Source organism: Loxodonta africana, chromosome 7 (genome assembly GCF_030014295.1).
Source record: "Loxodonta africana isolate mLoxAfr1 chromosome 7, mLoxAfr1.hap2, whole genome shotgun sequence".
Taxonomy (NCBI): Eukaryota; Metazoa; Chordata; class Mammalia; order Proboscidea; family Elephantidae; genus Loxodonta; species Loxodonta africana.
In genome coordinates this window covers 64078861-64222657 of record NC_087348.1, presented here as the reverse complement: position 1 = coordinate 64222657, position 143797 = coordinate 64078861, and the positions used below count along the sequence as shown (strand labels likewise).

The window sequence follows — 143797 nt, the reverse complement described above, 5'->3', positions numbered from 1 at the left end:
TCAGGAGTGACTTCATTACTGAGCTAAAAGAGTATCCAAGGGACATAGCCCTGTGCGGGAAAAATTTCCCATTTTAACCATTTTTAAGTGTACAATTCAAGCAGTAATTTCCCATTCCCTACCACTTAAAAAAAAAAATTTGTTATTGTTGTTGCTGAGGATATATACAGTAAAACATACCCCAATTCACAGTTTCTACATGTACAATTCGGTGACATTGATTCCATTCTTCAAGTTGTGCAACCATTCTAGCCTCCTTTTCTGAGTTATTCCTCCCCATTTAACATGAACTCACTGCTGCTCCCTAAGGTGTTTATCTAATCTTTCGGGTTCCAGTTGTCAGTTTGACCCCTTATAGTTCTTAAAAGAGCATAATGCTCAAGACAGACTATTTTTTTTTTTTTTTAATATTTAAGCTAAACTATTGTTTAGTTTTAAGACTTCAGGGGATATTTTTGGTTTAAGGTTTAAAGATTATCTCAGGGCAATAGTTTTATGGGTTCATCTGTCCTTCATGGCTTCAGAAAGTCTGGAGTCCATTAGTTTTGAAATTCTGTTTTGCATTTTCCCCCTTTTGATCATGATTCTTCTATAGAATCTTTGATCAAAATGTTCAGTAGTGGTAGCTGGGCTACCATTAAATGAGGTTCCATATACATGGGGAAGTTGAGCCCATCATCGTGCAAGGCTACATCTGCTAGCGTGTGACCTTTGGCAACTCACTCTAACTCTGAAATGGGAGTAATTTATCTGTTTTGCATCCAGACATTGATCTGTCTAACCCATGATCCCCTCAGTTTGCGTCACCTGGGAATGCCCATCTCTCCTCCCCAGAGACCAACCCTGACTGAGTCCCATGCCCCCTTCCCATGGAAGTTAAGTGGTGTTCAGATGTCTGAGTGCTGACATCACCTGACTGTAAGGACTGGGTAGAACCAGGGAGTCACGCTCCTTATCACTACTGTATGAAACCAAAAAACCAAAACCTATTGCCGTGGAGTCAATTCTGACTCATAGCAACCCCGTAGGAAAGAGTAGAGCATAGTGGTTAAAGCACTTCACTGCTGACTAAAAGGTCGGCAGTTCAAATCCACCAGCCACTTCTTGGAAACCCTATGAGGCAGTTCTGCTCCATCCGATAGGATTGCTATGAGTCAGAATCGACTCTACGACAGTGGGTTTTGAGTGGGTGGCCCCTGCCCCTTTTCTGCCTGGTCTTGCCAAGCTCTCCCCAGTGTCATTTTCCATAATCCTAATAATGGGACCTTCACACACTCTGAGACTCAGTTTCCTTGTCCATAAGATGGGAAGAGGGTAGAACACCTGCCCTCCCAGCCCCTCAGGGTTGTTGGAAATGACTAAGAACACAGGCTTTATTGTTGCATATAAAAAAAAATAAACTGGTTCAAATCCCAGCTGTTTCACATTCCAGATGTGTGACCTTGGGAAAGCTGCTAAACTTTGATGAGCCAATTTTTCTCACCAGCAAAATGGGATGCTACTACCTACACACAGCTCCTCTGTAGCAGAATCAAGCCTAAAACCAAGTCGCAGTTAAATCAGCCCTGCCAGAGCTATCACTAAAATATTGAGGGATAGTCTTTCTACTCCAAGAGTGGGAAGGAAAAGAAGAGATGCTTTGGTAATTTGGAAGGTTCAGACCTAGGCTACTACTTTGAACCTGATCTTCACAATTTCCTTGCACTGACAGCCCTCTGCTTTTTTAGGCAGAGGTCTCCTAGACAGCCTCCTATTAGTTCCTATTGGGAACATAACATCTTATTTAGTCACCTACTTTAGTGTTCATAAAGTGCTTCCCCATCCATAAGTCGGTTGATCCTTACACCATCCTGAGAAATCTTGGAGTCCTAGGAATCCTAGAAACTTATTCCTAGGAATCAGTCTTAACAGAAATACAACCAGAATGCTCCTTAGAAGTGAGGGTGATGAGAGTTTGTCTTGCTTACTTTGGACACGTCATCAAGAAAAACCAATTGCTAGAAAAGGGCATCATGTTTGGCAGAGTGGAGGATCAGCAAAAATGAGGGAAAACCTCAATGAGATTGATTGATACAACTCCAACCATGAGCTTAAACATACCAATAATTGTGAGGATGGTGCAGGACTGGGCAACATTTCCCTCTGTTGTGCATGTGGTCGCTATTAGTTGGAACCAATCCAAAGGCAACTAACAATAACAACCAGAGGTAGACAAGCAGGGAGTATTTCTATTTCACAGATGAGAAAACTGAAGATAGGGGTGACTTCAATTCACGCTGGCTTCTTGGAGCGCTGTACTAAGGGTTCTGAGGTCAAACACGGGGGTTCAGCAAAAAATAGTGCTGTGACCATGTAGAATGCCATGAGCACAGAAGAAGAGGGTGATGGCACCCATGCTGGTGAGTTAAGGGACACAGGTTTCCTGATTCCCAGCCCAGAGTATTTTTCTATTGCTTATTCTGCAGAGAGGACTTGTAGGAGGAGGTGCAGATATATGGATATAGATCAGGAAATGGAACAGAGTAAATGCACAGTGTGGCAGGCTGAAAAATGCCCCCCGTCTAAGTCAGCTAGTGCTGCCATAACAGAAATACCACAAGTGGATGGCTTTAACAAAGAGAAATTTATTTTCTCACAGTCTAGTAGGTTACAAGTCCAAATTCAGGGCATCAGCTTCAGGGGAAGCCTTTCTCTCTGTGTCAGCTCTGGAGGAAGGTTCTTGTCCTCAATCTTCCCATGGTCAAGGAGCTTCTCAGGTTCAGGGACCCCAGGTCCAAAGGATGCGCACTACTCCCAGTGCTGCTTCCTTGGTGGTATGAGGTCCCCAACTCTCTGCTTGCTTCCTTTTCCTTTTATCACAGAGGTGTAGGTGATGTGAAGATGGAGCTGAGAGAGATTTGGAGATATGGCCACAAGCCAAGGAATGCTGAAAGCAAGCAGAAGCTGGAAAAGTCAAGGAATGGATTCAGCCCTAGAGCCTTTGGAGAAGAGCATAGCTCTGCTGACATCTTGATTTTTGTTCGGTTATACTGATTTTGGACCTCTGGTCTCCGGAACCGCAAAAGAATAAGTTTCTGCTGTTTTATGCCACTAAATTTGTGGTAGTTTGTTACAACGGCCATGGAAAACTAATACACTCATTCTCCTTCTTGTCTTTCTGAGCTGTAAAACACACATACACACGTACACATTAGATAACAAACAAGACATATTTTCCACTACCAGTAAGAAAGACCTCTGTTATGCGTAGATATATTTTAAGCAAAATCTAAGACCTATTAAGACTATGTTTAGATGTTTACCATACAAAGATCCTGGCTGAAAGCAGAGAATACCAGAAAGATGTGTATCTATGTTTTATTGACCATGCAAAGGCATTGGACTGCATGGATCATAACAGATTATGGATAACATTGCAAAGAATGGGAATTCCAGAACACTTAATTGTGCTCATGAGGAACCTGTACATAGATCAAGAGGCAGTTGTTCAAGGAGAACAAGGGGGTACTGCGTGGTTTAAAGTCAGGAAAGGTGTGCATCAGGGTTGTATCCTTTCACCGTATCTCTTCAATCTATATGCTGAGCAAATAATCCAAGAAGCTGGACTATGTGAAGAAGAACTGGGCATCAAGATTGGAGGAGGTCTCATTAATAACCTGCATTATGCAGATGACACAACCTTGCTTACTGAAAGTGAAGAGAACTTGGAGCCTTACTGATGAAGATCGAAGACCACAAGCTTCAGTATGCATTACACCTCAACGTAAAGAAAACAAAAATCCTTACAACTGGACCGATAAGCCACATCATGGTAAACGGAGAAAAGATTGAAGTTATCAAGGATTTCCTTTTACTCGGATCCACAATCAACATTCAGGAAGCAGCAGTCAAGAAATCAAAAGACACATTGCATTGGGGAAATCTGCTGCGAAAGACCTCTTTGAAGTGCTGAAAAGCAAGGATGTCACCTTGAAGACTAAGGTGCAATTGACCCAAGGCATGGTGTTTTCCGTCACCTCACATGCATGTGAAAGCTGGACAATGAATAAGTGAGGCCGAAGAAGAAATCATGCCTTTGAATTGTGGTGTTAGGGAAGAATATTGAATATACCATGGACTGCCAAAAGATCAGACAAATCTGTCTTGGAAGAAGTGTGACCAGAACGCTCCTTGGAAGCAAGGATGATGAAACTATGTCTCAAGTAATTTGGACATTTTGTCAGGAAGGATCAATCCCTGGAAAAAGACATTATGCTTGGTGAAGTACCGGGTCAGCAAAAAAGAGGAAGACACTCAAAGAGATGGATTGACCCAGTGGCTGCAACAACAGGCTTAGGCATAACAGTGATTGTAAGGATGGGGTAGTGTTTCATACTGTTGTACGTATAGTCCCTATGGGTCAGAATCAACTCGACAGCACCCAACAACATGCTGCATTTCCTTCAGATAGTGATTTGTCTCAAGTTTTCTGCAGTCTATTTTTAATAGCCTCTGAACAGAATAATAGTATCTTGAACAAATGTCTTTCATTCTAAGGGAAAAGTGTTGCCTCCACATCCTGGGAGAATTTTTTTGAAGATGTTAGGGCTGCAATTTCCCCCCTCTGGGAACCAGCTGGCAAGGAAGCAGAAGTTCAGCATGCCATAAAATTAGCACATAGGCAAAACAGTCCAAGGCTAGCAAACTGGAAGCAATAAATCATGTAATCTCAGCTCATTGCCTGTGGAACCTGAGCTAGGAAAAAAAAAAAAAATCCATTATGGGAAATGAGATTCTTAATAATGGCATCTTATTCATATATGAATATGTATTGGAGAAGTTCTGAAACATGACTTGGAGAGGTTTGGAAGGTTAATATCTGAGAATTCAAAAGATTGCTGTCATAGATAATCATTCTACAAATATTAAATTGTGGGTAGCTGTGCCACTTATTATTTTTTTTAATATCGTGCACACATCATTTTTTTTTTTTTTACACATCATACTCAGAAAAACACTGCAACAAGAGATGTGGAACTATTAGAAAAATCATCGTCAGAACAGCTTCAGTAAAGTTTGGTCGCCCTTGGTGTGCTTGGTGATTTTGGGTGCTCTGCTTGGGCTGTGTCTTCATTATCTAGTGCTGCTATAACAGAAACACCACAGTGGATGACTTTAACAAAGAGAAATTTATTCTCCCACAGTCTGAGAGGCTAGAAGTCCGAATTCAAGGTGCCAGCCCCTGGGGAAGGCTTTCTCTGTTGGCTCTAGAGGAAGGTCCTACCCACCAATTTTCCCTGGTCAAGGAACTTCTCAGCTCAGGGACCCCGGGTACAAAGGATACATTATTCTCTTGACTCTTGTGTCTTGGTGATATGAGATCCCCATGTCTCTCTGCTTGCTTCTCTCTTTTATATTTCAAAAGAGATTGACTTAAGACACAACCTAATCTTAGATTGAGTCCTTCCTCATTAACATAACTGCCTCTAATCCCACCTCATTAACATCATTACAACACATAGAAAAATCACATCCGATGACAAAATGGTGAACAATCACTCAATACTGGGAATCATGGCCTAGCCAAGTTGACAGACATTTTGGGGGGACATAATTCAACCCATGACATTCCACCCTTTAGCCCCCCAAAATTCATGTCCTTGTCACATGTAAAATACATTCACCCCATCCTATCATAGCAAAAGTCTTAAATCAACTCCAAGTCCAGAATCCAAAGATTCCCCTTTATTTGTGAAATCTGTACTACAGGTTATCTGCATCCAAAGTACAATGGTGGAACATGCACAGGCTAGACATTTCCATTATAAATGGGAGAAATTGGAAAGAAAGAAGGGATAACAGGCACCCAGCAAGTCAGCAGAACACATTATATTAGCCCTCTAGTCTTGAAAATAATCCTCTGTTCTCTGAGACCATTTACAAAATGGCCCTGCCCTTCAGACTCTAGGTATTGGCCACACTCTCAGGATTCTGGGCTTCAGCTCTGCCTTCCAGGCCCATTGGAACAGCAACTCTGCTCCTTTGGCTTTGGGCAGCCCCATTCTCCTAGTCCATCTGAGCGACGACTCCACCTATTGAGACAGAGGCAGCTCTGCTTCATGTGTTCCTTGTCTCTTCAGTTTATGCTTCCTTGTTCCTTGGCCTCACAGTACCTTGGGCCTTGCTGCCAGCATCTGCCCTTCTGGGACAAGTGTTCAAAGCTCTGTAGCTCCACTGATAAGTGCCTGGAGGCACCCCTACTCTGCCAGTAAGCCTCCTGCCAAAGGCACTCAGCTTTCTTGCTCCATGGGTCAGTTCCAGTGCTTTTTGCCAGCTGTGTAATCTCCAGTGTAACAGCTTTCATCACTTCCATCTGAGTCCTCACCAAAATTGTCTTTGATGTTCATAATTCTACCAACAGCCTCTTTAAGGCAAGCTAGGCTTTTACTATTAGGCACTTTAAAACTATTCCATCCTGTACCCATTCACAGTTTCAAAACCACTTCTACATTTTAGGTATCTGTTAGAGCAGCACTCCAATCCTGGTACCAAATTCTGTCTTCATTATCTAGTGCTGCTATAACAGAAGCACTGCAGAGAATGGCTTTAACAAAGAGAAATTTATTCTCTCACAGCCTAGGAGGCTGTAAGTCTGAATTCAGGGTGCCAGCTCCAGGGGAAGACTTTCTCTGTTGGCTCCGGAGGATGGTCCTTGTCATTAATCTTCAGCGGGTGAGGAGTTTCTCAGCTCAGGGACCCTGGGTCCAAAAATGCACTGTTCTTCTGGTTCTTATTTCTTGGTGATATAAGGTCCCTACGTCTCTGCTTGCTTCTGTCTTTTATATCTCAAAAGAGATTGACTTAAGACACAATCTAATCTTAGACTGAATCCTCCCTCATTAACATAACTGCCTCTAATCCCACCTCGTTAACATCATAGAGGTAGGATTTACAACACATAGGAAAATCGCATCAGATAACAAAATGGTGGACAATCACACAATACTGGGAATCATGGCCTAGCCAAGTTGGCATATTCTGGGGGACACATTTAAAACCATGAGAGGCTGGAATAGATTGCAGAAATTATTTAACCCAGTGCCTGTCCCTCTCCCCTACCCCCCCATTTCATAGATGAGCAGCCTGAGGCTCAGAAACCATAAGTTTAGTAGTCTATAGTGAATAGGGATGTGGCAGAAACCTTACTGCTAGGCTTATGCCACTTCTTAATCACTATATTGCCTCTCAGGAATACCCGGACACACGCACTGCTTGTCTTGTCCATGCCAGTATGGGCCTCACCACTAGTCTTCCTTAGGTACTTGCTGAGCCAAGTTAATCTGTAATGAGAATTTGTTGGGTGGAATTAAGAACCTGGCTGCTTTATGCTTGGCTGAGTAAGAAAAAAAATAGCATTTAAGGTGTGCTTATCTGCTTTCTTATTTTTTTGTTTTGTTTTTTTTATTATATATTTTTTATTTTTTGCTTTGTTTTTTATCTGCTTTATTAGACCCTACTCCAGTAGCCCTTGGGAAACAAGGTTCAAGTTGAGTTGGGGCACCAGATCAGGCTGAGAATGAGCACGACTTAAGTAGCCCTGTAGTTGAGCCAAATCTTCTCTGGCCTACCACCACCTCAAATCACTGCTGATGTTCTATACAGAAACCCTAAAGAAACCCCACTTGAGCTGAAATATAGTCCACTTTTTTTTTTTTTAATTAACTTTTATTGAGCTTCAAGTGAACGTTTACAAATCAAGTCAGACTGTCACATATAAGTTTATATACACCTTACTCCTACTCCCACTTGCTCTCCCATTAATGAGTCAGCCCTTCCAGTCTCTCCTTTCGTGACAATTTTGCCAGCTTCCAACTCTCTCTATCCTCCCATCCCCTCTCCAGACAGGAGATGCCAACACAATCTCAAGTGTCCACCTGATACAAGTAGCTCACTCTTCATCAGCATCTCTCTCCTACCCACTGTCCAGTCCCTTTCATGTCTGATGAGTTGTCTTCGGGGATGGTTCCTGTCCTGTGCCGACAGAAGGTTTGGGGACCATGACCACTGGGATTCCTCTAGTCTCAGTCAGACCATTAAGTCTGGTCTTTTTGTGAGAATTTGGGGTCTGCATCCCACTGATCTCCTGCTCCCTCAGGGGTTCTCTGTTGTGCTCCCTGTCAGGTCAGTCATCGATTGTGGCCGGGCACCAACTAGTTCTTCTGGTCTCAGGATGATGTAGGTCTCTGGTTCATGTGGCCCTTTCTGTCTCTTGGGCTCTTAGTTGTCGTGTGACCTTGGTGTTCTTCATTCTCCTTTGATCCAGATGGGTTGAGACCAATTGATGCATCTTAGATGGCCAGTTGTTAGCATTTAAGACCCCAGACGCCACATTTCAAAGTGGTATGCAGAATGTTTTCATAATAGAATTATTTTGCCAATTGACTTAGAAGTCCCCTTAAACCATGGTCCCCAAACCCCCGCCCTTGCTCCACTGACCTTTGAAGCATTCATTTTATCCCAGAAGCTTCTTTGCTTTTGGTCCAGTCCAATTGAGCTGACCTTCCAACATAGTCCACTTTTATCATGACCCCAAATAACATCAAACTCCTCCATCCTAAGCAAATTGGAGTATCAATATTTGATCGACATGCTGATGTATACTTTGGCCTGTATACTACGGTTATAGTAGACAGTCTCTAGCCTGGCCCAGCATCGAACTCTCCAGCAAATGACCAAATAGTAAATGAAGAAGGAGTAGCGTCTGCAATATTTAGTTGCTGATTCATCTGTTAATTCAATATATCATTTCAAGAATTCTCCTTTCCCCTGACTTTTGTGTTTTCATGTGGAAGGAAATCGGAATAATGCTTCTGGCTTCTTCCTACCCTCCCTCTCCATTCCACCACCCCGAGTCCCAAAAGAGAGGAGTAACTTTTCTATTTAGAGTTGGGAAACAAGCTTTACATACTTAGCTCAGCCACTTCTTCTTCCCTTTGGGATCCGCCTGCCTGAGGGGAGTACCAATTCTGTTCTACTCCATAAACTCAGATGTTTGCAGGACCTCTAAGAGTTTGATTGCCGTGAGTCTCTAGTAAGGGGTTATGATGATTAACTTTATGTGTCAACTTGGCTAAGCTATAATACTCAATTATTTAATCAAACACTAATCTAGGTGTTGCTGTGAAGGTATTTTGTAGATATGCTTACCATCTCCACTTAGTTGGCTTTAAGTAAAGGAGATTACCCTCAATAATATGGTGGGCCTCATCTGATCAGTTGAAGGCTGGAAGAGCAAAAATTGAGGTTTTCCAGAGAAGAAGAAATTCTGCTTTAAGACTACAGTATCAACTCCTGCTGAGTTTCCAGCTAGTCCATCTGGCCCAAGGTTTCAAACCTGCTAGCCCCTATAATTTTGTGAGCCAGTTCACTAAAATTGATCAATCTCTCTCTTTCTCTTCCTCTTCATATATGCATAAGTGTATATACACACACCCACACATACAGGGACATGAGAGTATAAGTAGGGGGAACTGAGCTGAGTAGAACTATTGTCCTGGCTATGCTCTCTGGCATGCCCAGGAGGTAAAGTTCAAAGAAGGCACAGACTTTTTTTTTTTTAAATAATTTTTATTGTGCTTTAAGTGAAAGTTTACAAATCAAGTCAGTCTCTCACACAAAAACCCATATACACCTTGCTACACACTCCCAATTACTCTCCCCCTAATGAAACAGCCCGCTCTCTCCCTCCACTCTCTCTTTTCATGTCTGTTTCACCAGCTTCTAACCCCCTCCAACCTCACATCTCCTCTCCAGGCAGGAGATGCCAACATAGTCTCAAGTGTCCACCTGATCTAAGAAGCTCACTCCTCACCAGCATCCCTCTCCAACCCATTGTCCAGTCCAATCCATGAAGGCACAGACTTTTATAAGATGATTAGTTAGGTTTTTAATGATCCTTCCAGCCCTGAGATATTATGACTACAAAATTACCCCTCACCTTCTGCCCATCCCATGTCCTGAGTTAAAATCTTTGCAAAGCTGACCCAAGATTCCAAGTCAACTTCAGATACTAAATCGATTAAAAAAATAATAAGTAAAAACGACACATTGGTTGACAAATAAAATCATGTGTTGATAATATGGGTACACTATAGGGAAGTTTTGCAAACTTTTATATATCTATAAGCATTTTAATCTGCCTCAGGATTTTCTAGGGTTTTTAGTTTCATGTTAGCCATTAAAAAAAAAGCAAAACTATTTTTATCCAATTAAGACTACTCTGCTTGTTTGAAAATATTTTTACTGATTTTAATATTCTGTTACTGACTCTAAGTGAATTGTCTGAGAAAAAAAAAAAGGACCTGCATAGGTCATGAGGCGAGGGGCTGACAAGGGGGCAGAGTGCCTGAGCTCTGGGAGGGTCTTGTCAGTACTTCCTTCTGCTTTGCTCATGGGTCCATTACCCCAGGCTCTATGGTAAGGTACTGATGTAGAGCTGTTTCCCTTCCTGAGGCAGGAGTCCTTCACTATAAAGAGAATCACCTATAGGTATCCGTAGATGTTTGGGGCTGGGATCAAACTAACTTAGCCTTGGAGCTCAGGACTCCCTATTTCTCCTCTATAGTATGAGGAACTAAACTAGTTGCCATTGAGTCAACCCCAACTCATGACGACCCACGTGTGTCAGAGTAGAACTGTGCTCCATAGAGTTTTCAGTGGCTGATTTTTCAGAAGTAGATTGCCAGGCCTTTATTCTGAGGCACCTCTGGTTGGACTGGAACCTCCAAACTTTTGGTTAGTAGCTGAGTGATTAAACCATTTGCACCACACAGAGACTCCATATATATTTCCATGACACCATATTCCTAAGTGCTATTCAGGTATGCTAAGTCCAAAGTTCCATTTTGCAGGTGAAGAAACTAAGGCCCGCAGAGGTTCATTGTCTTGCCAAAGGCCATGAAGCTAGTAACTGACAGTGTAAAATCTTGAAAGCTGGACCTCTTGGCTCCTGGTCCAGTTCTTCGTTCCCTGCTCCACATACACACCTCCTTCCACCCAAGCTGCTACTGTTAAACGTTCCGTTGACAGAAGAGGAAGGCAGACCCCTTGCCTCAGGCTGTCTGTGGGTCTGTGACCCAGCTCTGATCACATCTGGGGGCCTCGCCTCCGGTGCCGTGTATTCAGGTCACTGTGGGACACTGTATCTTGATGTTCCTTTCTGATCTCCCCCATCCTGGGGATATCCCAGCCCTTGGAGTCCTTTTTGGCTGGATGGGGTGTGGCCTCCATGGCCTCAAGACATTTGAGTTCCTGATATGGCTGGTTTCAGCATCTGTGTCTTAGACTCTTCCATTGCTTCCCTCAGCTCCCCACAGCAAAGGTGACTGGTGGGCTGTTCTGCTCCTGAACAAATTCTTCTTGTTATTAGTTGCTGTCAGTCCTCCTATTCCTCTTTCTTCTTTCTTTGTCACTCTCCCTCTCCCTCCCTGCCCCACCTTTCTCTCACATACTAAAATCCCCTGAACACCTATTATTTATCCAAACAGTTGTAGGTCCTATGGGGAGTTGGATTGGGATTCCTGTGACCACACTTAGTTGGTCCTAGACAGAGTTTTAAAACAAGTGAACTTTGTCTTCTCTCATTTCCTGATGCTTTTGTTTCAGGAAGCCCTTCACTTCTGGCTGTCCAAAGTCCCTCATTTCTGCATCCTACCCTGGCCACTCCCTTCAGGAACTACTTCTAGCTTCTGTGTCCCAACTCCCAAGTCAAAACTGCTGTTTTTTTCAGGGCTGCTCAGAAGATGCACTGGGGTGAAATTAATTCTCCACCCTTACTTCCCTTTCCCACCATCCATCTGTCAGTTTGTTGTACTGTGATGGCTTGTATGTAGATATGATGCTGGAAACTATGTGTTATGGATTGAATTGTGTCCCCTCAAAATGTGTGTCAACTTAGCTAGGCCATGATTCATGTATTGTGTGATTGTCCACCATTTTGTGATAGGATGTGATTATCCTATGTGCTGTAAATCCTAACCTCTGTAATGTTAATGGGACAGGAATGAATCTACAGGATAAGGTTTTATCTTGAGTCAATCTCTTTTGAGACATAAGAGAATCGAGCAGAGAGAAGAGGGACCTCATCACCACCAAGCAACAGGAGCCAGGAGTGGAATGTGTTCTTTGGACCCAGGGCCCCTCTACTGAGAAGCTCCTAGACCAGGGGCATATTGATGACAAGGACCTTCCCCTAGAGTTGACAGAGGAGAAAGCCTTCCCCTGGAGCTGGCACCCTGAATTTGGACTTCTAGCCTCCTAAGCTGTGAGAGAATAAACTTCTGTTTATTAAAGTCATCCACTTGTGGTATTTCTGTTATATAGCAGCACTAAATAAATAAGACACTATTCTACTGGTCTTTCAAATACCAGCAAGGTCACCCATGGTGGACAGGTTTCAGCAGAGTTTCCAGACTAAGACAGACTAGGAAGAAAGGCCTGGTGATCTACTTCCCAAAATTAGTCAATGAAAATCTTGTAAATCACAGTAGAACATTGTCCAATATGGTGTTGGAAGATCAGCCTCTTAGGCTGGAAGGCACTCAAAATACACAGTGGCTGCAACAATGAACTCAAACATACTAAAGATTGTGTAGATGGCATAGGACCAGGTAACATAAGGTCACCATGAGTCGGAGCCAACTTGATGGCAACCAACAACAGCAACAGCTCGCCTAAGGACGTTTACTTGTAAGGGCAAAGGAACCTCCAATTCATTGAATTTCGGGTAGTATAGACCCGATCCCCTTCTCTGAGTTTTCCCCACTGACAGTCCTTGCCAAAGCACTTGATCATGGCAAAAACAAGTTCCTCCACCACAGCTGACTGGTCAGGGTAGATAAGTGACAGGGCCATCTAGGCCACTGAATAGGCGGCAACTAGTTGGATTCTTTCCCTCAATGATCGGATTGAGTGAAGAGGCATGGGGATGGTGACAAGTGGCAGTGGGTACTGGGCCTGGAAAACCTTGCGGAGTCACAGCTGGAGTGAATACAAGGTGCAAGCAGAAGTCATGGGAAAGCAGGAATGTAAGTAAGCAGAGGGCTCCACTCTGCAAAGAGGGGAACAGGGCACATGGCCAGAGGTACAGAAAGAAAAGCCGGTATGGCCCGAGAGAGAGAGACTGAGAGATAGAAAGAATAGTGAGAGTGACTGACTTGGTTCCTGAGGGTGTCCCAGTGGTCAACTCCAGTCCCATGAGCCCTACGCGGATTCTCTGAGGTTTCTGTATCCTTCTAATAACACACTCCACCAAGCTTTATTTGAGTTGGCTTGATTAAGCTTCTGCTGCTTGAAACCAACAGTGGTGAGCAGATGGATAATGGAGAGTTTTGAAGCAAAGTAAAGTTGTTGAGATTTTGCAAGAGGTAGTAGGGAGCCACAGGAAGTCCAAGGGTGTGGCAGAATTTTTCTCTATCATTCTGTGTAGAGCTCTGCCTCTCCAAGTGCCTGCTATCTCATCTAATGCCCTTGATTGCAATCCACATCTCCATAGATCACATTCATCAGGGACTCTGTGGCCTTTGGAAATGACCACGGTGCCTTCAGTTTGAGAAATCCAGATTTTACCATGTTTCATCATTTATCCAAAGCACTGTGTGGAATTATTTTACGTAGTAACCGAGATCCTAGTTAACCAATTCAGCCTCAGATGCTCTCTTTTTCTATATTCTTGAACTACTTGTACCGCAGACAGCCAGCTTGGCTGGTTACCATGGACACCGCTCTCACTGTAAACAGAGACAGGCAGGCAACAGTTAACAACAGATTTAACCAATGCCTTGTCCTCTAGTGAGGAATCCTGGTGGTACAGTGGTTAAGTGTTTGGCTGCTAAACAAAAGGTTGGCAGTTCGGATCCACCATCTGCTCGTTGGAAACTCCATGTCCCACAGGGTTGCAATGGGTCGGAATTGACTCAATGGCAACAGGTTTGGTTTTGGTAGGTTTGTCCTCTAGTGAAGGCAGAGCTCAGGGAAAGCAGTTTTTTTCATCAACACAAGTAATTTAATGCATAGGGAAAGGTGATGGAAACAGAAGAACGATTACTCTTAGAAAATGTCACCTGTTGAAGTGAGGAATAAATTTTAGCCATTGGAACTTTAGTCATTATATTGGCTATAAAGCCACGAATATGCCAGAGCTGGGATCATGCTCAATGTTAAGGCTGAGTTTTCTCCAAGGGCTCAGTTTTTCTCAGCTGCTTCTTAACCTAGTAACAGCCAACATTTATAGAGCACTTACCGTGTCCACATTACATACATTATCTCACTTAATCCTTACAACTACTCTATGAAGTGGGTACTAAAATTAGTTCCATTTTAGACATAATTGCACAGAGCCTTACAGTGGTAAAGACTCTTACTAAGTTCACACAGTTAGAAACCAATGTCCTACCTTGAGTCCCCGAAGTAGGTGGGAATTGGAAAATAACTTTGAAGAAGTACCTGTATGAAATTTTGAAAGGTTCTAAACCTGGAGCTAGTCCCTGGATCCTGCACTTAATTTTTGATGATGATATTGACAAGGTCACAACAAGGAGACAACATTGCCCTTGTCCTTGAATGCTCTGAGCCTCACATCTTCCACATTCTCTAGCCCAATCCCCTTGGGCAAGTTGCTTAAACTCTGTGAGCCACAGTTCATAGTCTGTGAAGTAGGATGATAATCCTCCCCACTCTGCCAATTCACAGGAACGCTATGTGTCTCAGTCTAAGATAGCGGAAGCTTAAGTTTTTTTCAAACCATGTAGAGCGATAGATGTTCTTAGCTGCCATCAAGTCAGATTCATGGTGATTCTGTGTATGACAGAATCAGACTGTTATGATCCATAGGGCTTTCATTGGCTGGTTTTCAGAAGTAGATCTCCAGGCCTTTCTTTCTAGTCCATCCTAGTCTGGAAGCTCCACCAAAGCTGTTTAGCATCATAGCAACATGCAAGCCCACACTGATGGACAAGGGGTGGCTATACTTAAGGTATATTTGTCAAGAATTCTATCACTGAATCACCACTATCCTTGTGAGAGTCATTGATAGGGTTCTTTAACTCAAATCAACATTTTTAAGTACTTAGTCTGTGCTAGAAGCTGTGCTAGATGCCAGGGATATAAATAAAGATGAATAACAGATGGCTGTTTATTTATTCAACAACTGACTATTGAATACCCACCATGGCCCATGTACTGTGCTATATGGTGGGAATAATCTGTGAATGAGACAGGTGCACAGAACTCCTATGGTGTGCAGAAAGGTAGATGTTTCAACAAGTGAATGCAACAATGCTCCATGAATGCTATGATCAGGGACTATAGAATACTATTGGAACTCTTAACAGGGGGTCCTCACCTGGCCTAGATGTCAGGAAGGCCGTCCCCCAATTAAGTGCCTTCTAAGAACACAGAGACTATGGGTAGATGGGTATCTAAATCAGTAAACACAGCGCAGAGCTACTACAGCTGTTTATACAGAAGGTAGAGGTGAGAGCCTTGCCACACCTGTATCAGTGTCAAAGTAGCTTACTACCTAAGCCTGAATGTTGCTGTCACGATTTGTCACACATGCCGAAAATCTAACGTAGGAGTGGGTATTTAAATATATGACGGTGAGCAGGTGACTAAGACTCAAAATAGCAACGAGCAAAGAAGAGTAGGAGCCTACCCTTTTGTCTTTCTCTGTTTCTTTTCTCTGTCACTCTCTCAGTCTTACACACACATACACACAAATCTGGTGACTCTGGCAAGTAAAATACACAATGCACAGCATAGACTTCTCGCCCAGCCCATAATAACTGTGCTTCTTAGAGTGTCACAATCAAATCTTGGTGATTTGTATGTAGAATGTCACTTTTTAATGGTGAAGCTTTTCTGTGGGTAGAAGAGATTGAGCAAGACTTCTAAGCAATCCCCATGCTGACCTCCACAGCCGAGCCCTGAGAATCCGTGAGGCTGGTTATGGTTAGAAAGCCGAGGCTGCCTGGGGGCTGGTAAAATAGTCAGAAAGGGGGTCAGAGAGTTATTCTAGTCTTATCTTTGCTACCAACTTGCAGGATGATCTAGGACAAGTGACTTTCCCTCCCTGGGCCTCAGTTCCTCAGTTTATAAAGAGGGAATCAGGAAAGCTCTTTGGAGATAGTTTTATGAATTTGTAAAGAAGACTCTTTGCCCTACCTTACTTCCCCCGCTTTAGGCTAAATTGGGTCCCTGTGTTATGTTCTTGTAGTGTTCTGTACATTTCTTTCTTAACATTTATTATTGACTCTTATCTATTCATCTAGCTCAGTATTTGCTTCCTGCTACAAGACTTGAACTCCAGAAAAACAGAGATTATTTTGTTCCCACTGTATACGTATGTTTTAGCCCTGCTTGGGGTCCCTGGATGGTGTTAATGGGCTGCTGACAGAAATGCTGGTGGTTAGAACCCACCCAGAGGTGCCTTGGAAGAAAGGCATGGTGATCCACTTCTGAAAAATCATCCATAAAAACCCAGTGAAGCACAGTTCTGTTCTAACACATGTGGAGTCACTGTCAACTTGGCTGCAACTGGTTTGGGTTTTGGGTTTTTGGGCGCATGTTAGGAGCTCAATAAACTTTTTTTTGCCTGAAAACCTGAAAGTCAGCAAGCACTATTCCCCACACAAGTCCCTCTGGCTTGGCACCACGGAGTACCATGATTTCCTAGCTGGTGTTTGTGAGCAGCTCTGTACTGACAGATGCATGGGGTTTTTTGTTTTGTCTTGTTTTTGACATTCCAAAGGGTCATTTTGGTGCCATCACTGACCTGATTACAATCACAAGTCTCTGTTTCAAAAACACTGGCCTGTTCAGTGTTCATGAACCTGAGCGCAGATGATGAGATCCTGGGGATGGTCTGCCAGTAAGGTGATTCTGGGATCCCGTACTTCCAGCGGTGTGGAAGAAGTGAGACCAGAATCAAAAGGTCAGTCGGAACAAAGTCAATCATCATTCATATCGTGACAGTGGGGATTAGTAAACCCTAAAGCAGACTTTTTTTTTTTAAACCAAGAATTGTTAAATATTGTGAAATCACTTCTTAGAATAATTTATAGAGTTGAACTACCTTTGATTTCCTCACGTAAACCATTATGTCAGCTGTACTCATTCATTTGTTTATTTAGGCCCTACCTTGTGCCAGAGGTCCCTAAGTGGTGCAAACGGTTTGCACTTGACTGCTAACCTAAAGTTTGGTGGTTCAAACCTACCTACTGGTACCATGGAAGAAAAAGCCTGGAGATATGCTTCCATTAAGATTGTAGCCAAGAAGACTCTACGGAGCAGTTCTTCGAGTCAGAATCGATTCCATGGCAACTAAGCACAAAATAACAACCATGTGGCAGACTTTGTGCAAAGTATAATGGGGAACGCAACAAGGAATGTGCACAAAGAGCCAAATAGAGGAGGAGCATCTGAGAGCTACAGAGGTAATTATTTGTGAGCCTGTTTGATGAAAGTCTGTCTCTTTCTGCTAGCAGTAAGCCCCTGAGGTCAGGGAAGCCAGGGAACAGGTCTCTGTGTCTTGTTCAGTATTGAATCCCTAGTGTTGGACAGCGCCTTGCACATAGTAGGAACTCAATACATACTTGCAAAACAAGAAAAATAGTGTCACCTAAAAGAGATTAAAAAAAAAAAGTACTATGAGGCATCAGAGAGGTGAAGGTTAATCTCAGCTAGAGAAACATTATCTGAGAGAGACCCTAGAGGTTAGTGCTTCCAGTCTCCACTCTCACCCTGATTTTCCAAACAGGAAACTCACAGAGGAGAGAAGTGACATGCCCAAGGTTATACAGTAAATGATGGCAAAGCTAGGACTAGACACCAGGTCTGCTGAATCTTATCCTAGGCCTTTCTATGATACCACCCAACTGGGCCATTCAGTGCTCGCCCCAAACGCCTACTCCTGATGATGGTGATGTCAATGGTGATGATTAATAGCCAACCCATGTACAGCACTTATCACGAGCCAGGCACTCAATCAGGTAATTTACATACATTAACTCATTTAATTCTCTTGACAGTCCTGTGAAGTAAGCACTACTATTATCCCCATTTTATAGAGGAGGAAACTGAAGCACAAAGAGATTGAGCAATTCACCCAAGAGCACACAGATAATAAGTGGTGGAGCTGGGATTCCAGCCCAGGTGGCTTGCTTCAGGAGATGCTCCTACCCATCATGCTATTCTCCTGTGGTATGTCTACAAACAAAAGGCATTTCATAGGTGAGAGGTAATGATAGCACTTAGAGGTGCTGCTGGGTTTGCTTTCATATTAGCATTAGTAATGGATATGCTTATCCCAATATGAAGTAGTTCATTGGAGGCAAAAAAACAAATGAGCAGAGGGGGGCCAGAAACCTCGCTAAGAAATGGAAGATTTATTGGCTCCAGAATCTTCCAACGTGTTAGGATATCAATGTAAGAGCATTGAAATAGCACATTTCAAGTCTCTGTCACTTAAAGTCTTTCTCCGTCAAGTACAACATCATCTTCTAATTCAGTTCTTAAAAGTGATAAAACCAAACCACTCCAACCAAAGCACTTTGTAGTAAGAGGCCTGGGTTCAAGTCACTACTTACTTAGGGTTTACGAAAGCAATCTGAATCTCAATTTCTTCTTCTGGGTGATGGGGAAAATAATACCTATTTCACAGATCAGACATAATGTATACAAAACACTGTCATATGTGTCAACATACAGTAAGTGATCAATGAATTGAGCTCTTATTAGTCAAGCAAAATGACCACACCCAAAAGCTCCCTCCTTTGTGAAGCTTTGTCCAATGTCTCAGCCTGTCACAATTAATTGCTCTCTCCTCTGACTCTCACAGGAAGTTGCTTGTACTTCTATTTGTCACTTAATTTGTCCTTCTTTGTATCACAGAAGTTGATGACACAATTTTCCCTCCACCCATCCACTCAATAGCAATCTTAGTGAGCATTTATGGGCAGGAATACTATAATGATAATAATAAATTTATTTACAATTTCATTGTATTAAGGTAATATTTTTGATGGGAAAAAGCAGCACTCATTTCCAGACACATTTTTTAAAAATACACTATTATTTTTATAGGGTAAGGGAAGCCCATAAGGAGCCCTGGTGGCCCAGTGGTTAAGCACAGGGCTGCTAACTGAGAGGTCAGTGACTCAAACTCATCAGCTCCTTCCGTAAAGATGCACAGCCTTGGAAACCATGTGGGGCAGTTTTACTCTGTCCTGTTTTTAGAGTCACTATGAGTCAGAATCGAGTCCACGGCAATGGGTTTTTTTTTTTTTTTTTTTAAGGGGAGCCATAATGTTTTCTGTTCGTTTTCAAAGCAGCTTAATCCAGTTGAGCTCGGCAACAGTCACATAAAGGAACAATTGGTGATGTAGTGGTTAAGAGCTCCTCTGCTAACCAAAAGGTCGGCTGTTGGAACCCACCAGCCTCTCCTTGGAAACCCTAGGGGGAAGTTCTACTCCGCCCCATAGGGTCAATATCGACTTGATGGCAATGGTTTTTTTTTTTTTTAGTGTTAAGTGCTGGGACAGAAAAACCCCAAGATTTTCTGAGAGCTGAGGTAGGAGAGTCCTGCTGCCCCAGCGATGCTCCCCAAGGGCAGAAACCAAGGCTTATCCTAGATTCATAGACTTTCTAGCTGGACAGGGCCTTAGACAGTTCCTTCAGTGTAACCCACGAAAGAGAGTGAGGGTAAAAGTGGGGGGCAGGGGACTGTTGCCAGATCCCCCTCTAGCCTGACTAGTGGGACTTTATATATATAAATTTTGTTTGAGGAAACAGAGCTCTAGATGGTGAAGATGTTTTGCCCAAGATCATGGAAGTGGAGTGTGGTAAATGTTTTAATAGCTAACGTTTATTGATCTGTTATTATATGTCATTTTTGGCTGAGGGACTTTATATGCTTTTTTTTCATTTAATCTTCCTGACAACTCTGGGAGGTAGGTACCGTTATTTTCCCCATTTCACAGAGTCAGGCTCTGAAGTAAAGGGAGAAATTTTCACAAGGTCATCTTGTAAGCAGCGAAGTCCAGATTTGCTCTCAATAGATGTTGGTTGACGTTGGAATAACAACCTGATCGTATACTTGTGCGGGGGCAGGTGGGGACATACGCGGTGTCCCAGATGGACACCTGGGAAGGGGCTGCACAATCTTGGGTGAGGCTCGGGGAGCGTCCGGAGGGCAGGCTGGAGGCGGGGCTTCAGGCTCGCTGCTCCCTATTGCCGTCCCCGGCAGCGCGAAAGTCCCGCCCTCAACCAAGGAGAGGGCGGGGATTGGCCTTCCCGAGGTTGATGGACCGCGTAGGGCACCAGCGGGAGCCGTGGTGGCGGAGGCGGGGCCGCGAGCAGGAAGTGGGAGTAGAGGCGGCCCGAGGCGGGCTGGTGAACGGGCCGCAGCCGCCACTTTGCAGAGTCGCCGCTGCTGTGGTGTGGGCACCTGGGGAGATGGAGGGGCCGGGACTGGCCTCGCAGGTGAGTGCGGAAGGGCGCGGCCTGTCCTGAAGGCCCAGAGAGAGGCGGTGGATGTGGGGAGAGGGAGGACGTGGGGGTGAGGCAGCTCCGAGAGGGGCCCCTGGGGAAGCGGGGACCTGGGCACGGGAGGCGGGAACCTGGAAACATCGAGAAAGATACTGAGAATTCTCTCTGAGGCGACTGGGAAGAAAAGACAAAGATAGACAGGGGTGAAGGCCCCAGCCAGCGCCTCCAGCCTCCTTCCCCCAGCCAGGGCGCCCCCTGGGGACGGTACCCCCTGTGCCCGGCAGGGACCGCTGTGGGCCTGGGAGGAGGGAAGGTGGTCGTCACTGGGAGAGGTGTCAGGTGACACACCTGAGTTAGTTTATCTTGACGGTTTTTTTTTTAATCTTGACCTTGGCCTGGAGGCTGAGCCATTCTCTAGATTCCTGTTTGTGGCAGAGGCGCCCTGCCCAGCCCTGTTTTAGTGCGAGTTCCCACATCCTTACTCCTTCAAAGAGTCGAGGCTGGGTGTTTAGGCTCGAGAGAAAAACAAAAATAAAACAAACCGGTTGCGGTCCGGTCGATTCCGACTCATAGCGACCCTATAGGACAGAGTATAACTGCCCCATAGGGTTTCCAAGGCTGTAAATCTTTACCGAAGCAGACTGTCACATCTTTCTCCCGCAGAGTGGCAGGTGGGTCAGAACCGCCGGCCTTTCAGTTAGCAACCGAGAGCTTAACCGCTGTGTCACCAGGGCTCCTTACACTAGAGGAAGCGGGGGGTGGGGGTGGGGTGTGAAAAGGCAGGAGCTCTTTGCAAAACCCCAAAGGACTTTTCTCTGGAGGAGGTATTCATGCATAGAAGCCTCCTATGCAGTTCCAGAGGGCAGAAGTGGGCCAGTGGGGCAGTTACAGGAGGTAGATGTAAGCCCCAAGGAAGTAAGACTTTTGTCTTTTTTGCTCAGGCCCTTTCCCAATGCCTAGAATACTGACTGGCATATGGAGGGCGTTCACTCGATATTTATTGAATAAATGAAGAATTTCCAGGTTCAGCCAAAATTTAATGAGTGCTTAGCACATAGCAGATGCTTTTATGTGCATTATTTTGTTCCATAATTGAAGTTGCCTTAAGAAGAAGATACTGTCTCCATTTACAGACGAGAAAACCGGAGCTGTCTCCATTTAGTGTGAGCTGCTTTGTTAGGTGGTAAATTTTTTGTTCCTAACAGGATTCAGGAAACCCTGGTGGCGTAGTGGTTAAGTGCTATAGCTGTTAACCAGGAGGTTGGCAGTTCGAATCCCCCAGGTGCTCCTTGGAAACTGTACAGGGCAGTTCTACGTTGTCCTATAGGGTTGCTGTGAGTCAGAATTAACTCAACTACAGTGAGTTTGGTGTTTTTTTTTTTTGTTTTTTTTTTAATGGGATTCAAGCAGTGTTTGAGATGATTGGATTTGTAGGCCTCTGAAATAGTTTTACCAATCCTCAGTGTCTGTTCCTCTTGTTCCCTCCTCTTCCTTCCTTTCCTTTCCATTAACTTTCTTTCCTTCTTGCTTACAGTCTGGTGTAGGTTTAAATGAGGAACAAGATGTATGGGAAAGTGTGAAGGTGTTTTTATTAGATGTTCTTGCATTTTGGAGGAAAAAAACGGTATGCAGGTTGACTGGATTTTTACGAATGCATGTAGAATCTTCACATGAAAACTGTGCCTCATTGTTTTTCTCAGAGAGCCTGTAGGAGAAGTTGGTAGGAGGAGTAATTACCATGTCTTAATTACGGCCACTCATTTGCAAGAGGCTTCAAGTGCTTAAAATTCACTCCCTCTTGCAGAAGGGAAGACAACCCGTCCCGATTCTATCACAGACTGAGAGTGAGTGATGTGGAGGTTGACATTAGTAGGGCAAGGGTGGGGAGGACACGTAGGGAGACAATTGTTAATAATAACTGCTATTGTTAATTTTTTCAATAATAATGTGAAGACCTTCTGCATTGTTGAGCTTCACTCTGACCCTGTGAGCTAGGAGAGGTTATTATTCTAATTTTAAAGATCAGAAAACTGAGGTGCAAAAAATTGGAGTCACTTGCTAAGTCAAATAGGGACTAAGTAACAGCCAGAACCTCATTCATTCAACGGATGTGTTTTGAGTGTTTCCTAGGTGTTAGTCACTGCTCTAGGCACTGGAAATAAGTCAATGAACAAAACAGACAAAAATTCCTGTTCTCTTTGAATTTGGTTCTTCTGATTCCAAGTCCAGTGCTGCTGTTTGGCTTTTGTCAGAAATTGCCTTTACTCGCTGGCGCCTGATTTCCTCTCTGACCTCATTTTTTATTACTTTCTTGTACCCTCAGTCAACACGAGCTGCCCTGGCCAGAGGGCGTTGGTACTTGCTATCCTATCTGCCTGGAATGCTCTTTCCTGATATACCCACAGGGCTTATTCCCCACCTTGATAAGGTCTTCACACCATGTCACCTCTGTGATGCTTGCCCTGTCATCACTATTACCAGCAACGCTCCCTAACCTCCTTCCTTCCTTGTATTTCTCCTTAGCACTTAATGTCATTTAACAATACCTATTTATTTTTATTTATTTTGTATATTGTCTCTTTCCCCTCCACTGAATGTAGGTGCTGTGAAGGCAGTGATTTTTATCTGTTATGTTCAAGGCTGTATGTCTAGCTTCTAGAACAATGCCTAGCATAGATGGGTACTCTGCAAATACTTGTTGAATGAATGAACTTGTAAACTTAACTCTGGCACGTGCGTTAATGTCATGAGAAATTTTAATTTCTATCTAAGAGATCCCTTTATTGTTGTTATTATTATTTGATAATCTGACAGGATAGTGACCCAGAGTTTGAGTCTAGTCTTCTAGACCTAGTTTTCTCTTAAATTAGTGCACACTGAACTTCAATAATGTTTATTTGCTATTTGGAAAAATGACTTGATTCATGATATCACTGTGCAAGAAATATTACGTGACCCTTTATAAGTTCAAGATGTTCCAGTTGTCTGTTGCTGTGTAACAAACCACCCCAAAACTTAGTGGTGTAAAACAGCAGTTGTTATGCTCGTGGACTCTGTGGGTCAGGAATTTGGACAGGGCATAGCAAGGGATGGTTTGTTCCTGCTCCACCATGTCTGGAGCTGGAAAGACTCTTATTTTGGGGGTGACTCGACAGCCGGAGCTGATATCATCTAGAGGGGTCTTTACTCACATGTCTGGCGTATTGATGCTGACTTTCAGTGGGGTCACCTCCATGTGGCCTGGGCTTCTGCACAGCATGGTGGCTGGGTTCCACGAGTGAAGATCTCAAGAGACAGGAAGAGGAAGCTGCCAGTTTCTAAGGCCTGGGCTTGCCAACTGACACAGCATCACTTCTGTGGTGTTCCGTTGCTAAAGCAGCCCCAGAGCACAGATTCAAGAGGAAGGAACATGGACCCTTGCCTCTTGATGGAAGAAGCATCCAAGAATTTTGGGGCTATGTTGTAAAACTACCACAGATATAATCGTTTATCTCTAATTTAATTTTCATAATATCTTGTTCTGCTCCTGCAGCCCACCTCCCCAGGAGTAGGGTAATCAGCTAGATACATGTGTCTTTCTTTGTACCTATTTTTTTGGCCTATGTATCTTAATTTAAAAAAAAAAAAAAAAGTTACCATTTTATCTTGAGGCTGTTGTAGACTGGAATCCTGGAAGAACCAGACAAGTTAAAATGGGGCAGAATCAGAATTCTTGGAGTTGGAATGCTCTTTGGTAAATTGCACAGTTCAGAGATCTTTACACTGGTACTCAGGATAACCTTCAGGGGGTCAGTGAACACCTTGACATTATATGTGGAATTTAATTGTGTGTACACATACATATTTCTCTGAGTAGAGCCCACCTTTGCTTTGATAACATTTTCAAAAGGGGCCATGACCTTAGGAAGGTTAAGAACCATTGATCTAGTCGAACTTTTCAGATGAAATTGAGACTCAGAGATATTAAGCTGTTTTTCAAAGGTCCCCAGCCAGTTAGGGGCAGAGGCCAGGTCTTGGAGCTCCTGTTGCAGTGCACTTTTCGCTGCTACTCAGGGCTTGACTGTGGCCTTGTTTCTCTGATTGTTTGCTGTCTCCTGGAGTCTACCCATTTTTCAGTCTAAGGCCTAAGGAGCAGTCTGTATTTTACTATATGCCAAGGATGGATAAGAGAGTATCTACCTAACTAGGATATAAGTTCTTTGAAAACCAGGGACCTTGTCTGTTGTGTTCACTGCCATATCTCTGTGTCAGGAACAGTGCCTGGCACGTAGTAGGGATTCAGTAAAGATTCGATGAATGAATGAATGAGTGAGTGAGTGGATTGTGGCAGGAATCATGTCTTATTCATTTTTTATCCCCAGTGCCTAGGACTGTGATTGGTGCATAGTAGTTGCTGTTTACATTTCCTGAGAATAATTAATAAGAACTCTCAGGAGGTTGCTGGCGTCATAAGAATTTGCTCAGTCTGTTCTGTTACCTTAACATTGTAGGTAGCTATGTAGCAGTTACATGTTCACATGCATAGAGGGCGTTTATTTATGGGGTGATGTCTTTACCAGTGAACAAGTTAATAATGATTATTAGTAATATCTCCTCTTAGGATCATGCAACATGGAATTGGAAGGAACTTTGTATAGCTATATTGATCTGCTCCTTTCATTTTACAGTGATAGAACTGAAGCCAAAAATAGGTTAGACGATTAACCACCATCTTTCAGCCAACAGGAACCTGAGACATTGTCCTTGTTCTCAAGTAGTTTACATTCCAATGTAGTCAGAATGAAACAACTAGAGAATACTTTAAAAATATGTGGTGTTTTTAATAACTAGGGAGTAATTTCTAAGAAGGATGGAAACTTTGCTTTAATCTTTGTGATGGGAACGTATTGATTATTGTCCTTAAAGATCTTTATGTGATTGTCTCCAGTCAAAGTTAACCTCCCCTGAAGCAAATCAGCTACTTTCTTACCTGTTGTGGTTAAATTTTGGGAGGGAGCCATACCTAGAATAAAGGAGAGAATTTAGAACTATGGTTTCCAAGCTTTTTTGATCATGCACTCCTACCAGAAAAACAGTTTTGAGCTTGCACTCCCTATATGTGTAGAGTAAAACCCCACCATAAGGTGAAAGTAGGATTCAAGGTTTTCATTTTTTTTAAATGTCATGCACGGGCAGTCCCCAGGTTACGAATGAGATCCGTTCCTAAGTCTGTCTTTAAGTCGAATTTGTAGGTAAGGCGGAACAGATACATTACAGTTCTTATTTAAAGTCAGTTAGTCATATGTTTGTCTTAGTATATAGTATAGCATAGAAAGCATATAAAACACTTAAGAAACACTTCCAAATACACTAAAGCATCTTAAACATAATAATAGAGTACATAATGATAATAAAATAATAAAGTAACTACAGATGGTAATGTACCGAAGAGAGAATATGTGACAGTCCATTTTAAGTATGAGTTGTCCGTAAGTCTGACGTTCTTAACCTGGGAACTTACTGTATTATGAAGTTAATGCAATGACAGAATGGAGCCTCTTCTGCAAGCTAGCTGATAGTTCAGGGCCCCAGCTTTATAATCCAAACAGTCTTGGTACTGACTGTGGTGTGGTGCCACTCATTGGCAGTTGCTCACTCTAAACTTGAGCATTGATGGGATGATTCTGTGTCATATGATTGGCTGGGACTTCCAGGACAGTGGTAGCAGTCCCAGGGATCTCTTGGTTAGTTGTCATCTGTTTCTTTAGTGGAATCAGGAGAGATCAGGCTGGGAGAGTACTGGAGAAGCAGGGACTCAATCTCAAGACTGCGAGGGAGAGTGGGGACGTGTAAGAGGCGACCTGTCTTATTTCTCTGCCTCTCCTTTCCCTGACCCTCCTGCTTCAGAGAAAATAACATTTTCAGCTCCCCTCTGTCTGCCCATGGAGACTGGGGGCAGGAGCCAATTGACAAATTCGTATTATCATGGGCATGTTATTTTAAGATCTGACAATGTATTTCTAAATTGTATTAATAGCTCAGTATAAACTTGATGGCAAGGCTTTAAATTAAAGATCATGCATATAAATCTATTACAAATTAGCCTTTTTGATAATTTTGAATTTTTTAGAGGGGGCCAACTTTTTGTCAGATTGGATTAGATTGTCTTTGTTTACTTCATGTCACCGTTGAAGAGGGCCTGCTAAGAAAAGTGTGCACTCTTGTCATTTTCTCGTTTGCTTGTGGTTATTTTACTTTGCCATATTCCATTGGCTGTGATCAAGTTACAGGTTCGGCTCACACTGAAGGAAAAGGGATTATACAAGAGTGTGATTCATTGGGAGGAGGGGAAGGGATTTCTTAGGGTGTGCCTGCCACAATTTCCCCAAAGCAGGGGCCTGGCAACCTTCCTACCATGCGAATAGCTGTAACACTCCACCCACTACAAATAACAAAGTCCATTTGTGATCCTTTTCTGCTGATCACCATTTGTTTTATGATAAAATATATAATTTAGAGTTTTCTAATATTAAGCATCTTTTCTAATGAACAGATTTAAGATAAAGAGAATATTCCCTCTAAGACTCCAAAAAATTTCTGATTCAGTACTATAATTATTATTGATAGAAGCAAATACTTCATCATGTAATTGAATATGGTGTTAATTCTGTTTCTGTGCTTTGTCAAATTACTCCTACTCTCCAGTGCAGGAATCACAGCCATGGACCCCCCCCTCCAGGATTTGGTCGACATAGCATCTGTGCACATGAGAACAAAGAACTTGAGAAGGCGAAAGAAACTGTTCCTCTTGTAGAGGACTCTAGTAACTGTGACATTGTAAAAGCTACCCAGTAAGTTTTCCAGATGCTTTGTTTATCCTGTGTTCTGTTGGATTGTAACATTGAATGTGTAGTTTACGACACTCCACGCGCATACCTTCCTCCCTTCTTGCTGGTAGGTAGTTCATTAACACCAGCGCTAATACCAGTTAGTCATACCAGCATCTGAGCACTTAGAACAGTGTTGTTTACGTACCACACCCTCTCTTTATGTTGTGAGCAACTTCTTTAGCAAAAGTGTGCCTTTTTCCTCTTTGTTGTCCAGTGCTTTCACAGAGTCTCTGTCTTATACAGTGAAACCTGTGAGAGCTGGAACTCAACAGGACTGCCGTGGTTTTCCAGGTCTTGCAAGTTTTCTGCCTTTGACAGGGTGCAGTCAACCACTTTTGTATCGCTTGTTTTGGTGGAAAATATTTGCGTTTTCTTTCTCTGATAGGTTTCTGCCTTACGCAGGTTCTGGCTTTCGCAGATTTTACCTTACTAGGTGCCCAGTAAACGATGAGTGAGTGAGTGATTAAAAATGACACTAAAGTTAACTTCTGAATTGAAACGCGTATCTCAGTCTTTTAAAATATACTGTAATGTAAATATTTAGATACTTTTAGTAAGTATTCAGTTATTGAGTACTTTCTGTGTGCCTGTTGTGCTGGGTGCAGGAGAAGAAAGGCAGTAAAGTAGAAATGTGGTCTCTGACCACTTGAAACATATAGTGGGTTGTTTTCCTTGTGCTGAAGATGGAATGACAGGTTGAGAGCTTTCTCTAAACAAGATCTCCTTATGTGGATATCTGCACTATTTCCAGCATTTTCACCATCATGGATTTCACTGGCTATTAACATCCACCCTACCTCTAATAAGAGATTAGAAATATTTTGGAGCATTTTGTCTATCAGACTACATTAACTAGTAATTTATTTTCTATTATTAGTAATCAAATCTATGTCTGCCAATCAGTGCTTCTAATTGGCATGAAAGAAAGTACTATTACCTCAGTCACTTGAAATAATTTCCATCAAAAGGAGGATGTTTGGTGGTTAATTAGCCTGTTTGGCCTTAACATAGCCTAACGTCTGACTTATGTTAATTATAAAAAATACTGATAATTTCAGGATTCTAATCACTAATTTATATGAACTCTGGAAGCACAAGGAGCCACTGCTTTAGGTGAATATGATTTTATATTGTGTGTATTTTTAATTGATAGGAGGATTAGTGTATTCTTAAGGTAGATATTTGCTTTAATTAGCATAGAAACATTTAAATGTTTCTCTGTTATCAGTAAAGCTCTGTCATGATAAATGTGAGAAATTGGGCTATATTTAAGGGGAGCCTGAGTAACCTCACATTTTATAGCTCTCCTAAAATTTCCTTCATGTCTTGAACCTTCTCAAGTGGTTATTAGGAGGTCTTTAGTTTTATTGGGGAAGGACAAAAGAGAACTAGGACTTTGTGTGTGTGTGTGTGTGAACTCCTATTATATTTTCAACTAAAGGGAGTGTTTCTTTTCCAGTCAAATGTTAAAGTTGCTGTTTAAAAATGAAGAGCATATTTACGTCGTGATTAACAATTTATTCTCATTCATATTTGTACTTAGCGTTGTCAAACAGCTGTCTCTGCCGTAAAGACATAGACATGCCAAAAAGACCCACACACGTGCATGCGCAGATTTTTTTGTCCAGGCAGACATTATTCTAATTAACACAGACAGTCCTACCGTTTGGTCTGGTTTTGACCCTTGAGGCTTATTGAAACTTTCAGATACCTCTAAATAGAATAAGTTTCAAAGAAAGTGCTCAGTGGTCTGTTGGAGCTTAATGGCTTCTGTTGAAAAGAAATACTTCTAATTTAAATTGCTAAATTAAAAAAATTACCGTAGCATTACAAAGAGGCTTTTCTCTCCTCCTCTCTCACATAGTTACCCAGTAACGACAGCGCTGCCTCTTAACTATCTCTCAAGTCTATCCTTTCTTTTCCATTCCTGTTGCCTCTAACTTAGGTTCTCGTTGCCTCTTGCCTGTATTTATTACAGTGACCTCTAATCTGGCCTCTCAGTCTCTAGCCTCACCCTGCTCTAATCATCGTCCATACTGCCACTAATCTTATATTCTTAAAACCCAAAATCCGAGTACTTCCCTTTTAAAACCCTTGAGTGGTTTCCCACGGAATTATAAAGTCTCAGCTTCGTAGCTGACGTGGAAGGCCTTTGCAGCTCCAGCCTCATCCCTGGCCATTCTGCCTTCTCTGCTTTGTGCTTCAGCAGTGCTAGATTGCTTCTGTTCCTCTCAACAGCTGTGCACTTTCACACCTCTGGGTTTTGTTCATCCTGTTCTTCTGCCTGAAGTTTGTTTCATTCCTTTCATCAGTCTAAGCAACCCAGCTTGTATATCATGTTTCTTCTCCTCCAGGAGGGCCTAATCATTTCTTGCTCTGCTGTACCTATACCACACCCGTACTTCATTGTTGAATCCATCCAAGTTTGCTTTTATTCTCTGTCCCTTACTGTGAGGTCATTGGATGGGTGTGGTTTGATTCAGGAATAATATCGTAGTCAGGAGTCGGCACCATGCATTTTTGGTGCATAGTAGGGGATCGAATGAAACTTGTTGAAGGAGAACAAATGTGAGTGTTGAAGTTTATTTAAGAAAATCAAATTTCACTCCAAATGGATTAATCTGATCGATAAGCGAACCAGGTTTACTTGTGCTGTTTGGCTTTGTTTGTCCTCTTTGTGCACGTCTTTGTTAATATATTTCTGTGTTAGCTGAGAGACAGATTGGATAAAGTAAAGACATGATAAGAGGAAGAAATTTGGATATTTGAAATTATTTTAAATGGTATCGGTAATGCCTTTTTTTCTTCCTTATTTGAGATACGGGATTTTCGAACGATGTAAAGAATTGGTGGAAGCCGGATATGATGTCAGGCAACCAGACAAAGAAAATGTGTCGCTTCTTCATTGGGCTGCTATTAACAACAGACTGGATCTTGTAAAGTAAGATGCTGTATATGTGTGTAAAAGATATAAAGCGTGTATGTCTAATTCTAGACCTCTCCTTCACTTGTCTTTTTCTTCAGGTGCACGTATGAGTCTTGAGTCATCTCTAGTTCCCTTTTGGGAGTGAACAGCAGAAACCTTCTGCTGCACACATCTGTTCATCATGTAAAAGAGCCTTAGTCTGGAAGTGAAACTGAACACTTTTAAAAAAGGAAAAGCAAAACATTGTAAGCTTTCTCAGAACAGAAACTTTCATCTAGTATAGAAGAAACTTTGAAGGATTTTACATTGTAAGGTCAGGAGGAATAGATGGGCAGGAGAATTTCACAACTTTTTTTTTAAACTAAATGCAGAATACAGTTGCAAATGGACATGAATTCTATCAAATACTTCCTCTTCGTAAAGCACTACTGCCTATCCATTGATAGCTTTTGTTTCTTCTTTTTATACCATAGCATGTAACACGTACATGTGTCTGTAAATGTGAATATATTTTACATTATGTATATTCAAAATCCTTGAGGTTTGAAAAAATGAAAATTTTACTTAAGTTTAAAATATGCTAACACATGTTGCACTCACAGGCAGAGTCCTTGTGGGAATAAGTGATGTATTGTTTAGATAATAGGCTATATAAAATACAACTTTGAGATAGACTAGTTCCTATTAACCACAGAAGAAAATCAGTCACATTCTCTTGTAGGTTCACCATATACAGTGTATCACAACTATGCCATAAAAATAGAGACCAAAATACTCAAAATGCTTATCGTTTCTGGAAGGATTTTAAATTTAATTTTTACTACTTACTTTCAGACTTCTCTCACACATAGTAATTCTAATTTTATACCTGTCAAGTGACATAATTTCACCCATCTCCTGCCAAGCTAAGCAGTAGAATATCTGTAATCCTAAACCTTTTGAATATAAGCTCTTTAAAGAGTGTTATGGTATTTAGAATATGTAGAGTAGTTATCATGTGTTTGGTATGTAAGTTATAATTGATTGCTAATTATAGCAGGAGTAATTACTTACATGCTAAGAATGTTTCACCAGACATTTATTTGATATTCTGTGAATCTTCCTGACTTCTATAGTTCTAGGTGTTTTGAACATGTTAATACTATAATTTCTGTTTTCCAACACATTTATTACTAAGAAAAAATAATGTTTTCTTTCTCAATGTGAATTTATTAGTTTGAAATCTTATTTTCATTTGTGTCTGCTTTTAACAGGTTTTATATTTCAAAAGGTGCTGTTGTAGATCAGTTGGGAGGAGATTTAAACTCAACTCCTCTTCACTGGGCCATCAGGTAAGGTTTCTTTCAACATTGAAATTGCTGTTTGAAATCGTAAAGAATAGGTTCATTTTCTGAATGTCACAAATCAGTGTTTTCTAAAAGAATTTTCTGTGACGATGGAAATATCCTATTCTTCACTGGCCATACAGTAGCCTCTAGCCACCTGTGAAATGTGGCTGCTGTACCTGAGGAATTTAGTTTTTAATTTTATTTCATTTTAATTTATTTAAATTTAAACAGCCAATGCAGATACTGGCCACCATTTCAGACAGCACATTTATAGACAATTTGAAAGACTTTCTTTTTTTTTCCTCCCCTTCATTTAAAAAAATTACAATTTTAAAGAGCCTCCAGAGATGATGTCTTTTGTATTTAATCAAGGGCTCTATTATGATTATCAAACTCAGGTATCTGTATTGTGCTTTCTTTTTTATAATCAGGATAAGTATTTTTTATATTTGGTCTCATGAATAAAAGCAGTAGTTCAGTGAACTATAGATTCAGTCAGTTCAGTCTTAGAACAGATGAAAACTTGAAAACTTTATAGCTGTCATTTTATTTCAAAGAAGTGGATTCCCTTTCAAAGTAAATGTAAAGTTTATCTCTTTTAGGGTTAAATGTGTTTTCAAAGCTGTTACAGGATAAATAATTTTTTAGTAGGTCAGTTTACTAGAACATTTATATTGTTCAGTCTCTACCCTCTATTCTCTGGTGTGTATTGGCCATCTGAAGCTAAAGTCAATAAGTGACTATTTTTACCTTAAAAATTTTTATTTTATTTTAATTCCACTCTGTGTGGTTGGTGGGGTTGACGTGAACCTGAGACTGGAGTGAATAAGCGTTCATTTAAGACAAGGAGTTGAATCTTTTTTCCATAGCTAAGAATTTTTAAGAATCTAGAGTTAACTCATCACCTTTAAGCTATTGAGGTACGAAGCTTTAACATGGTAAAAATGATAGGGAAGTTGAACTGTATCCAAGTATAAACATATATATAGTTTCTAAGAATAATATTATCAGTGGGAACAGTGGTAGTTCAGTGATTGAATTCTCACCTCCCATGCGGGAGACCCAGGTTTGATTCTTGGCTCGTGTACCTCATGCGCAGTACCACGCGTCTGTCACTGGAGACTTGGATGTTGCCATGGTGCTGTACGGGTTTCAGTGGAGCTTCCAGACTAAGACAGACTAGGAAGAAAGCCCTGGCAATCCGCTTCTGAAAATCAGCCAATGAAAACCCTATGGATTTGATATACGTCTGAAAATCAGGCAGTGAAAGCCCTGTGGATCACAACAGTCTGATCTGTAGCCAATCACAGAGATGGCGCAGGACCAGGGCAGCGTTTCTTTCCATTGCACATGGGGTTGCCATGTGTTGGGGCCTGCTTGATGGTAGCTAACAACATACCTGCAGTCTATGAAAGTTATTCTTCTGCGTATCTGGCTCATCATAATTTTGTGTTTTAAACATAGCCACAGTGAAGCCTCAGTGGTTTTAAAGTTTTCATAGTTAGCATTAGTTGCATACAATTATTATTTTACACATGATTATCAGGTTTATCACCTGTACTCAAGAAGGACTGTCCAGATAGTTCTAAGTTTGAAGCATCTAAGTAAAAAACATTTGTAAGTTCTCTTAGGAAATGCTCTACCCAAAATCCCTCATATCTTAGTGATGCCAGCTTCTCCCTGAAATTTTTTTTTTTCTTTTTCTGCATGCTACAAAATACAGTGTAATTTTTTGTCTTTTGTATACAGACAAGGGCATTTACCTATGGTCATATTATTGCTACAACATGGTGCAGACCCCACTCTCATCGATGGAGAGGGATTCAGCAGCATCCATCTGGCAGTATTATTTCAACACATGCCTATTATAGCGTATCTCATCTCAAAGGGACAGGTATGTTTTAAAATGTGTCTTATACACCAGCTTTTGTATATATGAGGAATTTGGGTAGATTATCATTCATAGTCTGCTTCCATTTTTAAGGTGGAAGTTACAGATACCCAGGTACCCATATATTACCTTCAGTAAGTCTAGTTATTGAATACTGCTTTTTCAGCTTTATCAGGGCCATAAAAGACAGGTCATTCAGCTCAGTAACATGTAACTAGATGTTTCTGAGACTTGTAAGCCTGTAATAGTTTTCCATATGAGCCCAGCAATTTGTAGAGCTTTTCAAAAAGCATGCCTTCAAAGCCTGTATTTTTCTTGTGGTTGAATGTAGAAATGGTAGTCAGATCACTAAATTAACTCATCATTCGTTTTCATTATTTGAACCCAAATGGGAGGCCAGTTTGAATATACGGTTTTTACTATTCTCTAAAGTAATTCCATGAAAAATGGCTCTGGTTAAGAGGCATCCATTTATGGCATAGGTTAAATTACAGGTTATCAGCTGTGGGAGTTTCACTGTCGGCTATACTTGCCTGAGATACACTTTCTGGTAACAGTAGTTTACATATCAGCAGACTCTTGTAACAGGCAGGGAAGCATGTTTGTACAAATGCTGTTGGACTGATTGTGCTCCCTTTAAATAAGCACTGTCTCTCAGACTTTGCCAGTTGAAGTAGAATAATTATAACCTCTTGAGTCTTGTTTTGAAAAGATGTGTGAGGAGGAGCCCTTTCTGCTTCTCTTGGACTCCTTTCCAAGTCATATTCCTTCAAGGCCCAAAGAATCTTCCCTTTGGCTTTGTTGGAACCATTATAACATACCTCAAACCTGGACCTACTTCATTAAAAGAAGCACATCCTGATGGAGATAGGATTTCTCTTATTTCTCTACTCCAAAAAGTAGAAAAGAATTTTTCATGTTTAATTATTTGAAACCAGGGCTTTGAACCAGTTATTTTCAGTTTGACCCCCTGCTGAGAATTTGTATTTCCACCCCCAGATATACTGAATCAGAATCTACATTTTAACAAGATCTCTGACATTTCTGCCCCAGATACACTGAACTTGAACCTATGTGTTAACAAAATCCCTGGAAATGCAAATCCTTGGCCGGGGGTCAAACCAAAAACAATGAGTTCGAATCCTTGTTTGAAACGTAATGTAAGTCCAAAAGTACAGTGAATGGCCTCAGAAGATCAAGAGTTCATTATTACTGGAAGTGTATAAGTAGAGGCTGGATAATTTGGTGTAAGAAGTGATAGAATGAATTAATGTGTCAGAGAAGGTATCAACCAAATGACTTCTAAGGCCTTTATAGTCTGTATATTTGGTCAATGTTATCAACATTTTTCTCTTTCCTGTAGCTCTCTTCCATTCACATCGTACCATATTTTAAATTTTATGTTCAGATTTTCCCTTGAGAAATATTTTGTAGAAATCTATGGATTTTTGCCCTATGGATGCGAAGCAGAGCACGCTTTTATTCAAATGGTATTTGTACTCTTCTTGTAGACTCATTGGTAGTGCTGAGTGTATTAAAAAGGTACTTTGATTAAGGGGAGAAAAAAATTTTTTTTTGACTACATTTACAGAGCATAGTTGAAAAGTTGTGCTGATTGACTCTTCTTTTTGTTTAGAGTGTAAATATGGCAGATTTAAATGGGCAAACACCTCTCATGTTATCAGCTCACAAAGTACTTGGGTAAGTGAATATAATTGAATTGCCTCATTCTGATTCGTGACTCTGACAGCTTCCTTTCTTTGCATGTAATTTAAGTATCTCAGTCTATGTGAGATGACAGTACATTTTTAAGAAGAAAATAAGGTTTCCACCCTCTGGACCGTGATACAGACTTTTAATGTCATTGGTGAAAAGTTTGAAAGGTACTGATGGAAAAAAAATTCCTTACAGAACAGGCATCTCTGTAAATATAATGTTGCACGTTTTGTCATTGATCAGATAAATAACAGTATTTAATATTGGCCAAAGTTAAATTTAGGATTAAAAAAAATTGTTAACCAATAGAACAATGACATGGAAAAAAAAAGGAAAACCGTAAGCACTTATTCCACTGTATTTATGTTAAAATTTTATTATCTGTATAGCAAGCAGGCTGTTATTTAATAGATATGGCTTTTTTTTTTTAATCTCCCATAGCACATAGAACAATACTTTTCACAAAGAAGTCCCTCAGTTACTCAAAGTACTTGCTGATTAGTTAGTTGATGCATTAGCTTAAAAGATTCATTATTTGCATTTACTCCTCAAATCATCATCTCTGTTAATGCCTCTTGGTATTTTATTTATTTGAGACAGGCCAGAACCAACTGGATTTCTGTTAAAGTTCAATCCTTCTCTCAGTGTGGCTGATAAAATACACCAAAACACTCCACTTCACTGGGCAGTTGCTGCAGGAAATGTTAATGCAGTCGACAAACTCTTAGAAGCTGGCTCTAGCCTGGATGTCCAGAATGTTAAGGTATGACCAGGTGTTTGTCTCCCTCAGCTTATTATTTCTCCTGTTAGCGGATTTATAAAGTAACGAAGGTAAGCTGCATGTTTGTTTTCAGTTACCACAGATAGATATGAATAGTAATGGCTGGCTACTCTTTGAATAAATGTGTTGAATCTATGGTTCTGGTGAGTTTTAAAAAAAGTTTCACATACATGATGTAGTGAAAATGTCAATTAAGTTTTTTTCTCTCTCTCTCTTTTTTTTTTAAAGGGAGAAACACCTCTCGATATGGCTCTGCAAAGCAAAAACCAGCTCATCATTCACATGCTAAAAACAGAAGCCAAAATGAGAACCAACAGAAAGTTCAGACTTTGGAGGTGGCTACAGAAATGCGAGGTATTTTCACATGGGGCCTGTTAAATGGGATATAAGAACCTTTTTGTGTGTTTTTGTTTTTTAGGGCATCAGGGAAAACCAGGAAGTTGGTTTAGTGCTTCATTATATCTACTGATTATATGTCTTTCCCATGCATCCTGCAACTCAAAAGTTGAAAATTTGGTATTTTCATTGGCTATTGTTGGTCCTCAGCTAAATAGCTCTCAGATTACATGTCGCCTTGTGAAAACTGGGGAGTCCTTCCACATTTCCTCAGTGAATGAATTGAAATGAAAATGATTTAGGTTCTTAGAAAAGCAAAAGGAAAAATATTTTTGCAGGGAATTTTATCGAAGCTTTTCTTAGCCGGTTGCTCATTGAATTTTTTTTTTTTTTTCCAAAAGGAAAATATTAACACTCAAAATGTTTTGTTAGAATAACAAGGAGTTAGACTTTAAAAATGACAATGTTGCATTATTCAAGTATATAATATAGGTAATGTCACTTCATAAAATCAGACATCTGAGATTTTACTTGAAAGATGACTCAAATTTTATTCATTTTTTTAACTTAGCAATTTAAGGTGAAGTGAACAATAGGAAAAGTTAGCAAGTTCAGCTTCTTCTCATGAGTGGCTAGCAAAATCTAAGTCATAGTAGACAATACAATTCAAATTGTTAAAATGAGATATTGGATTAATTCCAGTATTTTAGATGTTTTCAAATATGATAGGATTATCCTGTTTTCTAATAATTAGTAATTATACTTTCAGAGTAATTCTAAATTAACAGACACCAGATTTCTATGCAGAGGGTCAGGAATACTATACCTATTTTGCATTTAGGTATACTGAGGGAGAGAAAGAAGTAAGTTACTCCTCAGTTTCCTTTGCTAATTTCTCCACTTCTCCCGACCGCTTATTGCTAGAGTGTCCCAGGGTTTTGTCCTTGGACCTCTTTTCTGTCTACTCCCTCCCTTGGTGATCTCATTTAGATCCATGGCTTTAAATGCCGTCTATATGTTGACAACTTCAAATTTTTTCTTTCTATTCCAGATCTTTCCAGGCTCACATATCCAGACTCACTTGATTATCCACTTCAGTGTCCAATAAACATCTCCAATATAACATATTCAAAACTGAGCTCCTGAGCACCTCCCTACCCCACCCCAAGCCTGCCCCACCTCAGTAAGTGGCAACTGTAGCTTTCTAGTCATCTTTGCCTTGTCTCTATCACAGAAAGACATGTTGGCTGGCCCTGCCTTCAGTATGTATGAGAACCTGACCACTTCTCGTCAGTCTACCAATGCCATTTTGGTCCAGTCACCATTCTCTCTCATCTGATTACTACATTTGCTTCCTGACAGGTATCCCTGGCCCCTCTCGTGCCCAGTCTCTTCTCAACCCAGCAGCCAGATGAATCTTTTTGAAGTACAAGCAAATCCTGTCAACTATGTCCTTAAAATCTTCTATCTCCCCATTTTACCCAGAGTAAAAGCCAAAGTCAGTACAATGGCCTACCAGGCACTATGTGATCCAGCTTTTTATATACCATCAAATTCAGTTATTATGTTTATTTGTCTGTCTTCCTTGCTAGAATTTAAGTTCCATCAGAGAAAGACCTTCAATTCATTGATGTGTCTGTTGCAAGTGCCTAGAACAGTGCCTGGCATATAGTATGCCCTCAGATATGTGTCGAATGAATAAAGTGGCTCATCTACAGGAGTGTTACGTCTGGACTTGGAATTTTGAAATCCATATTCTTACTTCATTTGTGAGTTTGCGTTGCATGCAAATTCTAAATTTACATTTTTTTTAATCTGAACTTCCACATTTTGTGTCATCATGCACATTGGAATCGGGAGCATTTTAAAGGTTTGATATCATTTGAAGTCATTAGTCCCCAGAATATGGCTTAAAGTAGTAAAAATTGAAGAAGATAGGGCGAAGTGTATTTTTCCTCTTTGCTATTCCAAAGAACTGCTTTGCTTTTAGGGTCATGTATATTATAGTCAAGGGAATGCCCAAATATGATGCCTACTTTTTGTGCAGACAGTCAGACTGTTGGTTCATAGAAGTTTCATTCTTTGAACTGGGCTAGAGTAAACCTGGGTCATTAGTATCCTGAGGACATGTTTCAGTCTTTGGCCTACGTTTGGCATTTGGCACTGAGGACGACTCTCTTCTTGAAACTCTCTTCCATTGGCTTCTCTTTCTTCTCGTTCTCATTCTGCCTTTCTGTTCCCTCTCTTTACGCTTTCTTGGTTTCCTTTAGGTCCTTCCAAAACCAAACCCATTGCTGTCGAGTCAATCCTGACTCATAGCAACCCTATAGGGACAGGGTAGAGCTGCCCCCTAGGGTTTCCAAGGAGCATCTGGTGAATTTGAACTGCTGACCTTTTGGTTAGCACCCGTAGCTCTTAATCACTATACCACCAGGGTTTCCTTTAGGTCCTTAGCCTTTTTTTTTCCCCCTAAATGACTGTGCTGCGCAAGATTCTACCTTTCTAGGTCTGCAGGCTGTCCTTGGTGTGTTGTTCATTCCTGGCATTACTACCTATATGCTGATAAACCCTGTGTCTTCTGAGGGACCAAACCAAACCCATTACAGTCAAGTTGATTACAACTCATAGCAACCCTATAGAACAGAGTAGAACTGCTTCACTGAGTTTCCAAGGAGTGCCTGCTGGATTCGAAGTGTACACCTCTTGGTTAGCAGCTGTAGCACTTAACCAGTATGCCACTAGGGTTTCCAGATACCTCTTAGATGTCCATAAACCAGTTGTGATTGAGTTGATTCCAACTTGTAGCCATCCTATAGGATGGAGTATAACTGCCCCATAGGGTTTCCAAGGAGCAGCTGGTGGATTCAAACTGCCAACCTTTTGGTTAGCAGCCGCTGCTCTTAACGTGCCCAAGCTAAACTCATTTTTTTCTACAAACTTGTTCCCTTCTAACCTTCTTTGTTTCCTATCATAGGGCATGGCACCATGCAGTGCCCTAGCTGGAACTCTTGTACTCCCTTCATTGAATCTTGGGTATGCTGATTTTTGCGCATACCCTTCAGCTTGCTTTATGCTTTGTGATATATAATGCTGTTTGAAAGAAATTGTTTTTAAAAATATCTGCTTTCACCGGCACTTTTCTAAAAGGACCACAATTTCTTTGAGGGGAGAAAAGCAAAACAAAATATGTTTAAGCATCATTTTATAAAATGTAAGACTTTTACAAGATTATTTCTGAGATCTGTAATTTCTCCAACTTCAGATTTATGGATGAGCAATTTTGAGGAAAAACTCTTATGTTGGTTCTGCTGTTTTACTAATTATTATTATATACTTAGGAAGTAGCTCTTCTACTGAACTAATTATTATTATGTATTTAGGAAGTAAAATCCATAAAGTTCTAAAGTTCTGAATCTCTTAATAGCTCTTCCTGCTGCTGATGCTCTCTGTGATTACCATGTGGGCTGTTGGATATATATTGGACTTCAATTCAGATTCTTGGCTTTTAAAAGGAAGTCTACTAGTAATATTGTTTTTTCTGACGTCTTTGTTTCCAAGGTGTGTATATTAGTCTTTGCAAGACTCGTTATTGCATTTCCAATTTAGTTGCTTATTTCTATTGTTGATTAGCTGAAATCACATATTTTTTTATTGAGCTTGGAGGGTTATCACATAGCAATCCTCAGGATTGATGGGAGGGAAGGATTTTGGTACCATATGATTTGACTGAAAGCAAGTTGGTCAACCCAATAATTTGATTGAAATGATAATCAGGAGAAAATAAATGTCCTCAGTCACTTTTCGATTTGGTAATTTTGGTGAATATAGGGAGATTCTTGTAACCATTTTGCATCTCAGCATTTTGGCCCATTTTCCAGAGATTTTGGCTTTTTTTTTTTTTTCCTTTCTAAATCTAAATTCAGTTTAAGCTAATAATTTTTATTCTTAGTGTTTTTTTAGTTAAAACAACCTAAGTAAATTGTGGGAGGTTATAAAATAGTGATCACGGTATGATCCTATGTTTAGGAAAATATTTACGCATGATTAGGTATAATTACTGGTTAAGAGGCAACTTAGACTGCCTGTGTTGAATTCAAGTTTCACCACATAGCAGTATGTGCTTGAACAAGTCGTATTACTTCTCTGTGTCTGAATTTCTTCATCTGTGAAATGGGAATAATAATTGTGATAATGCATACCTCATGATTGCAAATGAGTCAATACGTGTACAATGCTTAGAACAATGGCTGACACTGTTAGTACTCAGTAGTCATCTCTCACACCCTAGTTTTCCACCTCCTCTCTTGTCCTTCTTGGTAGAATGGCATCCAGTTCCTCACGTAAAAAAAACAAGTATCATCCTTGATTCTTCCTTTTCCTCACTTCCCACTTCCAGCCCATCCCCAAGTCCTTCCTCTTCTGCCTCTACAATTTATTCTGACTTGATTGGCTTCTCTCCAGGTCCACAACTATAACCCTAGACCAAACTTCCTGACCGGTTTCCTGACTTGACCCTTACTCCTCTATAGTTTATCCCCACATAGCAACCTGGGCAGTCTTCTTAAAAGCAAACCAGCTTCTGTCTTTTCTTCTGCTTAAAGCTCTCCAATTGCTTTTCTTTTCTTTTTCACATATTTCGAGTTTATTTTTTTCAAGCCAAGCTTCCTGGTTTGGTTAGCCTCAGATTTGATGCCAGCTTCAGTTAAGTCTGGAAATGGGTGGCCACAAGGCTACCCTCAGGGAAGGGCTTTGGGTGAGACAGATACTGTGTTAGACACGCACTTAATAAATTGGGATTGCAATTTAAAACTAAATTCTTGTAAATTTAGTCACATCCCTGCGACTAATTAATTCCAAAACACCAAAAAAAAATTGTATTTCTGATCTTGTAAAGCAGAGGGACAGAACCATACAGGCCAGTTGCTTTTCGTTGCACTTAGGATAAAACCTAAACCCCTTGCCATGGACTGTGGGCATTACATGATTCACTCCTTTCCTCTCTGGCTTCATTTCTCCCTCTCTTCCCTTCACTACACTCAGCCTTCTTTCTGTTTCTGGAACATATCACGCTGTTCCCACCTGGGGCCTTGGCTCTTGCTTGTGCCTTTGTCTGAAGTGTTCTGACGCCATATCTTTGTGTAGCTGGTGACGTCTTGTCATTCAGGCCTCAATTCAAACATCACCTCCTTAGCAATGCCATCCTGATAATTATTTTTAAAACTTCATACCCATCATCCACCATTCTTGGTATAAATTTTAAAATATATTCATATATATGTTGACTGTATTGAGTAGTATGAAGACATTTTTCAAAAGAAGCGACAGTAGTAAACATTTTGAGTAAGTTACATACGGACTTTCAAGTTGCTTATTATACAAGTGAAAATTTTTAGTGTTCTGACGACCAGTGTTGCGTTTAGGACTTTACCTATCTTTTCATGATAGTGTCTACTTCTCAAGCTGGTTGCAGGATGAAAGTGCTTAAGATCATGTGCACCCATATGTATCATAAATACACTACCAGCCTCTGGAAGAAAGCTTGTTAAATGTGAAGGCGAATTTCCAAGTTTTTAAATTTTTGCATTTTGGAGTATTTGTAAATGTCAAATGTCAAAAAAAATTTAAAAAATGCAAATATATACCTGAATAGAAGTGCAAAGAGTTCATTAACATATATATTACATTATTGGGAATGAGAGAACGCATAAGCTAGACTTAAGAACTAGAACATAACACTTCTTTAGTCGTTGTTCTTCACTTTTCTCCTGTGTAAAATGGGGTCGATGGCGCAGAACTCCATTACCAAGAGAGAAGTGGCACATAGTAAGCACTTCATAAGTAAAAGCGATTGTTATTGTTACTGTTAGTGCTTGGGGGAAATTAGAACTAAAATTAATATGAATCATACTTGTTTTCACTAATACTTTATGTTTATCCCTTTTCTTCTAGGTTGCTGGTCGGATACAAGAGCCTTGTATACTTACCAACAGTCTTTCTGCTAGGTTCCATTTTTTGGATATTTACGACTTGGTTCATCTTATTCTTTCCTCATATCCTTTCAGTTTAAATATAGTTGCATATCTCACTTTGCCTTTAAAAATTAATAATGCCTTTGCTAAGAATTTAGATATGGAGGAGAGCAAGGGAATGTAACTCAAGTCTGTATTAATGATTCTGGTTGAAGATGGTTGATGCTGAAAATCTCCTTTCTGGAAATAATCTCAGAGCACACTATGGAAACAGAAGGTGTTCTGTATTTCTGACTCATAGGAGGGGAATAGTAGAATGAGTTATTGTTGGACTTGGATCCATAAAAATTTGTGTGATTGCCATGAGATTCTCTTCAAGGTCAGATGGCTCATTTAAGTTGGTCAGTAGTTACAGCTGATTAATAAATCTTCTGGATACAAAGATGGCCTGTAGGGGAGGACATTGGGGGAAATGGGGCTTCTTCCTCATCAACATCTCAGAGACAGTGGTTTTATCTAAGGCAGTGATCCTCAAACCTTTTTGAAGCTATCCACAGTAGAAATAAATTTACATTGCCACCCTAAACATGTGAAACAAAAGTTTCAGAAAACAATACCCGTAATGTGTACTCTGTATGTTATTTTTTTATTTTATTTCATTTATTTTATCTTTCCTTTTTTGAAAATGCCAATCACAACACACTTAACTGCTTTTATGACCTACTCATGAATGACAGCCCATAGTTTAAAGATCTTATCTAAGGAATAGTTTTATCACTTGAGGATCAGGGCCCAGGCCCAAGCCCAGCTTAGAAATGTGTTGTGCTCCTAGGATTGGCCAAGCCCAGTCACCTAGAAGAGGGAGGGGGATTACTTCTTAACTTATAGCCATTTGTAGCTCATGTTAGGTGGGAGGCCATTTTTGATCTTCTCACCTCTTTCTAGGTTCCACTTTCCTCTCCCAAGGATTCTGGGAGACCATTATTGCCTTGCTTTGTGTATAGTTTGGAGCCCTGGTGGTGTAGTGGTTAAGAGCTCAGCTGCTAACCAAAAGGTCAACAGTTTGAATCTACCAACTGCGTCTTGGAAACCCTGTGAGGCAGTTCTACTCTGTCCTATAGGGTTGCTATGAGTCGGAATCGACTCGAGAGCAACAAGTTTGGCTTTTTTGTTTGTTTTGCCTATACTGTAGGGCAAGAATGAATGAGGTGGAAAGAAATGTACTTTTAAGCACATTCCTTTAACTTTATGTTATTTCTCTTTCTGGTAATGTCATTTTTGAAAAGAAGGAAGAAGTATTTGTGAGAGTGATGCATAAACTCATTTAATTCAATAATTTTTTTATACGAATTAATATAAAGTAGGGGGGCATATGAGTTCTCAAAACCAAAAAAAACCAAACCCAGTGCCGTCAAGTCGATTCCAACTCATAGTGACCCTATAGGACAGAGTAGAACTGCCCTGTAGAGTTTCCAAGGAACACCTGGCAGATTACGAACTGCCGACCCTTGGGTTAGCAGCCGTAGCACTTAACCACTACGCCGCCAGGGTTTCCATGGGTTCTCAGAGTGCATAAATATACAATCCATTATAGCATGTTTTTGCTTTAATACTGCTTTTTATTTTGAGGATTATCTAATATTTTTGCAGATTTCTAATAGCACAGTGTGCCTCAGAGGGCATTTGGCTTTTTCAAAAGATTTTATCACATCTAACTTTTGTCTCACAATTATTGATTTTGGTGTAGTTTTTTAAGCTCTAGCCTTAGTACCACCACTTAGTGATGGCTTGGATGATATCATTAGATGATATAAAAATACATTATTAAGTCATGAGTATAGTACACACCAAAATTGCTTGCAGAAATCCCAAGACTTGTAAATTCTAGGATAATTGACACAATACTGAGATGGAGTGGCTGGCATTTTGGTATACCAACCTGTGTAGCAGTAAACAGATTTTTTAAATTCTGTTTCTTGGTGAATTTTTAAAAATTTGAGCAAATTCATATTATTTCCCATTTTGCACATAAAGTGAGGTCACTTTTATATTTGAGCTATTTCAAATTTGCAGAATCAAAATTGACAAAAATTTATTTCCATTGTGGTTTGAAAACCTCAGTTACAGAATTAAGTATCCAGTTGAGTTTAACTGGATAAAAGATAACCTAGAAACTGAAATATTTGTGAAGATGCTATTGCATCAGAAGAACTGACTTCCATTGCCCGGTAGAATCTTAAGATGCTGAAGTTGACAGGTGGAATGTTTTACTTGCGCGTACAACATAAAGCCGTTTGATCCAGGCACACAGTGGAACCTGCTGCTCGTGAGGGCATGTGAGTCAGTAGGTGGCATACTTCACCCTCAGATAAATGTTTTCAAGCTGAGCTGGAAATGCTGTTAGAACTGTCCTCTGTTTCCTTCCTAGGCCCTTAGTCTAGGCTTCTATCGGGCTGCTAAGACCTGCTCCCACAGCTGCCTGGTCTGTTATGGGAAGAAGCCTGGGGCACCGTGGAATGAGTATAGGCTTTGTAACCAGACAGAATGGGTTTGAGTTTTAGGTCTTTTTCTTGCTAGTTGTATACTGTTGGGCAAATTATTTAAATTCACTGAGTCTCAGTTTTTCTATAAATTGGGGGTAACAGTACCGTGCTCATGGGGCGGCTACAAGGGTTATTATGCTACACTGTGTACAAAGTGCTGACCACAGTCCCTGTTTCATGATTGGTATTCTATAAATAATACCTATTTTATTGTCGTCGTCGTTGCATGCTGTCGAGTCAATTCTGACTCAGAGTGACCCTTGTAGGACAGACTAGTACTGCCTCATAGGGTTTCCTAGGCTGTAATCTTTCCAGGAGCAGATCATTGGGTATTTTCTAATTTTATTATTAGTACGTAATTATTATTAATTACCCTTAAGAAAAAATCTGTACAGGAGCCTGCATGTTGAAACTAATTTTAAGGGCAACTCTAGGTTGGCTCCTTCTCCTACAGTCAGTTTCTTTTGATGCCTGTTATATATTCAGCAAGCAATGTATTTGGCTTTTATGAGGGGGGAAATTGAATGAAAGGGAATAAGACTTTACTGATGATGGTGGTAAGATGAAAACAAATGGTAACCGCTGAATGTTACATGTTTGGTACGGGCTATAACTAGCTGAGTTTAAGAGAGATAAATACATGTAAAGTCCTTAGCTTGATTTCAGAGAATCAGCTGTACAAGTGCATGTAATGATGAGATACGACATATCTTCAGGTCAGGTGAAAAAGAACCAGGAACTTTGGATAAAGCCAGTGTGGGCAGTGATGCAGCTTTCAGGGAAGCCAGTGTGTTCTCAAATAGTGTGAGGATTTGCATGTCCAGGCAAAGGGAAACAGTAGAACAGCCGTCTCACTGTCCCACCGGTCAGTACGGACCTGGATGCATCTGCTTTGCTTTCAATTCTATTCTTTTAGAAAAGAAGACAAGCAAAAGCATATACAGGGGAACATGGCCAGGAAACGTGTCATGTGAGGAACAGTATTGCTGTTGCTTATTCTGGAGGCATGATCACTGCCTTCCAATTTCAAGTATTTGGAATGCTATCACTTGGGAGCCTAAGCTCTGTATGTAATGAGCACTCAATAAACATTCATTGAACAAATGGAAGAATAAGTTGATGTAGTGTAGCTCTGTAGGCCACGTATAGTGTAGCTCCAAAGAATCTAAAGAATGAAAACCAGTTAGTCAAAGTTACAGAATGGCAAATTTTAGCTTCATATTGAGAGACTTAACTGGAAAAGGGTCACAAACTAACTGGGGAGGCTGACTTGGCTACAAATAATTCTAAGTGCCATAGAAAAAACACTCTGAGCTCACAGAAGGGAGAGGATCCTTCTCTGTAGGGGATCAGAAAAGACTTACAAGGGTAGGGGAGAGTGTAGGTTAGGCCTTGAACATCCTAAAAGAGTCAGCACTAGATGGGGGAAAACGGGGAGCATTTTAGGTCAAAGACCGAACCCCACAAGTAAGAACGCAAAAGCAAGGAATGGGGCAATCTAGTTTATTTGGAGAGAGAGGATCCAATGACTCTTCTTGGATTTTATTTTTATTATTTATTTTACTTATTTTATTTTCATTTTGTATATTATTCAGAATAGGAGCCCAGATATCAGTCAGGTCACAGCTTAATATGCAGTGTGTTTTTGACAACTTGTTACATGTGTTGATAAGGGTTTTTTGGGGAAAAAATGGAGAGCCTGATTCTGTAGGTGGAGGGTAGGGCATAAAGTCAGCCTTTCTAACAAGCTCCCAGGAGATGTTGATGCTATGGGTCCATGGACCACACTTTGAATAGCAAGGGTTTAGAGTATTTTATGACCACCGTATCTACTTCAGAGTTTGGCACAAGAGAGCTTCGAAGTAGCTCACTGGTGGCTTTATTCAGAAGCTCAATTAGTAGCTTCTTCTCATTGTGTCAAGAAGGATTTAAATTGGGCAAGAACAACTGGTTTAACATTGTTGTACATTCACTTGTCTTTACCTGCAGCAAAATTTTACTTTTTGAAAAAGAACTTGTACCACTTTAAAAACATTTCAAAGCAGCTAATGTTTATCCTTGAAACACTTTTTATCTTAATTTATCCATAATATCTGCCTTTTCCAAATACTTCTTGATTTGTAATTACTTGCAAGGAGAGCGGTTCCTTTTGTTTATTTCTAAACTAACTCAGCCTGATAAAATTATAAGGATTAGTTACTAAACTTTCCAGTAGGAAGTTTTTGCAATCATTTATCTAAGGTATTGGGAAATTGTTTTAGTTGTAATTTCTGAACCAAGAGGTTTGTTTCTGTAGATGATTTAGTCAAAATTATCAGAAAATATTTTTCCAGATATTCACAGGATAACCACAGGTACACCACAAGGGATTAATTTATTTGGCTCTTGAATATTTTTCAGTTTTCAGAATGCTTCTCGCAAATTGCGACTATTCAATACTTAATATCGGTTTCCAATAATGAGGAGGACTTTCTTATTAGCCAACAAGGAACACATTCCTGTGGAATTAGAACATAGAATGGGACCAGGCTTGGAGCCGTGGTGTGTGTATGCCCGGGGATATGGGAATAGAATGCAGAGAAGGAAGATTCTTAGACACCAATGATGAATTTTGCTTACATCATGATCGTGCTATGCTTAATGGAAGGCTTAATGGAAGTTTAGTATGTTTCTTAACTTGGCCTTAACATTTAGCAGGCACCCCTTTCTACTTCACTTTCATTCTCAGCATAGTAGCCTTCCTCTACTTTTTCTACAAGACTTGGGCAACTGATCCAGGCTTCACAAAGTCTTCTGAAGAAGAAAGGAACAAGGTGAGCTTTCTTTATAATTCTATTGATGTTTTTTAAATAGGAGGGTTTGTAAGCTTCACAGGGTCAGGAGCCATGTTTGATTTTGTCGTGGCCCCATCTTCAAGGCCCGATTACCTTAATAGATGCTCCACAAGTGTGGGATAATGTCAACAAAAATGAGGTTTCTCCACTGTTACACTCTTCATTTATTTTTATAAAGTTTTATCTTCTATTAAGGTAATATCCCACCAAGAGTAATTTCTGTTAGTGGATATGGTCTCCTACTGCTTCATGATAACATTTAAATAATGACAATTTAACTTAAATTCCCCCATTTAATATATGGAGAGTAAGTAGGTCAGGGGGAGGTCCTCCTTACTGACTGAGAAGATGACCCTCAAATGTGAAGTTGTCAGATGACGTGGTTTGTTTTCCATTGCTTTCGAGTGTTTGGAAGTTGGGGAGAGTATCATCTTCTTTGTTACCTAAAGCCAGGGTTCCTGGGGAAGGAAGAGGCTCAACCGTTAGTGCTTATAACCATCGGTTTTGATATATGCTGGTGGTTTTTGTTCCTTTTTTAATGAGTGTGTGTGTGTTTCTTTTTCTCTCGCAGATTGGGAAGTGAACTGGGAGGTGATTGCCACTCCTAAAGGGAAAGGGTGGTTTTATAATTTTTGTGCATTGTAATTTATTGGCTGTGGTTGAAGATGCGGCCTTGAAAGGTCACATTATTTTAAGCACAGAATGATTTGGTGGCAAGTATTCTAAGTTGCTTTTCCAGCTACCTCAGTGTGGAGACAGAGAGCTGTACTAATGGTATATAACCATGCATAATACTTTACCCAATAAAGTGCAGTCATATGGTCAAACTTCATGTCTTTCAGAATATCGCCACCCTCGCAGAAACTGGCTGTCTGGACTTCAGAACATTTTGTACATCATGTCTTGTGAGTGAGTCTTTTCTGTATTATTACTGATTTTTTTCCACAGTAGAAGCAAATTCTTGGTAACATTGTACATGTAAGCATTTGTCAAATCTTTGTGGTTTATTTATGCATTTTTGTTTTTATCAGGTTCTAATTTTGAAGTTGGAAACCCTGGTGGCATAGCGGTTAAGTACTATGGCTGCTAACCAAGAGGTCGGCAGTTCGAATTCACCAGGCGCTCCTTGGAAACTCTATGGGGCAGCTCTGCTCTGTCCTGTAGGGTCGCTATGAATCGTAATTGACTCGACAACAGTGGGGAATTTTGAAATACCATAAGAATGATTTTCCGCCTTGAACATGGGGAAGAATGATGTTTATAAACTTTTTAAGTTCCCTATGGTTAAATCTCTTTATGAATTATCCATAGTGTGTTTGGTTTGGTTTTTACTGTCATGAAGCATGTTTTGGAAGTAACCTCAAGTCAGAGGCTCGTGATGACCCTAGAAATCATTTAGAGAAAATTGCTTATTTTGTAATTGATGAATCAAGGCCTAGATGGAGGAGGTTACTTCCTGAAATTATTGGCAGAGCCAGACCTGGGACTCAGGTTCACTTTTTCCCAGTGCAGTGCTCCTGTTGTATGGTACTGCCTCATTTCCCCTTAGTGTGGATATGCCTTAGAATTCAGGTCTCACTTATTGATGTCCTAATCAAAATAAAACAAAACATCAAACCCGTTACCATTGAGTCAATTCCAATTCATAGTGACCCTATAGAATAGAGGGAAACTACCCCATAGTGTTTCTAAGGAGTGACTGGTAGATTCGAACTGCAGAACCTTTTGGTTAGCAACCAACCTCTTACCCATTGTACCACCAGGGCTCCTAATAGACATATAGAAATAAATATTCATAAGGCGTTCCAGAACCTGTATATGAGTTGATCATCTAATTGGGATAATTTGTGCTACTGTCTTCATCACTTAGGGTTAAAATTTTGCTAGTGATTTGTTACCACTTTGAGACATGGAATTTTGCTTAGGCCTCTCTCAATTGCCCACTTAGATACGGAAGCCATTAAGGTCACTCCATTGCCACGTATGCGACTCCTGTGTGGCTCGATATGATCAGCATTGCCTGTGGACTGGACGGTGCATAGGTGAGAGACTTAATGTTTCACTTTCCACCATGAAGTTAAGCATATGTTTACTTAGGTGTGTGACTCATGGAAAAAGGGGAAAGGCATCCAAGGGGTCTATTTTGTAGCTCTTCCTTGTCAGAGAATCGTCTCTGTAGTGTAAGACTTATGGAAAATGCTTGTCAAGGTTGATGATAATAATTATCATCATTTGTATGGTACTTTAGAGTTTATAGGGCACTTTCATGTGTAGTATCCCATTTGATCATCACAGCACACCTGTAAAATTGGTATTACTATTTCCATTTTAGAGCTGAAAAGGTGAAATTATTTGTTTCAGGTCACTTATAAGTATCAGTCTTCTACTCCAAATGCCATGCTTTTCCCATATTTTTAGGGCTTGTCCACCTTAACCTTCTCTGCTTGCCTCCTTTAAGGTTCAGCTAGGAGCTAAAACCAGAGATGGCCGAGTTGTGGAGATTGCCTTCCATCTAGGGAATAATCCTTGTCTTGATCCGTATCCCCTGGGCTTCCTCTGAACTATGGTGGTAGAAGCCAGTGATTTTTTATGAGAAACTTCACAGGGGCTGTGATCGTGGATCCTCAGGAGAGGATATACTTTTCTAATCTGACGAACAGGGGCTGTCTTAGCTCAGTCAGGTTTCCTTGGTGCATTTTGACATTTTCTGCTTCTCCTAGGGAACAGGTGGGTAGATGGTTCCTGGGGTGCCAAGCTGTGTGGACCCCATCCCGCCATAAAGATTAGATGGTTGGCATTATGGCAGGCAGCCCCAAATGGCAATAGAAAACTAATGATCTTATACATTGGTACCACTCCATTTAACACAGTGTTTTCTCACACATCATCCTTTTGGTTCCCACAGACCTCTCAAATAGACAGAAGTGGCATTATCCCTATATTAAAGTAAGAACACTGAGTCAGAGAAGTTGGGACTTACCAAAAATTGCACAGCTAGTAACCCTTAAATCTGTGTCTCCTGATGCAATAAGTATTGCTCCTTCTGCTGGGCTTTCCTGCCTCGGGAGAAGGTAGGAACATGAGGTGGCATCTGAGGAGCTTTTGTGTCATTAGCATGAGAGCCTCCCATGGCCAGCATCAAGAAGGCAGTACATATCAGAGTAGGCGTGCACCTTCACCCATTCCTCACTTCTGTAGCTCCTTCTCAGATTTCAGTTGCCCTTCTTTTGCTACAGTCCCTGCAACATATCTAGCTCCTTAGGTTCATTTTCTCTGATGCCCTAATGAAGTCAATATTTGGTGTTCAGTAATTGTATAAACATGTTACATGGAAGGAGAAAGAGACAGGTTGATTTGCCCAAAATCCTGCCTTCTCCTCTCCATCCAACCCAATATAGTTCGGTGTAGAGCTATTTTGCTTAATAAAGTTTGTTCTTTTTTAAAAAGTATCTTCTTTTAGGTAAATAATAAATTAATATGAGTTCAGTTAACATGGACATTTGACTATGACATACCAGAACTGTATTTGTTTTGTTTTGATTAGTGTTATTTAAATGCAGAACAGCCTGATTTCTGTTTTACGTGGTGAAAGCTTTTGACAGAAAATGGTTAATGTGGTATTAATCTGGAAAATCATTATAGGAAACATTGTGTTTTTTTTTTTTTTCTTTTTGATTTAGGCTTTGGCAACCATCACTATTACATATTCTTCTTATTTTTCCTTTCCGTGGTATGTGACTGGACTATATATGAATCTTTTGTCTGTAAGTATAATTTTTCTTACAACAAGCACCGTGGACCCACACCCACTACTGCCTTTCCTTGTAAACCCTCATATGTCACATTCTGGCCAGGTGACTGTAAACCATGCCCTTAATAAAAACGAAGTGGATGCCTCTAAGACTCTCAGCATTGGGAAGCTGCAAGAAATGCTAGAAGAGGTTAGTTCTCAGTCCTTTGGAAGAGATTGTGCTCTAAAAGTGATAACATTTGAGAAGAGGTCACAAATAGAAATTCATTTAAAACAAGTGCAGGTTATTCCCTAGTGAAAGGAAGGAAAATCAGCTGCTCAAGTACAAAGCAAGAAAGTGATAAGCAATTAAAACAGAAAACAAAAACAGAAGGTCATGGATGGGGTTGGTAGTCAGAGTAATTGAGGAGCAAAGCACTGCAGGCACACCCGTGTGATAAAAATCAAGTGGCAGTGTAGAAAGAATTGATGGGAAAACCATAACAACCATTGAAAGGTTGGAAATAATAACTTGGAAGAAAACATTAGACTGCTTATTTTGTGGCCCTGAGAAGAGAAATAAATTCTCAGTGGCAGTTTAAAGGAGAGTCTAGGGGTCTCATATAGGAAATGACAGCCATCTGTTCTGAGGCAGCTGTGATTGACTGAGAACAGGGTTTAAATTGAAACAGGAAGGATTTTGGTTAGTGCTTAAGAATTACCTGACTCTGTCTTTACACGCGTTTCAGAACTTGGAATGGGCTTTCTAACTAGAAAAACCTATAGCACTTTTAGGTTTTTTTTTTTTTAAGACTTTGTTGTTGTTGTTAGTTGCCTTTGAGTTGATGCTGACTCATGGCAGCTCCTTGTGTGCAGAGTAGAACCATGCTGCGTAGGGTTTTCAAGGCTGAGACTTTTCAGAAGCAGATCAATAGGCCTGTCTTCCAAGGCCCTTCTGGGTGGGTTTGAAATGCCAGCCTTTGGGCTAGTACTCAAGCACTTAACCGTTTGCACCACCTAAACCAAAAAACCCACTGCCGTCGAGTCCATTCCAACTCATAGTGACCCTATAGGACAGAGTAGAACTGCCCCGTAGAGTTTCCAAGGAGCACCTGGCGGATTCGAACTGCCGACCTTTTGGTTAGCAGCTGTAGCACTTAGCCACTATGCCACCAGGGTTTCTTTGTACCACGTAGGGCCTCCTAATTTGTGTAGCTGTCCATTATTTGCTTATTTTGAAGGCTTTGGGAGAATTTGGCTCTAGAGACAGAGGCTTCACTTCTAATCTGTTTCCATCCGCCCTTCTGTTACATTCATGCTCGGGTCTCAGATTTTTGCCAGTAAATACTAATTTGTTGCTTGAGCTAAAATATACAGTAATTCAAGAAGATGTTAGGAAAGTTTTATTTTCCTACATTTTTTCTATTTCCTTTAGCATCCCAAGCCCAGCATCCTCCTTTTTTCGTCCTCCACTTTCTTCTCTCTCTCACTCTGGTTCTCTCTAGTTTAAATTCTGTTTAGTTTTTGCAAGAGATTTCCTCCTACACTTGTCTCCCAGCTTCCCAGATCCCCTCCTAAGAAACATCCAATATTACAAGTTGTGTTTTGTTGTTGGCTTCATTTTCAGGATTGTCACTTAACATCTATGTGAAATGGGTTCTATCTTGCCCTGCCATAGGCACAAAGAGGGCTTCAGCGCTTGTCAGCCTCTTTCCCACCTGAGATCTTGGGTGTCTCTGATCACTCGGGAATGCTTTTGTAGCTACACATAACTGTCACCATCTCAAATGGGTCTAACTGCCACAAGGTTGTGACCCCAGAGCTCAGTTCTTGGCAAAGGCTACCAGTGATCCTGAGCATTAGAATTTTAAAAGCTCTTAGGTTATGCCCTGTGGTGTAAGAAATAAAAGATTTTTTTGACCGTTCTTCTTTCTGTTGAGAGAGCTGCCCTTTTAAGGACTGACAGTAAGGCATATTCCTGGAAAACTGTTTTAAGTTGGTCCGTGGACCAGCTTGTGTCTTGGACTTGATCCCAGAGGAGCGGAGCCAGACTTTACACCACTCTTGTCTCTCCCCTCGTCTCTCTCTTCCCTAAAAATAGTCACCTTTGTTGGGTGTCTATGTCCAGCATAAGATTGTATTGATAAAGACAGAAGCAATTTTTCATCACATTCAGCCTTTCCAAGTTACTGTTTTGTTACATGCATTGCCTCTTTCTTGTTATTTCTTCTCTGGCCCTGAACCAATTTTTATGTTGTGTTTTCTGTCTCAGGAACAACCTTATCTTATATTCACTTATAAATGTGTAGGCTAGCTGAGCATATTTTGTTACTTTAATTCCATTTATATTTTAAAAATATTTCTTTATACTGAATGAGGGCATAGTGTTATTTATCACTGTTGCACAGACAAGAAAAATGAACTTGTGCTCCATTTCTTTAATGACGTCTCCCTGTCTTCTCACCTCCTTTGTTTACCATCAATGCTCCTGCTGCTACAGCCTGCTGGGTACCGCCTTCCTCATGTGCTCCAGGAGCAACTACTGGCACTGCACAGCCTCCATCCATTTCAATTTTTGTGAGGTCTGTTTTCAGGGTGGACGGTAAAGTACACTCAGAAAGGATCAGCATCCTACAAGGTACAGGGTGAATGATTTTAGATCAGTATCTGGAAGAACTTTGTAACTGTCAGAGCTATTGAAAGATGAAAAAGATCGACTTGGAACAGTACCAAGCTGCTTGTCATTAGCCAATGGCCACCTGATAGGAATGCATTAGAACCAGTTAAAATGGTGTATTGTATAGATAACGTGCATGGCCACTTGCAGCTGTATCTTTGATATTAAATCAGCTGTCAGTCCTATGAAAACTTCAGTGTGAGGTCATGCCATGTTATCAGAAAAATTCCCAGAAAGGAAGCAGTAGATATCCATAGGCTGAAAGAAGGTAGATATGCTTTCCTGCTCAGCGACTGTTTCCTCCACCTGCTGTTGGAAATTATATTCTTTGTTGTGTTACCAGGTGCATGGGATGTGCCTTTCTTTGCTGTCCTAATGAGAAGCTCTAGAGAGAGTCTCATGTGCCTTGTTACCTTGATTGTTATTCTATGATGATTGCTCTGAGAATGCTTCTAGCATATATTCATGAAAGATGGTTGGGAATCAAATGAGACTCAAAAACAAAAAGAAACTAGACTTTTAAGACTAAAATAGCGAGTTGATGGTAAAGTCGTGGACTCATTTTCTTCCTGTTCCAGGAGCTCTTAAGGGCTACTTTGGGAAAATGTCTAAAACTACTTACCAAATTGTCGGAGGCATTTATGAAACCTCAAGGTGCAAATCTACAGAATTCTCATTTCAAAAAGAATCCACCTTTTATGCATGGTCATAGTGCCCGTAAAAGTCATTTGATTTACATAATCTTGAAGGTCTAGTTCCTTGTTTCTGCTGCTTCCTACCTGCACTTCTCCTGACTGCTGCTCTCAGTGGCATGGGTTAAGGCTCAGTGTCATGAAGTCCATAAGTGAGGCCCCCTCTTAGCTGACATGTAGGTGTTCTTGGGGAGAAACTGAGCTGTGAACACATGCTCCCAGTCTGCATTCTTTTCCTGGGGGTGTCTATCTCATAAAGTCCCTAGTCTGGCCTTCCTCCTTATGCAGGACCAGTTCCGGTGCCCATGCGGAAGTACACCCATGCTGGCTCTCTGCATGCTTTTGAGTTGTGCTAGGAGCTGTGATACCAACAATATCTAGGTGCTTAATGGATTTCTTGTGCTCACAGCAATGGCCTGTTGATCTGAACCCTCACTAGAGTTTATTATATTCAGTCCTGTAATAGGCCCATAACTTGCCACAATACAGATGAGGTGAAGATTTATCTAGGAAAGGGATTTTATTTCAGATATTTAAGCTGATCTTATAGTTCATATTTCTATTGCATAAATAAGGAAAAATTTAAAACATAGGAAAAGTCTGTTATTAAATATAATCGTTTTCAATTGTCAAGTCCTTCAACTATTAACTTCTTGCCAACGCATTTTTATGCTGAGTCTGCTGATTCTAGTGAAGGTGTTATGGAACGTTTTCACTTTTATTCCTTCACTATGAGCTACAGATACAGCGTTTATCATAGCCTTAATTAACATTGTGGCACCATTTTCTCATCTTTGGTAGTTGAGCTGTCACTTTGAAGACAGAATCTTAGAATTGAGTCTGATATGTGCCATCATGTCTTACTCTCTGTTCTCCTTGAATAGAACTGCAATGATTTTATCTTCTTGGGGAATGATCATTAGTTTGGTGTCTTTTTTAAAAATGGGTTCTTTTTTCGTGAATCCACAGATTGGTCTAATCACTGCACCACAACATTTAGACAAGATGGACTGTGGACCTACCTCAATCAGATTGTGGCCTGTTCACCTTGGATTTTGTATATTTTCGTATTGGCAGTTTTCCACTTCTCGTGGTCAACATTTTTGTTACTAAATCAACTTTTTCAGGTAATTAATACTCTCACTGTTCCTCTGAGTAAAACTTCTAGTAAACTATAGAGTGAAGTAGAAAGACTTGAGTTTAAGTCAGAAGATTTAGATTGTAGTTCCACTTCTGCCACTTACTGTGTGGGCATACCCATGCCTTTTGACCACTCTTGAATTTGTTTCCTTATCTGTAAAATGGAGATAATAATACCTGTCTCCTCTCACAGGATGGTTTAAAAGTTAGAATAATAAATTTTTAGAATCAGAAAAGACCTAAGAGTTTATTAATCTGATCTCTTTATTTTACAGATAGAGGTACAGAAAGGTGATGTGAATTGTTCAAGGCTACTCAATGAGTGACAAAATCCAAACTGGTCCCTTAGATCTTCTGACAGTCCCATTCAAGTGCTTTTTCCATCATACAATTAAGTTCTATGGTGTGTGAAAGCATGGTATAAACTGTAAAGCATCGTGTAAATATTTTCCCTCAACTTTGCCAACCCTGTGTGCTATCCTTATCGCTATGCAATGCTTAAATAGATGGGAGTGGGAAAGAAATGAAGGATACAACACTGACCAGTGAACGTGGTAATTACACTTTCAGAGAAGGTCATGGCAATTAGAAAGTTCAAGCTCCGAGTAAGTAGCCACCTTCAACTTTCTGCCAGATTTCTGTCTCCACCTGCTGCATTCCTTCTGCTGTGAGCCGAACCTAATTCTCGTTGTTGCTGTGGCCTGTCCACGCGGAATGGACAACGGTGATCAGCATGAGCCGATTACTATAAGACCTCAAATAATTCACGCTTTATTCAACAAAAGAAAAATGTGTTCTACTTTTACTCAAAAGTAACCAATTCCAAAATTCCAAAAAGAAAAGGAAAAAAAATGCTAAGGAATTGAATTAATAATATTGACTGAACTGGGGTTTCTAAACATTCATCCTCTGGCTCTAACATGGACAGACACAGACAGGCAGTGAGAATGGATATTAGCATCAGTGATTATTAATACCTAATATTTATGTATGCATTACATTTTCCAAGACACTTGTGCATCTATTTCCTCACAAGCATTTGAGGCCTAAAAAAACACAAAAACCAAACCCATTGCTGTCGAGTTGATGCCAACTCATAGCGAGCCTATACGACAGAGTAGAACTGCCGCATAGGGTTTCCAAGGAGTGGCTGGTGGATTTGAACTGCGACCTTTTGGTTACCAGCCAAGCTCCTACCCCTGTACCACCAGGGCTCTGAGCATTTGAGGCCTAGACAGTGCCAAAGTACTGCTTCTGTGGTATGAATGAGAAACCTAAGCCCAGGTGATATTAAATACCATAGGGCTAGTTAAGAAATGGAGTTAAAAGTAGAACCTAAGACCAAGACACCAATTCTAATTCCTTATTCTATTTGGACTCTTAGAACAAGTACATGAGACTATAAGATGCTTGATTTTTAAAGAAAGGTTAATATGTTTCCTGTACTTTAAAAATCTTTACAACTGGACCAATAAGCAGCATCATGATAAACAGAAAATATTGAAATTGTCAAGAATTTCATTTTACTTGGATCCACAATCAGCACCCATGGAAGAGCAGTCAAGAAATCAAATGACACATTGCATTGGGCAAATCTGCTGCAAAAGACCTCTTTAAAGTGTTAAAAAGCAAAGATGTCACCTTGAGGGCTAAGGTGCACCTACCCAAGCCATCACCTCATATACGTGTGAAAGCTGGACAATGAATAAAGAAGACCGAAGAAGAATTGATGCATTTGAATTGTGGTGTTGGTGAAAAATATTGAATATACCTTGGACTGCCAGCAGAATGAACAAACTTGTCTTGGAAGAAGTATAACCATAATGCTCCTTAGAAGCAAGAATAGCAAGACTTCATCTCCCTTACTTTGGACATGTTATCAGGAGGGATCAGTTCCTGGAGAAGGACATCATGCTTGGTAAAGTAGAGGGTCTCCCAAAAAGAGGAAGACCCTTCATAAGATGGACCGACACAGTGATTACAACAATCGGCTCAAACATAGCAACGATCGTGAGGATGGCACAGGACCAGGCAGTGTTTTGTTCTGTTGTGCAAAAAAAAACAACTCAAAGTTTTGGATAATTTTCAAAAGCAAGGATTCAGAGCCAAGTTGTTTTCTGAATTGCCCTTAGTTAACAAAACAATCCAGTTATTTGAAATCTTTCATTTCCTCTAAGTGTCATGATTTTGACTGTAGCAAGTCAAACGGAGAGTATAGGCAGCTGGTTAGGAGCATGGACTTTATTCTCACTGACTGAGGTTTCAGCCACAGCTCTGCCACTTTCTAACTCTGTGGCCTCAGATCAGTTACTCACTTCTCTAAGTTTCCATGCTAAGTATTTTAAATACACTATCTCCAGTTTTTAGAACTGTCTGATCAGGAAAGTGTGATGATCTCTGTTTTACAGATAAGGTATTTAGTGCTTGAGTTGTTTTGAGGATCAGCTGAGATAAGCCATTGCATGGTAGTGGTTTTTAATGACTTGGGGCTTTTAAGTTACTTTCTTCCCCTTCTCCAAATTTATGGATTTTAATGTTCTTCACTTCAGATTATTTGCTTTTTTATTCTGCCCTTTTTCAAAGAGATACTAAGTAACAAGTTGAAATAATTGCACAGATACTGACCTTAAATTGTTTTATTCAGCCAAAAGTTGCATGCTAAATGTGTTGAGAATTCAACCATGGCCATAAGCCACAGCTTGAATTAATAAAGCAATTATTTAATGGCTCTAAGTCCATGCACAGTGTTTCTTGAAGGTTAATAAAAATCAGACCAAAAAAAAAAAAAAAACTCAGCTATTAGATTTATATGGAAGAGTGCAATTTATAGCTGCTGAATCTTTGCCCTGGCTATGGTCCTTGGTTAGAAGGCTCAGTGCTATTGTCTCTGGGGAAGCACTAAATATTTGCCAGTGTCCTATTTGCTAGTGCCTGGCAAGAGTGTTGGAGCCACAGTGTCGTGATGTTTTTCATGTACTTTCCAATCTTCTTTTTCAGATTGCTTTTCTTGGCCTGACCTCCCACGAGAAAACCAGCCTATTGAAGCAAAGCAGGCATATGAAACAGACTTTGTCCCTCAGGAAGACACCATACAAGTAAGTGAGATACACTCGCCAGTAAGTCTTTTGAAAGATCTTAGCCTAGCCACTGGTTTTCCAACCATGGCCCATCATGGCCATGCTTCTCTTCTCTACATTGCCATCTGGTAGGGTTACCCAAACCCCTCCCACTTGTAATCTTCAGTGACTGGGGGGTGGGTGGTAGGGTCATTACCAGATAATACCCTGTAGTCATGAGCCCCAAGGTGGTGAGAATTTGAAACCTAGCCTACTGGACTCAGCACAGATAGTGACTTTGAAGTTCTGCCAAGATGGGGAATCTCTCCAGTCAAGCCACATGGTCACAAGGTTGCATGTTGCTGGCATGAAGTCAAGGTGAAATAATTAAGCATGTGGCTGGTTCTGAGCTTTGCCAAGGTTTTCAACCTTGCTTTCTATAACCATTAACTGTTGCAGCCCTGTATTTAGTCTGCCCACCTGTGTCAGAAAGAAGCTAGTTTTTCAGGTTTGGGATATTCACCACACCCAGGGCATTGGTTGTATAAAACCTGTCCTCGGTTGAAAATGAGAGCCTTTGCGGGAAAGCCATCATCTTCTGATAGGAAGGATCAGGCTTTGAAGCTTATCTCTGCCACATGTAGGGGGTCGTGGAGTCTACAAGTGCTACTGAGGTGACCCAGAGCCCTCTAGGGCTTTGAACACTCACGACATATCTCATGAGCAGTCTATTTTAAAGCATACTCATGGAACAAGATGAAACTGTTAGGCTGTTAGACGAGGAAATCAGAGCCTGGGAAATGACTACAGTGTGTATTTAGAGAAGAGAGAAATTGACTTAATTGGAAAGAGATGGCTAAAGCGATGGGAGTGGGGAGTAGTGTGAAGCTTGTGATGGTTGTTTTAGATCGGCAGTGATACTAAAGTCTTTCTTAGTGGTTTCATCAAAGGAATAAATATTTACTCCAGGAAAGTAGGGAAACCTTTGTGATAAGAGGTGGAATTTTAAGCTGGGCCTTGAGAGACGTGGGGCGGGGGCATGGTGGAGATGGGAGGAAGGCATTCCAAGCCCTGGAGAAGAGTCTGGATAAAGGGACAGAGGTAGGAGAGCTGGGAAACGTTGAGGAAATGATGAGGAATGGCAACATGAGCTAGAGGAACTAGTGGTAAAGCCTTAGAGCTGCTTGGAATCTAGTTTCTAAAACCCTGCCCAAACCATAGATTTTAGTTGTCTTCTCCGAAGTTACTTTTGGGAAACTCTGGTGGCGTAGTGTTAAGAGCTACAGTTGCTTACCAAAAGGTCGGTAGTTTGAATCCACCAGGCGCTCCTTGGAAACCCTATAGGGCAGTTCTACTCTGTCCTATAGGGTCACTATGAGTTGGAATTGACTTGTGAGCAATGGGTTTAGGTTTTTGTTTTTTTTTTTTTAAGTTACTTTTATTCATGAACTAGCTCTTGAGCAAGGCCCATAAGTTCCCAACATGTCTCCCCTCTGCCACCCCTTCAATTCCGTGTAGTCGGCCCTTTCCTAGGTCGCTACTTTCTGATAATGCTTATACTTTCCTAACCATCTCACTAAACAACAGCAGCAGCGGCATAATCATCCTCATGGACAGGTGTGCTTTGATATGTGTAGGGGGTTGCGTCAGGCGCTTAAAAAATAGGGTATATGTATAAAAAGAAACATTCTTCATGACTGGAATAGATAGTAGTACTAGTTCTTCAGGAATTTAATGGAGAAAAAAAATGCTGAAGACTGTTGAAGTCAGGAAGGCTCCAAAGAGGAAGTGGACTTTGATCTGGGCCATGAGAACTAGGAGGACTTAAAAGGATAAGAGGTTATCCTGAGGTAAGGGTGGGGGGAGTGTGGGTCCCAGGGGAGAAGAATGTCCCAAGCAGGTATGATCATGGGAAAAATAGAACCAGAGTGACTGGAGCAGGAGGTTTATAAAGATGAGTTTGGGGAGCTAAAGCTTGAGGGGTTGGCAAAGATGAGGAATTTGGATTTCATCCTGTGGGCAGACGAGTATCTTTAAAGGATTAGGATTAGGTGGTGAGGGGCTATGAATGTAGCAGGGTTTTGGGAAGAGTAGACAGTCTCCAGTATGTAAGATGAATTGGAAGGAATTGAGATGGGGCAACATTTAGAGAGCTGCTTAGAAGGTTGAGAAAAAAAAAATCCATCTTGTTGATTGTAGTTATCTAGGCCTGAGGCAATCAAAGTCTGAATTAGGACAACAGGAATGGAAAGAAAGAAACATAGTGACCATTCCCATGAATGGGGGACCCAAGGTGAAGTGATGAAAAGAAGCCTAATTAAATTGCTGGGCGGAAGCCAAGGAATCTCAAGATAGGGATTCAGTTCCAGAAATGGAAGTAGGCTTTGGTTTTAGGGTCCCTTAATAAGCCCGGGAACTATGTCTGATTCCTATAGGATCTTCAAAGGACATGTTTATGGCTTGAATAAATGTCAAGAGCTAAACAGGAAATGTAGTGAAACATGTTCTCTTCCTTCCTTGGCAGCCTTGGATTCACACAGAACCTTGCAGATTTCTTCCAGTGCGGCTGCTTTGGCTTGGTGAAGCCCTGTCTAGTTGACTGGACGTCACAGTACACCATGGTCTTCCATCCAGTTAAAGAGAAAGTTCTTCGCTCAGTTTGAAGAAAAGCACCCAGATGCTCACTCTGATTCATTTTTGTTTATAACGATGCCTTGCGGTTTGAAAGTGAAGATTCAGAATTCGCCTAAGCCCAAAGGAAAACACAGGTGGTTTTAAAAGCCATTTGGAGAAAACAGAAGCTCTTGAGAAAGGCGTTGCACTGTTTTAGATTTGGCAAGATGCATGATCTTGACACACATCTAAAAGACTTGTATATTTTTCACCAGAAAATGCGAGTTACTTTTTTTGGAGATAATATTCCCTAATTATGGATAAAATGGAATATTTTCAGATACTGTATTGGTTGTTTCAAAATAGCTGTATTCTTTAAACTTGTAATTTTTGATAAATTATTTGTCTTTGTTATATCTATAAATGTGTAAAAATATATTTAAATGTGTCTCTTTTGCTTTCATACAATAAATTTTTTTTTTTGTAGTTGAGATTTACTTTCTGACATGTAACATCTGCAAAATGTTTAAAGCATGTATGCAGGACATAAATAAATCATTCACAATTCCAGGAATGAGTTTAGATCACTGTCCACAGCAGTAAGCAAGGTTTAACATAGTTTTGTCTTACTTAGACACTAAATGTAGGAAGTCTTAAAAATTAATTACTGTTTTACTTGTTGTTGTATGCCACTGTGTCAATTCTGACTCATAGCGACTCTATGGGACAGAGTAGAACTGTCGCATAGGGTTTCCAAGGAGCAGCTGGTGGATTCAAACTAACGACCTTTTGGTTAGCAGCCTGAGCTCTTCACCACTTTGCTACCAGGGCTCCCATTTTTTCTTAGTACCCTCAAAATATTAGACTGGAGTGACTATAATTGCAAATTTCCCTTGTTCTAGAAGAAATACTAATCCAATTTTAGTTTTGGAATAACATATATATGCCTCAGAGCCTGCCGCCTTCCTACTGAAAACCCTTTGGTGGGTTCCCATTGCTCTTAGGGTAAAATCTAAAATTCTCATTAAGACCCTGAATGATGTAACCCTGTTTTGTTTACCAATCTCTCTCAGAACCACACTTTGTCTTCTAACCATATTCACCTTTCACTTCCTCAGGGTTCTATTCTCCTTTCTTCTGCAGAGCCTTTGCAGAGAAGGAAACTGAAGTTTGTATCTTCTCCAAGGTCACAGAGTACTAAGTCGGGTGGCCACTCTAGAGTCGCATTTTGTAACCACTGTATTCCAGCACTTCTAACAGATCTGTAACATAGAAAACACACATCACTAATTTTTAAGTTACTCCACAAATATTTGTTGAGCGTCATGCTAGGTTTTGTAGACCATAAGACTTTTAATTGGATATACTAGTCATAGAGCTTACAGTCTAGAGGGGAAGCTAAGATAAATGAAACTATTGTATAAGGTGTTTGTTAGGTGCCATCGAGTCGTTTCTAACAAATGCAACCATGTGTACAACAGAACAAAACACTGCCCGGTCCTGCACCATCCTCAAAATCGTTGTTATGCTTGAGTCTATTGTTGAAGCCACTGTGTCAATCTACCTGCTTGAGGGTCTTCCTCTTTTTCACTGACCCTCTACCAAGCATGATGTCCTTCTCCAGGGACTGATCCCTCCTGATAATGTGCCAAAGTACGTGACACAAACTCTCTCCATCCTTGCTTCTAATGAGCATTCTGGCTGTACTTATTCCAAGACAGATTTGTTCATTCTTCTGGCAGTCCCTGGTATCTTTACTATTCTTCCTCCCCAACACCGTAATTCAAAGGCATCAATTCTTTGGTCTTTATTATTAAGCTTCCACATGCTTACAAGACTGCTGAAAACACCATGGGTTGAGTCAGGCTCACCTTAGTCCTTAAAGTGACATTTTGTTTTTTTAACACTTTAAAAGAGATCTTTTGCAGCAGATTTGCCCAATGCAATGCATTGTTTGATTTCTGTTTTTTTTTTTCCAGCAAGGTAATTTTTAAAAAATTTTGATTAAGGTGAAGGTTTATATTTCAAACTAGTTTCCCATTTAACAGGTGATACACACATTTTTTTTGTGACATTGGTTGCCAACCCCCCGATGTGTCTACATTGTCCCCTTCTCCATCCCAGGTTACATGTTTCCATTCATCTAGCTTTCCCGTCCCTTCCTGCCATCTCATCTTTGCTTTTGGGCTGGTGTGCCCGTTAGTCTCATACACATGACTGAACTAAGAAGCATGTCCCTCATGTTTGTTATTGTTGGCCTTATAGACCTGTCTAGTCTTTGGCTGAAGGGTGAACCTCAGGAGAGACTTCAGTGCTGAATTAAAAGGGTGTTGGGGAGCCATACTCTAGGTGTTTCTCTCATCTCTTTCAGACCAGCAAGCCTGGTCTTTTTTGTGTGTGTGTGTGAATTTGAATTTTTTTCTACATTTTTCTCCTTCTCTGTCCGGGACCCTCTATTTTGATCCCTGCCAGAGCAGTTGGTGGTGGTAGCTGGGCACCATCTAGATGCTCTGGCCTCAGTCTGGTGGAGGTTTTGGTAGTTTTGGTCCATTAGCCCTTTGGACTAATCTTTCCCTTGTGTCTTTGGTCTTCATTTTCCTTTGCTCCAGCTGGGATGGGACCAGTAGATGTATCTTAGATGGCCGCTTGAAGACTTTTCAGATCCCATCTGCTACTCAACCACGGTTGATGTAGAACACTTTTTTTTTTATAGACTATGTTATGCCAGTTGAGCTAGATGTCCCTTGAGGTCATGGTCCCCAGCCCTCTGCCCAGTAGCTCTGTCTTTCAGGGAATTTGGACATGTCTGTGAAGCTTCTATGACTTTGCCCTTATCAAGTTGTGATGACTTCTCGAGTATTGTGTACTGTCTTACCCTTTACCCAAGTTACTGTTTACCTACTATCTAGTTAGTGTTTTTCCCTCCCTACTCCTACCTTCCCTTATAGCCATCAAAGATGATTTTTCTGTGTGGAAGTATTTTCATGTGTGTGTGTGTGTTTTTTTTAATTGTGCTTTAAGTTTAAGTTTACATTCACGTTTTTTTTTTTTTTTTTATAACTTTTATTAAGCTTCAAGTGAACGTTTACAAATCCAATCAGTCTGTCACATATAAGTTTACATACATCTCACTCCCTACTCCCACTTGCTCTCCCCCTCTTGAGTCAGCCCTTTCAGTCTCTCCTTGACAATTTTGCCGGCTTCCCTCTCTCTCTACCCTCCCATCCCCCCTCCAGACAAGAGTTGCCAACACAATCTCAAGTGTCCACCTGATATAATTAGCTCACTCTTCATCAGCGTCTCTCTCCCACCCGCTGACCAGTCCCTTTCATTTCTGATGAGTTGTCTTCGGGAATGGTTCCTGTCCTGTGTCAACTGAAGGTCTGGGGAGCATGGCCGCCGGGATTCCTCCAGTCTCAGTCAGACCATTAAGTTTGGTCTTTTTATGAGAATTTGGGGTCTGCATCCCACTGATCTCCTGCTCCCTCAGGGGTCCTCTGCTGTGATCCCTGTCAGGGCAGTCATCGACTGTGGCCGGGCAACAACTAGTTCTTCTGGTCTCAGGATGATGTAGGTCTCTGGTTCATGTGGCCCTTTCTGTCTCTTGGGCTCTTAGTTGTCGTGTGACCTTGGTGTTCTTCATTCTGCTTTGATCCAGGTGGGTTGAGACCAATTGCTGCATCTTAGATGGCCACTTGTTAGCATTTAAGACCCCAGACGCCACATTTCAAAGTGGGATGCAGAATGATTTCATAATAGAATTATTTTGCCAATTGACTTAGAAGTCCCCTCAAACCATGTTCCCCAGACCCCCGCACTTGCTCCCCTGACCTTTGAAGCATTCATTTTATCCCGGAAACTTCTTTGCTTTTGGTCCAGTCCAATTGAGCTGACCTTCCATGTATTGAGTGTTGTCTTTCCCTTCACCTAAAGCAGTTCTTATCTACTGATTAATCAATAAAAAACCCTCTCCCACCCTCCCTCCCTCGCCCCCTCGTAACCACAAAAGTATGTGTTCTTCTCAGGTTTACTATTTCTCAAGATCTTATAATAGTGGTCTTATACAATATTTGTCCTTTTGCCTCTGACTAATTTCACTCAGCATAATGCCTTCCAGGTTCCTCCATGTTATGAAATGTTTCAGAGATTCGTCACTGTTCTTTATCGACGCGTAGTATTCCATTGTGTGAATATACCACAATTTATTTACCCATTCATCCGTTGATGGACACCTTGGTTGCTTCCAGCTTTTTGCTATTGTAAACAGAGCTGAAGTAAACATGGGTGTGCATATATCTGTTTGTATGAAGGCTCTTGTATCTCTAGGGTATATTCCTAGGAGTGGGATTTCTGGGTTGTATGGTAGTTCTATTTCTAACTGTTTGAGATAACGCCAGATAGATTTCCAAAGTGGTTGTACCATTTTACATTCCCACCAGCAGTGTATGAGAGTTCCAATCTCTCCGCAGCCTCTCCAACATTTATTATTTTGTGTTTTTTGGATTAATGCCAGCCTTGCTGGTGTGAGATGGAATCTCATCGTAGTTTTAATTTGCATTTCTCTAATGGCTAATGATCGAGAGCATTTTCTCATGTATCTGTTGGCTGCCTGAATATCTTCTTTAGTGAAATGTGTGTTCATATCCTTTGCCCACTTCTTGATTGGGTTGTTTGTCTTTTTGTGGTTGAGTTTTGACAGAATCATGTAGATTTTAGAGATCAGGCGCTGGTCGGAGATGTCATAGCTGAAAATTCTTTCCCAGTCTGTAGGTGGTCTTTTTACTCGTTTGGAGAAGTCTCTAGATGAGCATAGGTGTTTGATTTTTAGGAACTCCCAGTTATCGGGTTTCTCATCATCATTTTTGGTAATGTTTTGTATTCTGTTTATACCTTGTGTTAGGGCTCCTAGGGTTGTCCCAATTTTTTCTTCCATGATCTTTATCGTTTTAGTCTTTATGTTTAGGTCTTTGATCCACTTGGAGTTAGTTTTTGTGCATGGTGTGAGGTATGGGTCCTGTTTCATTTTTTTGCAAATGGATATCCAGTTATGCCAGCACCATTTGTTAAAAAGGCTATCTTTTCCCCAGTTAATTGACACTGGTCCTTTGTCAAATATCAGCTGCTCATACGTGGATGGATCTATGTCTGGGTTCTCAATTCTGTTCCATTGGTCTATGTGTCTGTTGTTGTACCAATACCAGGCTGTTTTGACTACTGTGGCTGTATAATAGGTTCTGAAGTCAGGTAAGGTGAGGCCTCCCACTTTCTTCTTCTTTTTCAGTAGTGCTTTGCTTATCCGGGGCTTCTTTCCCTTCCATATGAAATTGGTGATTTGTTTCTCTATCCCCTTAAAATATGACATTGGAATTTGGATCGGAAGTGTGTTAAATGTATAGATGGCTTTTGGTAGAATAGACATTTTTACTATGTTAAGTCTTCCTATCCATGAGCAGGGTATGTTTTTCCACTTAAGTATGTCCTTTTGAATTTCTCGTAGTAGAGCTTTGTAGTTTTCTTTGTATAGGTCTTTTACATCCTTGGTAAGATTTATTCCTAAGTATCTTATCTTCTTGGGGGCTACTGTGAATGGTATTGATTTGGTTATTTCCTCTTTGGTGTTCTTTTTGTTGATGTAGAGGAATCCAAGTGATTTTTGTATGTTTATTTTATAACCTGAGACTCTGCCAAACTCTTCTATTAGTTTCAGTAGTTTTCTGGAGGATTCCTTAGGGTTTTCTGTGTATATAATCATGTCATCTGCAAATAGTGATAACTTTACTTCTTCCTTGCCAATCCGGCTACCTTTTATTTCTTTGTCTAGCCTAATTGCCCTGGCTAAGACTTCCAACACGATGTTGAATAAGAGCGGTGATAAAGGGCATCCTTGTCTGGTTCCCGTTCTCAAGGGAAATGCTTTCAGGTTCTCTCCATTTAGAGTGATATTGGCTGTTGGCTTTGCATAGATGCCCTTTATTATGTTGAGGAATTTTCCTTCAATTCCTATTTTGGTAAGAGTTTTTATCATGAATGGGTGTTGAACTTTGTCAAATGCCTTTTCTGCATCAATTGATAAGATCATGTGGTTTTTGTCTTTTGTTTTATTTATGTGATGCATTACATTAATGGTTTTTCTGATATTAAACCAGCCTTGCATACCTGGTATAAATCCCACTTGATCAGGGTGAATTATTTTTTTGATGTGTTGTTGGATTCTATTGGCTAGAATTTTGTTGAGGATTTTTGCATCAATGTTCATGAGGGATATAGGTCTATAATTTTCTTTTTTTGTAATGTCTTTACCTGGTTTTGGTATCAGGGAGATGGTGGCTTCATAGAATGAGTTGGGTAGTATTCCATCATTTTCCATGCTTTGAAATACCTTTAGTAGTAGTGGTGTTAACTCTTCTCTGAAAGTTTGGTAGAACTCTGCAGTGAAGCCGTCCGGGCCAGGGCTTTTTTTTGTTGGGAGTTTTTTGATTACCGTTTCAATCTCTTTTTTTGTTATGGGTCTATTTAGTTGTTCTACTTCTGAATGTGTTAGTTTAGGTAGGTAGTGTTTTTCCAGGAATTCATCCATTTCTTCTAGGTTTTCAAATTTGTTAGAGTACAATTTTTCATAATAATCTGAAATGATTCTTTTAATTTCATTTGGTTCTGTTGTGATGTGGTCCTTCTCATTTCTTATTCGGGTTATTTGTTTCCTTTCCTGTATTTCTTTAGTCAGTCTAGCCAATGGTTTATCAATTTTGTTAATTTTTTTGAAGAACCAGCTTTTGGCTTTGTTAATTCTTTCAATTGTTTTTCTGTTCTCTAATTCATTTAGTTCAGCTCTAATTTTTATTATTTGTTTTCTTCTGGTGCCTGATGGATTCTTTTGTTGCTCAGTTTCTATTTGTTCAAGTTGTCGGGACAGTTCTCTGATTTTGGCTCTTTCTTCTTTTTGTATGTGTGCATTTATTGATATAAATTGGCCTCTGAGCACTGCTTTTGCTGTGTCCCAGAGGTTTTGATAGGAAGTATTTTCATTCTTGTTGCTTTCTATGAATTTCCTTATTCCCTCCTTGATGTCTTCTATAACCCAGTCTTTTTTCAGGAGGGTATTGTTCATTTTCCAAGTATTTGATTTCTTTTCCCTAGTTTTTCTGTTATTGATCTCTAGTTTTATTGCCTTGTGGTCTGAGAAGATGCTTTGTAATATTTCGATGTTTTGGACTCTGCAAAGGTTTGTTTTATGACCTAATATGTGGTCTATTCTAGAGAATGTTCCATGTGCGCTAGAAAAAAAAGTATATTTTGCAGCAGTTGGGTGGAGAGTTCTGTATAAGTCAATGAGGTCAAGTTGGTTGATTGTTGTAATTAGATCTTCCGTGTCTCTGTTGAGCTTCTTACTGGATGTCCTGTCCTTCTCCGAAAGTGGTGTGTTGAAGTCTCCTACTATAATTGTGGAGGTGTCTATCTCACTTTTCAGTTCTGTTAAAATTTGATTTATGTATCTTGCAGCCCTGTCATTGGGTGCATAAATATTTAATATGGTTATGTCTTCCTGATCAATTGTCCCTTTTATCATTATATAGTGTCCTTCTTTATCCTTTGTGGTGGATTTTAGTCTAAAGTCTATTTTGTCAGAAATTAATATTGCTACTCCTCTTCTTTTTTGCTTATTGTTTGCTTGATATACTTTTTTCCATCCTTTGAGTTTTAGTTTGTTTGTGTCTCTAAGTCTAAGGTGTGTCTCTTGTAGGCAGCATATAGATGGATCGTGTTTCTTTATCCAGTCTGTGACTCTCTGTCTCTTTATTGGTGCATTTAGTCCATTTACATTCAGGGTAATTATAGATAAATAAGTTTTTGGTGCTGTCATTTTGATGCCTTTTTATGTGTGTTGTTGACAATTTCATTTTTCCACATACTTTTTTGTGCTGAGGCGTTTTTCTTAGTAAATTGTGAGATCCTCATTTTCATAGTGCTTGACTTTATGTTAGTTGAGTCGTTACGTTTTTCTTGGTTTTTATCTTGAGTTATAGAGTTGTTATACCTTTTTGTGGTTACCTTATTATTTACCCCTATTTTTCTAAGTAAAAACCTAACTTGTATTGTTCTATATCGCCTTGTATCACTCTCCATATGGCAGTTCAATGCCTCCTGTATTTAGTCCCTCTTTTTGATTATTGTGATCTTTTACCTATTGACTTCACTGATTCCCTGTTATGTGTATTTTTTTTTTTTAATTAATCTTAATTTGTTTGTTTTTGTGATTTCCCTATTTGAGTTGATATCAGGACGTTCTGTTTTGTGACCTTGTGTTGTGCTGATATCTGATATTATTGGTTCTCTGACCAAACAATATCCTTTAGTATTTCTTGTAGCTTTGGTTTGATTTTTGCAAATTCTCTAAACTTGTGTTTGTCTGTAAATATCTTAATTTCGCCTTCATATTTGAGAGAGAGTTTTGCTGGATATATGATCCTTGGCTGGCAGTTTTTCTCCTTCAGTGTTCTGTATATGTCGTCCCATTCCCTTCTTGCCTGCATGGTTTCTGCTGAGTAGTCAGAACATATTCTTATTGATTCTCCCTTGAAGGAAACCTTTCTTTTCTCCCTGGCTGCTTTTAAAATTTTCTGTTTATCTTTGGTTTTGGTGAGTTTGATGATAATATGTCTTGGTGTTTTTCTTTTTGGATCAATCTTAAATGGGGTTCGATGAGCATCTTGGATAGATATCCTTTCGTCTTTCATGATGTCAGGGAAGTTTTCTGTCAGGAGTTCTTCAACTATTTTCTCTGTGTTTTCTGTCCCCCCTCCCTGTTCTGGGACTCCAATCACCCGCAGGTTATCCTTCTTGATAGAGTCCCACATAATTCTTAGGGTTTCTTCATTTTTTTAAATTCTTTTACCTGATTTTTTTTCAGCTATGTTGGTGTTGATTCCCTGGTCCTCCAGATGTCCCAGTCTGCATTCTAATTGCTCGAGTCTGCTCCTCTGAGTTCCTAGTGCGTTGTCTAATTCTGTTATTTTATTTTTAATCTTTTGGATTTCTACATGTTGTCTCTCTATGGATTCTTGCAACTTATTAATTTTTCCAGTATGTTCTTGAATAATCTTTTTGAGTTCTTCAACAGTTTTATCAGTGTGTTCCTTGGCTTTTTCTGCAGTTATCCTAATTTCATTTGTGATATCACTAAGCATTCTGTAAATTAGTTTTTTATATTCTGTATCTGATAATTCCAAGATTGTATCTTCATTTGGGAAAGATTTTGATTCTTTTGTTTGGGGGGTTGGAGAAGCTGTCATGGTCTGCTTCTTTAAGTGGTTTGATATGGATTGTTGTCTCTGCGCCATCACTGGGAAACTAGTTTTTCCAGAAAATCCGCTAAAAAAAAATGCAGTCAGATCCCTATCAGAGTTCTCCCTCTGGCTCAGGCTATTCAGATGTTAATGAAGCCACCTGGGGAGGGTGGGGGAGGGAACAGAGAGATAGGAGAGTAGCACCTCAGAATATAGCCAGAGTTGCTTGTCTTGCTTGGAATGACTATTATATCTGAGATTCCCGCGGGGCGCGTCGCCTATGTGTGCTGGCTGTGTGGAGATTGCCCCCGGGGGGTCTGGCCCGCTGGAGTCACGGTCAGATCCTCCACTTCCAGCCACACGCCCAGCATCAAGTCTCCCCTACTGGGACGGTGCACTCTCGACTCCAAAATCAGTCGCTGCCTCCTGGGGACTTCTCGTCCCTCCAGCCACGTGGCCGTGCTGCACCCGAGAACCAGTTAGGCCTCCTCCCGGGGTTAGTTCAGATGGGTGGAGCAGCTCCCCGTGCTTGTGCCGTGACCGAGTGTCCCGGCTGCGACGCTGTTCTCCCCGCTCCAATACCAGTCGCTGCCTTCCGGGGGCTTCTCCTACCGGCTGCGTCCCACGCCGCCCGCGTGACCCGGCTGGTCCCCTTCCCGGGGTTAGTTCAGGGGGGTGGAGCAACTCTCCGTGTTTATGGCGTACCTGCGTCCAGTCCAAATCTCTGCGGGACGGTTCCCCGGCTCGGACACTGCTCTTTCTGCTCCAAGTCCAGTCACTGCCTCCTGGGGACTTCTCCTACCGGCTGCGTCCCACGCCGCCCGTGGAACCGGCTGGTCCCCCTCCCGGGGTTAGTTCAGGGGGGTGGAGCAGGTCTCTGTGCTTGTGCCGTACCTGACTGGTACGCTGGCTCCAGGCTCTGGAAACAATCGCTGCTTCCCTGTATTAGTTCATTCTCCGTCTCTAAATCTGTGTTTGTTGTTCAGGGTTCGTAGATTGTTATGTATGTGATCGATTCACTTGTTTTTCCGTGTCTTTGTTGTAAGAGGGATCCGAGGTAGTGTCTGCCTAGTCCGCCATCTTGGCTCCGCCCCCCTCTCACGTGTTTTTATAATAGTGGTCTCATACATTATTGGTCTTTATGTGATTGACTTACTTCACTCAGCATAACGTCCTCCATATTCATCCACATTGTTAGATGTTTCAAAGATTCATCATTGTTCTTTATTGTTGTGTAGTATTCCGTTGTATGTATGTACCATAGTTTGTCCATTCTTCTGTTAATGAGCACTTAGGATTTTTCCATCTTTTTGCTATGGTGAATAATGCTGCAATGAACTTGAATGTGCATACGTTTTGTGCAATAGCTCTTATTTCTCTAGGATATATTCTAGGGTATGTTCTCTAGTGGGATTGCTGGATTGTATGGTATCTCTATTTCTAGCTTTTTAAGGAAGAGCCATATTGTTTTCCAAAATGGCTGTACCATTTTGCATTCCCACCAGCAGTACATAAGAGTTCCAGTGTCCTCGCAGCCTTTCCAACATTTGCTATTTTCTCTTTTTTTGATTCACGTCAGTAATGTATTTCCATTGTAGTTTTGATTTGCATTTCTCTAATGGCTAGTGATTGCGAGCATTTCCTCATATGTCTGTCAGCCACCTAAATGCCTTTGGTGAAGTGTGTTCATATCCTTTGCCCATTTTTTAATTGGATTGTCTTTTTATTATTAAAAAAAAAAAAAGAGGTGTTGAATTTCCCTATAAATTTTAGAGATTAGACCTTTCTCGGATACGTCATAGCCAAGACTTTTTTTCCTATTCTGTAGGTTCTCTTTTCACTCCTTTGGTGAAGTCCTTTGCTGACCATAAATGTTTGATTTTTAGGAAATCCCATTTATCTAGCTTATCTTCTTGTGTTTGTGTATTGTTAATTATGGCTTATGTCCTGTTTATGCCATATATTAGGGCCCCTAGTGTTGACTCATTTTTCTTCTCTGATCTTTATAGTTTTTGGATTTATATTTTGGCCTTTGATGCATTTTGAATTAGTTTTTGTGTATAGTGTGAGGTATGGGTCCTGTTTCACGGTTTTATAGATGGACATTCAGTTTTGCCAGCACCATTTCTTAAAAAAGACTTTGGGCAGAAAGACAGTTTCTGATAGTGGAAGTGACATGAAGGAACTAAAAAATTGACTTGATAGAGACTGGATGGCTACTTGTGAGCAGTCACGAACCCCTCTTTGATGATGAAGTTTAGTTGAGACCTGAATAATGAGGAGTGAATGGTGCTGCAAATTTTGATTGTCTCCAGTTTGGGACAAAGCTGCAAGTAAAAATTAAGTTCCATTCTCTCTAGCAACGTTGCTCAGGAATACAAACAAGCCTTATATGCTGGCATTTTCCCCAGGTTCCAACATTAGTCCCTCTCCTCTTCACACACTGAATGAGCTCCATGAGAGCAGGGACTTTGTTTTGTTCAAGGCTGTACTCCCAGGACCTAGAACAGTAGCAGGCATATAGTAAGTGTTCAGTAAATACTTGGCGAGTGAATGAATGAATGAATGGAGTGACATCCAAGGCTGAACTCATTTGTTGTTCTCCAAATCACTCCTCCCCTGGGTTCCCTATTTTAAAAAACCAGTTTCTGTGGAGTTGACTCTGATTCATGGCAATCCCATGTGTGTCGGAATAGAACTGTATTCCATAGGGCTTTCAATGGCTGATTGTTCAGAAGTAGATTGCCAGGCCTTTCTTCCTAGTCATTTGGGTTCTTGATTGCTACTTCCATGGGTGTTGATTGTGGATCCAAGTAAAATGAAATCCTTGACAACTTTAATCTTTTCTCCATTTACCGTGATGTTGCTTATTGGTCCAGTTGTGAGGATTTTTGTTTTCTTTATGTAGAGGTATAATCCATACTGAAGGCTGTGGTCTTTGATCTTCATCAGCAAGTGCTCCAAATTCTCTTCACTTTCAGGAAGCAAGGTTGTGTCATCTGCATGACACAGATTGTTAATGACTCTTCCTCCCATCCTGATGCCCTATTCTTCTTCATATAGTCCAGCTTCTTGAATTATTTGCTCAGCATACAGACTGAATAAGTATGGTAAAAGGATACAACCCTGATGCACACCTTCTTGACTTTAAACCATGCAGTATCCCCTTGTTCTGTTCAAATGACTTCATCTTGGTCTATGTACAGGTTTAAATGTTCTGGAATTCCCATTCTTTACAATGTTATCCATAATTTGTTATGATCCACACAGTCAAATGCCTTTGCATAGTCAATAAAACACAGATAAACATCTTTCTGGTATTCTCTACTTTCAGCCAGGATCCATCTGACATCAGCAATGATATCCCTGGATCCACATCCTCTTCTGAATCCAGCCTGAATTTCTGGCAGTTCCCTGTTGATGTACTGTTCCAACTGCTTTTGAATGATCTTCAGCAAAATTTTACTTGTATGTGATATTAATGATATTGTTAGATAATTTCCTCCTTCTGTTGGATCACCTTCCTTTGGGATGAGTACAAATATGGATCTCTTCCAGTTGGTTGGCCAGGTAGCTGTCTTCCAAATTTCTTGGTGTAGATGAGTGAGTGCTTCCAGTGCTGCGTCCATTTGTTGAAACATCTCAGTTGGTATTCTGTCAGTTCCTGGGGCCTTGTTGTTTATGCATTCCATTTCATTTTTTATGATTTCCAATTTTCCTAGATTCATGCGTTGTACGTTCCATATGCAGATTATTAATGGATGTTTGTAACTGTTTCTTTTCATTTTGAGTCATGCCACATCAGCAAATGAAGGTCCTGAAAGCTTGACTCCATCCAGATAATTAAGGTCGACTTTACTTTGAGGAGGCAGCTTTTTCCCAGTCATATTTTGCGTGCCTTCCAACCTGAGGGCCTCACCTTCCAGCACTATATCAGACAATGTTCTGCTGCTATTCATAAGGTTTTCACCAGCTAATTTTGTCAGAAATAGACTGCCAGGTCCTTCTTCATCGGGAAGGTCCACTGAAACCTATCCACCTAGGGTGACCCTACTGGTATTTGAAATACCGGTGGCAAAGCTTCCAGAATCACAGCAACATGCAAGCCACCACAGTACGACAAACTGACAGATGCATGGTGGATAGTATAAGGCAGGAAATATTAAAAGCCATAGGAGGAGTGTTGGAGTGTAGAGCTTTTGTTGGGTGTGATCAAGGAAGTTTTTTTGGAACATACAGCATTGGAAAAGGTCTTTTCAGTGATATTTAGTCTGGAAATACGAGTTGGGAGTGAAAGACATTCTCATGGAGAGAACTACATGAGTATAGACAAAGTTGGGAAAGCCTAAAGTCTATTCAGAATCAAGACTGCCTGGGCCTACAGGATGCTGAAAGTGGAGAGCTTGGTTAATAAGTTGTAAATATGGATTGAGGCCAGTTCACGAGGGGCCTTGAATGTTAAACTGAAGAGCTATTTCTTTGCTCTCCTGTCAGTAGAAGTAATCTTGCAAAAGTTGTGTGTAGCCACTATCTCCAATTCCTCCTCATCCCATTCTTCTTTAACCCCACTGCAGTCAGGCTTTCACCCCCAGCACTCCGCAAAAACTGCTCTTGTCAAGCACACCGTATACTCCATGTTGCTAAATGCAGTGGTCAGTTTTGAGTCTTCACCTTACTTAACCTGCAAGCAGCATATGACAGTTGATCATGTTCCCTTCCTTAATATACTTTCTTCAGTGTATTTCTTGGCCTCTAGCTGACCTCACTCCTGAGTTTCCCTGGTTATTCCTTCTCAACCTCCTTTGCTATTTCTCTCCCCCAACGACCCAATAGTTGAACACATGGCTGCTAACTGAAGGGTCTGCTGCCAGGTCTCCTCCTGTAAAGATTAAAAAAAACCTGTAAAGATTACAGTCTAGGAAATCCTATGGGGCAGTTCTACTCTGTCATTAGGGTTGCTTTGAGTGGGAATTTACTCTATAGCAAACAACAACAGTCTTTTAATGTTGGAATACCCCAGGGCCTAATCTTTGATCTTGCTCTTCCCTCTCTAAACTCACTTCTTCCTTGATAATCTCATTCAGTTGTATCACGGCATATACCGTCTATATGCCAAAACTCCCGGATTTTTATCTGCAGTCCAGACTTCCTTGTCAAACTCCAGATTGTTCTTGACATAGCCACTTAAGTATTGAATACACATCTCACACCTAACGTGTCTAAAATTAAAATCGATCTTCTGATTTTCATCTACCCTCACACACACCCTATACTGGGTTGGATAGTACCCCACCAAAACTCATGTCCTTCCTGAAACCTCAGAATGTGACCTTACTTGGTAATGGTGTCATTGCAGATATAATTAGTTAACAAAGTCATATTGGAATAAGGTAGGCCTTTAATCTAGTATGACTGGTGTTTTTATAAAAAAGAGAGGAGATACAGAGACAGATGGACACAGAGGGAAGACAGCCATGTGAAAATGGAGGCAGAAATTGGAGTTATGCTGCCACAAGCCAAGGACCGCCTGGGGCTACCAGAAGCTGGGAGAGACAAAGAAGCGTCCTTCCCTAGAGGCTTCAGAGAGAGCATGGCCCTGCCAACACCTTAATTTTTGGACTTCTAGCTTCCAGAACCGTGAGAGAATAAATTTCTGTTGTTTTAAACCACCCAGTTTGTGGTACTTTGTTATGGCAGCCTTAGGAAACCAAATAAATAGATAAATAAATAACCCGGGCCCAAATCTCACGGTTTAACACAATATAAGGTTTATTTTCCTCTCACATCATGATCCAACTGGCTGTTAGTAGGTGTACTTCTATGCAGGGATTCAAGCTATCCATCTAGTGATTCCACCATCTTCTAGGCCTCAGCATCCACTGGATCATCTGCATCCAGAGATGTGGAAAGAAAGAATGGAAACTCTCTTCCAAGAGGTCTTGGAGGCCAGGCCTCTGCTTGCCAAGCTCAGTTACATGTCCCGGTCAACTCTGGAGGAGCCTGGGAAATGTCGGAAAGCAGGGTGTCCAGGAACAAGAGGATGAAGGTGAGTATTGTTGGACCACAAGAAGGTTGTTTGTTTTGTTTTTTCCTTTCTAAGCTCTTTCTCTAATCTCTTCCTTTAAATTCTAGCTGCATTTGCATTTAGTCTGACCTATGTTCTCTCCAACCTCATTCACTCAACAAATGTTTATTAAGTATGCTATTTGTCAAGCACTATGAGTACAAGCACCTCACATTCTAAAAAAAAATTCTAACAAGGAGGCAAATGAGAATTCAAATTTTCGATGCAAAGAGACAAGTGCAATGTTAATTATATACCAGCTGTGGGGGAAGCAGAGGTGGATTAATTCTGCTCAGGTCGTCAGGGAAGATTTTGCAAAGTAGATGGCATCTGACCTCTGACTTGATTAATAGGAGCTCGCCAGGCCAAGGAGTAGGGTTAGGAGTAAAGATGGAGGGTGTTCTCTCTTTCAGGTATTTCAGAAAGAGAGAAGAGCATAAGCAAAGGCGTGACAGAGTGAAGGTACTTGGCATCTTTGGGGAGCTCCAAACCATTGAAAAGGTGGCACAGTGGTATATGATCAGCTGCTGACCTAAAGGTTGGCTGTTCAAACCCACCCAGTGGCACTACGGAAGATGGCCTGGCAAACTGCTGCCATAAAGATTACAGCCAAGAATCCCTATGGAGCAGTTTTACTCTGTAGCACAAGGGATCACCATGTTGAAACTGACTTGATGGCAATGGGGTTTTTTCAAGTCATTGAGTTGGAGTCAACTTAATGCGCAACTTTTTTCCCCCAAGTCGTTGAGTGTAGCTGGAGCTTATGTGGAAGACATGAGGTAAAGCTAAGTTGAAAGGATAAGGCTGAGGTGATTTGTGAAATTCCTTATGTTCCGTACCAAAGAATGGAAATGGAGCAGATGTATTGAGACATTTTGGCCTCAGAGTCAGGGAAGGTTGGGGAATAAGGCAAGGAAGGATGAGGGAAAGTGAAAAGCTAAGAATGACTAGATCAAAATGCTGCAGAGGAGAAGTTTACATTGTCCTGTGGTTTTTCATATGCATGTCTTACCCCTTCGACTAGCTGGAAGTCCCTTGCACAGGGTCAAGAGAGTATAATACTGCTTTTAAAGTCAACGCAGGGCCTTGTTCATGATAGCACATAAGCAGCCCTGAAAAAATGCTCATTTTAAAGAAAGCCTTCTTGGGACTTGGAGTGCACAAGAAGCCATCATTTAGCCGAGTGTTTCTTAACTTTTATCAATAGATTTTCATTTGCTTTCATTTATCCAAAATAATTTAGAATTGCAAGAAGTGCTGTTGTTATTAAAAGGCCCACGAAGATGGAGGCGCTTGAGCCGCTAAGAGCTTGCTGAGGAGGCAGGAAAAGACATTCTTAATTGGTTGCATTTCATTTGTGGGTCTGGCAATTTGATGTATCAGAAATTTTAAGAAAATTGCTAAGCCCCAAGGAATTGCCCGAGAGGAAAAGAAAATCATCCCCACATAGTTTATAACACAGAGGCAAACTCCACACTTTGTTGTCATGTCTGAGTTTTCAAGAAATGTGTAATATTGCAAAGCCTACGATAGAACAAAAGGATTGACTCTTCAGCCATTTTATCTTGGTTTTCCGTTTAGAATTTGCTGTCTTACTGTCTGTTTCATCCTGTACCACCTGCTTTCTTCTCCATTAGCAGCAACTAGAAAGAATCTCTGCTGACAGATTTGAGAAGACTGCCTTCCTTAGCCCGCTGTTCTTTCCTTCTCACTCCTCCACCAGTTGACATCCAAATTCATTACGTCCTCCACAGCTAGCTTTTTGAACTACCTCTACATTTTTGAACTACCTCTACATACAGCCAGTACACCCAGAATGCTCCTTAGAAGCAAAGATGGCAAGACTATGTCTCACATACTTTGGACATATTGTCAGGAGGGATCAGTCCCTGGAGGAGGACATCATGCTTGGTAAAGTAGACAGGAAAAAGAGGAAGACCCTCAAGGAGATGGAATGACACAGTGGCTGCAACAATGGGCTCAAGCATAACAATTGTGAGGATGGTGCAGGACTAGGCACTGTTTCGCTCTGTTGTGCATAGGATTGCTATGAGTCAGAACCAACTCGACAGTACCTAACAACAACTACGTTTTTTGGAAATTTTCCTCTATTTGAAAGATAAGATCCAGAGACATATAAGGTACACTAAAACATGAATTTATTGCCTCTCCTACCCCAGCTATCGCATTTTGTTACAGATTAAATTTTAAATAATTTTCTTCCAACTTTGGGTAAAGCGAAGAGGAAACACTGTCCAGCTACAAATGAGAGGATGTTGGCGAAAGGTTTCCATCGGTACAGGATTATTTAGCAAAGGCATTAGGCTGGTGAAAGACCTGATAAATGGCACCTCCTTTCACTCTTTCTTTTCCACTTGTTGTGTAAGGCCTCCAAACCCAATGCCTGTAGGGCCAAAGTTTTTGGCATAGCAAACTGTGAAGGAGAAGGGGGTGGGGGGAGAGAGAATAGGTTCATTAGTGTCAGCTGCTTTTGCCTGGGCATAGCCCTTTTTCTGTTAAGGCATCCTTTTGATAAAGTTATGCATAAATTAACTTTTCAATAAATTTATATTTTAAATCTGCTAATAAAAATTGTTTATAGTTCTTTGCACTTTACTAAGTGTGTTCAGCAGATTTTTTTTTTTTTTTTTGAGTTGGCATTATCTGGTCCCTGATTGCTGGCCCAGGTTCATCAACAGCTTCCTGCCTCCCTCCCTGCATCAGGCACACAGGCACACAGAACTGCTTGCAGCTTCTGGGATGAACCATGATGCTCAAGCTTTGATGTCTTTGTACTCACTGCTCTCTGCTCCTGAAATGCACCCCACCCTAAACTTACATTCACCCTGGAGGACCCGGAGGAAGTGTCCCTTCTAAGCTGATGTGTCTTCTTTGGATGCTCCTATGTTGGGAAATTTCCTCTATTATATAGCTTTTCCCATTTTGAAATGCAGCTGTTTGTTGCATGTTGCTTTCCTTGATGGCTACACATTTTAGGGTTTTACAGCCTATGAATGCTGAGGCCTCTTTATGTATTCTACTGCCAGGAGAAGGCAACACCTGTCTCATCCCTTTATCATCATGGGAAAAATTTTGGCAATCTATAGTCTTGGTTAATAACGTGCTCCCTCTTACCCTCCCATCCCATTCTAACAAACATATTTGGAGATCTTGAGACATGATCACCAAGTGAAAGGGTGGGAGAATCCCACTGAGCGATAGAATGGACCTAGGAGAGGCTCCAAGGTAGACAAAACGTGGCCTTGGCTGCAGTGCATGCCAGCCTCTTGGTAGTGGCAGGAAGAAGCTAAGCCTCTACCACCTCTCTGGAAGACAAGGGCATTGTGGAGGCAGATAGGAACAGAGCTGTGAGGACCGGCTTGTCAGTTAGGTCCCTGTGATCATTAAGTGATGCCCAACATCAGAAATAGAAGTACAGGGAAGGGACGGAGGGAGGTAGAAACAAAGGGAGGAAAAATAAACTTGATAAACTCAAGTGAGGCCAAACTGAGTTCATCCTGGTAAACCCTATTTTCTACCCAGGTAGATGGAAGATATTCGGGTTTTTGAAAGGGAGTGTGATACTATTTGTTCATGCTTGAGGCCTCTTCTAGGGCCGGAATCAGGACATGGTTCTTCCTCTTCCTCTCTCCCTAAAGGCATCCAGCTTGCCTGGACTACCAAGCATCTCCCAACAGCTGATCCTCCCAGGTGCTCCAAAGGAGAGGACCAGAGCTGGCTAAGGCATGAGATTTTTTTTTTTTTCCACTTTGATGATTTTGCTTTCCATCCTGAAAGCCCAAGCCCTGTCTAGGCTTTGCAGCTATACCTCCTGGCAGACATCAAGTAAGTCTCCAGACATGGAGACAACCTTCCCTTCCAAGCGCCCTCCTCAGGAAGACATATCTTTAGAATCACTGGCACCAACACTCACCTTTGCAATAAAGTTCCCCATCTTTGTCAGTGACGTTTGTGGACTCTAAGCTCTTCCCACAGATGGCACAGCGGAAACAGGTCTTGTGCCAAGGCTGAGGGGCACAGGAAAGTTACATATTTAATGGGGTTAGTAACGTATTCTATTTCCATTTTAAGCACCTTGACCAGCAGATATAAAGGAAAGCCACTGTCTTCACCTATCTCTTACCTGAATCAGTTCCCAGAATACTTTTTTCTAGGGTTCTGGAGAAAATGAGATGCTATGAATTTGGCCATCAATTCTCAGAACCCCTTAAAAATGGATTTACCCTCATTATTTCCTTATGTATTCATTTAAGACAGACTAAATAAAATGGACTTCTCCAAGCCTAAAAGATCTGAGGAACAAACCAGACAGAGGGCTTGAGTCAATAGGTAACATATGGAAAAAAATAAAGTAAGTTAATTGCCCATGTAATTCAACATTGTCTTAATTCTGTGTATTTCTGATGGAAGTGAATTTTCTGGCTTGGGTCATCTGGAAGATTGCCTTCCTTCTGTACATCTGTGTGTCTACCAGCTACAGCTTTGGGATTACCATTTGTCTTCCAGTGGTTGGTCTGGGGGTCAAGGCTGCCCTTACATTTGAAGTCAGATACTCTCTGTGGGATTTCCTCCCCCAATTTCATATTGATAAGATTTTTCTCTTTCCTTAGGCCTTAATTCTTTGGTGAATACCTTAGTTTCAGGCCTGAGAACAGAGCTATAGAGCAAGTCTGAGTTACTGTCTCGGATATTTGCTGATTCTCCAGACAGCTGTGCCATTTGTAAGGATGCTTCTCATTGCAGTGAGGTGTTTGTAATATTTTCATCAGTTTTGGTGCCAGCAACAGGTTTAGCCATGCAGAGGTGAAAAAATTCCCGGAAGGGTAGGGGGACTTGTGCACCTTTGTATTACCCAGGTAGCCCTGTGGTGCAGTGGTTAAGAGCTCAGCTAACCCAAAGGTTGGTGGTTTGAATACAACCAGCTGCTTCTTGGAAACTCTATGGGGCAGTTCTACTCTGTCCCATACGGTTGCTGTGAGTCGGAACCTACCCGATGGCAATGAGTTTGGTTTTGGTTTTTGGTATTACCTAGACCTTTTGTCCAAGTGCCTTCTACCTCCGTGGTTAATGCTTCTTGCATTGAATTGCAGTGGTTCTAGCTTTTCCAAGGGTGCCACAGAATGGCACCCACAGACTAGGAAAATGGGAAAGGGTATGTTTCCTAAAGTGGTTCTCAGGGAGCTAGGGAGAATGAGGGATCTGGGGCCCACCCGCCCACAGTTCCTACTTTCCTCTCTCAGTGGTTCACAACTGATCTGCTAGAGATGAGAAAATCCCATTTGGCTCATATGTAAGTCCTTACCTTGCCACCTCCCATGACCTTCTCAGCAGCATAGACCGACTTCCCGCATCGAGGGCACTTCTCTGACGTCCCAAACTTTGCAGTGAACTTGGAAGGGTTGCTGGTGGTGGCTGAGCGTGCTGCCTTTGGGGACCTGGTAGAAACAGATGAACGAAAGTAGAAACACCCTTTGGCAAAGAGTGTTAACTGAGTGACCTTGAGTGAGCTACTTCTCTGTGCCTCAGTTTCTTCATTTAGAATATAAGAATAATCACGATGCCTTCTATGTAGAGTTGAGAGACTTAAATGAGCTGCCAATGTAAAACTTAGAACAATGCCTGCTGCTACGTAGTAAGGGCTTAACAAAGGTTAACATAATTGGTTTAAACCTTTATTTTCTCTTGTAAAGCACTTAGGAAGTGCTCCATGTATGATCGGAAGATCGCTTATATTGTTGTCATGTTGTTATTAGTGCTGTGACTGCTGGTTAGGTTTTCCCATACCATCTTGAAACCCACTGGCTTACTTTCTGAACTGAGTTGTGAAAATGATTTTATAGGGCAAGAATGGCCTGATCATGGAATGTTGACAGTTAGTACTAATCAGCTCCTGATAAACCGCAGTCTGATGAGCTGAGGCAGTCCTTGTCACAGGTCAGCTTGTTGTCCTATATTCACAGGTCACCTGTCTCCATGACAGCACTGTCCAAAATAGAGGCAACAATAAAAACCCCTTGTGCTTCCATGCCTTCTGGTGTTTCCTTGTACATTATGTCACTTGAGCCTCACCATAATCCTATAAAGTAGGCAGGGCTAGTTTGAGGAAAGCGTGGGTCAGAGAGGTCATTGCCTAAGGTCAGGCAGATCATGGCTGGTGGAGCAGGTTTGAAAGCCTTGGTCTTTAGGCTCTTGTTACTCTTTCCACAGCATCACAAGAAAGTCCTGACACAGAAAAGTGAGCTTCGGGTGATGGGAAGCAGAGAACGCAGTCAGTATCATCTTTTCGTCTTTAAGCTGTCTCCAGCTGGGACTGAGTAATGAGAAAAATTAATGAAAAGAAACTACACACCTCTCCATTTTTTTTTCCAGGATGTACCATGGGTAGGGAGTCCCTGGGTGGTGCAAGCAGTTAGCACTTGGCTATTAACTTAAAGGTAGGTGGTTCAAATCCACCCAGAGGTACCCTGGAAGAAAGGCCTAGTGGTCTACTTCTACAAGATCACAGTCATTGAAAACCCTATGGACACAGCCCTACTCTGACACACATGGCATTGCCATGAGTTGGAGCTGACTTGATGGCAACTGCTTTGGTTTTTTGGTACCATGGGTAGACATGGGATCAGATGGTCCCACTGCTGTCTCGGGAGGCCCTCCATGGGACGCTTCCCCAGGTGGCCTGGGCCTTTCCAGCCAGTCTCACCAAAGAGCTTTCTTCTTTTAGTTGCTGAGCCCAAATACCAGGGGCCATAGCAGCTACAGACCAGTGGCCATAGCAGCTACAGACCAGTGGCAGTCAGACTATCATTAGCTCTGGGCTGGAGGTCGGTGAGATCATCAAGAAAGTAGGCCCTGGGTCTGGTAGATGGAGTGACACAGTGTAATATCCCAGCTTCCCTGGGATAATGCTGGGGAGGGGGTGGGAACCTCAGCACTGTATTGGCAACAGGCACCCAGCGAGACCCACAGCACAAATGGGTCATAATTGTTCACTCTTAAGGCATAGCCCTTCCCCTCAGATCTACCCATCCTGCACTGTGGACATGAGTTATCCTACGACCCCAGGGAAGAAATCTTTTAGTGACAAGCACACAGAGAATGGCCATTGCTTCCCTGGCATATTTATGTGATTTACACAGAAACTCTCAAAGGGAAAGAAAAGAGGCTCCATGCAGTTTTGCAAAGGTCACACAATGGAACATCTGTACATTCTGGGTTTTCTCTTGACATGCAAACCAAGAGCTGTGGTGTAACAGTAATTGCCCTTTAGAAAGGCAGATAATTTAAAGAGAATCTTCAGAGAGATGACATATTGTTGAAACTTGGTCAGATTGAGTATTCCTATTGTTGGCAAGTCAACAATAGAGTCCATTCTCCCACTTCCAGAACACGTTGCTATGGGAACAGAATGAAGTGTCCTGATAATTGGAGTCTCTAACTGGGAGGGCGGAAGTGGGGCAGTAACTCACTGTTGGAACTGGAGCCCGAGGTGCTCGCCCGTGTCGGTGCTGAGGCAGCCGGCGCCTTGTCCATACCCGATCCCCTTGGGTCCATACCTGCGCCCATAGCACACCTTACAGTAGATCTCTGATTCATGGGCTGCGACCGTGGTGCTGTCGAGAGCCTTCCTGCAGGCCACTGCAGAGGAAAGGAAGGGTCAGAGCCCCGGGGGTTGAGATTTCTCCCTCCTCGGCACCCCCAATGCCATTCTCAGGGCTAAGAGACCCAGCACAAGGGACCCTCCATCCAAGAACAAGACTTTGCTTACTGACTATAGCATGTCCTAGTCATAGTCTCCAAGGCTATCTTGATCTCACAGATAGGGAAATTGGGCCACAGAGAAGGGAAGTATTGTGTTGAGTGGTACCCAGCTAGAGAGGGTTGGGGTCCAGGATTAGAACCAGGTGTGAGATCTCAACCAGCTAAGAACAATATCCCTGAATTGGAACAATCTGATTCCAGAGTATCTTGCCCCATATAGTGTCAGGTCAGGGGAGTGTGTGTGTTTGTGTGTGTATGTGGGGTCTGAGGCAGGAGAGGAGCCTATTTTTTTTCTTAGTCACGTAAGAATCAGGACTGAGCCTTTTCTGTATTTTCCATGGCCTTCAAGGAACACTGTGCTATTTGAGGAGACAATTGTCACAGAGGCCCAGTTCTGGCAGCAGGGGAGAGGGAGAAAGTGGGATCTGTCTCATAGACCCTTAGGGTTTATTGGCTCAAGCCCCCCCCACAAAAAAAACCCCCAGCTGCTGTATATTCCTTAATATAAAGTATTCACAAATATAAGGCAATCCCCCGTTTTTCCAAAGAGAAGGTTTCTAAAAATATTTTTTTTTGCAAACTTAAATAAACTTTTAAGAATGTGAACAAAAGTATCAAACATCTGCTTATAATATTTAATTAATAATATAACTGAATAACATTGATTTGAAAAATTTTTTTCTACTCTCCCCAAAATTCAGAAAACAATTGTATCCAAATTTTTCCTTTGCATCTTCAGCCTCAGCATCTCCCTTATCATCCAAGCCACTTTTGGAGGCAGCTAGAGCAGCTCATTCTCCGTCTGCCTGCGTCATTTGAGAGGAACCCTGATTTGTATCTGAGTAAAAAAAAAAAAAATCTGAGTAGGAGGCTATAATCTGGAAATTGCATCCCAACAAGAAGGACCTATTAGTACAACATTAGGGCAGCTTTTAAAAAATACGTGATTCCTACAACTTAATAACTTTCTTTATTGCTTTGTAACAGTGATCCTTAAAGGCCATTTATGGTGATACTTAGGACTTATAAGAGTAAGGTCATACCCCCAGGAATGATAACTAATTTGCATTAAATTTACTTACCTCCATTTTTTTTTTTTTCACCACCAGCTCTATCAAGTGACCTCTACAAGCAATCCAAACCAGCACTGAATGAAGTTGTTTCAGGTTAATATATTTTCCTCAAATGGTATTTTGTTGTTAAAAAATATATAGCAATTGAATACAAGTGTGGAAGAAGAAGGCATTGGACATTAGTTTATTTGTGGGGCTGGGAAGATAGGCATATGGGAGTTCAATGAACTACTATGTTTTTGTGTGTATTAAAAATTCTTTCTAAAAAAAAAAGTTTCAATAAATAAAGTAATTAAGAACATGTCATATAACATGAGAGACTTTGTAAAGCTTTGGATACAAAGCAAATCCTTTTACAAGAAATAATTTTTTGAGGGAAAGTGTGCCTTATATTTGGGCATATAAGGTATATACCGGCCTCTACCCTCCTTGTTGCTATCAGTTACTGCAAACCCCAAAAAGATATGTTAATGTCCTAAGCCCTTGTACTTATAAATACGACCCTATTTGGTAAAGAGGGATTTCTTTTGTTATGTTAATGAGGTAGGGTAGGTCCTAAATCTAATCACTTTCAAGTGGTGTTTTATAAAAAGGAAAACAGAACCAAGAAACATACACAGAGGTGGGAGACACGTACCGTGTGAAAATCCCTCTACAAACCAAGGAATGCCAAGGAACGTCTAGGGCTACCAGCAAGAAAGGACCCTCCCCTTTGTCTGATGCCCTTATTTGGAGTTCTAGCTTCCAGAACTGTGAGACAATAGATTTCTGTTCTTTAAAGCTACCCACTTGTGGTATTTTTTGTTATGGCAGCAGTAGGAAACTGAGACAGTTACCAACCTCCAGAACAGCTCCTCACATATTCCTCGATGGTCTAGATTCTGAGTTACTTGAGCATAGAACTGTTTTATCTTAAAATCCCCAGAAGCTAGCACAGGGCCTGGCACAGAGTTAGCCCTCTCTGCAAATATCTGTTGAGTGAACGAATGAGTGAATAAAGGTCAATGATCTGTCCAAGGTTATACAACAGTAAGTTGCAAAGCTCTGCGTGACTTCAGGGTCTTTGACTCTTGTCCGGTGCTCACTCCCATCACTCCAGGATTGCCTATGCCTGATCAGGCCTTGGCCAATTCCGTAGCCACTTCCTGGCTTCTGACCAGCTTTTGTCACAGGCAAAGTAGAAATGTGCTGTCTAATCCAGTAGACACCAGCTATAGGATGTGCTATAAGTGTAAAATGCACAGCAGATTTCAAACGCTTAGCACAAAACAAAAAGAATGTAAAATATCTCATTAATATTGATTACATATTGAAATGATAACATTGTGGCTATATTAGGTTAAACAAACTGTTTTAAAATAAATTTCACCTGTTTCTTTGTATTTCTTTTTTAATATGGCTATTGGAAAAGTTAAGTTTACCTATGTGGCTTACATTATATTTCTTTTCGACAGTGCTGGTATGAAGGATTAAGTATTTGTCTAGAAGTCAGGAGAATACCAGGCAGGGGATAAGCTAAGGTATACTCTGCTTTGCTAAGCCCTATTTCCAGTGACTACCTGTGGACAGGTAAGTCTTGCAATGCTAATATAGGAAAGTGTGTTCCTCTCCAGGGCCCTTCTGCCCACCAGTACAGAAACTTCTACTGCTCAGATGAGATCCTCATCCCACATACAAGTTCTAAGGAAAATATCCAAGGGTTGAGAGGAAGCTTCACCTCCCACCAAATGCCCAAACCCCTTCTATTATGGCTTCGTTGAGCACAGCATCCATTCCAGAGCATCATCAACCCCCGACGGGGGGCGGAGGGGGGACAAGACATTCTTTGTCATGGAACGTTTCCTTACCATTTCCCCTTCCAACTCAGATACCAAAGTTGATCAAAGAAGTGTAAAGGCCTAGAAGACTGGGTTCCCAGTTTGCTCCTTGTAACAACCTTGTGCTATAGGTATATATCTCTATTTTATGCATGGGGTAACTGAGGCTTGCAATGGCGAAGTGACTGCCCAAGGTCACACAGTTAGTACATGCTAAAGCCCAGACTCAAATCCTACCCTTCTTTACACCAAACCCAGTGCTCTTTCCAATATCCCTCACTCCCACTCTTTTTAAAGAGCATTAGTCATTTGTTAACAAAAGCCGGAGAGTTAAGAAATGAGCTCTCTTGAGCAATGAATTCTGGGTAGTTGTAATAATAATGATGCATGAGGGATGTGTAAGATGGCTTAAAAATAATCGTTGTTGTTAGGTGCCGTCAAGTTAGTTCTGACTCATAGCAACTCTATGTACAACAAAACTAAACACAGCCCAGTCCTGTGCCAGCCTCACAACTGTTACTATGTTTGAGCCCATTGTTGCAGCTACTGTGTCAAATCCATCTCCTTGAGGGTTTTCCTCTTTTTCTCTGACCCTCCGCTTTACCTGGCATGATGTCCTTCTCCAGGGACTAGTACCTCCTGATAACATGTCCAAAGTACGTGAGAAGTCTCGCCATCCTCATTTCTAAGTAGCCTTCTATCCAAGACAGATTTGTTCATTCTTCTGTCCCATTAAAAAAACCGAACCCATTGCTATCAAGTCAATTATGACTCTTAACGACCCTATAGGACAGAGTAGAACTGCCCCATGGGGTTTCTAAGAAGCTACTGGTGGATTCTAATTGCTGACCTTTTGGTGAGCAGCCGAGCTCTTAACCACTATGCCACGAGGGCTCCTTCTGGAAGTCTATGGTATATTCAATACTCTTCGCCAACACCAATGCAACACATTGTTTGATTTCTTGACTGCTGCTTTCTTGGGCATCAATTGTGGATCCAAGTAAAATGAAATCCTTTACAACTTCATTATTTTCTTCCCGTATCGTGATGTTGCTAATTGGTCTAGTTGTGAGGATTTTTGTTTATTTTATGTTGAGTTGTAATCCATACTGAAGGTTGTAGTCCTTGATCTTCATCAGTATGTGCTTCAAACGCTCTTCACTTTCTGCAGGCAAGGTTGCATCATTTGTTCATTGCAGGCTGTTAATGAATCTTTCTCCAATCCTGATTCCACGTTATTCTTCATATGGTCCAGCTTCTGTGTTTATTTGCTCAGCATACTGATTAAGTATGGTGAAAGCATACATTCCTGACTCACACCTTTCCTGACTTTAAACCACACAGCATTCCTTTGTTCTGTTCGAACAACTGCCTCTTGGTCTATGTACAGGTTCTACATGAGCACAATTAAGTGTTCTGGAATTCCCGCTCTTCATAATGTTATCCATATTTTGTTATGATCCACACAGTCAAATGCCTTTGCACAGGTAAAACACAGATAAACATCTTTTTGGTATTCTCTGCTTTCAGCCATGATCCATCTGATATCAGAAATGATATCACTCATTCCACATCCTCTTCTGAATCCAGCTTGAATTTCTGGCAATTGCTTATCGATGTACTGCTGCAACCGTTTTTTAATTATCTCCAGCAAAATTTTACTTGCATGTGATATTAATGATATTGTTCCATAATTTCCACATTCTGTTGGATCACCTTTCTTTGGAATGGGCACAAATATGGATCTCTTCTAGTCGATTGACCAGGTAGCTGTTTTCCAAATTTCTTGGTGTAGAGAAGTGAGCACTTCCAGCGTTGCATCTGTTTGTTAAAACGTTTCAGTTTGTATTCTGTCATTTCCGGGAGGCTTGTTTTTTGCCAATGCCTTCAGTCAAGCTTGGACTTCTTCCTTCAGTACCATCAGTTGTTGATCATATGCTACCTTCTGAAATGGTTGAACGCTGATCAATTCTTTTTGATACAGTGACACTGTGTATTCTTTCCATCTTATTTGGATGCCTCCTGCATCATTTAATATTTTGCCCGGAGAATCCTTCAGTATTGCAACTTGAGGCTGAATTTTTTTCTTCAGTTCTTTCAGCTTGAGGCATGCCAAGCATGTTCTTCCTTTTTGATTTTCTATGTCTAGGTCTTTGCACATTTTACTATAATACTTTACTTTGTCTTCTCAGGCCACCCTTTGAAATCTTCTGTGCAGCTCTTTTACTTCATCATTTCTTCCATTCTCTTTAGCAACTCTACATTCAAGAGCAAGTTTCAGAGTCTCTTCTGACATCCATTTTGGTCTTTTCTTTCTTTCTTGTCTTTTTAATGACCTTTTGATTTCTTTGTGTGTGATATCCTTGATGTCATCCCATAACTTGTCTGGTCTTCAATCATTAGTGTTCAGTGCAGCAAATCTGTTTTTGGAATGGTCTCTAAACTCAGGTGGGATATACTTGAGGTCGTCTTTTGGTTCTCGTAGACTTGTTTTAATTTTCTTGAGCTTCAAATTGAACTTGCACAGGAGCAATTGATGATCTGTTCCAGAATCAGCCCCTTGCCTTGTTCTGTCTGATGATATTGAGTTTATCCATTATCTCTTTCCGCAGATGTAATCCATTTAATTCCTGTGTATTCCATCTATCAAGGTCCACATGTATAGTAGCCATTTATGTTGTTGAAAAAAGGTATTTCCAATAAGTAGGTCATTAATTTTGGAAAATCCTGCTATGCGATCTCCATTGTTGTTTCTATCACCAAGGCCATATTTTTCAACTACCGATCCTTTTTGTTTCCAACTTCTGCATTCCAATCATCAGTAATTATCAATGCATCTTGACTGCATGTTTGATTAATTTTAGACTGCAGAAGTTGGTAAAAATCTTCAATCTCTTTATCTTTGGCATTAGTGCTTAGGGCGTAAATTTGAACAATACTGGTATTAACTAGTCTTCTTGTAGACATATGTAGACAGTGTTGTACTTAGAGTAGATATTGAAATGTTCTTTTGGACAATGAATGTGATGTAGTTCCTCTTGAATTTGTAGTAGTAGACCATATGATAGCCTGATTCAAAATGGCCAGTACCAGTTCATTTCAGCTCACTAATGTCTAGGATATTGATCTTCAAGTGTTCCATTTCAAACTTTAATTTTCCTAGATTAATACATTGTACATTCCACTTTCTGATTATTAATGGATGTTTGTAGCTGTTTCTTCCCTTTTTAAGTTGTGTCACATCAGCAAATGAAGGTCCTGAAGGCTTTACTCCATCCGCATCGTTAAGGCCGACTCTACTTGAGGAAGCAGCTCTTCCACAGTCATTTTTTGCATGCCTTCCAACTTGAGAGGCTCCTCTTCCAGCACTGTATCAGACAATGTTTCCCTGTTATTCATAAGGTTTTTACTGGCCATTTGTTTGTTTTTTGTTTGTTTTTTTTTAGTAGATTGTCAAGTCCTTCTTCCTAGTCTGTCTTAGTTTGGAAGTTCCACTGAAACCTGTCCACCATGGGTGACCCTGCCAGTATTTGAAATATCAGTGGTATAGCTTCCAGCATCACAGCAACAAACAAGCAACCGCGGTATGATAAATTGACAGACAAGTGGTGGTAAAAATATTACCCATCATTGAAATCCAAAGCATTAGTAAATCGCTAACCCAATCACTCTGAGCAGTGTTTCCCCATGTTCTTCCCTGATAATCACATTTTCTGTGGGAGGTCAGGGAAAATAGAAACTCCTGCAGCAGATAAAATGTTACTATTTCTGGCAGCTAGAGTACCCACCGGCCCTAACAGATGGAGCCTAGCCCTTGAAATGCTGCTTGAAACAGCTTGGAGACATGGGAAAGCCTTGCTGCCGCTGGGCTGAGGCATGGGTGGCAGGGAGGTGGCAGGAGTCTACAAGGAGGAAGCCTACCAAATGTCCAGTAAAGCTAGCTCTTAAGCCAGACCTACTGGAGGGAAGTAACCATTTCAAAGCCATGGCCAATTCCTCCTAAAACAGAACTAAAACTAAAACAAACCAGTTGCTGTTGAGTAGATTCTTACTCATGGTGACCCCATGTGTGTCAAAGTAGAATTGTACTCCACAGGGTTTTCATTGGCTGATTTTTCATAAGTAGATCACCAGTCCTTTCTTCCAAGATGCTCTGGGTGAACTCGAAACACTGACCTTTCAGGTAACAGCTAAGCACATTAGTGGTTTGCAACACCCAGGAACCCCAAAACAGGGCTAGCTATTAGGAAACCCTGTAGAATGCAGTAATGTCAAAAGAGCACTGGACTGAGCCCTAAAGGTACCAGTTCTACTCCTGACTCTGCCACGGATGCATATCATCTGGGCTTAGAGATGAGAAGTGACTCGTCCAAAGTCACATGCATTGGGGGCAGAGCCAGATTATCAGATGGACCACAGAGACTTTAAGTCCTCTCCAGTTTTAGCATTTTATGAATCTGTGACTAGCAGGTGATGGTAAAGATTTCCTTCATCAGGTTTGGAGCCCAGGCCCTGAAATTTCCCTTTCTGACTCTTACAGAATTGGCACATGTTGTTCTCCCCCCACCCAGAACCCTCCACTTGACACGGGTTCTTTCTTAGGAAGGACCAGTCACAGCTGGCTTCAGTGACAGCTGGCCAGTGTGACAACACAGAGAGCCAAATTCTTCTTGGCTCCAGGTAAGTGCTAGCTTCCTTTCTCTGCCAAGTCATACTTTGTAAATGTTGCCACTGGGTCAAGGTTTTCAGTGCAAAGAGCAGTGGTAGGCCAGCTTGTTCTGATGCTGATCTACAGGAAAAGGCCTTTGAGCTGGGCAAGTGATTCGAGAAAGGGCACTGAGAGGAGCCAGCACCTCTTAGGTGGGGCCTGAGAGTTGTATTTGCAAACAAATTCCCAGATGATGCTGATACTGCTGGTTTGGGGACCACACTTCGACAACCACTGATATACAGTACTTGTGGTTAAATGGGTACATTGAAAGGCCCACCCCCCACTCCCTCCAGTTGACCAGAGCCCTCCACAGTGTTCACCCCACTCACTGCAGTGGAAGCAGGTCTTGTGAAAACTCCTTCCATTGCATTGGATTTCTTCCGCGTGATAGACAGTCTTTTCGCAGGCTCCACACTTGGCTCCTCCGCCCCAGTTTGGCATCTTGAAGACTGTCTGATCAAGGTGAAGTCTAGTGAGAAACAAAGCAGATACTCTACATTTAGGCAGGCCCAGCAGTAAGCCATTCTCTAGTGTGTGGAAAGGGAGACTAACTTCAGGTCCGAAGATCAGGGTCCAGCCCATTTGTCTGAAGGTTCATTCATTCATTTGGCAAACAGTTACTGGGTGCAAGTTATGGGCATAAGTCTGGACACTTACTCAGATGGCTTTGAGCAAGTCGCTTTACCACTTCGTGGCTCTGTTTCCTCTTTTGGTAAATGTCAATTGCACCTACCGCTATGTACCTCACTGGGTTCTTGAAAGGAACGAATAAGCTAATTTTGTGTATATACAATTATATGCAAACATTAAGTACTATTATTTTTTCCATCTAGAGTTTGAAAATTGTCCCATTAGAAGTTGGAATAATCTAGATAACCTTATTATCTAGCTCAGTACTTCTGAAATCACCTGGGATCTTATTAAAGTGCAGATTCTGGTTTGGTGAATGTGGGCTGAGGCAGGAAATTCTCTATTTCTAATAGGCTGCTAAGAGTGGACTGCATTTGGGCAGCCAGACCTTAGCCTATATTGCTGATAGGAATATATAATATATAAAATTCCCTATTCAGATTTTCTCCTAAAATTGGTTAATTCTTTTTTAAGAATATCATTGTCCAGGTAATAAGATATTTTGGACCTATACTACATCCAACCAAAAGCACAACCAAGCCAGTTGTCATCAAGTCAGCTCTGACTCATGGCAACCTCTTGCATGTCAAAGTAGAACTGTGCTCCACAGGGTTTCAAAGGTTGATTCTTTGAAAGTAGACTGTAGGCCTTTCTTCCAAGGTCCCTCTGCGTGTTCTCAAGCCTCTAACTTTCTGGTGTTAACTGCTTACACCACCCAGGGACTCCCGGAAACCCACCTTCTACCCTCAACACTCCCTCAACACGCTGTGTACATCAAGATGAACTGCATAGCTTCTCTTTGCATCTCTTTCCCCATCTGTAAAAGGGAGACAGTCGTTCTTTTCCTTACTGCTTCACAGTGTTGTTTGGAGGACCAAATGGCATGATGTTCAGGAAGGTGCTTGGCAGAGCTCACAGGGCTTGGCAGGAGCCAGGTAACAGGACTAACTGTCCTCCTGCAGGCTTGGAGGGATTTCTGCTGCAAACCACTGCTGATAGCCACAGCCCTGGGCTGCCATTGCGTCCTCACTGGAGGATTATGTGGAAGAGATACTAACCAAGGAAGGGAGTTAAGAAAAATAATTTTCTTTCTGTGTCTCTGTGTGTTTTTAATTCTGAATCCAAGTTTTCTATTTCCCCAGAGCAGAAGTGAAATAAGCCATTGATACTCTGAAATTTCTGAAATCCTGTCATCCCTAAGGGGGCTAAATTTTCACCGGGATCCAGGGTTCTCCTAAATCTTGGTTTCTAAGAAGCCTGGTGTGTCATTTTGTCATTGACACCAAGTACTATCAGGCTGTTCTGAGTAGCTGCTTCTGACCTTTCTCTTTCCCTTCTGGGAAGCCAGTCACCTTCTTATAATAGTTGGCGATTAATACTAAGCCCTTCTGGGTCAACTGGTCAGGATTGTATCTCACAGCCTAGTAACAAAGACAGTTTTGCTAAGAAACAGAAGGTAAATAGCAAACAGACCACTGAACCTGATACTAGGGCTGAAGGGAACATTCCTATCTAAATATCCCCCCAAAGAGCTTTTCTCACTTACAAAAACAGTGTGGGGTTAGCCAGGAACATCCTATCCTTCCTCTCACAGCAGTAGGCTAATTTTTTTTTTTTTTTAATTCAGTAAAACTTTAAAAATAACTTTATTTCAAAAAAAAGGAAACATTTAGTGTCCCTCTTTCTCTAGCTCAGGCTGGTAAGTATAGTGGAAAGAGTAATGAATTTTGAATTAAAGAGCTTGAAATCAAGTCTGCCTTTATTCATTCATTTCATCGTTCATTCATTCATTCACCATGCATTTATTACCTACCTGTCATGTATCACTAAGGTCCCTCGGTAGTACAAGTTGTTTTCGTTTGACTGCTAACCTAAAGGTTGGTGGTTTGAACCTAGCCAGCAGCACTATAGAAGAAAGCCCTGACCATTTGCTTCTGTAAAGATTATAGCCAAGAAAACTCTATGCAGCAGTTCTACTCTGTCACATGGGGTCTCCATGAGTTGGAATTGACTCAATGGCAACGGGATTTGCTTTTTTTTTTTTTTTTATCATGTGTCAAACACTACAGTAGCTACTCCATGGGGAATCAAAGGGAGAAAAAAATTAGAAAATGTAACTCATGGCCCCTGGTATTGAGAAGCCCGCATTCTAGTGAGGAAGACAGACAGGACTCAAAATACTTCACGGCAAATAAGAGTCTTCTGAGAAGGGCTATGCAAACTCAAAGAAGGGAATGGCCACTTGGATTTAGACCAAGGTTGAGAGGAGGGAGTTGTTGGGTCACAAAAGAAATCTCATTCAAACTGGGTTTTGAAGTGTGAATAGGAGTTTTCCAGATAGCAAAAAGGAGAAAGGATATTCAAGGCAGAGAAAAGAACACACAGAAAGACATGACGTTCTTAATATCCCCCTAAAAGAGCCTAAGTTGTTTATTTTAGACTGCATTTAAATTATAGACTTTCGAAGTTGGAATAGACTTTCAAGATTGACCAGCCCCCTCGTTTACCAACAAGGTGAGACATGAAAAGTAAAGATTTGGGAATGTTTTCTTCTCCAATTTCTTTTTCTAAGACACATCTTTCTGTGATTAAAGATGATACAGTCTCTGGAAAAGATTGGAATCACATAATTTTGCTCATGTTCATTTTGATCTCGAGTTTCAACATAATATAAGATAGAAAAGAAATGTTATATATTTCACCCAGGAACATGATAGTGACACTTGTGAAAATAATGATGTGGAAACTTTCAATGAAAATAACCCTAAGTCATATTTCTCATTTTAAATTTTTAGTGGAAATTTCATTGGCATGTACTGAAAGTTAATGGGAGACAGATACGCCTCTTGGGGAATATATATATATACTTACACACACACAGTATTTTTTCCAGCAATTGCCTAGACATGATACTTTTCAAAATGAGGATAAGATTACAGGTAATACCTTCTTCGCAAGGTAATGTATCCAAGCACAGGTTGTTTTTAAGTGGTCATAAATATCTGACATACATCTATCAGAACTTGAAACCCAAAATAGAACTCTTTAAACATTCTATCAAACAGGTGCTCTGTTCCATTTATAAAGATGGGATTGTAGCTGTGGAGCTAAGGACAGAAGACGTCTCTGATTTCTTCTTCCATCCTCCTAGGCCGAAAGGCAGACTATGTTGGAAAGAGTCCTGAATTGGGAGGCTTGGGCTCTAATCTTGACTTTGCCATTTGTTTCTGTGTGACCTTAAACTTGGGTGGAAAATGTCAATAATATTATTTCCTGCACTGTCCTTGTAGCTTGTGAAGGTTATGAAAATATGGTAGAATTTAAAGCAGTAATGAGAAGCTATTCAAAGTCAAGGCATTCTTACACATTTTATTTCAGGTTATTCAAATAGCACCAACCTGCTAATTAAGTTGCTATGATCTGAAGTCACATTTAGGTCCTGGATTACACACAACATAACCTTTTTGGCCTCACACATTGCTTTGGAATTCCTGTGTCTCAACACTCCCCTAGCCAGTCCCAGAATGTGAGTTTGCCCTGGCCAAGGCAACAAGGGATGGGCCATTTGTTTATCAGCATTGCCTGGCACAGGCAGGGTCACTGGAGGTGGGACACCAAATATAGGCTGGCCAGTCACTCAGCCCCATTTGCCACTTGGGTCAGAATCTCCATCACACCACCTGGCTCTACTCTCTGGGTTGGTCCCTGAGACGGTTGTACTGTCACAGCATCAGGATTGAAATAGGGACAGACTGGGGTTTATGAGGATAAAGGAGAATGCAGGGCCCCTGCTAACCTCAGCTAGAGAGTGGGTAGACTCCAGACCTTTGGATACTCTCCTCAGAGCTCAGTGAGAGACTACCTTGTATAGATTTTTTTAAACAAGTAATGCCACAGAAGGGGTTATTCTGGGGTTGAACCAATAGTGGGTGGGGTGGGAAAAGCACTGGGTCAGATGCCAGGAGGCTGGCGTTCTATTTCTGTCTTGCCTCTTAAAAACTGTGTAATCTGGGGAATCATTCAACTTCTCTGAACTTCAGTATCCCCTTTCTAAAATGGAAATAATAATCCCATCTATCTCATAGGGTTGCTAGGAGAATCATATCAGTTCAAGTAAGTAAAACCACTTTTATACTGTAGAATTTGTAGAAGCTAATAATTCTAAGTTGTCAAAAATCCATCTAGAATTTTAGGAGAATAACTAAAATTTGTATATTGGGTACTTCCTAGTCCAACCTTCCTTCCTTCCTCCCTCCCTCCTTCTTTCCCTCCCTCCCTCTCTCCTTCCCTCCCTCCCTTCCTTCCTTCCTTCCTCTCTCCTTCACTCCCTCCCTCCTTCCCTTCCTCTTCTTTCCTTTCTTCCTTCTCTCTTTCTTTCACTACCAATTATAGAGCTGAAGGATAATACTTTGGGTCAAAAGTGGGTATGGTAGATAAAATGAACATATAGTGATTAAGTTTCTTCTTTGTAAAACAAAAACCCAAACCCGTTGCCATCAAGGCGATTCTGACTCATAGTGACCCTATAGAATAGAGTAGAATTGCCTCACTGGGTTTCTGAGGAGCAGCTAGTGGATTCAAACTGCTGACCTTTTGTTTAGCAGGCTAGCTCTTAACCACTGCACCACCAGGGCTCCTTCTTCTTTGTAGGGCCCATTAAAGAACCTGGGAGGGCACCTTGGGTTATGACTTTGAGCAAAGACCTCCATGACTTTCAGCTCAGTACTGGTTCGTTGGATCATCCTACCAGCCATCTGATTCCCCATAGTGAGTTAATTGTGTATACGGGCTGAGGCAAGGATTTAGGTCATAGGAACACACAGCTGGAAAGGAAAGGATAATCATAATCATTACTAATAAAATAACATTCTTATTGAAGCTAATGTGTCTGGAACATGGCCTGTGGGCCAGGCAAGGTGGTGTACCGCATTTAATCTTCACAACAGCCCTTCAGGATAGGCACCATTATAAAATTTACCTTAAAAAAAAAAAACCCAAACCCACTGCCATCAAGTCGATTCCGACTCATAGCGACCCTGTAGGACAGAGCAGAACTGCACCATAGAGTTTCCAAGGAGCGCCTAGCAGATTCGAACTGCCAGCCTCTTGGTTAGCAGCCGTAGTACTTAACCACTACGCCACCAGGGTATCACATGGAAATAATGTCTTAGGAAAATCACAACACTTGCTGAAGGTCACATAGCTAGTGTGTGTCACATAGTTTGGAACTTAGGTCTCTGTGACCCTAAACTCTGTTTTTATATTAATATAAAAAAAATATATCTTATATTAATACTAGCTATGGTTTATTGTGTCTGTTGCTTTACATATACTCTCTTTAACAGTTACAGCAGTCCTGCAGAACAGGTTTTGTTATCTCCATTTTGCAGATGAGAAAACTGAGACTCAAAGAGTTTAAGTGACTTGTCCAAGGTCACACAGCTAATAAGTGTCAGAGCTGGAATTCGAATCTAAGTTAAACTGGTTCTACACCCCGTGTTCCTGCCTACAACACACTGGTCAGGGGACAAGGGCCAGAACCTCCGTTAACCACATTTTCTCAGTTGATGGGAATTGGCGATCTGGCATGGGACAGAGAGAGCACCCATGGGTGAGAGTAACAGGGTTAACTTCGTAAGAATCAGTTCTGTTTGGACCCGGAAAGGGCTGCCTTTGGAGCTGGAGAGTTCTTTCTCTCCATTGATTTTCAGCTCAGGTGAGGATGGATGTCCAAGTGGCTGTGATGAAGTGAAGCACCTTTAAGGGTCCTTCAAGCCCTGAGATGGTTTTAGGGATCCTCACTTTGCAGAAATGCCGCCCATGGCATCCTCTCTCAAACACCACCTGTCCTCTATTCTTCCCTTAATCTTTGTAAAAGAGACAGCACACTGCAAGAGCGTAGGCTTTGGAAAGAGCCAAACTTGCGTTCAAAAACACGGACCGGTGGACCTCAGGCAAAGTGCTCAATACCTCTGAGCCCAGTGTCCTCGTGCACACAAAAGCAGGTTGAGAAGACTTGTCTTAGAAGGGCAATTTCGGGTTAAAAATGAGTAATAGTAATAATGGCAATGATACTGTATGTAAATAATACCTTTTTACCAGTTATCGTGAAGTCAATTTGGACTCACGGCAACCCCACCTGTGTCTGAATAGAACTGTGCTCCATAGGGTTTTTAATGGCTGATTTTTGAGAAGTAGATCATCAGGCCTTTCTTCCGAGGCACCTCTGTGTAGACTTGAACCTCCAATCTTTCTGTTGGCAGCTGAGCATATTAACCATTTGCACCACCCAGGGACTTCTCTTAATATGTAGCATATGTTTAATAATTTTGTTGTGTTTATTATTAAACCAAAACCCATTGCCATCTAGTCCATTCCGATTCATAGCAACCCTATAGGAAAGAGTAGAACTGCCCCCATAGAGTTTCCAAGGAGCACCTGGCGGATTTGAACTGCTGAGCTTTTGGTTAGCAGCCTTAACTCTTAACCACTACACCACCAGGGTTTCCCTTTTATTATTACTCTTCATTAAGTTTTTATTATTACTTTATCACTGGTTCTCAAAGCTATCTTTTGAAACAAGCAAATCTCTCCCTGCTTCTTCACTCTGGCCCCTCTGGTTCAGACTCTGAACCTACTCTGTTTTCTAGACCCCAGTGTTTGCAGCCCCAGGGATAGGCGTTGTCAGAGGGCATTGGCTCCTCCAGGGGCATCAATGCACATGGTGCCACTGATTGAGAGTCAGACAAGGTCCTGAGCTTCTGCTCTGGGGCGAACACTCCTTCTTTTGGTGGCCCTGGTGCCTCATGGGAGCTTGCCTTGGTGGGAAGTAGGCTGTGAGGGGAAGCAGGATGCCTAAGCAGGGCACAGAGGAGACCATGCCCTCTAGCTCCCAGCCTCCATGTAGGACACTCAAAGTCAGTGGCCTCCCCATAAGCCTCTGAACCCAGATATACAAAGTCCTCCATCCAGAAACCCATCACAAAACCCGCAAAGCACAGATGGCTCAGTCCCAGCATAGAAATGAACCTGAGCATTGCCTCTGACCCCTTAAAAACTCAGATGGGGAGTAACGGTAGACATACTCGTTAAACTAAGGCTGAAAACCATGAGTAATATGATGCTTTATCTGAAATCATCTCTGAAGCGCTGCCGACTCTTATTCTCAGAAACTGGCACTTTGTTCTCTTTCAACCTTTATAATTTATTTTTCAAGCCAGTTCACATCTTAGCTCTGCCACTCTTTAGCCACGTGACCCTGAGAAGTTACTTGGCTACCTGGAACTTCAGTTTCTTCCTCTGAGGATGTTGCTGTGAGGTTGGACAGGTTTCAGCAAAGCTTCCAGACTAAGACAGGCTAGAAGAAAGGCCTGGTGATCTATTTCTGAAAATCAGCTGGTAAAAACCTTATGGATCACAACAGTACTGTCTGCAACTGATAATGGGGATGGCACAGGACCAGACAGCTTTGAATTCTGTTGTGCATGGGGTCGCCATGAGTCAGGCTAACTGGACGGCAGCTAACGGCAATAACAAATGAGCTAGTACTTGTACATACACCTGATTCGTGGGTGGTAACTAGCCAACAAATCACAATGGACCCTTTTCCAAGATAAGGTCCAGATGAGGCTCAGGAAAGACTTCCACCTACCAGGGCCCTCAAAGCAATCATCGTCTCCTTTCATGCTTTTCTTCACAGGGGTAAATAACTGCAGTTTTTCACATTTGCAGTCATCACATTTCTCTTTGGCCATGAAGCCAGACCTCTGTACAGTATTCCCAGACATCTGAGCAGCAAGCTTATAAGTTGGAGATCTGCCTGCCTCAGAAGTTATATTTCCTGAGTATTATATTCCTATTCCTGTGTCCTTCCTCATGTACAACAAATTAATCATCTTCTAACACCTGGTTAGCTTGTGATCCACTCTGACCTCTGGATTTTTACCATCACATTGGTACTTCGCAGGAAATCCTTTCTCAACTCTTAGGGTTTGGCCCAGTGCCTTTTCTCAAAGACTTTGCATATTTGTAAACTTTAAACTTAGCAAACTACTTTCTTACACTTTAGCTCATCTGAGTCTCACAAATCCCTCTGGAGTAGGTGGCATTACTGTGATTTTACTGTCCAGAAACTGGAGGCTCAGGGAAGTTAAGCGATGTTCAGAGCTGGAATTGGAACTGACCCTGTGACTGAAACTCTTTGTTTTTTCTCTGTTTTTTTTTTCTCCATGTCCTCGGGGTTTCTGGATTTGTATCCTACAAAGAATCCAGTGTCTACTTCCTCCAACAAGACTGTGGTTATTTGCCCATGGCTGCACCTGCTTACTCTTCCCTCTCACTCTCCCTCTGCCCCCTGCCCTGCCTCCCTGCCCTAATGGATGGTTTGTGCTTCTGCACTGAGAGCACCTGTCTGCCTGGCTTGGAGGTCAGCTGCACTCCCTGCCCAACAGCCGGGCCTCATTTGCGCTGACTGCAAATGACTGAGTTGCCCAGAAGAGAACCAAAGCCATGCCAGACAGCACATTAATAAGAATCCATCACACTTTCTGGGTCATAAAGCAGTTTTACACCATCATGGCGAATTGGATGTACCCAACATTGAGCATCCATCCAAAAGTAAACTGAAGATGAAAGGCTGTCTCCAGTCCCACCCCCCTTGCTGTTCATGCCTACCACTCCCTGCATTAGTGCTGCCTCTACCTCCCTGAGCCCTGACACAGAAAATGGTCAATACATGCCCACTAGTTTGTACTGATCATACTGCGGAGACACAGGTTCCCGGACCAGTCGCCTGACTCCTCCTTCTCAGAGCAGTCCCTGCCCTGGCTCCAGACGGAAGCAGAAATTAGGGTGGCAGCTTTGATCTTTGGGCAGCATTTCCACTCAGACCATTGCTCAAAATTACCTCTCACCGTGCCCGTCATTTACTACGATAGAAAAAAAAAAATGCTTGACTGAAACCTAGAGGAAACACAGAGAATCACCCCTCCTCCAGCCCCTACCCTGATTGGGGATTAGTCTTGAATTAGATAGAGCTTTTAATGGGTTTTCCAAATAGCAATATCTTTTTTGGGCCCAGTTTTGAAAATTTTTCAAATTCTTAAAACTAAATCTCTTGCTGAACTTCTTTGGAATATAAAATCAATTTTAAACCAATACACCTTCGTTGAGTATTTCCTATATTCAAGACAGGGTATTGGGTGTTAAGAAATATCCACCATTCACCTATATACCTTTTATTTGCACAATTCCTTGTATTTTGAGCATAAGAAAATTGGCTTCTGCTATATTGCGTCTATTACAACCACTTTGTACCTCTGCAGAACTTTACAGTCTGGAAAAATATCACCACATCTATATTGATACTTTGAATTGAAGGAGACCAAGACCCTGTGGGCGGAAGCTTTGTTTCCAAGTCACATCCATTAATTATATGGTAATTCTAGAACTAGAATGCAGGCAGTTTGACTTCCAATCCAGGGGACTTTCCATTGTTTTTTTCCGTTTTCCTGCCATCCCAGCTCAGACAATATGAAACATTATTCCACCATGAAAATAGTTTTCGACCACAAATAATCCTTTGCCCGTTTGCTTGTCTATGAGGTTCCCTTGAGCCCACAAATATTAATCACTCTTTTAGGAATTTTTTTTTAAACAAATGCTAGGTCCATACCAGAATGCAGTATAACTTAAGCCTCCTCACATAGAACCAGAGCGGATGCGGGTACTTTGGACGTGAAACACACCATTACTCTATGCGGCCCTTCATAGTCCCAATCAGCCAACAGGCCAGCCCACTCCTGCCCAAACTGCTTGGTTCCACTTACCTGCCTCTGTGGTCTGTGTCGGCTCAACTGAGTAAGGGGAGCTCTCGACTTCTTTAAATATATGGAGGCTGTCACCAGCCTTGGCCTGTGGAGGGCAGGACGGGAGGGAGACCTAGGGGAAAGGGTGAATGAGACATGAGTAACACAACTGCTATCAGAGGCTGAAAATAGCCCGTGACCAAAGCCCTGAGTTTTGTTCCCCCCATACCAGCTGTGAGGCCCTTGGAGAACAATATAACCTGGGTTCTGTTTTAATTGCCTATGGCACCAAAGGATCAATTTGTGGAGCGTATAATTTCTGATCAAGTGGTTGGAATGAGAACAAGGCAAAGAAGGACTTTATATTTGAAATCATTTCTCTAGTCCCTCCCCTTCCCCCTCCCCCCTCCGACCTTCCTGGATTTCAGTGCAAGGGACCTACAAATGAATCATGAGCCGTATCTGGTAGATCTCTGGAACTCCGGGACACAGGTCTCCTCACTCATGAAGAGAACTCAGAGCTAAAAATAAGAGTGATGGGTGTCTGAAATGATGTTTAGATAATCTTTTTAAAGAAGCTTGAGGAAAAAGGCCAGCTAATCTCCAGGGTTCTGTGACTCCATGGCCTACTACGCTATGAAGAAAAGTTCCCTCCAAATTCAAGGTTTTGTACTCCTTTATTTAATCTTTTTCCACTTAAGACTTTGACACAGCCATGTGTAGGATTTATGGTGAGTCTTGATAATTCTCTGTAGCCCAACATTTTCTTTGGAGGTCGGATTTCTCTTTGGGTGGCATGTATGCATTTTGGCTTTGATCAAGCTTCATGGACTCATACAAAGTATAGATTTCATACCTGACAAGAAGGTCTGAGATTTAGTAGACAATTGTTCATGTCACATTTGAGGAAACCTGGATCCCTGGTGGTGTAGTGGTTAAGAGGGCAGCTCCTAACCAAAAGGTTGGTAGTTCGCATCCACCAGCTGCTTCTTGGAAACCCTATGGGGGCAGTTGGACTCTATCCTATAGGGTTGCTATGAGCCAGAATCAACTCAATGGCAACGGGTTTGGTTTTTGATTTAGGCACCTAACTCTCCCAAGACCAGATAATGAGTTATTGGCAGGATGCAGATTGAAATTCAGGTCATCTGTCTCCCAGGCAAGGGCACTTTCCGTTGGTGTTGACCTAGATGTTAGGTTTAGGTGTAGGTAGTATCCAACCAAGAGGTTTATGAAATCCAGCCCCTCGATTCATTATATTAGCCCATCGGTAGCAAGTCCACAAAGCAATTGGTGAAGTGATAGACTATTCCACTGAAAAGAGGGTTGTGGTAATTTCACAAAAATGGTCACAGCACAGCCTCATATGAGATATCCTTAGTCTGTGTTTTCAAAACCATGTTCACATAGCAATAGGGCAATGATGAGAACCCCAGAATGCCAAAGCTAGAAGGGACCTTAGAGGTCTTCTAGGACAGTGGCTTATCTTAAGTGTGGCTTATTCACATCTGGGTGTGGGCCTTTCTACCTCTGGAAGTCATTAACCCAAAACCCAATCTAGTGCTGTTGAGTGGATTCCAAATCACAGGAACCCTATAGGACAGAGTAGAACTGCCCCATAGGGTTTCTTTCCAACCATGGCTATAAATCTTTATGGAAGCAGGCTGTCACATCCTTCTCCTACAGAGCAGCTGGCGGGTTCATACAGCTGACCTTTTGGTTAGCAGCTGAGCGCTTAACCACTGTGCTACCAGGGTTCCTTTGGAAGTCACTAGTTCTGGAGAATTTCTGTGAGTTTCTGGCCCCTTAGCCTAGAGTCATACTGGTATGCCCACCGGTCACAAGTGGGGAAAGGCAAGGAAGGTACTGGCCTAACAAACCTGGATCCAGTTTTTTCACCCTCACTTTGGTAATTGCCCAGAGCCCCTGTCCGCTGCTGTGTCTACTGATTCTGAGTTTGCAGTGTTCTCATAATGGCTGTCACCTCAGCAATGCCCTGTTACTTGTGTTCTGGGCTCTGGTCCTTCAGGACTTCTTTCTCTGTAAATCCAAGTCTTTGTGCTTTCTCTCTGGAATTCTTCAAAGTTTCTGACTTGCTGATGGTAACTCCTTTATTTTGTTTTTCTGTGTCATTTGTGATTTATTACCCTTTAAACATCTTTCTGGAGCCCAGGTGGCATGGTGGTTAAGAGCTACAGCTGCTAACCGAAAGGTCAACAATTCAAATCCACCAGCCACTCCTTCGAAACCCTATTGAGCAGTTCTTTTCTGTCCTATAGGGTTGCTATGAGTTGGAATTGACTCGACAGCAACAGGTTTGGTTTTGTTTTAAACATCTTTCTGCAGCTCTGTGGTTCCTTGGCAGTCTGTAGAGTTGTGCTAATATGTTAGCCAATAGCTCCATGTGGCTATTTAAATTGAAATTATTTAAAATTAAATAAAATAAAAAATTCAGCTCCTCAGCCACACTAGCCACATTACAAGTGCTTAATAGGTACATGTAGCTAAAGTCCTGCCTCATCTTTCCCAGGATAACCACAAATGAATAAGCCGTTTAGAAACGTAGGTCACAAAGAAAGTGAGGCAGGACAATGATGGCGATGATGGCAATATAAAAACACATGCCTTAAAACATTACCTTTATACCCAAGAGCAGAAAAAAAAAGGGAGGCAAATTATAAACACTATACTATTGAGTCATCAGAACAGCTTTGTAAAAAGTATTGTTCCCATTGTATGAAGGGGAAGTGAATAAATGCAGCACATGAAACATAAGTAGCTCCTTCAAGGTCACACAGTTGAGCCAACAGTGAGTTAACCTCAATGTAAGACTAGAACCTACTGCTTCTGCCTAATTGTTCTCCCAGGGCTACGAAAAATTGGTAAGTCATTGGGAACTACAGATCATGGCGGTGGCAGAGGAATTCAAATGCAGATATAACTCCAAAACACTTCTTTCCTCTACAAGAGTGGTTCCCAAATTTCTTTGATTATGCTCCCCTCAGTAAACCTTTTTGAGCATTATATGTTAGAGAGATAGATACAAATTGATAGATACAGATACACTTCTTTATTTCTAAATTAATAATATATCACTATAATAATGTTATGTACATGATGAAATATTCATGATTATACATCTAGAAGGATAAAAATTAAAAAATGTTCTAATTTTTTTCTCATACTCTAGTATTATTTCACACCCACTGCTCTAAACAGAAGAAGGAACATTTTGTGGAAGAACACACAGGCTTGGAAATCTCAGCTTCCACCTGCCCATCTAAACAGCTCTGAAAAGAAGCTTAATTGGGCCGTAATGTATTCAGCGTCAGCTACATTCTTGGAGTAACTAAGGCTTTTTCTATGCACCAGTGGTCTGACATTTATCACTGGCTCTTATTTCAAAAAGAGAATTAACTTCAAACTACAATTCAAAGGTTGCTCCTGGCCATGTGTCCCGTTTGTGAAAGACACAGAAATGGACAAGCAATGCTGAAGTGCATTAAGAAGGTCCCTTCTTCCCAAGAGATAAAAACAAATATTGTCACCTTCTCTGAAACAGAGTGAGACTTGGTGAAACATTTGCTCACAATGTACAGATTTTTTTATTTATTGGTCTCCTTCTTGTTATGGCTGTTCCTTACTTGTTGATTGTAGTGATAACGGTTGTTCCTTACACAATGTTTTTTAGCTTAGAAGCTGTCATGTTTCATTCTCTCTCAGGTGCCATCCCTCTGCTCTCTGTCTCTCTGCCCCTTTTTTTCTCTGTTGCTGTCTTCCAAGCAGTGGGAGGATATAGGTGACATTATCTCCTGTCTACATATGGATTAGAAACTGGCTTGAGAGGTTAGGTCCACAGCTAGTAAATGGTAAAACCAAGACTTGAACCCAAGTGTTCTGCTCCAGAGTCATTGCTCTGATAGAAATTTTAACTGATATAGTTGGCATTGGAAGCCCTGGTGGTATAGTGGTTAAGAGCTCGACTGCTAACCAAAAGGTCGGCAGTTCAAATCCAACAGCTGCTCCTTGGAAACCCTATGGGGTAGTTCTACTCTGTCCTATAGGGTTGCTATGAGTTGGAACTGACTTGACAGCACCTAACAACAACAAGTTGGCATTAGGGAGTCCTTGGATAGTGCAAATGGTTAACATACTGGACTACTAATCAAAAGATTAGATGTTTGAGTCCACCCAGGGTGCCTTGGAAGAAAGGCCTGGAGAGCTACTTCCAAAATATCAGTCATTGAAAAACCTGTGGAGCACAGTTTTACTTTGATACACATGGGGGTCACCATGATTTGAAGCTGACCTGAAGGCAACTGGTTAACTGGTTAGTCAGCATTATGTAGTTGGAAGAGCAGATAGATACTCTATGTCCAATTATCACTGTAGGTCCAAGCACCTCCACAGCCAGAGTATCAACTTCACCTTGCACTGAGATATTCCTGTTGCTGTCGAGTTAGTTCCAACTCATAGCAACGCTATAGGACAGGGTAGAACTACCCCATAGGGTTTCCAAGGAGTGCCTGGTGGATTTGAACTGCCAACCTTTTGGTTAGCAACTGTAGCTCTTAACCACTACACCCCCAGGGTTAGCAGGGCTTTATGTAAATGGAAACCCTGGTGGTATAGTGGCTAAGTGCTACGAATGCTAACAGAAAGGTCTGCAGTTCAAATCCACCAGGTGCTCATTGGAAACCCTATAAGGCAGTTCTACTCTGTCCTGTAGGGTAGCTATGAGTCAGAATCAATTCAATGGCAACAGGTTTGGTTTGATTTATGTAAATAGTCTTCCAGTTCAGTAGAGGTTGTTCCTGCATTTGCTATTCAATTAGTACAAAGTCTCTAGGAAAGACCCAGAGCTGTACAAGCTCCTGAAGTGGGTGTTTCAGAGCCACCAAACTGACAATGCAAATCAACACACAGAGGTTTGGAAGTGGGTCAGTGGAATCTTCTTAGGTGATATCTCCAGGTTGAGTAGTCTTTATGACTGTTCACATGTGTCAGCAACAGATACCTAAAAAGTCTTTTGAATTCAGCCGTTCTTTTTTTTCCTTATCCTCTTATTGACCTTGTTCAATATATTTTCCAGAACCCTGCTTTCCAGTTTCTCCACCTCTGTTCCATCTCTCCCACTGCCTCTAGAGTGGTCTTTTGAAACACAGGTCTGCTGATGACACTTTTCAGCTTAAAGACACCTGTTAGCTCCCCATTATTGTGAGACCATGGTTAACACTTTTGGCATGGCGTTCAAGTTTCTTCATCTTGCCCCAAATTAACTTTCCAACATTTTCTCCCACCACCCACTTTCCTTTATCCTATCTTCCAGCCTCTTCAGTCTAATCGCTATTCTCCAAAAATAACCAGTACTTTCATGCCTCCGTGCTTTGCTCATGCTCCGTCCTCTGCCTGGAATGTCCTTTGCCTCCTTAACCTTGTCCCTCTGGTGGAATCTTACTCATCTTTCAATATGCAACTGAAATGCTGCCTCTTGAGTAAAGGTCTCCACACCTACCCCTTTCTAGGTAGGATGGGCTACTCTCTGTTCTCAGTTTCCAAAACACTTTATTCCCACTTCCCATCACAAGGAATTTTGACTAGTTGTTCACACATTTTTTTGACTCAATAGATGGTGAACTCCTTAGGAGAACAGACAGCATCCTATGCACCTGTGTGTCCTTAGTGTTTGGCATCTACTAGACATTTGAAAATTTTTTGTTGCATTTATTCATATAGCTAAGTGATTTTGGGTCTTGAAAGGACTAAGGTCCTATCAGATCTTAGATAAGCAGCAAACAATAAAGCATAAATTTAGCAAGAAAAAAATTACTTATTTAAGAATATAGTCACTGCATCTAAAATGTTGAAATCAGGATTGGATGCATTTTTAGAATAGTTGAAAGCCTTTATTGGTTTTATCAAAAAGTTGATACTGTGTCTATAGAGGAAATAGCACTGGGTTGGAATGGACAGATACAGGTTTCTAGTCTTGGCTCTCCTATCCACCAACTGCATGCTCTTTGACAAGTCGGCTCTCTCTGGCTTCTTCATTTATAAAATATTCACACTGGGCAAATTGACCCTTAAGGTCTCTTCTAATTCTACAATTTGATGATTCTTATTTTCCAGTTAGGAAAACTAAGCCTATATTTCCCTTTGAGTGTAATGGCCCTTTGGCAACAAGAGCAGACATTCTATACCCCACTGCCATCGAGTCTATTCTGACTCATAGTGACCCTATAGGACAGAGTAGAACTGCCCCGTAGAGTTGCCAAGGAGCGCCTGGCAGATTCGAACTGCTGACCTCTTGGTTAGCAGCCATAGCACTTAACCACTATGCCACCAGGGTTTCCAGACGTTCTATATCATCATAAAAACACCTTTGAACTACTGCAGGGTACATAACCCCTCTGCAGCGGTTTTTAGTTCTGGTGGTACAGTGGTTAAGAGCTTGGCTGTTAACCAAAAGGTCAGCAGTTCAAATTCACCGGCCACTCATTGGGAACCATATGGGGCAGTTCTACTCTGCCCTATAGGGTCGCTATGAGTCGGAATTGACTCAATGGCAACAGGTTTGTTTTTTTTTGTTTAGTGGATGATTTGTCCTTTTGGTCCTAATGTTTGAGAGTGGAACAACAACTGAGGCCAATAAGTAAGGGCCGACCCAACTAAGAGGGATCACCTGGGGCCTGATGCTAACTAAGCTAACTAGGCCCGTGGTGAGGCCAATAAAAGTCTAGGCTCACGGACTTCCTAGTTAGAGGGTGTCGACATTCTGCTCTCACAGGAGGGGTAAGCACGTCCCTTGGGGAAGGTCTGTGCTGAAGCACTCCCTCCTCATCCCAGGGGGAAGCTCTCAGCCCTGGGGATAGGAGATCCATCAAAAGGAACTGGCACTGAAGCAGCAGAAAAACGCTGGGTGTGTTTGAAGGCACAGCAGATCACAGCCAGGAGAAACAGCAGTAGAGACCAGGAGAAGCAGAAGCTGGTGTCTGCTGAGCAGAGATTGGCAGCAGAGCAGTCTGAGAGGAGTGGGCTGAGAACTGTAATGTATTTGGACTGCAATAGCAGCCATGAGCTGGATCAAGCAAAGGCAGAAACCCTGTTCAAAGCTCAGGGGCGTCTGTCTGCCAGCCTGAGTGCGCCCTGTACAGAGGTTGCCTTTAGAGTAGTTTTGCTTCAAGAGCTGTTGTGACGCTGGTCCAGGACTGTCCTGAGGCTGCTGATTGAGAGATGGGCCAGCAGTGAAAGGGGACGACAGCAGCTAAGACACGTGACAGCCCAGTTATGTAAGAGTAAACATTGACTTTCCATTATGAAATAGTTATTTCCATGTGCTAACGCCCTGGGAGTGTCTTGTGTGTTCAGGCTCTGATCACACGAATGTGATACTATTAGTGAACAACCTTTGTATCCACCATGATAATAAATTTGTATTATTTTTGTATTACCTGTGGGTGAGCACATCACAGATATGGCACATGTGCACGGCACCTACTGTCACCCCATTACTGTGCATAAAATTGGGGAATTAGAGTATAAAATATTTTATGAAGTGAGAGCTCCTGATGCAGTGGGGGGAAAAAAAACAAAAGCAAAACAAAGTGACAAGAAGCTCCCCTTTCTGCCAAACATCAGTGTTCTGTTCCTTTAAAGTTGGAAGGCCATACATCAGGACAAGTAAAAGACCTCGGAAAGATCCGTTGATTTGTTAGGTTCATAAGGATGAAGGAGAGAATAAGCTGGTCATGTTATGCCTGAATGGTTTAAAGAAAGAAGGAGAAGATGCTTGAATGTTGACTTTAAAACCCAGGCCTTTAGGGCAGGCAGCCTACAAAATGATACAGGTACAGAGAGAATTGGAAATCCTTAAGGTAGCGTGTGCAGCTGTGTTGTTGGCTCCCACTGGACTCTGTGACAATCGTGTTGTTGTCAGTTGCTGTTGATTTGGTCCCAACTCATGATGACTCAAGTACAACAAAAACAAAACATTGCCTGGTCCTGCGCTGTCTTCACAATCATGGGTTACTTGAATCCAATGTTCAAGCCACTGTGTATTTTGAGTGCCTTCCAACTTGGGAGACTAGTCTTCCAGGACTATATAGGACAATATTCTGCCGTGGTCTATAGGGCTTTTTTTTTTTTCTTAGCTGATTTTCAGAAGTAGATTGCCTGAACTTTTCTTCCTACTCTGTCTTAATCTGGACAATTATCCTTTGTATAAGAAGAAATATGGAAGTCCCCCAGTGTCCTGAAATGCTGTCCCATTTTTAACAGGCCTACTTGTAAATTAGCAGAAATCCCACTTGCCCTGAAATTTCTTTCTAGCCTATAGAAATAGGCTTTGTTTTATTTGTGTTTCCTTAGGTCAGGAATGAATAGAAATAGAAGTTAAAAAAAAATCACTCATGGTCGAATTTGAGTTATGACTCGGAATGTGTGTTTCAAATATCCATTGAGGGGATCTTGGAGTTAGCAGACTTCAGTTTTTTACACCCACTTTTGCTACATCTGAGGTCACAGACCAAGAGAATTTAAATAATGTCCCATAAAAGCAGAAGAGAGAAAATGTTTCTTCTATAACTGAGTGTACACACTGTTATGGAAATATCTGTCAGCTGACATGTGGGCTAGGTAGATGGCGAAATGCTGTGCGAGTGAGGAACCAGTTCCTGAGAAGATTAGCTGGCACGTAAGAAAGTTCTCATGTTTCCTAAAAGATGGGAGGACTTTGCCTCATGAGGATTTGAGAGAAACTAGTCAGGGCAATAAGCAGCTGTAGTCACAGAATGACAGTGCTGGAGTGGAGGCCAAGTATATGGTGTGACAACTGTGGATCTTTTTATAGATCCTGAGATAATGGTGCTGGTGGTTGTGTTGTACCTATTGGCAACTTGTTTGGCGATATATCAAGTCTGTGCATTCCTTCTCTTGAGTTGCCCCCAAATGATAAAATTTGAAAGTGCCCCAAGACCTCTCAGAGGCTGTAGGGCCACTATAGTTAGATGACTGAACTTGATCATCATGATACCTATATTTTCAGGCTTCAAAGAAAGACTGCATTGTGCATACTCTGCTTGACATGTAAAGGCAGAAATCATGGGATCAGTTTCAATTAAAATTTTTTTCCTTGTGGATCCTGGGCTAATTGAAAATTAAATATCATGTTTTATTCTGAACTTAGGAAGGAATAATGAAAATCAAGAGCATAGTGATAAAGGATATTAAAAACCAAACATGTGAGGAACAGTCCAAGGAACCGTTTAGAGAAGAATTGCTGATGGTGGAAACTTTACCATGGAGATGGTGGAAATTTGCTATGAAAACTTCAGCAAATCTTCAAATACCTGAGGAACTGTCATATACACGAGAAAATAAATTTGTTTTGAGAAAGGGAAAAGCTAGAACCAATGAGGGTGCAAGAAGGCTGATTTTGCTGATTTTTTTTAATATAAAAACTTTAGTAAAGGGCCCAAAGTTAGGGTTCAAGTTGGAAATTTTGGAACCCTTGGATGAGATGGATTTCCAAGGTCCTTTCCAATTCTGAGATCCTCTGACTGTGTATTACTCAGAATATCCCACTCACAAAGCCTGCTCGTTAAGTGATGTGCCCATCTATTCACTTCCCTTAAACTTTTAACTGAAGCTCTAGATCACATAGGTCATCTAAAATAATGTCACAGAACAGACAAAAAATATAGAACTGATAGGCAGAGTCAAGATATTAAAACCGACAGGAGAATGGCTGGACTCCCAACACGTAAGATTAGTTTCATGAAAATTACAACTTCTTGAAATAATCTGCTTTATGTGGTTTTAGCCAAGAGGAGTATCATGTGTACGCAAATATGAGGATTAGTGGTTTCATTAAGAGACTCCCTTCCTCCCTGGGATCAGCCCTCTCCCATTTATTTGACAAAATTCTTCTGGTTGAGCGCAGAACTGCTTATGTGTTAGTAGTCACTAGTGAGTATGAATTCGCTTTTCATAAAAATTTATAAGACATCTCAGAAATCATCTCCTTGAGCTCACTTTTATAAGGGAGCTCATATATAGAAGAGGATACTAGCCCTGAGAAATTAAGTGCCTCATTCAAAGGGTCAGAGCTGGCACAGTAAGCCAGACTTTGGCTCCTAGGCCATACGTTTTCTACCTCACTGAGTGGAGTCAAGTGAAACCTTGGATACATTGTCTTCTGGCATTGTAACAGAGCTGGGTCAAATAGCTGCACTGGGCACCAGAAAGTGGACAGTCCCTGGCCAAGTATGGAAGTTTTTTTCTCCATTTCCTCTCAAAAGTGCCACACTGTATTGTATATTATGGTTAGTAGCCATCAAGTGGGCTCTGATGCATGGTGACCTAATGAGTAACAGAATGAAACATTGCCTGGTCTTGTATAATCTTCATCGTCTTTGGTATATTTGAGTATATTGTTGTAGCTAATTGTTCAGTTGATCTCATAGAAGGTTTCTCATGTTTTTGTTGGCCCTTTACCAAACATGACGTCCTTTTCTAGTGACTGGTCTTTCCTGATGACCTGTCCAAAGTAAAGGAGTTGAAGTCTTGGCCTTTCTTACTTCTAAGGATCATTCTGGTTGTTCCTTACCATAGAACCAGAATGGTATTGCATGTTGTTGTTGTTGTTGGGTTCCATCAAGTCAGTTCCAACTCATAGGGACCCTGTGTACAACAGAATGAAACACTACCTGTTCCTGTACCATCTTCACAATCACTGCTGTACCTGAGCCCATCCTCGCAACCACCATGTCCATCCATCTTGTTGAAGGTCTTCCTCTTTTTCACTGACTCTCTTACCTTACCAAGCATGATATCCTTCTCCGGCAACTGGTCCCTCCTGATAACGTGTCCAAAGTATGTGAGACAAAGTTTCATCATCCTCACTTCCAAGGAACAGTCTGGCTGTACTTCTTCCAAGACAGATTTGTTCGTTCTTCTGGCAGTTCATGGTATATTCAATATTCTTCACCAACACCATAATTCAAAGGTATTAATTCTTCAGTCTTCCTTATTCATTGTCCAGCTTTCACATGCACAGGTGGTGATTGAAAATACCATGGCTTGGGTCAGGCACACCTTAGTCCTCAAAGTGACACCTTTGCTTTTAAAGAGGTCTTTTGTGGCAGAGTTGCCCAATACAATACGTCATTTGATTTCTTGACTGATGCTTCTATGGGCATTGATTGTGGATCCAAGTAAAACGAAATCCTTAATAACTTCAGTATTTTCTCCATTTACCTCAACGGTCCAATTGTGAGAATTTTTTTTTTCATTATGTTCAAGTGCAGGCTGTAGTCTTTGATCTTCATCAATAAGTGCTTCAAGTCCTCTTTGCTTTCAGCAGCCTTGGTTGTGTCATCTGCAAACTGCAGATTGTTAATGAGTCTTCCTTCAGGGATTTAATCAGTGAAGCAGAGCCACTATGTGTTATGGAAAAAGGGATTTCTTATAGGAATTAGACCTTACACAATTGTGGAAGGAGCTGGAGTACTAAAGCCCTGAAAGGACAATTTGAAGAGTCACTAACCAGTCAGCCTGAGAAGTCAGGCACAATCAGTCATGCAGTAGGACTATGAAGGGGGTGCCAGTGGTAGAGAAACATATGGGGAGCTGTTGATTCTGTGGGTCTGCCCCTAACCTTCTGGTGATAGGCCTGGAACTGCTGCTGGTCAGCAAGGCCTGCAGTCAGGAAGAAGGGCCAGACCGTAGGTGGAGGACAGTGAGGGCAAGCTGGAGCCCACCAGCTCTTTTGTGTCTGTTACCACATCAAATCGCAATAGCCTTCAGAGAGTGATGGCAACTGTTTCACTTCTATATCTTGTGCAAATTCCTCTTTTGGCCAACTCAGAACCACAACCATAAAGTGAAAGGGTTTTATGAAACATTGTCCTGGCTTAGCCAACTTAATAAGAGTATAAATCACCACAGGTATGGAGCCTCAAGTAGAAATAGGTGTCAAACCTTGGGCATGAATGCTACTGAAGCTCTGTTCTCATTTGGCATGGACAATCTGGAATCAGCCTGTTTAGCCACAGTGTAAAAATGTGTGACAGTTTTAGTGATGCTGAGCTCTGGAGTGTGGGATGGTAGGATCTGAACAGGCTTTGTCTCCTGCCTGGCAGATCAGGCTGTCCTCACTGGCTCTGCACAATTATTGTGTGATTGGGACAAGCTTCTTAACTTTTCTGGAATTAGTTTCCTCCTTTGTAAAATGGGGATAATAATAATCACCTCATAATAGTATTTTCAAGCAGGTATAATACTAGATGCTTAATAAAAAAAAAAAATCTTCCTTTTATCTCCCAATTCCCACCTTTTCCTCAAGTATATCCAGGGCATGTCCTATTTCTCAGAATCTCTCTGGGTAGGCATGCTCTTATTGGTTAAGAGTTGGACTTTGATAATGAATACAGGTATATAGGAGCCCTGGTGGTGCAGGGGTTAAGAGCTTGGCTGCTAACGAAAAGGTTGCCAGTTTGAATCCAGCAGCCATTCCTTGGAAACCCTATGGGACAGTTCTACTCTGTCTTATAGGGTCGCTATGAGTCGGAATCGTTTTGATGGCAACAAGTTTGGGTTTTTTTATAGGTATACAATTTATATTCAGCATTCTTGACATTTATTGTGGTCTATTACCAAATTTCCAGCGTCAACAAGCTTGGATTTGCTTGGACGGTGAGAAAAGACCACTGATTGGCAAGGGAAGGCTCCCTGACATAAGGCTCATGTCCTTTACCCCACGTGAGAGGAGTGGAGTGCTCCTTATGTAGTTAGACGGAAATCTACTCACTTGGAATGGCTTATACAAAGCAAGTTTGGTGATATGGTTCCCCTGGTATCCTTCAGTTTTCTGGGTCAGGAGAGAGTAATCATGAGGGTAGAGGGAAGAGGCAAATAGAAACTGGTATCAAAGGTGGAGACAGAGAACCACAAAAACAGAACTCAGAAAGCATAATATTTTGGAGTCATTAATTTTAGGAGCATATAGCCCTATGCAGTTAATAGCTCCTGAGGACATTACTGTTTTATTGCTTTTAGTTATCATGGAATCAGCTCCAACTCATGGCAACCTTATGTATAACAGAACAAAATGCTGCCTAGCGGGGATTTGGGGACTATGGCTTAAGGGGACTTCTAAGTCAACGGGCAAAATAATTCTATTATGAAAACATTCTGCATCCCACTTTGAAATGTGGCGTCTGGGGTCTTAAATGCTAACAAGCGGCCTTCTAAGATGCATCAATTGGTCTCAAACCACCTGGAGCAAAGGAGAATGAAGAACACCAAGGTCACACAACAACTATGAGCCCAAGAGACAGAAAGGGCCACATGAACCAGAGACTTACATCATCCTGAGACCAGAAGAACTAGATGGTGCCTGGCCACAACCAATGACTGCCCTGACAGGGAGCACAACAGAGAACCCCTGAGGGAGCAGGACATCAGTGGGATGCAGACCCCAAATTCTCGTAAAAAGACCAGACTTAATGGTCTGACTGAGATTAGAGGAATCCCAGCGGTCATGGTCCCCAAACCTTCTGTTCGCACAGGACAGGGACTGTTCCCGAAGACAACTCATCAGACATGGAAGGGACTGGACAATAGGTTGGAGAGAGATGCTGATGAGGAGTGAGATACTTGTATCAGGTGGACACTTGAGACTGTGTTGGCATCTCCTGTCTGGAGGGGAGATAGGAGGGTAGAGAGGGTTAGAAGCTGGCAAAATTGTCACGAAAGGAGAGACTGGAAGGAGGGAGCGGGCTGACTCATTAAGGGGAGACTAAGTGGGAGTATGGAGTAAGGTGTATATAAGCTTATATGTGACAGACTGACTTGATTTGTAAACGTTCACTTAAAGCTCAATAAAAATTATTAAAAAAAAAATGCTGCCTAGTTCTGCACCATTTTCATGATCGTTGGTGTGATCAGTCCATTGTTGCAGCTATTGGGTAGTGCTTTCCAGCCTAGGGAGCTCATCTTCCAGCACTGTATTGGACAGTATTCTGTTGTGATCTATAAAGTTTTTACTGGCTAATTTTTGGAAGTAGATCACTAGGCCTTTCTTTCTAGTCTGTCTTAGTCTGGAACTCTGCTGAAACCTGTTCACCACAGGTGACCTTGCTGGTGTTTGAAATACTGGTGCCATAGCTTCCAGCATCATAGCAACACGGAAATCACGACAGTATGTATGACAAACTGACAGATGGGTGGTGGTGGTACTGTATCACAGCTGGCCAGAACTTGATTTTAACAAAACAATAGTGCTCATGAGTTTCTGAAACATGAAGAAAAATTTAAACTATAACTCAAGTACTCTGTCTAGGAATTGGAGAGCCATCTGACACATTTTAGAAAGCTTTTCATCAATAGTAATTAAAATAAAAAATGTTTTCAGTCAGGATAAACTTCTAGAAGAATCACACACACAGAATATTTTATTATGCAAAGCAGAATAATAGGCATTATTTTGTACAACAGTGATAAGCATACAGTAAAAACTGAATAAATACTTTTTAAACAGGATTCCATATATTTAGGGCAAATCAGACTCTTGAGTCTAATTCATGTGATACAGAAGATTCTCTTGTAGTCTTTCGAAAGTTTAATTACTTGATCGTTGGAGGACTAGTACCAGTAACTGGGTTCCAGTGAGCTGATTCCGACTAAAGGCGACCTCATGTGTTGCAGAGTAGAACTGCACTCCACTGGGTTTTCATGGCTGTGACCTTTCAGAAGATCTCCTTGGCCTTTCTTCCAAGTAGCTGTATGCTTAACTGGCTGTACCACCTGGGGACAATGAGCATGTATTCCATACCTGTATTTTTCTCCAAAACATTGACAATCATGACAAGTCCTCATTTAGTTACTGATCCAATTAAGTATGTCATTAACTTGGGTGCAATCAAATGGATATTGAGATATAAAACCACTTCTGTAAATGTTAAGAGCTTGATTATATATATATATGTATTTCAACCTCAAATATGACACTTTCCTTCCAGATTAACTTTATTTTAGGCCTTCAGGATTTGAAAACTCTGTTGCTGATAAATACCGTAAGAATCTGCAGCACTCCTTTATATAATTAATAGGATTGCTCAGACAGCTTATCTGCTTAAATTCTGAAAATCTCTTTATCCTTTATCTGCAGAAACCCTAAGCACTTGAAAAGGACAAGGCGGAGGGAACTTGTAAAGTCTTCTCTTTTTTGCATCAAATTTTCTTGCTCTAGTTTCCTGTGTTCCTTGTATCTCTTATTTCAAAAATTTCCCTTCCGGGTATTTTAAATGGCATTTTACATTTACTTGAACTCAGATGAGTTACTTACATTTTCTCACAAGACAAGCATTTCTTAAAGCCTTTTCTATCCACTCTTTAGCTGGATTTCACTAGTCCAAGATAACTAACTGGTCTGGGAACTGGAAACTTGGTGATCTGGTAAGGGTTCTTTGGTTACCAGGAACAGAAATGACTGATTACTTTATGCAAAGGAAACTTACTATAAGGATAACAAAGGCCCACAGAATAAATGGGTGGCTGAAAATCAAGCTGGAACATGGGTAGGTGCTATTGCCTTCTGGAATTTGGGAAGCAGAGTTGCAGCAAAGAGAGAATGAATGGTTAGAATGGCAATGCTGGGATGAAACGGAACTTCAAATTCCAAGGAGGTTGGCCTAGCCTGGATGACGAGTCCACTCTTGCAAGACACGGGAGAGGTACCCAATTACAGTCTGCTGGGCTCCATCCAGGAGCTCTGGTGGTGCAGTAGTTAAGAGCTTGGCTGCTAAACAAAAGGTAGGCAGTTCTAATCTATCAGCTGCTTCTTGGAAACCCTATGGGGTAGTTCTACTCTGTCCTGTAGGGTCACTATGAGTCGGAATCGACGCGACAGCAACAGGTTCGGGTTCCATTCAATGGGGAAAATGTAACTCCTCAAGAAGAAGTCAGGTGGCAATCTGGGAAAAGAAACTGCATGTTCAGCAGATAACAGTGTCCTCTACTGTGCTACTACCTAGCATCTTTAAAATTGCTTCCAACTTTAAAAATGAATGGGCAGTGTTTCTCCTATGAAAACCTTTGGGGTTACCACATTCCAGTGATGTTTTCTGCTATGAACACCTGTAAAACCAATGAACAATAACAAGACAACTGGAAGAAACATTGATTAACTCTAGTGTGTTCTGTGGCTGTACTAGTTATTCATTGCTGCGTAATGGTATTACCATAAACTTAGCTTCTTAAGCAACACACATTTATTACCTCACAGTTTCTGTGGATCAGTAGTCTGGGCACAGCTTAGCTTCGTCCTTGGCTTCAGTCTCATGCGGCTGCAGTCAAGGTGTCAGCTGGGGCTGCAGTCTCATCTGAGGCTTGACTAAGGAAAGATCCACTTCCAAGCTTACTCAGGTTGTTGGCAAAATCCAATCCCTTGAGGCTATAGACAGGACTGAGGGTTTCAATTTCTTGCTGGTTGTTGGCTGGAGACTGCCCTCTTGGGTTCCTCAAAGCCGGTAAGGGAGAAAGACCCCAGCAAGTTGGGTGCTACAATCTGATATAATATAATCACATAATCATTTACACCTAATCACATACATCCTGTCATCTTTATCATATTCCGTTGATTAGAAGCAAGTCACAGGTCCCACCGACACTCAAGGGGAAGGGATTACACAAGGGCATGAACACCAGTTTTATAGTGTCACGGGGTCATGGAGGCCACCTTAACTGTCTGTCTACCACAGTGGTAGAACTGAGTTGGCAATCCCCAGAGCTGCCTCAAAGTCCAACACACCTCCTTCCATCCTATGCATCTGATTTTCTCAAGCTTTGGTCCCAGGGAGGTACTTCATTAGGTGGAGGATTAACGAAGGGGCAGAACAAAACTACAGTCACCAGCCTCTCTAGCTAAGCCATCTTGGAGGGGGATTGGGCTATAACGAGTTTCACCTCCTCAGAGGTACAGGGGGTATTTGTGTTGTTGTTCTGTGCATGCAGTTGAACCTAGTAGCCTCTACCAAACTTCCGTATCTTCTGTCTATATCCACCATTTGACAACTTACCTTTATTTTGTTGCGTGGAAATGCTTTCTCCATTTATTCATGTGTATGTACTGTCTTTCTCAACTACTAAGCACCTTGAAGTTGGAGGCTATTTCTTATTAACCTTAATATCCATCAAAACACCCAACTGGGCAGTCAATTTTGTTGATTTAGGTTATCGGTAAATCGGGGTATTTACATACCCTCCCAGGAGGATAACAGGAGAGGCAAAGATTACTTTGGGGCAAATTACTCCTATTGGTTTCCTAGTGGTATGAAGGAAGAGTGGTTTCTAGGTCAATGTAAAAATCTACTCTCTCTTAGCCGTACTTGCACAAACAAAACATGTATATTTGAAAGGGATGGCCTACAAGTGCTCACATGGCCCTAAGTATTTGCTTGGTTCCCACTAGAGCTGCTAGACATGCATCCAGAGGAAGACTGGGTCATGGACAAACAAGTCCAACAGACAAGTGTTGAGTCTTTGCACACCCTTGGCAGTGTGATCCTGAGCTTGTTGCTTTAAGCTCTGTGAGCCAATGACCTCATAATCTTAGCTTATCGACTCCAACTCATGGTGGCCCCATGTGTTACAGAGAACCGCTCCATAGGGTTTTCTTGGCTGTAATCTTTATGGAAGCAAATCACTGGGCGAGTTCAAACTGCCAACTTTTAAGTTAGTGGTAGAGCACAAACCACCTTATAAACCAAACCAAAACCAAACCCAGTGCTGTCAAGTCGATTCCGACTCATAGCAACCCTATAGGACAGAGTAGAACTGCCCCCATAGAGTTTCCAAGGAGCGCCTGGAGGATTTGAACTGCCGACCCTTTGGTTAGCAGCCATAGCATTTAACCACTATGCCACCAGGGTTTCCAACCACCTTATAGAGATAACAACAACAAAACACTAAACCCCTTGCCGCCAAGTTGATTCTGACTCATAGTGACCCTGTAAGACAGAGAGCTGCGCCATGGGGTTTCCAAGGAGTAGCTGGTGGATTCAAACTGCTGACTTTTTAGTTAGCACCTGAGCTCTTAACCACTGGGTCACCAGGGCTTTTTAAAATGTATAGCATAGTACCCGGCATATATCAAACATGCCAAAAATAGATATTATGATGACCCTTTAGGCATGAGCACTCATAAATTCTCAACCGGTACTTTGTTCCATAACAAGGGGGTCATGTAGATGCACTTAATACATTGTAGTGCACTCTTTGTCTCGGAGCTTATGGGGTTTTAGTGACGTAGTTCCTTGCCTGTGGAGGAAATCTGAATCCTCACTGCTGCTTTCTCATCCCTGGAGCAGGGTCATCAGAAAGTACAGGAAGAGGCCTGCAGCTGCAACCCTCCTCTGCAGAGAAGGGAGCCTGGCCTGGAAGAGGTGGTGACTGGGCTAGGGCTGGGTACGGGGTACCCCAGCTCCTGCTTTCCATTGCTTATCTCCCAGGGTGTGTTAGAAAGCACTTGGGACAGTGCTGAGGATCAAAAGGGGGGAAAATGTAGACATGTTTTATAAACTTTGTATATCTAAGGGGAACCCAGGAGCTTAAACCTCCTTACCAAGAATTTGCTCTGAGATTAATTTTCATTTTCACCGACACTGCATGAACTGGCCAAATGAAAACATTAAATACATCTTATAAAAGTTTTAATTTGAACAATTTATGATTAAAAATACATTTTATAAATAATTTTTCCATAGACTTGATTGAGGATTGTTGCCAACTTTACAAAAAGACATACCGCAACAACAATGGATTAAAGAAATTACAAAAAATATAGCTATAGCCCTATTTAAAAAATACAACATTATACATCACACAGCATTTTCTTTGTGCAAAGTTTAACAGAATGCTGTGTTGTTGGGCAGGTCACAAATATTTACTCAAAGGGAAGTAAACTTTTAATATACTTTGCATAATAGTATAAGCACAGTTGAAATAATGAATTTTTTTTCTCCCTAAAAGTTGATATGTCTTAGGTCAGCATTTTACTTTTATTTTGTAGGATTGAAGGCTGAACTAAGCTTTATACAAATATATATGTGTATGTCTGTGGATGAAAATATGAAAAGAACTATCTGCCTGGTTATTAAGTAAACCTAACAACATATTTACATTATTTTCAGGGAATATGTTCTTTAAATCAGTCCGTGTGCATCCTTTCATTTAAACAACTTTTTAAAAACAAAGCCAACATTTGTCAACTAATGGACATCCTCTGCTGAGACTTCTAGTTTTCTCTGTGGGACAAAGGGAGTTCCTAATGAGGTTTGGTTGGCACCATCGAAATCCATGCAGGATGAGCCTATTGGCTTTGTTGGTCCACCTGGGGTACGGAAGAAATTTTCGGCCACTAATTGTGACCCTTTGGGTGTCACTGGGACAGGCTGAATGGAAAGAGAGGAGGAAAAAAGTCAAACCCACATAGATATATATGTCCTAGCAGTCTTAGAAGATTAGGCTGGATGGCTGTGTAACATGTTGGGAACCTAGTGTACCTTGAAATACTTAGACTTGTACGTCTTGATGCATTTTACTTCTCAATTATTTTTTTTAAGGTTAAACAAAAATCTCATGGTAACTCAATAATATTGACCCCTTGGGTACTCTTCCTGGGTTATGGAAGGCAGGCAGGTAGGCCTTCAAGTCCCCCACCCTTCCATTCTTTTCCTCTCCAAAAGAGGGAAGCACAAGCAAGTCTTCCATGATAGTGACATTTGGGGCTTAATAGCTAATTATGTTAACTGATGAATAGAAATTAAGTTATTAATAATTATAACATAATTTATATATAACAAATATTTATGATATAAATTATAAATATGATCAATAATCATAGTAACTAATGATATTAATAACTAATTAAATTAAATGGAAATGCTCTCACCTCTTGTGCCTCTGTCATGGCAACTGATTGTCCATTTGGTTGGTTCTGGCCTGAGACTGGCGAGTCATACCTGGTGGCCCGGCCTTGCTGAGTGCCTGCACTTTCTGGAAGGACATTAACAGCCTCTATTCTTGGTGACACAGGAACAGTAACTGGTCCAGGGCTGGAGGCCACCTGCACATTGGGGGAGATGAGTCCCAAGTGTTGCAGGGTGAAGTTTACAATGGCCGAGCTTGGGTTCTGAATGGGAACAGGGTGGCTTGAAGCAAGAGCCGGGCTGTTCCCGACAGGTACAGCTGCCACGGAAGTTGGTGAGACCATTAGCTTCAAAGGTGTTACATGAAAAGAGGGAAAATTAACAGCAGTGAGTTCAGATGATGTCACTGGAATAACACCTGGAAAGAAAAAGGCGGAAATATCTTAAAAGCACAGGCATTTGTCTGAGAAGTTTACAAGGCTTAAGTGAACCTGAGGCTGACCCACATTTGGAGTGTTTCACAAGTACTCACCTGCGATTGGGGAGCTGTAGATCCTGTGGTTTGGGGAAAGTGTACCTGAGTTTTCTTTACTAGACAAAACGGACTCTGCCCCCAGGGCTGAGCACTGGGTGAGTGGGATTAGGTATCCTGATGGGAACAAGGTCTAGAAAACAAGGAGGAAGGGTTTATTTTACACACAAATACAGGAAGAAAAATGGCAGGTCCCTCTTCCAGGATTAATATCCCTTGGTTGTTTTGTCTTATCAGACCAAAATCTCCAAAGCTATGGGCTATGGGCAGGGTCCCCACCCAGCTGCTGGAGGACAATACTCCTCCCACGCATGGCAATGTTTGCCCTGAATAATACAGACCATCTGTTTTTTAAATGCCACCTGTGGTTTTAGGAAATATCCTAAACCTAGCATCGAGCCTGATTAGGGGTAGAATTCACCCAGCAAAATGACCACACACTGATATCCTAACTCCTGCTGACCTCTTGGGATGGTGTAGGGCTAATTGTCAGAACCAAGTTTAATGCAGTTGAACACCACACATGGCACTGCTGGGTTATCATTTGATCTTTCTTGAAATACCTAAGGTATTTCTCAAGAGGACCCCTGATGGCACAGTGGTTAAGTGCTTGGCTGCTAACCAAAAGGTCGGCGGTTCAAAACAACAGCCGTTCGGCAGGAGAATGATGTGGCAGTCTGCTTCCCTGAAGACTACAGCCTAGGAAACCCAGTGGGGCAGTTCTGCTTTGTCCTATAGGGTCGCTATGAGTCAGAATCGACTCGGTGGCAACGCATTTGGTTCCACAGAAGGTAGGCAAGCATTATGCAATTCATGGTCAAATGTTTGGGAAATGCTGAATTAAATAAATGCAAACAGTATCTGTATTAGAGAATTTCTGAGAGACTTTCATGAGGGCATGCATTGTAAATCTCCTAGTAGGGTATACAGCATGTAGCAGTTCCCAAACTGCTTTTTTGGTAAGCTATTAAGGACTAGTATTCAAGGAAACCGTTTTAAGAAATGTTGATTTACAGCAGGAGTTGGCAATCTATGACCCACAGGCCAAATCAATTTCCACCTTGCCTGTTTTTATAAATAAAGCTTTATTAGCACACACCATGCCCATTCATTTATGTACGGTTTTCCTGCTACAATGGGCCTCTGTTTTCCTGCTACAATGGCAAAGTTGAATAGTTGCAACAGAGACCATATGGCCCAAGAAGCCCTTTACAGAAAGTTTGCCAACTCCCAATTTAGAGTAAAGGAATTATACAACTATATATATATTTTTCCTAGAATTTTAGGTTCTGATGATAACAAGCAAAAAGTCTTGTAATATGCAAACTAAAAGGCACCAGAGTTTTAAAAACAAACTACAGATGAAAAAGAGAACTGATTGACTCATGTTAAAGAATCTGTCTAAAACAACTGTCTTAGAGCAAAAGTTTTAGGCAATAAAGTTCTATTCCAAAAAGCAATCTGAGTATTGTGTTGCAGGTACCCCCCAACCACGTCTGCTTGATACTTTGCCAAACAGAGGCCCCCACGGGTGCCTGAACTGCTTGAAAAGTCTGCTTCAGCCTTACCATGAGCAGGGCTGGCAAAAGCTAAAAGCAGCTCTTGTAAACTGAGGGTCCTCCTTTTATCTTCATCTTCTCTCCATTGTCCAAACAACAGTCCACACTTTGATCTAGCTTTTAATAGGTCCCATCTCTTTCTTTGGGAACTAGTGAATTCAGGACTCACAGTGCTAAAAGTGTACCATGAACTAATTGGGTTTCTTAGATGCTTGGTACTGTTCAAGGTTCCTTGAAAGCTGTAGGAATAGAGAATTTTTAAGGAGTGGATTTAGTTTTACAAATAGCTGCTCTTTAATTTTGGGGCCCTGGCGGTGCAGTGGTTAAGTGTTTGGCTGCACACAAAAAGGTCAGCAGTTCAAATCCAGCAGCAGCTCTTTGGAAACTCTGTGGGGCAGTTCTACTCTGTCCTGTAGGGTCGCTATGAGTTGGAATTGGCTTGAGGGCAATGAGTTGTTTGTTGTTTTGTTGCTAATTTTAATCATGCCCTCTCATGGTACAAGTTATTCTGGTTGCTGGTTTAACTCTTTAAGTCTTCAGTAAAATCTTTAGTACTCTAATCTTTATCTTCCAATTTTGTGCAAACTACACGTACCACATAAACCACAAAATCTTTTAACCTATAATACTAATTCTTTTTATTAAAACTAGAGCTATTAAATTAGCAGGATAGACGAGTTTGATATGTTCCAAATGGAATGTCATCTCATCCTGGCTAGAGTAGTCCTCTCACCCTCCTATCACATTGGCCTGTTTTATTTTCACTGTGTTGTTGTTCTTAGTTGCCATTGAGTTGATTCTGACTCATGGCAGTTCCATGTGTGCAGAATAGAACTGCTCCATAGGGTTTTCAAGGCTGTGACCTTTTGGAAGCAGATCACCAGGCCTCTGCAAGAGTTCGAACCACCAGCCGTTTGGCCAGTAGTTGAGTGCTTAACTGCTCTTATCATTCACTATTTGGTATATTTGTGTTTATTTGTCTTCTCTCTACCCTCGAAAGAGTAGATTCTCAGTAAGTGTTTGTTGAATGAATTAATACATCAGTTTTTTTAAAATTTCCTTGTTCTGGTCAATCCATGCTAAAAAGAAAGGGTCAAAATAAAGTCATAAAGATGAAAAATGAAGCAGGGAGTCATGGAAAACCTATCCACTGAAAACTCAAATCCTGAATAACTAAGTGAGCAACAGGAGACAGTTATTAAATCATACCCATTGGCGCAAAGAGGTTATGGACCTCCCAGAAAACTGAATCAAGCCAAAGCCTTGTGATTTTCCCCTTAGCATGTATATTAAATGCAAAATGATACCATCCTGAGATAATAGATGTTTTGAATAGTTACCATGAAGCCATCCTCAGGGAAGATTTGACAAACTCTAATAAAGCCTCCTGAATAGCAACAGTAACGGATAATACCCCTCAGCTTATAGGGTGCCTTAAAAGGATCACAAGACCCTTTCTGTATATCATCATGTACTAAATCTCACAAATACTGTAATATGGCCAGGGGCAAATATTGAAAAGCAATCACCACCAAAGGCAGGTGCTAGGTTTGCTTTGATTCAGAGCTATAGTGCTTTATACCCAGTGCGTGATCAGTAAAAGCTGGTAGAATAAATTCTTTATAGATGCGGAAAAATGGGGCAGAAGTAAAATAACTTGACTTAACAGGGACAAAATAAGAGATTAACTTCCCCTCCCACGTTTAGTGGTGGTTATTTGATGATAATGTCTTTCATGTATAACTGTCCTAAGGGAGGAAACAAATAATGTATGCAATCGCGCGTAGCTCCTGTGACGTCTGGTATGTATGCCATTGAGTAGATTCCGACTCATGACGACCCCATGTGTGTCAGAGTAGAACTGTGTTCCGCAGGGTCTTTGAGGGCTGATTTTTCTTCCAAGGCACCTCTGGGTGAACCTGCACTGCCAAGCTTTCTGTTAGCAGCTGAGTGCATTAACTGTTGGAATCACCCAGTAGGCACCCAACAAATGATAATTCCTTCCTGAACTAGTCTCCAGGAAAAAAAAATTATCTAGAAAGTAAAAATCTCCAGATCACAGTGCATTAAACATACCTACGATTTCCCAAGATCAGTTTGAATTTTCTATTTACACAAAATAGAAATTTTGTATTGAATTTTTGGCATAAAGTAAAAAAAGAGGGGGAGCAATTTATCTTCTAGGTAACAGATGCCATGACATCAAATAAACATTAGATAATGACTCAGAAGGCAGGAGTTATAGGAACCCTGTACATCCCATCCATCCATTCATTCAGGGTTACGTCTGCTTGTAAATTACTTAAGACTCACGACAGGTGTTTGCATTCTAGTATGTGATGGAGAAATGGATTTAATGGCAACCGCTGGTGCTGCTTTAAAAAGAGACAAATAATCCCTTCTTCCAAAGGCTAAAAATGTCCCTGCTGTCATCCCAGCCAGGGGATTAGCTGTCCGGGGCCTCATTTGGACTATGGGATGCTAAGGAACGGTTCCATGTCTTCAGAGAGGCTGCTCTTTGCTCTGGTGAATTTTACAAGCCACCAAGTTCTCTTCTAATCAACCAGGGAATTGCTACAGCTTTGCAGAGTTCAATGTTGTACTTACTGTGGAGACATTTTCAAGTCCTTTCACATCCTCTTTAAATTTCTTTTTGGAACCACTGTCCTCGAGTGTGTGCGCCCTCTTTGAGCCTCTTTCTCCAGCAGGCTCCCTGTCTCTGTTCTTTGCAGCCTGTCTCTCTGGTGCTGGCAGCAGGCTCCCAGGTTTGGTGGAGGCACTAGACTTTGCAGCATCGTTGGTTAATTTCTCAGTGGTGACGTCTGTGGAATCTTTTGATGCAGTAGCTTTAGAAGAGGGGGTGGGGCACATTGTTGGGCTCAGGCCTTGGGGTGGAGTCATGGTTTGGGCTTGGGCGGGCTGCAGGTAAATGGCATAGGATGGGCCTGTAGGGACCTGAGGTAGGATCACAGGTACTGCTGATGACAATGGGCTGGGGATCAGGGGGACCACCCCCAGGGGCTGTATGAGAGATGGTGCTGTCAGCTCCAGCTCAGCATTTGCTGAGGTGTCTAGTGGGGCCACTGGTTTGCAGTACCCAGATCTTGCCAGCTGCACTTTCACTTTCTTTGTGGGTTCACTGAAAGACAAGATTTTTAAATATGACACAGTGGAAACACATTTTCTCTGAAATGGTCTCTCATTTTAAGTCTCAGATTAAAGCCATGCTTTTATGAAATTTGCACACAATTTCTGTAATGATTATGAGTTACAGAAAAGATTATCTTGCCAGTTTCCAAGGCTAGTGTCTATTCTTACATAAAATGAGTAATCCTAATAATGCAACGTACAAGTAACTCATCCTGTTACTAAAGAGCATTGCCAACCTACCTTGATTGCTCTTCTAACTGCATTTTGCAAATTGCTGCGAGCTGAGCCATTTTACTTGGGAAAGGTGCTGAATTCTGAGAACTCTCTGCTGGTAAAATAGAAAGGGGCAGGGGAATAAAGCTAAAGAACAAAAGTTTACACAGATGAAAGCTCACTGTAGTCAAAGAAACAGGGAACATCCACCTCTCCCCAAAATTACACAGCAATTAAATGATACCAGTTGCCGACAAGTTGATTCCAACTCATGGCAACCCCATATGTGTCAGACTAGAACTGTACTCCATAGGGTTTTCAATGGCTGATGTTTCGGAAATAGATTGCTAGGCCTTTCTTCCAAGGCATCTCTGGGTGAACTCAAAACTCCAAGCTTTTGGTTAGCGACCGAGTGTGTTAACCATTTGCACATCCAGGGACTCCAGTAAAATGATAAACCCCATAAACTGCTTTTTTATCCTTTAACTTATACACAAGTTAGGCTGAGAGAATGTTTGGGAATATGGATACTGAAACAATTCTCTAGAAAGTACTGCAGGGATCAAGCAAGCTAAAAAATCAGATCAAAAGGGATTCTTCCCAGCCGAGTGTTGACATCATGGAAAACACACCTTTATTGGTCTTAACGGGGCTACTGGGAGCAGAATTTATCTTCCTCCGGTCACTTTCTATACTCTTTACTAGCTTGATAAGAGATGGGTGTCGAGTAAAATTTGGTTTCCCACGTGTAGAGAAGAGGTTTTTGGCACAGTTCTCTTTTGAAGACCGTCTTACTTCCAAATCTGAGGGGGCAAAAGGAATGACAGGACTGGGACCTGAAACAGAAAAGGGCAGTGTGTTAAAACCTGGGTGGTTTGCAGACTTACTGGACCCATTGGGACAGTGGAACCCCCAAAATTATTGCCTAAAACTGAAACTATTCCATGAAGTCATCTTTAAACTAAACAACAGTTTAGCTCAACTTGAGCAGTATGGTTTTTTTTTTTTTTTTAATATTGTGGTTTAGGTGAAAGTTTACAGAGCAAATTAGTTTCCCCTTCAACAAATAGTATACAAACTGTTCCATGACATTGGTTACAATCCCCACACTGAGTCAACGCTCTCTCCATTTCCGTTCTGGCTTCCCCGTTTCCTTTTGTCTGGTTCTCCTAACCCTTCCTGTCTTCTCATCTATGCTTTTGGGCAAATGTTGCCCTTTTGGTCTCATATAATTGTTCTATGGAGCACATTCTTCTCAGGTGTTATTGTTTATTTTACAGACCTGTCTATTGTTTGGCTAGAAGCTAGTTTCTGGAAATGGCTGTATTTCCAAATCAGAGGGGTGTTATAGGGCCATGGTCTCAGGGGTTCCTTTATCAGGCCAGTAAATCTGCTCTTTTTTTATCTATTTGATTTTTTGTTCTACATTCTTCTCCCGCCCTGTTTGGGACTCCCTACTGCGATCCCCATCAGAGCAGCTGGTAGTGGTGCAGTGCGCTCTTTTGAAGAATTATGTATATGAGATCAAATCGACGACAGTAACTTGAAAATACAGAGGAGTTTAGGCGACACAGAGCCTAAGTTAGTGGTGGTGAAACAATATGGGGAGAGACAGCAAGAACGGTGATACAACGTGAAGAATGTAACCAATGTCATTGAACTGTATGTGTGGAAAATGGTGAATGGGTGTGTTTTGTTACATATATTTTCACCAGAAAAAAAGCACAGGTGGTTTGGCTTCCTTTTTGGCATATAAAATCAAAGTATAGTTCTAAGGATGATTTTAGAAAAAATGCAACTGTTTTAGAGCACTGGCTATGTGCTTTACACATATTACCACCTTGTTTGTATTAAATAAATTCTGAGACACAACATTTCGCACTTTAACATCTCTTGAAACCACACTGTAGCTTAGAATCAGTGGGGTGCTATAGTGTAAAATTGTGAAGAGATTTTCTTTCTTAGTGATACATAAAAAATTGTGTATCATATAATCAGTGGAGTCTTAGATCTGATGAGATATGGTGATCCTCACGACAACTCCAGGAGTAAGGCACTTCTCACGAAATGCATTCCTATTTCAGAGACAAGGGCAATGATCTCAGAAACATTAACCAGCTGACTCAACATCTCTCTGTGAGTAGCAGGTGCAGCTGGAATGTGAACCTGGTCACTCTGGCCCCAGAGCCTCTGCTCCCAAACCCTATATCCAATTACCTCTCTCTGAGATTATATCCAAAATCACAGTAATTCCACAAACTAGCCATTGTTCTTCCCATTTTACAGGTGAGAAACTGAGTTTTGGAGAAGAAATTTGCTCAAGGACACACAGCTAATAAGTGGCAGAGCTGTGACTAGAACCCAAGCCTGCCCTGCCTCCATGGCCCATGTTCTTGCCACTGTCCATTGTTTCTGAGTTGAGATCTCCTGGAGAATGCAAAATGCCATAACTGAGATGGGGACTAACCAGTTGCTACTGAGTCAATTCCAACTCATGGTGACCCCAGAGGTTTAAAACTAGACCTGTACTCCATATGGTTTTCAATGGCTGTGATCTTTTGGAAGTAGATCACTAGGCCTCTCTTCTGAGGTGCCTCCACATGGATTCCAATAGCCAACCTTTTGGTTAGTAGTCCAGCACTTAACTGTTGGCGCCACCTAGAGACTTAAGATGGAGACTACCTACCTTGGTACAAGAGTGAACTTGTTTCACAAGCATGAACTCATTTGATATTCTCAGCGTACACAGGCAGCACGTGGTCACTGAGCAGCACAACAGTATCTTACATTTTGTAGTGCCTTCCACTTTTTCAAATCCTTTCACACACACAGTTTACTTCCTGGGCACAGGGTGGGTAGTGGTGTAGATCTTGGGTTGCTGATGCAGCCAGTAGCCAAACTTTGTATACTGGCACTCACTTTTGTCTTTTTCACTACTTATGTATGTTCTTGCCATCTGAAGGTGTGAGTAGGAAGGGGAAGGGAGACTATCTCTAAACGTGTATTATTTTCAAAATAAGGAAAGATTGAAAGAAAAAAAATACATACCGCTGTGATTTGGACTGATTTCTGGGCCTGTCCATTTAAAAGCTGGCTTTCGGCCTCTCTCCTCTGTTACATGCACTTTCTTGATAAGATCCAGGCTACTCAGAACATTGGCTATGTCATACAACCTCCTGATTTTTGCTTGAAAAGGAAAGCATATACACTGCTTAATGAAATAATGAAAGATTGAAGGACTCTGCTTCATAAACACTTCACGGATAATACAAGAGCTATCCTAACCATCAATGTCAGACAGAGAAAAATGTGGCTCCTTTTTAAGTTATTCTAGTGATACTGTTTTAATTAAAACAAAAATATTCTTTTTAAATATTTAAAAGGCTCGGTTATTGCTGGTACTGAATTTTGAAATGACAATAGCATGAAAAATGAAAGATGAAAAATGACTTAATGAGAGCACCTTACGGGAAGCTATGTTACATATTTTTTAATAAAAAATCACCATTCCTGGGTATCTTCTAATGGATTCAGAAGAATTTTATGAGCAAACAGAAATAAAGCACCGATGATAAACCATCACAAACAGGAAAGAACATTTACGAAGATAAGACTTATTTAATATAAGCACGGAAAACTCTGTGCCCCGTCAAAATCTGTAGATTTTAGACTGCCCTTATTATGTAATATGTAAAGCATAGATTTGTTAATTCTAGAAATCTTACATATCTTAAAAAGTTTCATTTTAAAAAGTCTGCCTTTACTCTGTCCTGATAGTACAAGATTACAAATTGAGCCCCTTCTTCAAGGCCATGCCAGAAGATGCTCAATTTCCTTCAGCAAATTGCCTGCAGTTCCTGGAATCCGTTTCCAAGGCTGTGACTAATCAGTGAAACGGAGACTTGAAGACTGTCTGGTGAACTGACAGAAAAAGCAGGCAGCTCGTCAGTAGCACTGGGACATGTTTTCTGATATTACAGATCTCCCCAGCCAATTGCCAACACTATTGCCTATACTCTGTACTTAATTTTGTCTTTATAGCTACACTATCAACCTGGGGATTTTGGAATATACTTTGAGACTAATACCGCTTTATATGGATGGGAAGGAGCCTGTGAGTAACAGCTACCAGGCACGCCCCAAGCCTCTGAGGTTGCTTGGGGTAGCTCTCCCTAACCCTGTAGCTGGGTCCTACCAGTTTTTCCTGAAGCTTCAAGTGGTCTGTGGCCAAACTAGCACTTCTTTGTCGTTTGCTCATACCCCCGGCAGAGACCGGCGTGTTGTTAGAAGCAGGCTACTCCCCGTCTGCTGAGCACCTCTTTTCACCCCTTCTCCTGGAGATTCCTGCAAAATCTGGGATGGGGTGAGGGCACAGCTCTGCCTTAAGAGCTCAGTCCAACTTCCAGGCAGATATTTAGCAGATGTTCTGGCTAAAACTCTTCTTTCAAAATGGCAAACCAACTATGCTTCTGGTCATTTCAGGGGACAGTCTTAGAAAGGTCATTTATACTCTGGTTTATGAGAGCCAGTGGAAAGAGTGAAGACCTGGGTTCTGCTACGACTTTACAACTTACTGGTCATTTCAGCCTTAGACACTACAGGTGCTATACCTGTAAAATAGGGACAACGTTATAGTATCAAATGAGGTAACTTTTAAGGACTTGTTTATAAGTGAATGTGTCAGACAGGAGCAGTTATATGTATCTTTGAATCCTACAAGTTAGCTAAAGCAGTATTATCATGGCTTTTGGGGAGAAGTGACGATATAAAAGCACAGTTAGAGATGACCTGTTTATGTAACAAATATATTTGGAAATCAGCTTATAACTAAGAAGCAGATGTTCAAAAATAGGTCCAAAATACAATAGTCCACGGCAGTCCACAGCACTTACTTTTAAATTTGCTTTTATCCAAGTCTTCCACATGGTCTTCCCCAATTAAAATCTTGGCAGCAATTTCTAGGCTTACAATTTGAGGCGTTGACACCAAAAACAGCATCACAAATTTCTGGCTCATCACTCTTAAAGATTTGTCTTTGCGGCTGTTTACAGAAGCTTTGGAGAAGGAGGATTAGAGAATTAAAATTCATGAAGGGACAAGTGACTTCTAAAGTAACAAGGCTAAAAATACCACAACCTGATCACACAGTTAACAACTGCAGCATTTTAACATTAAAGTCAGCAATAGCTTTAGAGCAGGGTTCTCTATGGAATCTTTTCTTCAGACCTAGGAGAAGTGCACGCAGCCTGGGCTTCTCAATACTGCCTCTCACCTGCCCGAAATTCCACTCCGGGGAGTTCGACAAAACACACGTCTGGCTGTCCATCCTGGCCAGTGTTTGATTTGATGATATGGTCCTCTATACTGTAACTCTTAATAAAATCAAACTCTTGTTCGTATTCTTTCTTCTTGATCATCATGATCTGCTCGGCATATTTGTTCTCCTCCCCGACGCTCTTCAGAGTCCCAAGCGTTTTGTTGAGATTATGTCGCCCGTGCCAGGTGTATCTGTTTTTGGCAAGGCGGCTCACCATGTGCAAACTCTCTAGGACGTTCACAATATCGTAAATGCGTCGACGCTCAACATCTGCAAAGAACGCACAATTGCATGTTACTAGGATCAGATTTTTTAGTATGGTTAGAATTGAGGGACTTTTTCTTCTGCGGTTTATTAGTCAGTAGATTCCGGATAATACACCTTTATTAACTATAAATCAACATCTTCATCCAATGAACCATGTGAAGGTGACAAAGACATGTCCCTGCTCTCAAAGGATACAGACAACGGTATGCATTGGAGGGTCACATTTATTGAGGACCTAATATGTGCTGTTCAGCTTTCATTAGTTTTTAGCCATAATTTGTGAGATAATATCATCTACACTTTACTGATTAGGAACCAGAGGTTCTGACTGGCTATGTAACTCACCCCGGGGCAAAGAGCTAGTAAGTGACAAACAAAACAAAAGAAAAACAGTTGCTGTTGAGACGATTCCAACTCATAGCGACCCCATGTGTGTCACGGTAGAATGCGCTCCATGGGGTTTCCAATGGCTGATTTTTCGGGAAGTATATTGCCAGGCCTTTTTTCCTGTGGGTGGACTTGAACCTTCAACCTTTTGTTTAGCAGTCAAGTGTGTTAACTGTTTGCACCACCGAGGAAACCCTGGTGGCCTAGAGGTTAAGTGCTATAGCTGCTAACCAAGAGGTCAGCAGTTCATAATCCACCGGGCACCCTTGGAAACTCTATGGGGCAGTTCTATTCTGTTCTATAGGGCCGCTATGAGTCAGAATTGACTCGATGGCAACAGGTAGGGACTCTTAGTAAGTGGTAAAACTAGGATTTTAATACTTCTAAATCCCATGTTTCCCAACCTGTTTCTTGTTACCCTTCTCACCCTCACTAAAGTGCCTGTGATAGTCATAAAACAGGTACAAAGTGTTATGAGATTGCAGAAAAGGTAAAACCATGACACAGTTTTTTAAAAACCCACATAGAAAATAAAATATATATCCTCCTTTGGGTCTCACTGTGCTTGTTGGTAGCTACCATGAACAACATGATACTAGTAATTCTGTGACCTTCATCAGTCTATTTAGACTGAGTTTTCAATATTCTTCAATGTTAGTATTCTTTGTTCAATATCTTAAACTCACTCTCAATGTTGATTTAAATTCAAATATTTGGTTAAATATAGCCTTTCTCGAAAAGTGTTTATTAAAACACTACTCAGGTTGCATCCTACTGGCTTCTTGCTGCTCCTGGAACTTGCCAGATATGTCCCTGCATGAAGGTCTTTGCACCAGCTGTTCCCTCTGCCTGGAACCCCTTCCCCAGATGGCATCATAGCTCCTGCCCTTGTTTCTTCAACTTCTTGTTTGCATATCTCCTTCTCAAGGAAGCCTGCCCTGACCACAGAATTTTAACTTGCAAAGCACCCCTACCCTCAGCACTTGCGATTTCTCTTATTCTGTTCTACCTTTTCTTTTTTCCATAGCATGTCTTACTTTCTAACATACGTTATAATACTTAGCACTCGACGACTACCCAAAAGGTTGGCGGGTCGAAACCACCCAGAGGCACCTCAGATGACAGGCCTAGCAATTTGCTTCAGAAAGGTCACAGCCTGGAAAATCCTATGGAGTGCAGTTCTGCTCTGCTCACATGGGGTCGCCGCGAGTTAGAATTGACTCAGTGGCAACTAACAATAACAAATTGTTCTTTGCGTATTATCTATTGCTCCCACTGGAATGGAAGTTCCATGAGATCAGAGATTTTGTTCACTGATGCATCCTAAGCTCCTACAACACTGACTGGCACATAGTAGGTGATCAAGATATTTGTTGAATTAAAGGGTTTCTCCTACAATTAGGTGTATATGAAGAATCGATGAATCTAAATTGCATATTCTTAAAAAGTGAAATAAAATTGATATACACATGTATTAGAAAGTCAAGAGTCCCTAGGTAATGCAAACAGTTAAAGCGCTTGGCTGCTAACTGAAAGTTTGGAGATTTGAGTCCATGCCAAGGAAGAAAGTCCTGGCAATCCTTTTCTGAAAAATCAGCACTTTATTTTTCAGCAGTATATGGAGCACAGTTCTACTCTATAGGGCACAGCTCTACTCTAACACACAAGGGGTTGCTGTGAGTCAGAGCTGACTCGAAGGCAATTGGCTTATTAAAACGGCAAAACCTTTCTTCACGGAGTGATGATAGCTACATATTAAAATGCATTGTCCTGCACATCTTTTCAGTTTTATACCAAGATATTTTCATTATTCCAAGGGAACCCCAAATTTGCCACAGACCCCTTTTTTAGCTCTAACTAGATTTAGGTCTAAAATTTTATAAGTGAATAAAATTAAACTGTGTAAGAGAATAAATATAATGGGTCAGGGATGAAGAGAGGAGTAAAAGAGGGGGAAACACAGTAACTTTTGTAAAACACAAAGCTTACAGCAAACCCATGAGTCTTCAGAGAACTACTGAGTGGCCAAAAAAGGAAAAAAAACCCACCAAATTCATTGCTGTTCAACCAAAAACCAAACCCACTGCCGTTGATTCCAACTCATAGTGACCCTATAGGACAGAGTAGAAGTGTCCCATAGTTTCCGAGGAGCGCCGGTGGATTCGAACTGCTGACCTCTTGGTTAGCAGCCGTAGCACTTTAACCACTACGTCACCAGGGTTTCCCATTGCTGTTCAGTCAATTCCAATTCAAGGCGACCCCATGTGTACTGAGTAGAACTGATCCATGTGGTTTTCTTGAATGTAATCTTTATAGAAACAGATTACCATGGTGCCACTGCGTGGGTTTGAACCACCAACCTTCCAGTTTGCAGTTGAGTGCATACCATTTGTGTAACCCAGGGGCCTTTATTGAGTGGCAGACAGTGCTAAAGCCTTGCTTCCACTTGCAGAAGCTGGTTCTCAGAGTAAACTACCATCTATGGAGACACCATTCACCAGCATGGCTCCTCAGGTAAGGGCCATGACAAGATTTCAGAGTTGTAGCTGTGATACAAGTCATAAAACGATGTTGCCTTAAAAGCTTCAGAGCTTTTGAAATGCAGTCAGAAGCAATCTCTGCTGTGATATTCTGCCTTTTTTAAGCTTCACTGAAACTAGAAACTATATGCTTTATATTCTTAAATTAATAGGGTTTTGGGGGTTTACAAATATTTCCATGTGGCCATATTTGTGTCCTTTACGAAAACACTGGCCAGATGAGCATGGCTTACTCTAGAGGATTAAGTCCATAAAGTCATTTTAATTATTAACCGTTTTGGTGACTTCTTTGTATACTTACTAAGTTCCTCTGCTACTTCATCCAGACAGATGTCATTATTCACGGCAGGGTTAGGATAGTTCGGATATCGAGCTAAGAACTTATGACACAACAATCCTAAACTCTTCTCTTTCCGACTAGGTTGAGATTTCTCATATTCATCTCCAGAGAAGTGTTCCTATAAAGAAAAAGACAAATAACGCTTTATTCTCAAATAAAGTCTGACAGATTCATTAGGGGCATTTGCACTCACACGTGCCTGGCTTCAACTGCTGCAAAGTTTGGGAGAAAAAAGGTGGGGGAAGCTAGTACTCACTGCCTGGCAGATCTGAAAGCAAGCTTGAACTAAAAATAACGCAAAGGTTCAGAATTCTGAGTGCTATATTTTGATGGGGTCCAAACCCTTCCATTGCACTGAAGGAGGCTAATAGCAGCCTGGCAGGTGGCAGTGGTTTGTATCGATGGCACTTCCGTAACAGCAACTGCCCCCCAACCCCCACTAGCCTTTGGAAAACCTACCTGTAAACAGTCTTTGGCCTCAGGTAGTCCACTTCTGTTATCAAATAGCCCCCTTTTCTGATCTCTATTGCGGATCTCGGGGCTCACAGCACTGATGAGCATTTTCAGGTTGGCTGTTGGCGTCCACGGTTCCCCCTGGGAGATTTCCTTGGGCTTGGTGGGCGTTGTTAAAGGACCAAAGTCAGGCTGGATCTCTGCCAACACTATATTTGGGGTTGTGGATTCTTTCAGAGGTGTTTTCATTAGTACCTTTTTATGTGGCTCACAAAAGAGGTTTTCCTGGTTCAAAAAAAAAAAAAAGTAAATAATTAAAGCCATTGTAAAACAGGATTTATGAGGGCTTTTGACTCTAGAAATTGTACAATAAGTAGAATGTCGGCCAGGAAAAAATGCCTAATGAGGCTGTACTGTTGATTAAATTTATGTATTTCAGTGACCACTTGACAACATGTTATTCATTCTAATGGCTAAATTTCCCATTTTTAATTTTGCAACAAAGCACAGACCTAAAGTCTTTCATCTCGTTTCAAGAACTAAAGGAAAAATAAAAAACCACCATTAGAACTTGTAACTGTTTTAACTTTTTATTTTAAATTAATTTTAGATTTAGAGAAGAGTTGCAAATACAGTATAGAGAGTTCCCACATACCTTTCACTAAGCTTTGCCTAATAAACCAAACCCATTGCCGTTGAGTCGATTCTGACTCATAGCTGCCCTATATCAACCTTATATGACAGAGTAGAACTGCCCCATAGAGTTTCCAAGGAGCACCTGGTGGATTCAAACTGCTAACCTTTTGGTTAGCAACTATTTGCCTAATAGGACTTAAATTTTTAGGGATCCAAAACTCCCGTTGCTGTTAGGTGCCATAAAGTTGGTTCTGACTCATAGCAACCCATGTACAACAGAATGAAACACTGCCTGGTCCTGCGCCATCCTCATAAACGTTGCTATGTTTAAGTCCATGTTGCTGCCACTGTGTCAATCCATCTCCTTGAGGTTCTTCCTCTTTTTTGCTGACCCTTTTCTTTACCAGGTATGAGTCTCCAGGGACTGATCCCTCCTGATAACATATCCAAAGTACCAGAGATGAAGTCTTGCCGTCCTGGCTTCTAAAGAGCATTCTGCCTATACTTCTTCCAAGACAGATTTGTTCGTTCTTCTGGCAGTCCATGGTATATTCAATATTCTTCACCAAAATCATAATTCAAAGGCATCAGTTCTTCTTAGGTCTTCCTTATTCATTGTCCAGTTTTTGCATGCACATGTGGCAACTGAAAATAGCATGACTTGGGTCAGGTGTACCTTAGTACTCAAAGTGACATCTTTTGCTTTTGAACACTTTAGAGATGTCTTTTGTGGCAGAATTGTGCAATGTAATACATCACTTGATTTCTTGACTGCTGCTTCCATGGGCATTGATCATGGATCCAAGTAAAATGAATTCTTGACAACTTCAATCCTTTCTGTTTAACCTGATGTTGCTTATTGGTCCAGTTGTGGGGATTTTTATTTTCTTTATCTTGAGATGTAATCCATCCAAAACTCCTAGGAGCAACTTTTACTCATGACATTGTAATAAGTATGGGCCTCCAGGGCAGAACCATGTCCCAGGAATCTGTGTATGTGCCTAGTACAATGACTGCATGCAGTAGGAGCTCAATAAACCACCATTGGCATGGAAGAGTAAGAGAGCCAAGGAGACAAAGGTGAGGGCTAGCATATGGTTAGGCTTGTCAGAAAAATCCAGTAGGGAGCAGCAGAGTGCCTGAGAGCAGGACTTCTGACCAGAAAAGTCTGTTCTTGGAATATCCAGCCCTATCACTGTACAGAGGGAGAGAATGGGGCAAAGAGAAGTAAAATTGGTTACCCAAGGTCATAAGGCTGGTTCCCTGGCAGAGGTGGGACTGCTACTTTGAACAAAAATAAGTAAATTAACAGCAGTTCATAAATAAGATTAATAGGGATTATGTTTCTTCCGCTTTTGGACACCAGGGACTTCATACATCCTTCCTATCTGTATCTATTTTAAAGAAAATGCCTGAGATGGCAATAAGTCAAAGAATTAAGAGACCTACTAATTTCTCAGTAACATTAGGAATGTGCATTAATGGGACTAGTTTACATGAGTGTGACACCTTAGGATTGATCAAGTGCTTTTCCATTTGTAATTTCACCAAATCCTGCAGAAGAAGAAACCAAGGCTGAGAGAGGACACACATACACAGGTCTTGAAATTGGGTCTTCTCATTCCAAGTACGGTGCTTTTACCTGAGAGTCAGTACGACGAATTCAAAGGGAGATACCTGAGAGTATGTGCTGACCCAAGAATGGGATTTTTCTTAGGCTCCTTTCCTTTGCCTGAAGCTATCAGGAGCACTATTAAAATTGTCTTATTTGACTAATACCTAAAACTTTTAGGAAGGTTGCACATAAGTTTATTTTCTTTAATCTATCAGTATTTGGACACCCATCAAGACACCCCTGTTGGCAATTTTACAAAATATTTATCTCATAATGTGTTTTCCACCCCTTCATAGTTAAGGAAGCTGACAATTTGGCAAAAAATTAGCTTAAAAAGAAATTCAGTCTCACCTGGTGTCAAATGTCCTTTCTGAATTCCTATTGTTCAAGAATTCTCAGAAATATCAAAATGCAACTAACAAATTTTACTTTCTTAAAAATATCTACTTAATTTGTTCACAGGTTGTAATATCCCAATGCCTTTCCTCTCTGCTTATCTCTTTGAGATTTCCACCAAACCATTAAAAACCAGAAGGATTACTTTAACTCTGGGCAAACCTCCCCCTCTTCAAAAAGTAAATTTCTTTTCCTTCCAGATTTTTACAAAGGTTAACTAAAAAAGGACATGGCATTAATAAGACATTAGATACTGAAAAATTACAGAGTTAGGATGATAGTGCATTTAAAATTGCAAGGGCAAATATTGAAATTAAAAGAGTACCTTTTCGTTTTCCATTCTGTAAATTTCTCACACATTTAGAGTTTCTTTAAAACTGAAAAATCTGGGGTTCCTCTCAGTATGCCGATGCTTCAAGTACTCCAATCGACTCTATTAAAAAATTTAATATCCTTAAAGAAAAAAGAAATAGAAAAAGTTTGGGAAAAATAAGAACCAAGAGATCATCTGCTGAAAATTCATTCACGGGCACCGCTGGTCACAGAAACAAAGACTAACAAAAACCGACAAACTAGATTTGCATTTTATTTTCAACCAGAGATAGAGCCCCACTGAGCAGAGAACTGCAAAAAGGGCCAGGAAAACCGTTCAGCAAACCGATCTGATTTTGCAGAAGCGATCCGCTGCCATGGCTTCAAGTAACCCACGGAATTTCCAGTGACAGCCCTCTTCCAGCTTTAGAGAAGGCAGGCCATATTCCGGACCCACCATCCTCGAGCAGACCTCAGCAAGCACCCACCTGCTCACAGATCAGGGCTCCGGATTGAGCTCTCTGAGTTCAGGTTCAGACTGAGGAGACACGACCTGGATTATCTGGATGTAAGCTCGCATCCAGGTGCCTGAATTTCCCCCCTTACACACACGTGCACGGGCTCAGCAGTAAAGTCTTGGGAAACTGATAGGAAACTTCCAAATTCACTCCCTAAGCGCCAAACGTGCTGCTGGGCATTTAAAGAGCGCTTTACGACGAAGGCTTTTTTTAATAAAAAAATCTCCTTAGAGATGCAAAGTGCTATGCCCTCGTTATTCGGGTGGCCGAGGCACGCCAAGATGTTGGACCCCCCCTCCACGGAAGGCTGCATTTGCTCAGAAAAGCAACCAGGTAGTTTCCTTGCCGCCACCGGCTCAGGTCCCGCGCACTTCCCCCTCCGCCAGGCCAGCTGCCCCTCCCCCCGGGCTCAGTCCGCCCGCCGTCGGCCCGACAGTTCCTGGACAGCATCTTCGCGGTTTCCAGGGCAACGACTCCCGGCCAATCAGAGAACCGGCCGCAGGCCAGCGATTGGTTGGCGGCAACAGGGGCGGGTCCGGACCTTCCGCCTTCGATTTAAAAATTTGGCGCGGAAAGCCGGACCGTGGCCGGCGCCGCCCCTTCGCTGCGCGGGGCTTGAGCGCGGGCAAACCCGTGCCCGGAACCACGGCATCCCCGCCCCTCCCCCTCGCTTGTCCCCGCCCCTCTGCGCGGGAGCTCAGCTCCTCCCTCTAGAGCCCCCGGCGGAGCGGGAGGCGGGAAACGGCCGCCACCACCGCCCGCCCCAGCCGGCCCCCAGCGCCGCGCAGCCTGGGCGCCGTGTCCCTCTGCGTCCCACTGACCTGTCAGTTCAGCTCACGGTTGGAGCCGGCGGGGCTGAGCTGGGACTCCTCGCCACCCCTTCCCCGTTCAGGCCCGGGAGCCCGCGTGTCGGGCCGTCAGCCCGTCCTTCCGCTGTGCCGAGGTGGGTGCCGGAGGGAAACCCCGGGACCCAGACTGGCGGTCCAGCGGCCTGGCACAGGGAACGTGATCGTCCCGGAGCAGTCAAGTCCGCGATTTGAAATTAACCCGCTCCCGGCGCGAGCCGATCCCGCGGGCGGGGAGGGCCGCTCCCCTCCCCCACGCCCGCCTGTCCCGGCCCCGGTCCCCGCGCGCCAATCCGAGCCTCCAGCCACGAGCTGCGGGCGAATAGGGTGCAGGCACCGCCCTCCGTTTCCGCCCCCACGGCAGAGTTGGGGAGGAAAGTTCAACAACTTTTTTTTTTTTTTTTTTGCGAACACCCCCTCCCCTTACCCAAAGTAGGGGAAAGAAGTTTGGCCAGCCCGGGCTCTGCGCTGGGACGCGGGCGCCCTTGCGATCCTCAGCCGTCCCACCCTTGCACAGCCTGAGATCCGCTCACCTGCCCAGAGAGCTCCAGCCGGGACCGTCCCGTATTCCATCCCTGGCATACATACTTGCGCTGCCCCCCGTCTCCCCCATGGCTTCCAGAAATTAGTGGAGGGAGAAGAAGCTTGGCCGACTAGTGCCAAGGATGCGCGCGGGGCCTGGGCTGAGCCGTGAGAACTCAGGTGTTGGCAGGAGGAGGAATAAAGTTAAAAACTCGCCAAGCCTCTTCCCCGCCGGCGTCCGCGGTCTCCCCTCTCCCGGTCTCCCACCCGCTCCTTTCTTTCACCTCCCCGTTGTCTTCCCTCGCTTTTCCCTCTTTTTCCGGTCTCCCTGCTTTGGGCAATTTAAGCAGAATATGTTGTGTCCTAGAATAACAGCATGATTGGGAGACCCTCTAGTCTTACGGCCTCATTTTGCAGATAGGGAAACCGAGGCCCGTGCCTGGGTGGTTTGGCTTCCTACGCGATTCTCCGCCTTTCAGTGTTTCCTCTTTTCTGGGGACGGGTTCTGGGGTTGCGGGGCCGCAGTGTTGCCCAACCGCGCCTAGACCAGGGCGCCTATCTATCAACTGTTTGGCGTGGCTTCTTTCTTCTCTAACCTTGCGTTTCTAAACTCCAGCAAGGTCCGAGGCCGCGCTCCCCCAGCCCCACCGCTTATTTATGTCAATGAATCATCATTGCTGACTCGCAGCGCGGGACATTGTTATATTTTCCCGGTGGCGGCAAGGGTGGGGATGCTGCAATACTGAGGCCGGGGCCGCCAGGCTGCAGAGACCGGCCGCAGAGCCGGGGGTCTTGGTGGCGAGTGGTGGTTCATCCCTGCGAGGAATGCGACCGCAGGGCGCACAGGGCACTCTCCCTGAACTGTTAGCACCTTCTTGTCCCTGTCCTTTCCTAGCCTCCAGCCAGAGCGGGGGACCGACCCAGCTTCAGGCAAGTGTTGCTCAGAACTCACTTGGCTTGAAAGCTGGCTTTGGCATGGTACTGTGCGCAGGGGAGCCGCCGCCTAGAGCTCTCGAAATTAAAGCCCGAGCTACTTGGCAGGGCCGCACCGCCAAGAGTACTGAGCAGTTCGTTCTTATGGAGCCCCGGTACAGCTTTTATGGAGCAAGGTGAGGTTATAAACACATTGACAAAAGGTGGCCACTGTGTTCTGCGTTAACCACTGTCTTTCCCTTCCCGTCAGCGATTACAGGAGTGCACGGGTTCAGCTCTGCCCAGTCTACCCAAAGTTTTTACAGCCCTGGAGTCGAGCGAGCATAAGTCCTCTTTAAAGGGAGTCCTTTCAGAAGCAGCCTACGATGCCCCTGTGTTCAGAGGCAGCGGCTAACGCTTCCACACGTGTTGATCCACAAAACCGTTCATGCCGCAGGTGTCTGAGTGGCCAGTACCTGTGCAGCAAGTAATACAGGGAGCTGCCATCTCTGGGGACACTTCACAAATGGCACCTTATTTAATACTCAGCACAGATGTTAACACGGT

At 41.7% G+C, this 143797-nt stretch overlaps 3 protein-coding genes across 11 annotated transcripts; 1 reads left to right on the top strand and 2 right to left on the bottom strand.

Annotated features, from left to right (window-relative positions):
- Window positions 1-20403: 20403 nt before the first annotated feature.
- ZDHHC13 (zinc finger DHHC-type palmitoyltransferase 13) lies at window positions 20404-62827 on the top strand. 6 transcript variants are annotated; one of them, XR_010322452.1, is made up of 17 exons: window positions 20404-20517; window positions 27208-27353; window positions 30211-30333; window positions 31572-31649; window positions 33396-33540; window positions 35174-35238; window positions 35854-36016; window positions 36263-36388; window positions 39795-39928; window positions 42320-42422; window positions 47573-47695; window positions 48559-48621; window positions 49665-49758; window positions 51397-51480; window positions 55785-55942; window positions 56231-56358; window positions 58953-59050. XR_010322452.1 is itself a non-coding variant. In XM_064288351.1 (17 exons), exons 1-17 carry the CDS (start codon window positions 20491-20493, stop codon window positions 61672-61674), a joined length of 1869 nt encoding a protein of 622 aa, XP_064144421.1. In that variant the 5' UTR covers window positions 20404-20490; the 3' UTR covers window positions 61675-62227. The 6 variants fall into 6 exon arrangements, 4 of the variants coding, with proteins under 4 accessions (XP_064144421.1, XP_010590491.1, XP_064144422.1 ...); XM_064288351.1 differs by lacking the exon at window positions 56231-56358 and adding an exon at window positions 61536-62227; XM_010592189.3 differs by lacking the exon at window positions 56231-56358 and adding an exon at window positions 61536-62224 and having other exon boundaries at window positions 42320-42420; window positions 47580-47695.
- A 16272-nt stretch (window positions 62828-79099) lies between these two features.
- CSRP3 (cysteine and glycine rich protein 3) lies at window positions 79100-103174 on the bottom strand. Of its 2 annotated transcripts, none has more exons than XM_023550791.2 (6): window positions 102810-103174; window positions 92682-92821; window positions 84460-84628; window positions 82296-82428; window positions 80907-81000; window positions 79100-79406 (listed from the first exon to the last, which is right to left on the bottom strand). In XM_023550791.2, the coding sequence occupies exons 2-6, from the start codon at window positions 92791-92793 to the stop codon at window positions 79330-79332; spliced, it is 585 nt and encodes a 194-aa protein (XP_023406559.2). In that variant the 5' UTR covers window positions 92794-92821; window positions 102810-103174; the 3' UTR covers window positions 79100-79329. The 2 variants fall into 2 exon arrangements, with proteins under 2 accessions (XP_023406559.2, XP_064144420.1); XM_064288350.1 differs by having other exon boundaries at window positions 92682-92805.
- Window positions 103175-121148: 17974 nt separating this feature from the next.
- On the bottom strand, window positions 121149-142005 carry E2F8 (E2F transcription factor 8). 3 transcript variants are annotated; one of them, XM_003411971.4, is made up of 13 exons: window positions 141773-142005; window positions 140447-140574; window positions 137481-137759; window positions 136983-137139; window positions 133443-133757; window positions 133063-133224; window positions 131219-131356; window positions 128803-129006; window positions 128198-128285; window positions 127415-127946; window positions 123249-123381; window positions 122740-123134; window positions 121149-122239 (listed from the first exon to the last, which is right to left on the bottom strand). In XM_003411971.4, exons 2-13 carry the CDS (start codon window positions 140459-140461, stop codon window positions 122057-122059), a joined length of 2601 nt encoding a protein of 866 aa, XP_003412019.1. In that variant the 5' UTR covers window positions 140462-140574; window positions 141773-142005; the 3' UTR covers window positions 121149-122056. The 3 variants fall into 3 exon arrangements, with proteins under 3 accessions (XP_003412019.1, XP_023406558.1, XP_010590490.1); XM_023550790.2 differs by having other exon boundaries at window positions 128198-128282; XM_010592188.3 differs by lacking the exon at window positions 141773-142005 and adding an exon at window positions 140922-141287.
- Window positions 142006-143797: the final 1792 nt, after the last annotated feature.

Bases quoted from the DNA above. Each gene is read 5' to 3' on its own strand.
- ZDHHC13 (XM_064288351.1), top strand. From the start codon at position 20,491: ATGGAGGGGCCGGGACTGGCCTCGCAG. The intron at 31,650-33,395 runs GTAAGGTTTCTT...TTTTGTATACAG, and splicing joins CCTCTTCACTGGGCCATCAG to ACAAGGGCATTTACCTATGG. The intron at 59,051-61,535 runs GTAAGTGAGATA...CTTCCTTGGCAG, and splicing joins CTCAGGAAGACACCATACAA to CCTTGGATTCACACAGAACC.
- CSRP3 (XM_023550791.2), bottom strand. From the start codon at position 92,793: ATGCCAAACTGGGGCGGAGGAGCCAAGTGTGGAGCCTGCGAAAAGACT. The intron at 81,001-82,295 runs GTAAGGACTTAC...TGTGCCCCTCAG, and splicing joins AGGTCATGGGAGGTGGCAAG to CCTTGGCACAAGACCTGTTT. The intron at 79,407-80,906 runs GTGAGTGTTGGT...TCTCCTTCACAG, and splicing joins TGGGGAACTTTATTGCAAAG to TTTGCTATGCCAAAAACTTT.
- E2F8 (XM_003411971.4), bottom strand. The intron at 137,140-137,480 runs GTAGGTTTTCCA...TTTTCTTTATAG, and splicing joins AGGCCAAAGACTGTTTACAG to GAACACTTCTCTGGAGATGA. The intron at 127,947-128,197 runs GTAGGTTGGCAA...CTTGTCTTTCAG, and splicing joins CAGTTAGAAGAGCAATCAAG to TGAACCCACAAAGAAAGTGA.